Source organism: Lepisosteus oculatus, chromosome 4 (assembly GCF_040954835.1).
Source record: "Lepisosteus oculatus isolate fLepOcu1 chromosome 4, fLepOcu1.hap2, whole genome shotgun sequence".
Classification (NCBI taxonomy): Eukaryota; Metazoa; Chordata; class Actinopteri; order Semionotiformes; family Lepisosteidae; genus Lepisosteus; species Lepisosteus oculatus.
In genome coordinates, this window is record NC_090699.1 from 12,124,871 (window position 1) to 12,267,832 (window position 142,962).

Here is a 142,962-nt window from a genome sequence, read left to right on the forward strand (position 1 = left end):
GTTTTTGGAACATTTCAAAATCCCATGCCCAGAGAACTTCAGATAGAGTTCGCGGAATACTCAGTGGACACCCCAGGTAGGGTAAGGATCAGCATTTCCACACTACTCAGAGAATTTTTATTTTCAGGGATGGAGTTTTAGCCCAAATCAAGTTGAAGAAAAGTGGTTTCGTGAAAATCGCAGAAATTTTTTTTTCAGAAACTCCGGGGTGCCTGGAGGTCGCGGTGCACCACGCGACAGTTGTATTCCAGAACTGAGTCACTCAGATCACACGAATACCCAAGCATGCTTGAATCTCATTCAAATGCAAGTGCTTCTATCTGTTTCCATGATTGTTTCCCACTCATTCCTTTTGGTTTGGGGAACATGTCAAAATCCCATGCCCAGAGAACTTCAGATAGAGTTCGCGGAAATGCTCAGTGGACACCCCAGGTAGGGTAAGGATAAGCATTTCCACACTACTCAGAGAATTTTTATTTTCAGGGATGGATTTTTAGCCCAAATCAAGTTGAAGAAAAGTGGTTTCGTGAAAATCGCAGAAAATTTTTTTTCAGAAACTCCGGGGTGCCTGGAGGTCGCGGTGCACCACGCGACAGTTGTATTCCAAAACTGAGTCACTCAGATCACACGAATACCCAAGCATGCTTGAAACTCATTCGAATGCAAGTGCTTCTATTTGTTTCCATGATTGTTTCCCACTCATTCTTTTTGGTTTGGGGAACATGTCAAAATCCCATGCCCAGAGAACTTCAACTAGAGTTCGCGGAAATGCTCAGTGGACTCCCCAGGTAGGGTAAGGATCAGCATTTCCACATTACTCAGAGAATTTCTATTTTCAGGGATGGATTTTTAGCCCAAATCAAGTTGAAGAAAAGTGGTTTCGTGAAAATCGCAGAAAATTTTTTTTCAGAAACTCCGGGGTGCCTGGAGGTCGCGGTGCACCACGCGACAGTTAAATTCCAAAACTGAGTCACTCAGATCACACGAATACCCAAGCATGCTTGAAACTCATTCAAATGCAAGTGCTTCTATCTGATTCCATGATTGTTTCCCACTCATTCCTTTTGGTTTGGGGAACGTTTCAAAATCCCATGCCCAGAGAACTTCAGATAGAGTTCGCGGAATACTCAGTGGACACCCCAGGTAGGGTAAGGATCAGCATTTCCACACTACTCAGATAATTTTTATTTTCAGGGATGGAGTTTTAGCCCAAATCAAGTTGAAGAAAAGTGGTTTCGTGAAAATCGCAGAAAATTTTTTTTCAGAAACTCCGGGGTGCCTGGAGGTCGCGGTGCACCACGCGACAGTTGTATTCCAAAACTGAGTCACTCAGATCACACGAATACCCAAGCATGCTTGAATCTCATTCAAATGCAAGTGCTTCTATCTGTTTCCTTGATTGTTTCCCACTTATTCCTTTTGGTTTGGGGAACATGTCAAAATCCCATGCCCAGAGAACTTCAGATAGAGTTCGCGGAAATGCTCAGTGGACACCCCAGGTAGGGTAAGGATAAGCATTTCCACACTACTCAGAGAATTTTTATTTTCAGGGATGGATTTTTAGCCCAAATCAAGTTGAAGAAAAGTGGTTTCGTGAAAATCGCAGAAAATTTTTTTTCAGAAACTCCGGGGTGCCTGGAGGTCGCGGTGCACCACGCGACAGTTGTATTCCAAAACTTAGTCACTCAGATCACACGAATACCCAAGCATGCTTGAAACTCATTCAAATGCAAGTGCTTCTATCTGTTTCCATGATTGTTTCCCACTCAATCCTTTTGGTTTGGGGAACATTTCAAAATCCCGTGCCCAGAGAACTTCAGATAGAGTTCGCGGAATACTCAGTGGACACCCCTGGTAGGGTAAGGATCAGCATTTCCACACTACTCAGAGAATTTTTATTTTCAGGGATGGAGTTTTAGCCCAAATCAAGTTGAAGAAAAGTGGTTTCGTGAAAATCGCAGAAATTTTTTTTTCAGAAACTCCGGGGTGCCTGGAGGTCGCGGTGCACCACGCGACAGCTGTATTCCAAAACTGAGTCACTCAGATCACACGAATACCCAAGCATGCTTGAAACTCATTCAAATGCAAGTGCTTCTATCTGTTTCCATGATTGTTTCCCACTCATTCCTTTTGGTTTGGGGAACATTTCAAAATCCCATGCCCAGAGAACTTCAGATTGAGTTCGCGGAATACTCAGTGGAAACCCCAGGTAGGGTAAGGATCAGCATTTCTACACTACTCAGAGGATTTTTATTTTCAGGGATTGAGTTCTAGCCCAAATCATGTTGAAGAAAAGTGGTTTCGTGAAAATCGCAGAAAATATTTTTTCAGAAACTCCGGGGTGCCTGGAGGTCGCGGTGCACAACGTGACAGTTGTATTCCAAAACTGAGTCACTCAGATCACACGTATACCCAAGCATGCTTGAAACTCATTCAAATGCAAGTGCTTCTATCTGTTTACATGATTGTTTCCCACTCATTCCTTTTGGTTTGGGGAATATGTCAAAATCCCTTGCCCAGAGAACTTCAGATAGAGTTCGCGGAAATGCTCAGTGGACACCCCAGGTAGGGTAAGGATCAGCATTTCCACAATACTCAGAGAATTTTTATTTTCAGGGATGGATTTTTAGCCCAAATCAAGTTGAAGAAAAGTGGTTTCGTGAAAATCGCAGAAATTTTTTTTTCAGAAACTCCGGGGTGCCTGGAGGCCGCGATGCACCACGCGACAGTTTTATTCCAAAACTGAGTCACTCAGATCACACGAATACCCAAGCATGCTTGAAACTCATTCAAATGCAAGTGCTTCTATCTGTTTCCTTGATTGTTTCCCACTTATTCCTTTTGGTTTGGGGAACATTTCAAAATCCCATGCCCAGAGAACTTCAGATAGAGTTCGCGGAATACTCAGTGGACACCCCAGGTAGGGTAAGGATCAGCATTTCCACACTACTCAGAGAATTTTTATTTTCAGGGATGGATTTTTAGCCCAAATCAAGTTGAAGAAAAGTGGTTTCGTGAAAATCGCAGAAAATTTTTTTTCAGAAACTCCGGGGTGCCAGGAGGTCGCGGTGCACCACGCGACAGTTGTATTCCAAAACTGAGTCACTCAGATCACACGAATACCCAAGCATGCTTGAAACTCATTCAAATGCAAGAGCTTCTATCTGTTTCCTTGATTGTTTCCCACTTATTCCTTTTGGTTTGGGGAACATGTCAAAATCCCATGCCCAGAGAACTTCAGATAAAGTTCGCGGAAATGCTCAGTGGACACCCCAGGTAGGGTAAGGATCAGCATTTCCACACTACTCAGAGAATTTTTATTTTCAGGGATGGAGTTTTAGCCCAAATCAAGTTGAAGGAAAGTGGTTTTGTGAATATCGCAGAAAATTTTTTTTCAGAAACTCCGGGGTGCCTGGAGGTCGCGGTGCACCACGCGACAGTTGTATTCCAAAACTGAGTCACTCAGATCACACGAATACCCAAGCATGCTTGAAACTCATTCAAATGCAAGTGCTTCTATCTGTTTCCATGATTGTTTCCCACTCATTCCTTTTGGTTTGGGGAACATTTCAAAATCCCATGCCCAGAGAACTTCAGATTGAGTTCGCGGAATACTCAGTGGAAACCCCAGGTAGGGTAAGGATCAGCATTTCTACACTACTCAGAGGATTTTTATTTTCAGGGATTGAGTTTTAGCCCAAATCATGTTGAAGAAAAGTGGTTTCGTGAAAATCGCAGAAAATATTTTTTCAGAAACTCCGGGGTGCCTGGAGGTCGCGGTGCACAACGCGACAGTTGTATTCCAAAACTGAGTCACTCAGATCACACGAATACCCAAGCATGCTTGAAACTCATTCAAATGCAAGTGCTTCTATCTGTTTCCTTGATTGTTTCCCACTTATTCCTTTTGGTTTGGGGAACATTTCAAAATCCCATGCCCAGAGAACTTCAGATAGAGTTCGCGGAATACTCAGTGGACACCCCAGGTAGGGTAAGGATCAGCATTTCCACACTACTCAGAGAATTTTTATTTTCAGGGATGGATTTTTAGCCCAAATCAAGTTGAAGAAAAGTGGTTTCGTGAAAATCGCAGAAAATTTTTTTTCAGAAACTCCGGGGTGCCAGGAGGTCGCGGTGCACCACGCGACAGTTGTATTCCAAAACTGAGTCACTCAGATCACACGAATACCCAAGCATGCTTGAAACTCATTCAAATGCAAGAGCTTCTATCTGTTTCCTTGATTGTTTCCCACTTATTCCTTTTGGTTTGGGGAACATTTCAAAATCCCATGCCCAGAGAACTTCAGATAGAGTTCGCGGAATACTCAGTGGACACCCCAGGTAGGTTAAGGATCAGCATTTCCACACTACTCAGAGAATTTTTATTTTCAGGGATGGATTTTTTGCCCAAATCAAGTTGAAGAAAAGTGGTTTCGTGAAAATCGCAGAAAATTTTTTTTCAGAAACTCCGGGGTGCCTGGAGGTCGCGGTGCACAACACGACAGTTGTATTCCAAAACTGAGTCACTCAGATCACACGAATACCCAAGCATGCTTGAAACTCATTCAAATGCAAGTGCTTCTATCTGTTTCCATGATTGTTTCCCACTCATTCCTTTTGGTTTGGGGAACATTTCAAAATCCCATGCCCAGAGAACTTCAGATTGAGTTCGCGGAATACTCAGTGGAAACCCCAGGTAGGGTAAGGATCAGCATTTCCACACTACTCAGAGAATTTTTATTTTCAGGGATGGAGTTTTAGCCCAAATCATGTTGAAGAAAAGTGGTTTCGTGAAAATCGCAGAAAATTTTTTTTCAGAAACTCCGGGGTGCCTGGAGGTCGCGGTGCACAACGCGACAGTTGTATTCCAAAACTGAGTCACTCAGATCACACGTATACCCAAGCATGCTTGAAACTCATTCAAATGCAAGTGCTTCTATCTGTTTACATGATTGTTTCCCACTCATTCCTTTTGCTTTGGGGAACATGTCAAAATCCCTTGCCCAGAGAACTTCAGATAGAGTTCGCGGAAATGCTCAGTGGACACCCCAGGTAGGGTAAGGATCAGCATTTCCACACTACTCAGAGAATTTTTATTTTCAGGGATGGAGTTTTAGCCCAAATCAAGTTGAAGAAAAGTGGTTTCGTGAAAATCGCAGAAAATTTTTTTTCAGAAACTCCGGGGTGCCTGGAGGTCGCGGTGCACCACGCGACATTTGTATTCCAAAACTGAGTCACTCAGATCACACGAATACCCAAGCATGCTTGAAACTCATTCAAATGCAAGTGCTTCTATCTGTTTCCATGATTGTTTCCCACTCATTCCTTTTGGTTTGGGGAACATGTCAAAATACCATGCCCAGAGAACTTCAGATAGAGTTCGCGGAAATGCTCAGTGGACACCCCAGGTAGGGTAAGGATCAGCATTTCCACACTACTCAGAGAATTTTTATTTTCAGGGATGGATTTTTAGCCCAAATCAAGTTTAAGAAAAGTGGTTTCGTGAAAATCGCAGAAATTTTTCTTTCAGAAACTCCGGGGTGCCTGGAGGTCGCGGTGCACCACGTGACAGTTGTATTCCAAAACTGAGTCACTCAGATCACACGAATACCCAAGCATGCTTGAAACTCATTCAAATGCAAGTGCTTCTATCTGTTTCCTTGATTGTTTCCCACTCATTCCTTTTGGTTTGGGGAACATGTCAAAATCCCTTGCCCAGAGAACTTCAGATAGAGTTCGCAGAAATGCTCAGTGGACACCCCAGGTAGGGTAAGGATCAGCATTTCCACACTACTCAGAGAATTTTTATTTTCAGGGATGGAGTTTTAGCCCAAATCAAGTTGAAGAAAAGTGGTTTCGTGAAAATCGCAGAAAATTTTTTTTCAGAAACTCCGGGGTGCCAGGAGGTCGCGGTGCACCACGCGACAGTTGTATTCCAAAACTGAGTCACTCAGATCACACGAATACCCAACCATGCTTGAAACTCATTCAAATGCAAGTGCTTCTATCTGTTTACATGATTGTTTCCCACTCATTCCTTTTGGTTTGGGGAACATGTCAAAATCCCTTGCCCAGAGAACTTCAGATAGAGTTCGCAGAAATGCTCAGTGGACACCCCAGGTAGGGTAAGGATCAGTATTTCCACACTACTCAGAGAATTTTTATTTTCAGGGATGGAGTTTTAGCCCAAATCAAGTTGAAGAAAAGTGGTTTCGTGAAAATCGCAGAAAACTGTTTTTCAGAAACTCCGGGGTGCCTGGAGGTCGCAGTGCACAACGCAACAGTTGTATTCCAAAACTGAGTCTCTGAGATCACACGAGTACCCACGCATCCTTGAAACTCATTCAAATGCAAGTGCTTCTACCTGTTGTCTTGATTGTTTCCCACTCATTACTTTTGGTTTGGGGAACATGTCAAAATCTCATGCCCAGAGAACTTCAACTTGAGTTCGCGGAAATGCTCAGTGGACACCCCAGGTAGGGTAAGGATCAGCATTTCACACTACTCAGAGAATTTTTATTTTCAAGGATGTATTTTTAGCCCAAATCAAGTTGAAGAAAAGTGGTTTCGTGAAAATCGCAGAAATTTTTTTTTTCAGAAACTCCGGGGTGCCTGGAGGTCGCGGTGCACAACGCGACAGTTGTATTCCAAAACTGAGTCTCTGAGATCACACGAGTACCCAAGCATCCTTGAAACTCATTCAAATGCAAGTGCTTCTACCTGTTGTCTTGATTGTTTCCCACTCATTACTTTTGGTTTGGGGAACATGTCAAAATCCCATGCCCAGAGAACTTCAGATAGAGTGCGCGGAAATGCTCAGTGGACACCCCAGGTATGGTAAGGATCAGCATTTACACACTACTCAGAGAGTTTTTATTTTCAGGGATGGATTTTTAGCCCAAATCAAGTTGAAGGAAAGTGGTTTTGTGAAAATCGCAGAATATTTTTTTTCAGAAACTCCGGGGTGCCTGGAGGTCGCAGTGCACCACGCAACAGTTGTATTCCAGAACTGAGTCGCTCAGATCACACGAGTACCCAAGCATCCTTGAAACTCATTCAAATGCAAGTCCTTCTATCTGTTTCCATGATTGTTTCCCACTTATTCCTTTTGGTTTGGGGAAGATGTCAAAATCTCATGCCCAGAGAACTTTAACTTGAGTTGCTTAAATGCTCAGTGGACACCCCAGGTAGGGTAAGGATCAGCATTTCCACACTACTCAGACAATTTTTATTTTCAGGGATGTATTTTTAGCCCAAATCAAGTTGAAGAAAAGTGGTTTCGTGAAAATCGCAGAAAATATTTTTTCAGAAACTCCGGAGTGCTTGGAGGTCGCGGTGCACCACGCGACGGTTGTATTCCAGAACTGAGTCACTCAGATGACACGAATACACAAGCATGCTTGAAACTCATTCAAATGCAAGTGATTCAATCTGTTGCCTTGATGGTTTCCCACTCATTCATTTTGGTCTGGGGATCATGTCAAAATCCCATGCCCAGAGAACTTCTTCTGGAGTTCGCGGAAATCCTCAGTGGACACCCCAGGTAGGGTAATGATCAGCATTTCCACACTACTCAGAGAATTTTTATTTTCAGGGATGGATTTTTAGCCCAAATCAAGTTGAAGAAAAGTGGTTTCGTGAAAATCGCAGAAAATTTTTTTTCAGAAACTCCGGGGTTTCAGGAGGTCGCGGTGCTCCACGCGACAGTTGTATTCCAGAACTGAGTCACTCAGATCACACGAGTACCTAAGCCTCCTTTAAATTCATTCAAATGCAAGTGCTTCTATCTGTTGTCTTGATTGTTTCCCACTCATTCCTTTTGGTTTGGGGAACATGTCAAAATCCCATGCCCAGAGAACTTCAACTAGAGTTCGCGGAAATGCTCAGTGGACACCCCAGGTAGGGTAAGGATCAGCATTTCCAAACTGCTCAGAGAATTTTTATTTTCAGGGATGGATTTTTAGCCCAAATCAAGTTGAAGAAAAGTGGTTTTGTGAAAATCGCAGAAAATTTTTTTTCAGAAACTCCGGGGTGCCAAGAGGTCGCGGTGCACCACGCGATAGTTGTATTCCAGAACTGAGTCACTCAGATCACACGAATACCCAAGCATGCTTGAAACTCATTCAAATGCAAGTGCTTCAATCTGTTGCCTTGATTGTTTCCCACTCATTCATTTTGGTTTGGGGACCATGTCAAAATCCCATGCCCAGAGAACTTCAACTGGAGTTCGCGGAAATGCTCAGGGGACACCCCAGGTAGGGTAAGGATCAGCATTTCCACAAAACTCAGGGAGTTTTTATTTTGAGGGATGGATTTTTAGCCCAATTCAAGTTGAAGAAAAGTGGTTTCGTGAAAATAGCAGAAATTTTTTTTTCAGAAACTCCGGGGTGCCTGGAGGTCGCGGTGCACCACGCTACAGTTGTATTCCAAAACTGAGTCACTCAGATCACACGAGTACCCAAGTATCCTTGAAACTCATTCAAATGCAAGTGCTTCTATCTGTTTCCATGATTGTATCCCACTCATTCCTTTTGGTCTGGGGACCATGTCAAAATCCCATGCCCAGAGAACTTCAACTAGAGTTCGCGGAAATGCTCAGGGGACACCCCAGGTAGGGTAAGGTTCAGCATTTCCACACTACTTAGATAATTTTTATTTTCAGGGATGGATTTTTAGCCCAATTCAAGTTGAAGAAAAGGGGTTTCGTGAAAATCGCAGAAATTTTTTTTCAGAAACTCCGGGGTGCCTGGAGGTCGCGGTGCACCACGCGACAGTTGTATTCCAAAACGAAGGCACTCAGATCACACGAGTACCCAAGCATCCTTTAAACTCATTCAAATGCAAGTGCTTCTATCTGTTGTCTTGATTGTTTCCACTCATTCCTTTTGGGTTGGGGAACATGTCAAAATCCCATCCCCAGAGAACGTCAACTAGAGTTCGCGGAAATGCTCAGTGGACACCCCAGGTTGGGTAAGGATCAGCATTTCCACACTACTCAGTGAGTTTTTATTTTCAGGGATGGATTTTTAGCCCAAATCAAGTTGAAGAAAAGTGGTTTCGTGAAAATCGCAGAAAATTTTTTTTGTCAGAAACTCCGGGGTGCCTGGAGGTCGCGGTGCACCACGCGACAGTTGTATTCCAAAACTGAGTCACTAAGATCACACGAGTACCCAAGCATCCTTTAAACTCATTCCAATGCAAGTGCTTCTATCTGTTGTCTTGATTGTTTCCCACTCATTCCTTTTGGTTTGGGGAACATGTCAAAATCCCATGCCCAGAGAACTTCAACTGGAGTTCGCGGAAATGCTCAGTGGACACCCCAGGTAGGGTAAGGATCAGCATTTCCACACTACTCAGAGAATTTTTGTTTTCGGGGATGGATTTTTAGCCCAAATCAAGTTGAAGAAAAGGGGTTCCATGAAAATCGCAGAAATTTTTTTTTCAGAAACTCCGGGGTGCCTGGAGGTCGCGGTGCACCACGCGACAGTTGTATTCCAAAACTGAGTCACTCAGATCACACGAATACCCAAGCATGCTTGAAACTCATTCAAATGCAAGTGCTTCTATCTGTTGTCTTGATTTTTTCCCACTCATTCCTTTTGGGTTGGGGATCATGTCAAAATCCCATGCCCAGAGAACTTCAGATAGAGTTCGCGGAAATGCTCAGTGAACAACCCAGGCAGGGTAAGCATCAGCATCTCCACACTACTCAGATAATTTTTATTTTCAGGGATGGATTTTTAGCCCAAATCAAGTTGAAGAAAAGTGGTTTCGTGAAAATCGCAGACATTTTTTTTTTCAGAAACTCCGGGGTGCCTGGAGGTCGCTGTGCATCACGCGACAGTTGTATTCCAGAACTGAGTCACTCAGATCACACGAATACCCAAGCATCTTTGAAACTCATTCAAATGCAAGTGCTTCTATCTGTTGCCTTGATTGTTTCCCACTCATACCTTTTGGTTTGGGGAACATGTCAAAATCAAACGCCCAGAGAACTTCAACTAGATTTCGCGGAAATGCTCAGTGGACACCCCAGGTAGGTTAAGGATCAGTATTTCCACACAACTCAGAGAATTTTTATTTTCAGGGATGGATTTTTAGCCCAAATCAAGTTGAAGAAAAGTGGTTTCGTGAAAATCGCAGAAAATTTTTTTTCAGAAACTCCGGGGTGCCTGGAGGTCGCGGTGCACCACGCGACAGTCTTATTCCAAAACGAAGGCACTCAGATCACACGAGTACCCAAGCATCCTTTAAACTCATTCAAATGCAAGTGCTTCTATCTGTTGTCTTGATTGTTTCCACTCATTCCTTTTGGTTTGGGGAACACGTCAAAATCCCATGCCCAAAGAACTTCAACTAGAGTTCGCGGAAATGCTCAGAGGACACCCCAGGTAGGGAAAGGATGAGCATTTCCACACTACTCAGAGAATTTTTATTTTCAGGGATGGATTTTTAGCCCAAATCAAGTTGAAGAAAAGTGGTTTCGTGAAAATCGCAGAAAATTTTTTTTCAGAAACTCCGGGGTGCCTGGAGGTCACGGTGCACCACGCGACATTTGTATTCCAAAACGAAGTCACTCAGATCACACGAGTACCCAAGCATCCTTTAAACTCATTCAAATGCAAGTGCTTCTATCTGTTGTCTTGATTGTTTCCCACTCATTCCTTTTGGTTTGGGGAAAATGTCAAAATCCCATGCCCAAAGAACTTCAACTAGAGTTCGCGGAAATGCTCAGTGGACACCCCAGGTAGGGTAAGGATCAGCATTTCCACACTACTCAGAGAATTTTTGTTTTCGGGGATGGATTTTTAGCCCAAATCAAGTTGAAGAAAAGTGGTTTCGTGAAAATCGCAGAAATTTTTTTTTCAGAAACTCCGGGGTGCCTGGAGGTCGCTGTGCACCACGCGACAGTTGTATTCCAAAACTGAGTCACTCAGATCACATGAGTACCCAAGTATCCTTGAAACTCATTCAAATGCAAGTGCTTCTATCTGTTGTCTTCATTGTTTCCCACTCATTCCTTTTGGTTTGGGGAACATGTCAAAATCAAACGCCCAGAGAACTTCAACTAGATTTCGCGGAAATGCTCAGTGGACACCCCAGGTAGGTTAAGGATCAGTATTTCCACACAACTCAGAGAATTTATATTTTCAGGGATGGATTTCTAGCCCAAATCAAGTTGAAGAAAAGTGGTTTCGTGAAAATCGCAGAAAATTTTTTTTCAGAAACTCCGGGGTGCCTGGAGGTCGCGGTGCACCACGCGACAGTCTTATTCCAAAACGAAGGCACTCAGATCACACGAGTACCCAAGCATCCTTTAAACTCATTCAAATGCAAGTGCTTCTATCTGTTGTCTTGATTGTTTCCACTCATTCCTTTTGGTTTGGGGAACACGTCAAAATCCCATGCCCAAAGAACTTCAACTAGAGTTCGCGGAAATGCTCAGAGGACACCCCAGGTAGGGAAAGGATGAGCATTTCCACACTACTCAGAGAATTTTTATTTTCAGGGATGGATTTTTAGCCCAAATCAAGTTGAAGAAAAGTGGTTTCGTGAAAATCGCAGAAAATTTTTTTTCAGAAACTCCGGGGTGCCTGGAGGTCACGGTGCACCACGCGACATTTGTATTCGAAAACGAAGTCACTCAGATCACACGAGTACCCAAGCATCCTTTAAACTCATTCAAATGCAAGTGCTTCTATCTGTTGTCTTGATTGTTTCCCACTCATTCCTTTTGGTTTGGGGAAAATGTCAAAATCCCATGCCCAAAGAACTTCAACTAGAGTTCGCGGAAATGCTCAGTGGACACCCCAGGTAGGGTAAGGATCAGCATTTCCACACTACTCAGAGAATTTTTGTTTTCGGGGATGGATTTTTAGCCCAAATCAAGTTGAAGAAACGGGGTTTCATGTAAATCGCAGAAATTTTTTTTTCAGAAACTCCGGGGTGCCTGGAGGTCGCTGTGCACCACGCGACAGTTGTATTCCAAAACTGAGTCACTCAGATCACATGAATACCCAAGTATCCTTGAAACTCATTCAAATGCAAGTGCTTCTATCTGTTGTCTTCATTGTTTCCCACTCATTCCTTTTGGTTTGGGGAACATGTCAAAATCCCATGCCCAGAGAACTTCAACTAGAATTCGCGGAAATGCTCAGTGTACAACCCAGGTAGGGTAAGGATCAGCATTTCCACACAACTCAGAGAATTTTTATTTTAAGGGATGGCTTTTTAGCCCAAATCAAGTTGAAGAAAAGTGGTTTCGTGAAAATCGCAGAAAAATTTTTTGACAGAAACTCCGGGTTGCCTGGAGGTCGCGGTGCACCACGCGACAGTTGTATTCCAAAACTGAGTCACTCATATCACACGAGTACCCAAGCATCCTTGAAACTCATTCAAATGCAAGTGCTTCTATCTGTTTCCATGATTGTTTCCCACTCATTCCTTTTGGGTTGGGGAACATGTCAAAATCCCATCCCCAGAGAACGTCAACTAGAGTTCGCGGAAATGCTCAGTGGACACCCCAGGTTGGGTAAGGATTAGCATTTCCACACTACTCAGTGAGTTTTTATTTTCAGGGATGGATTTTTAGCCCAAATCAAGTTGAAGAAAAGTGGTTTCGTGAAAATCGCAGAAATTTTTTTTTCAGAAACTCCGGGGTGCCTGGAGGTCGCGGTGCACCACGCGACAGTTGTATTCCAAAACTGAGTCACTCAGATCACACGAGTACCCAAGCATCCTTTAAACTCATTCAAATGCAAGTGCTTCTATCTGTTGTCTTGATTGTTTCCCACTCATTCCTTTTGGTTTGGGGAACATGTCAAAATCCCATGCCCAGAGAACTTCAACTGGAGTTCGCGGAAATGCTCAGTGGACACCCCAGGTAGGGTAAGGATCAGCATTTCCACACTACTCAGAGAATTTTTGTTTTCGGGGATGGATTTTTAGCCCAAATCAAGTTGAAGAAAAGGGGTTCCATGAAAATCGCAGAAATTTTTTTTTCAGAAACTCCAGGGTGCCTGGAGGTCGCTGTGCACCACGCGACAGTTGTATTCCAAAACTGAGTCACTCAGATCACATGAGTACCCAAGTATCCTTGAAACTCATTCAAATGCAAGTGCTTCAATCTGTTTCCTTTATTGTTTCCCTTTCATTCATGTTGGTCTGGGGATCATGTCAAAATCCCATGCCCAGAGAACTTCAGATAGAGTTCGCGGAAATGCTCAGTGGACACCCCAGGTAGGATAAGGATCAGCATTTCCACACTACTCAGAGAATTTTTATTTTCAGGGATGGATTTTTAGCCCAAATCAACTTGAAGAAAAGTGGTTTTGTGAAAATCGCAGAAATTTTTTTTCAGAAACTCCGGGGTGCCTGGAGGTCGCGGTGCACCACGCGACAGTTGTATTCCATAACTGAGTCACTCAGATCACACGAATACCTAAGCATGCTTGAAACTCATTCAAATGCAAGTGCTTCTATCTGTTGCCTTGATTGTTTCCCACTCATTCCTTTTGGTTTGGGGAACATGTCAAAATCCCACGCCCAGAGAACTTCAACTAGATTTCGTGGAAATGCCCAGTGGACACCCCAGGTAGGGTAAGGATCAGCATTTCCAAACTACTCAGAGAATTTTTATTTTCAGGGATGGATTCTTAGCCCAAATCAAATTGAAGAAAAGTGGTTTCGTGAAAATCGCAGAAAATTTTTTTTCAGAAACTCCAGGGTGTCTGGAGGTCGCGGTGCACCACGCGACAGTTGTATTCCAAATCTGAGTTACTCAGATCACACGAGTACACAAGCACCTTTGAAACTCATTCAAATGCAAGTGCTTCTATCTGTTGTCTTGATTTTTTCCCACTCATTCCTTTTGGGTTGGGGATCATGTCAAAATCCCATGCCCAGAGAACTTCAGATAGAGTTCGCGGAAATGCTCAGTGAACAACCCAGTCAGGGTAAGGATCAGCATCTCCACACTACTCAGATAATTTTTATTTTCAGGGATGGATTTTTAGCCCAAATCAAGTTGAAGAAATGTGGTTTCGTGAAAATCGCAGACATTTTTTTTTCAGAAACTCCGGGGTGCCTGGAGGTCGCTGTGCATCACGCGACAGTTGTATTCCAGAACTGAGTCACTCAGATCACACGAATACCCAAGCATCTTTGAAACTCATTCAAATGCAAGTGCTTCTATCTGTTGCCTTGATTGTTTCCCACTCATACCTTTTGGTTTGGGGAACATGTCAAAATCAAACGCCCAGAGAACTTCAACTAGATTTCGCGGAAATGCTCAGTGGACACCCCAGGTAGGCTAAGGATCAGTATTTCCACACAACTCAGAGAATTTTTATTTTCAGGGATGGATTTTTAGCCCAAATCAAGTTGAAGAAAAGTGGTTCTATGAAAATCGCAGAAATTTTTTTTTCAGAAACTCCGGGGTGCCAGGAGGTAACGTTGCACCACGCGACAGTTGTATTCCAAATCCGAGTCACTCAGATCACACGAGTACCCAAGCATCCTTGAAACTCATTCAAATGCAAGTGCTTCTGTCTGTTGTCTTCATTGTTTTTCCACTCATTCCTTTTGGTTTGGGGAACATGTCAAAATCCCATGCCCAGAGAACTTCAACTAGAGTTCGCGGAAATGCTCAGTGGACACCCCAGGTAGGGTAAGGATCAGCATTTCCAAACTACTCAGAGAGTTTTTATTTTCAGGGATGGATTTTTAGCCCAATTCAAGTTGAAGGAAAGTGGTTTTGTGAAAATAGCAGAACATTTTATTTCAGAAACTCCGGGGTGCCTGGAGGTCGCGGTGCACCACGCGACAGTTGTATTCCAAAACTGAGTCACTCAGATAACACGAATACCCAAGCATCCATGAAACTCATTCAAATGCAAGTGCTTCTGTCTGTTTCCTTGATTGTTTCCTACTTATTCCTTTTGGTTTGGGGAACATGTCAAAATCAAACGCCCAGAGAACTTCAACTAGATTTCGCGGAAATACTCAGTGGACACCCCAGGTAGGTTAAGGATCAGCATTTCCACACAACTCAGAGAATTTTTATTTTCAGGGATTGATTTTTAGCCCAAATCAAGTTGAAGAAAAGTGGTTTCGTGAAAATCGCAGAAATTTTTTTTTCAGAAACTCCGGGGTGCCTGGAGGTCGCGGTGCACCACGCGACAGTTGTATTCCAAAACGAAGTCACTCAGATCACACGAGTACCCAAGCATCCTTTAAACTCATTCAAATGCAAGTGCTTCTATCTGTTGTTTTGATTGTTTCCCACTCATTCCTTTTGGTTTGGGGAACACGTCAAAATCCCATGCCCAAAGAACTTCAACTAGAGTTCGCGGAAATGCTCAGAGGACACCCCAGGTAGGGAAAGGATGAGCATTTCCACACTACTCAGAGAATTTTTATTTTCAGGGATGGATTTTTAGCCCAAATCAAGTTGAAGAAAAGTGGTTCTATGAAAATCGCAGAAATTTTTTTTTCAGAAACTCCGGGGTGCCAGGAGGTAACGTTGCACCACGCGACAGTTGTATTCCAAATCTGAGTCACTCAGATCACACGAGTACCCAAGCATCCTTGAAACTAATTCAAATGCAAGTGCTTCTATATGTTCTCTTCATTGTTTTTCCACTCATTCCTTTTGGTTTGGGGAACATGTCAAAATCCCATGCCCAGAGAACTTCAACTAGAGTTCGCGGAAATGCTCAGTGGACACCCCAAGTAGGGTAAGGATCAGCATTTCCACACTACTCAGAGAGTTTTTATTTTCAGGGATGGATTTTTAGCCCAATTCAAGTTGAAGGAAAGTGGTTTTGTGAAAATAGCAGAACATTTTATTTCAGAAACTCCGGGGTGCCTGGAGGTCGCGGTGCACCACGCGACAGTTGTATTCCAAAACTGAGTCACTCAGATAACACGAATACCCAAGCATCCATGAAACTCACTCAAATGCAAGTGCTTCTGTCTGTTTCCTTGATTGTTTCCTACTTATTCCTTTTGGTTTGGGGAACATGTCAAAATCCCATGCCCAGAGAACTTCAACTAGAGTTCACGGAAATGCTCAGTGGACAACCAAGGCAGGGTAAGGATCAGCATTTCCACACTACTCAGAGAATTTTTATTTTCAGGGATGGATTTTTAGCCCAAATCAAGTTGAAGAAAAGTGGTTTCGTGAAAATCGCAGACATTTTTTTTTCAGAAACTCCGGGGTGCCTGGAGGTCGCTGTGCATCACGCGACAGTTGTATTCCAGAACTGAGTCACTCAGATCACACGAATACCCAAGCATGCTTGAAACTCATTCAAATGCAAGTGCTTCTATCTGTTGCCTTGATTGTTTCCCACTCATTCCTTTTGGTTTGGGGAACATGTCAAAATCAAACGCCCAGAGAACTTGAACTAGATTTCGCGGAAAGGCTCAGTGGACACCCCAGGTAGGTTAAGGATCAGTATTTCCACACTACTCAGAGAATTTTTATTTTCAGGGATGGATTTTTAGCCCAAATCAAGTTGAAGAAAAGTGGTTTCGTGAAAATCGCAGAAATTTTTTTTTCAGAAACTCCGGGGTGCCTGGAGGTCGCTGTGCACCACGCAACAGTTGTATTCCAAAACTGAGTCTCCTAGATCACACGAGTACCCTAGCATCCTTGAAACTCATTCAAATGCAAGTGCTTCTACCTGTTGTCTTGATTGTTTCCCACTCATTCCTTTTGGTTTGGGGAACACGTCAAAATCCCATGCCCAAAGAACTTCAACTAGAGTTCGCGGAAATGCTCAGAGGACACCCCAGGTAGGGAGAGGATGAGCATTTCCACACTACTCAGAGAATTTTTATTTTCAGGGATGGATTTTTAGCCCAAATCAAGTTGAAGAAAAGTGGTTCTATGAAAATCGCAGAAATTTTTTTTTCAGAAACTCCGGGGTGCCAGGAGGTAACGTTGCACCACGCGACAGTTGTATTCCAAATCTGAGTCACTCAGATCACACGAGTACCCAAGCATCCTTGAAACTTATTCAAATGCAAGTGCTTCTATCTGTTGTCTTCATTGTTTTTCCACTCATTCCTTTTGGTTTGGGGAACATGTCAAAATCCCATGCCCAGAGAACTTCAACTAGAGTTCGCGGAAATGCTCAGTGGACAACCCAGGTAGGGTAAGGATCAGCATTTCCACACTACTCAGAGAATTTTTATTTTCAGGGATGGCTTTTTAGCCCAAATCAAGTTGAAGAAAAGTGGTTTTGTGAAAATCGCAGATAATTTTTTTTCAGAAACTCCGGGGTGCCTGGAGGTCGCTGTGCACCACGCAACAGTTGTATTCCAAAACTGAGTCTCCTAGATCACACGAGTACCCTAGCATCCTTGAAACTCATTCAAATGCAAGTGCTTCTACCTGTTGTCTTGATTGTTTCCCACTCATTACTTTTGGTTTGGGGAACATGTCAAAATCCCATGCCCAGAGAACTTCAGATAGAGTTCGCGGAAATGCTCAGTGGACACCCCAGGTAGGGTAAGGATCAGCATTTCCACACTACTCAGAGAGTTTTTATTTTCAGGGATGGATTTTTAGCCCAATTCAAGTTGAAGGAAAGTGGTTTCGTGAAAATAGCAGAACATTTTATTTCAGAAACTCCGGGGTGCCTGGAGGTCCCGGTGCACCACGCGACAGTTGTATTCCAAAACTGAGTCACTCAGATAACACGAATACCCAAGCATCCATGAAACTCATTCAAATGCAAGTTCTTCTGTCTGTTTCCTTGATTTTTTCCTACTTATTCCTTTTGGTTTGGGGAACATGTCAAAATCCCATGCCCAGAGAACTTCAACTAGAGTTCACGGAAATGCTCAGTGGACAACCAAGGCAGGGTAAGGATCAGCATTTCCACACTACTCAGTGAATTTTTATTTTCAGGGATGGATTTTTAGCCCAAATCAAGTTGAAGAAAAGTGGTTTCTTGAAAATCGCAGAAATTTTTTTTTCAGAAACTCTGGGGTGCCTGGAGGTCGTGGTCCACCACGCCACAGTTGTATTCCAAAACTGAGTCACTCAGATCACACGAATACCCAAGCATGCTTGAAACTCATTCAAATGCAAGTGCTTCTATCTGTTGTCTTGACTGTTTCCCACTCATTCCTTTTGGTTTGGGGAACATGTCAAAATCCCATCCCCAGAGAACTTCAACTAGAGTTCGCGGAAATACTCAGTGGACACACCAGGTAGGGTAAGGATCAGCATTTCCATACGACTCAGAGAATTTTTATTTTCAGGGATGGATATTTAGCCCAAATCAAGATGAAGAAAAGTGGTTTCGTGAAAATCGCTGAATTTTTTTTTTCAGAAACTCCGGGGTGCCAGGAGGTCGCGGTGCACCACGCGATAGTTGTATTCCAAAACTGAGTCACTCAGATCACACGAATATCCAAGCATGTTTGAAACTCATTCAAATGCAAGTGCTTCTATCTGTTTCCTTGATTGTTTCCCACTCATTCATTTTGGTCTGGGGATCATGTCAATATCCCATGCCCAGAGAACTTCAGATAGAGTTCGCGGAAATGCTCAGTGGACAACCAAGGCAGGGTAAGGATCAGCATTTCCACACAACTCAGGGAATTTTTATTTTCAGGGATGGATTTTTAGCCCAAATCAAGTTGAAGAAAAGTGGTTTCGTGAAAATCGCAGATAATTTTTATTCAGAAACTCCGGGGTGCCTGGAGGTCATGGTGCACCACGCGACAGTTGTATTACAAAACTGAGTCACTCAGCTCGCACGAGTACCCAAGCATCCTTGAAACTCGTTCAAATGCAAGTGCTTCTATCTGTTGTCTTGACTGTTTCCCAATTATTCCTCTTGGTTTGGGGAACAAGTCAAAATCCCATGCCCAGAGAACTTCAGATAGAGTTCGCGGAAATGCTCAGTGGACACCCCAGGTAGGGTAAGGATCAGCATTTCCACACTACTCAGAGAGTTTTTATTTTCAGGGATGGATTTTTAGCCCAATTCAAGTTGAAGGAAAGTGGTTTCGTGAAAATCGCTGAAAATTTTTTTTCAGAAACTCCGGGGTGCCTGGAGGTCGCGGTGCACCACGCGACAGTTGTATTCCAAAACTGAGTCACTCAGCTCACACGAGTACCCAGGCATCCTTGAAACTCATTAAAATGCAAGTGCTTCTATCTGTTGTCTTGACTGTTTCCCAATTATTCCTTTTGGTTTGGGGAACATGTCAAAATCCCATGCCCAGAGAACTTCAGATAGAGTTCGCGGAAATGCTCAGTGGACACCCCAAGTAGGGTAAGGATCAGCATTTCCACACTACTCAGAGAGTTTTTATTTTCAGGGATGGATTTTTAGCCCAATTCAAGTTGAAGGAAAGTGGTTTCGTGACAATAGCAGAACATTTTATTTCAGAAACTCCGAGGTGCCTGGAGGTCGCGGTGCAGCACGCGACAGTTGTATTCCAAAACTGAGTCACTCAGATAACACGAATACCCAAGCATCCATGAAACTCATTCAAATGCAAGTGCTTCTGTCTGTTTCCTTGATTGTTTCCTACTTATTCCTTTTGGTTTGGGGAACATGTCAAAATCCCATGCCTAGAGAACTTCAACTAGAGTTCACGGAAATGCTCAGTGGACAACCAAGGCAGGGTAAGGATCAGCATTTCCACACTACTCAGAGAATTTTTATTTTCAGGGATGGATTTTTAGCCCAAATCAAGTTGAAGAAAAGTGGTTTCTTGAAAATCGCAGAAATTTTTTTTTCAGAAACTCTGGGGTGCCTGGAGGTCGTGGTCCACCACGCCACAGTTGTATTCCAAAACTGAGTCACTCAGATCACACGAATACCCAAGCATGCTTGAAACTCATTCAAATGCAAGTGCTTCTATCTCTTGTCTTGATTGTTTCCCACTCATTCCTTTAGATTTGGGGAACATGTCAAAATCCCATGCCCAGAGAACTTCAACTAGAGTTCGCGGAAATGCTCAGTGGACACACCAGGTAGGGTAAGGATCAGCATTTCCACACGACTCAGAGAATTTTTATTTTCAGGGATGGATATTTAGCCCAAATCAAGTTGAAGAAAAGTGGTTTCGTGAAAATCGCTGAATTTTTTTTTTCAGAAACTCCGGGGTGCCAGGAGGTCGCGGTGCACCACGCGACAGTTGTATTCCAAAACTGAGTCACTCAGATCACACGCGTACCCAAGCATCCTTGAAACGTATTCAAATGCAAGTGTTTCTATCTGTTTCCATGATTGTTTCCCACTCATTCCTTTTGGTTTGGGGAACATGTCAAAATCCCATGCCCAGAGAACTTCAGATAGAGTTCGCGGAAATGCTCAGTGGACACCCCAGGTAGGGTAAGGATCAGCATTTCCACACTACTCAGAGAATTTTTATTTTCAGGGATGGATTTTTAGCCCAAATCAAGTTGAAGAAAAGTGGTTTCGTGAAAATCGCAGAAAATTTTTTTTCAGAAACTCCGGGGTGCCTGGAGGTGGCGGTGCACCACGCGACAGATGTATTCCAAAACTGAGTCACTCAGATCACACGAGTACCCAAGCATCCTTGAAACTCATTCAAATGCAAGTGCTTCTATCTGCTTCCATGATTGATCCCCACTCATTCCTTTTGGTTTGGAGAACATGTCAAAATCCCATGCCCAGAGAACTTCAACTAGAGTTCATTGAAATGCTAAGTGGACACCCCAGGTAGGGTAAGGATCAGCATATACACACCACTCAGATAATTATTATTTTCAGAGATGGATTTTTAGCCCAATTCAAGTTGATGAAAAGTGGTTTCGTGAAAATCGCTGAAAATTTTTTTTCAGAAACTCCGGGGTGCCTGGATGTCGCGGTGCACCACGTGACAGTTCAATTCCAAAAGTGAGTCACTCAGATCACACGAATACCCAAGCATGTTTGAAACTCATTCAAATGCAAGTGCTTCTATCCGTTGTCTTAATTGTTTCCCACTCATTCCTTTTGGTTTGGGTAACATGTCAATATCCCATGCCCAGAGAACTTCAACTAGAGTTCATTGAAATGCTCAGTGGACACCCCAGGTAGGGTAAGGATCAGCATTTACACACCACTCAGAAAATTTTTATTTTCAGGGATGGATTTTTAGCCCAATTCAAGTTGAAGAAAAGTGGTTTCGTGAAAATTGCTGAAAATTTTTTTAAGAAACTCCGGGGTGCCTGGATGTCGCGATGCACCACGCGATAGTTGTATTCCAAAACTGAGTCACTCAGATAACACGAATACCCAAGCATCCATGAAACTCATTCAAATGCAAGTGCTTCTATCTGTTTCCTTGATTGTTTCCCACTCATTCATTTTGGTCTGGGGATCATGTCAATATCCCATGCCCAGAGAACTTCAGATAGAGTTCGCGGAAATGCTCAGTGGACACCCCAGGTAGGGTAAGGATCAGCATTTCCACACTTCTCAGAGAATTTTTATTTTCAGGGATGGATTTTTAGCCCAAATCAAGTTGAAGAAAAGTGGTTTCGTGAAAATCGCTGAAAATTTTTTTTCAGAAACTCCGGGGTGCCTGGAGGTCGCGGTGCACCACGCGACAGTTGTATTCCAAAACTGAGTCACTCAGCTCACACGAGTACCCAGGCATCCTTGAAACTCATTAAAATGCAAGTGCTTCTATCTGTTGTCTTGACTGTTTCCCAATTATTCCTTTTGGTTTGGGGAACATGTCAAAATCCCATGCCCAGAGAACTTCAGATAGAGTTCGCGGAAATGCTCAGTGGACACCCCAGGTAGGGTAAGGATCAGCATTTCCACACTACTCAGAGAGTTTTTATTTTCAGGGATGGATTTTTAGCCCAATTCAAGTTGAAGGAAAGTGGTTTCGTGAAAATAGCAGAACATTTTATTTCAGAAACTCCGGGGTGCCTGGAGGTCGCGGTGCACCACGCGACAGTTGTATTCCAAAACTGAGTCACTCAGATCACACGAATACCCAAGCATGCTTGAAACTCATTCAAATGCAAGTGCTTCTATCTGTTGTCTTGATTGTTTCCCACTCATTCCTTTTGGTTTGGGTAACATGTCAAAATCCCATGCCCAGAGAACTTCAACTAGAGTTCACGGAAATGCTCAGGGGACAACCAAGGCAGGGTAAGGATCAGCATTTCCACACTACTCAGAGAATTTTTATTTTCAGGGATGGATTTTTAGCCCAAATCAAGTTGAAGAAAAGTGGTTTCTTGAAAATCGCAGAAATTTTTTTTTCAGAAACTCTGGGGTACCTGGAGGTCGTGGTCCACCACGCCACAGTTGTATTCCAAAACTGAGTCACTCAGATCACACGAATACCCAAGCATGCTTGAAACTCATTCAAATGCAAGTGCTTCTATCTGTTGTCTTGATTGTTTCCCACTCATTCCTTTTGGTTTGGGTAACATGTCAAAATCCCATGCCCAGAGAACTTCAACTAGAGTTCATTGAAATACTCAGTGGACACCCCAGGTTGGGTAAGTATCTGCATTTACACACCACTCAGAGAATTATTATTTTCAGAGATGGATTTTTAGCCCAATTCAAGTTGATGAAAAGTGGTTTCGTGAAAATCGCTGAAAATTTTTTTTCAGAAACTCCGGGGTGCCTGGATGTCGCGGTGCACCACGCGACAGTTGCATTCCAAAACTGAGTCACTCAGATCACACGAATACCCAAGCATATTTGAAATTCATTCAAATGCAAGTGCTTCTATCTGTTGTCTTGATTGTTTCCCACTCATTCCTTTTGGTTTGGGTAACATGTCAAAATCCCATGCCCAGAGAAGTTCAACTAGAGTTCGTTGAAATGCTCAGTGGACACCCCAGGTATGGTAAGGATCAGCATTTACACACCACTCAGATAATTTTAATTTTCAGGGATGGATTTTTGGCCCAATTCAAGTTGAAGAAAAGTGGTTTCGTGAAAATCGCTGAAAATTTTTTTTCAGAAACTCTGGGGTGCCTGGATGTCGCGGTGCACCACGCGACAGTTGTATTCCAAAACTGAGTCACTCAGATCACACGAATATCCAAGCATGTTTGAAACTCATTCAAATGCAAGTGCTTCTATCCGTTGTCTTGATTGTTTCCCACTCATTCCTTTTGGTTTGGGTAACATGTCAAAATCCCATGCCCAGAGAACTTCAACTAGAGTTAGCGGAAATGCTCAGTGGACACCCCAGGTAGGGTAAGGATCAGCATTTACACACCACTCAGATAATTTTTATTTTCAGCGATGGATTTTTAGCCCAATTCAAGTTGAAGAAAAGTGGTTTCGTGAGAATCGCTGAAAATTTTTTTTCAGAAACACCGGGGTGCCTGAAGGTCGCGGTGCACCACGCAACAGTTGTATTCCAAAACTGAGTCACTCAGATCACATGAATACCCAAGCATACTTGAAACCCATTCAAATGCAAGTGCTTCTATCCATTGTTTTGATTGTTTCCCACTCATTCCTTTTGGTTTGGGTAACATGTCAAAATTTCATGGCCAGAGAAGTTCAACTAGAGTTAGCGGAAATGCTCAATGGACACCCCAGGTAGGGTAGGGATCAGCATTTACACACCACTCAGAGAATTTTTATTTTCAGGGATGGATTTTTAGCCCAATTCAAGTTGAAGAAAACTGGTTTTGTGAAAATCGCTGAAAATTTTTTTTCAGAAACTCTGGGGTGCCTGGATGTCGCGGTAAACCACGCGACAGTTGTGTTCCAAAACTGAGTCACTCAGATCACACGAGTACCCAAGCATGCTTGAAACTCATTCAAATGCAAGTGCTTCTATCCGTTGTCTTGATTTTTTCCCACTCATTCCTTTTGGTTTGGGTAACATGTCAAAATCCCATGCCCAGAGAACTTCAACTAGAGTTTGCGGGAATGCTCAGTGGACACCCCAGGTAGGGTAAGGATCAGCATTTGCACACTACTTAGATAATTTTTATTTTCAGGGATGGATTTTTAGCCCATGTTAACTTGAAGAAAAGTTGTTTTGTGATCTTAGCTGAATTTTTTTTTTTCAGAAACTCCGGGGTGCCTGGTTGTCGCGGTGCACAACGCTGCAGTTTTTTTCCAAAACTGACCCCCCCGTGTCAGATGAGCAAAAAAGTCCTGCCCCGTGTGAGGATCAAACTCACAATCTTCTGATTATGTCACTGACGCGCTACCTAATGCACTAAAGAGGCTGGCTGAAAACGAGCCAGGGATTTCAAGCATCTGTTCCCTAATCTAGCAATGCTCCCTGCTGGATATTGAATCCGCCTTTTGATCTCACCAATACTTTTTCTCTTTGTTTCTGTTGCGAGTCCGTCTTTGAGATCCCACCTCACACAAGTCCTTCTTGCTGAAGTGGCCTCCCTGTCTCAGCAGCGAGCCCTCCTTAGCCATCGATACGTCTGCGGCTCGCTTGGCCCTCCGATTCCCGATCTGCGGAGATGAGATTTCACCAGAGAGCGCCGGAGCCGCGCTTCATGCGGAGAGAAGATGAGCAGGAGGCGCGGCTGTTGAACGCTTGACAGTCGCCCAGCGCTCTCTCCGCAAGGCGTGAACGCGGCTACAGGAGGCCTGTCGGCACACAGAGCTCTAAACTCACTCCTGGAGGAGGCAGGAGGACGCTCAACCAGCTGAGCTCACCCTCCGCGCTGCGCCCTCCTCCTCCTTAGCATACTCAGCCCTATACTAAAGAGGAGCACGTGTCCGCTGTGGAGCCAGAGCTCTGTTTCCTGTCAGGAGACGTTTCCGCTGCGCCCTCCTCCTCGGAGTCACCGTGTGCCGCTTCTCCCCCTCTTACCGGCACCGTCACTGCCTGTCGTCTGCAGGGCGGTCCTGTCAAGTGTGAGGACGATGGCGGGACCTTCTCTGCCTGCTGCACGAGTCGAGCTCTTGTGCTCGTCAGTTCAATGCTCTTTACATTAACTCCTACTGCCTGTTGGCGTTTCGTGTTTTGCGCTGCTTTGACTATCGGCGAATCAGGTGACTTCAGACTCTGAAGTTCCTGCTGAAGGAGTGGGGAGCATTGTCTTGAAATGATCGCTGTTCTTTCATGTTGAATCCTGCTTTGACAACATGGGCATGCTGACAGCAGTGAGAGCGACAGTAATAGCTCATTCCTGGACTTCTTTACGAGTGTCTGAGGGGACGAGTTAAAGACCCCTCCCCTTCCGCAAGCTCACTGGTCTAGGGCAGTGGTTCTCAAACATTTTGGACCAAATACCACCCCTGAACAAACCAAAGCATCCAAGTACCACCTACAAGTCATCTTCTCATAGGAACCCCAGAAATTGACCAATATGAGCACGCGTGCGCGCACACACTCACATACATATATAATAAATATTATAATAATAAAAACTTTATTTTATATAGCGCCTTTAAAAGTGGCTTCTCAAAGCAATTTACAGAACAAAAACAGGAACAACAACAATTAAAAATAAACAAATAAATAAAATTGCACCATTTCAGTGAGAGGGTTGAGCCTGTTTAGTTGAGCAAAGCAGATGTGAACTCATTTTTCGAGCCCTGATACAAATCACAACAGAGTCTAACAGATTTTAAATCGTCAGGCATCTTCTTGATGGCAAAGGTCTCGCGGTGGATGTTGCAGTGCATTAATTCATTTCTAGAGCAACCTCTCTAATTCATGTAATTACACCGCTGTGTCGGCTTGTCATTGCTCTAGCACAGTCTGTACAAACTCTGATGCATTTTTTCCAGTCGATGCCATTCTCTTCGATAAATTCATTCAGAAGCTGAAACGTGTTCTCCTGTAGTTCCTTTTGGTAGCGGCTTACAGAACAGAAAGTCCTCATGAGACGTGCCCTCAAACCCGTATCTAACGTTAATGAGCAAATTGGCCAAATCAAAGGCATCTACAGACTTGTCTAATTGCAGTGAAAAGCAGCTGCTCATCTTAACGTGCTTTGTCAGCGTACTTTTGATATCATCCGCCATTTCAATAATTCTCTGAGTGACTGTGTCTTTCAGAGGGGGCAGCAGGTCGAGCTGTTTAGGAGCTTGTTCTCCACACATAATGCATGTCAGCTCTTTTGTCAATGGTAACTAAGGTTTTTCAAAAATAGCTTACCTGCTTTAGCAATCCGCAGGCTTGTGTTTTTCCCTGTTTTGTGGTTCAGGAGTCCTTCTCAGAAGTTAAAAGAAGTGTTTATTTCATGCGCATGGGAGCGAAACACAGAGACGCTCGGTGTATTTTTCTCAAATTAACCTAGAACAGTTCTTTAATATTTTTCTGTTATCTATCACGCTTTCCTGTGCTCACACGATTGCCAGAGTTCATAGCACACATTTCTATGCTTTCCTGTGCTTATAACATTGGCATTGTTCCAAAATCATACACATTCTCCTACCTCCCTATTTGCTGGAGATAAGTTTTTTTAGATACAACTGGTCACTTTCGTTTGTAGCACGCATTCCTATACAATGGTATAGAATCACATTGTAGCTCTGTATCCACTCAGGTATGAGCACGCTCTGTATCGTAGTACGTGGGCTGCGTATTCGACACGTATTAAAATAGAAAATATGAAAACCCATCCCAATTTTTCAGTGCACACAACAAAGATCCAGGGGATATATGGCGTACCAGCTGGCGGCGTACCATAGTTTGAGAACCACTGCTCTAAGCGATCGGCGCGAGTCTCTGGTCTGTCTCCGGTCTCTGTGCGCGAAGAGACCATCTTTTTTTCTATTATTGTAGGAAGACATATCCAGCCCTCCTCGGTAGCACAGCAGAGCGAGTGTCGTGAGGTTATAGCCAGGTCCTGTAGCTGACGGGCTGATTGCTGGTTTACAAGATCCAGTGGTGGAGACACCTTCACCACTCGGAGTTTATCTGCTGCTCTCATGCATCATTATTTTAAAAATGTGCAAGTGGACAACGAGCATCATAGCGAGGGATCCAACCGTGTTTATCGTGGACTAAACATCTCGTATTTGGCGTGGAAGTGAAGAACACGCATGTGCGTGAGTGAACGTCTCATGCCCCATCTGTGAAGAGCCCAAAACAGCATTGATCCCTGCCCTGTGTGAGGATTGAACTCACAACCTTCAGATTATGAGACTGATGTGCTACCTGCTACGCTAACGAGTCAGGATGATGGCTGTTTGCCAGCTCATGTCGAAATGAACATTATATATATCAACATTATTTCCGTGTGACTGTTGTAACTCAGACCATATTCCCCCAAAAGATTAAAACCCAGGGCTGAAGAAAAGGGAAGATCTCATCTTCATAACTCACTGGGCAAGAGACAAGAACACCACGTGAAGTCATATAAAGCGCTTTAAACTGATGACCACAAAACCTTGAAACGTACATCAGGCAAACAACGTTCAGAAATGGAGTAAAAAGCAAGCGGGAGTTATAACTGAGCAGTCTAGTGTGGAACGTGTTGTGGGTGACAGGGGAAAGTCTCTCCCACTTTCATTATTCCACCCCAAGAGTGTCTGTCCTCTCTAGTACATAGAGGCAAAAGCTGAAGGATGCGGGTATCAATCCCGCTACCTCTCGCATTTGCTCTACCATTTGAGCTAATCCCCCTCACTATACTGTAGATCAGCTCCGTCCTGTGCACATTAAATCCCTCACGAGTCTTCGCACACACGTGAAAAACACACTTGAAATCAGGACACTCATGACCTCTCTGGCTCATTGGTCTAGGTTTGCTGTTTGGTTGCGAGAGGTCCCGGCTTCAAATTGTGGACAAGCCCTGTTTTATTCCATGATTACAAGAACATACGTCCAGCTCTCCTCATATTTTCTGCTTTTATGAAACGACTATAGTAGCACAGCAGAGCACGTATCGTGATCACGCCTCGCTCAGTATGAGGTTATAGCGAGGTGTTTTAGCTGGCGGGCTGTCTGCTGGTTTACAAGAACCGGTCGTGAAAAGATCTTCACTCGGACTTTATTCTGCTCTCATGACAGTGGAGGTGACTGTCAGTGCGCTTCACTGCTTTCTGAATCTGGCACACTGATGGAACAGAACTTCTCCATGAAATAAGTCCTGGATTTTCTCCTGTTCCAACAAGTTTCCCGTAACCTATCCTGTGGAAGGGTTTGGTTACAATTCTATGTAGAAAATGTGGCAGTGAGAGGACATCGCATTTTGAGACTTTAATTTGTTCAATGGGCATGTGCTCCTCGTTAGTATAGTGGTGAGTGTCCCTGCCTGTCATGTGTGAGACTGGGGTTTGATTCCCTGATGGGGAGACTGGTAACTTTTTAACTACCTCACTTCAGTTTTAAAAAAATGAATTTATTACTTAGACACGTGTCCAATGACATGACTTCTTTTCTTACGGGTGAGTAATTACAAGAGTATGATCCCCATTCATGGTGAAATGTTCAACATTCGGCAGTCTGTGCAGGAAGGAGCCCCTCTAAAAACACTATTTTGAAACACTACAGGGTTCACATGGGCACCCTCATCTACTGCTTGGCTCAGGTCAGCCCCCCACCATCAAGGACTTGAACCCAAGCCTCCAGCATCACTCAGTAGGGACCTAGCCTGTTGAGCTAAACGGAGTTCTCCCCTCAGCCCAGCGGCAATGGCCCTGCCATTACAGGGAAGGGCAGTGACATCACCACTCTGGTAAACCAGCTCTTACACACTCACTTGTGGCCGTATGCATTACACTCTCCCCGGCTTAACTCGCCATCTTCAGTGAAGGGCTATCCCATCCCACTTCTCACACCAATGTGACGCTCTGGGGTTCACGTGGGCACCCTCGCCTGCTGCCACATCAGGTCAGCCCCCAGCTGTCAGGGACTCAAACCCAGGTCTCTAGTGTCACTCAACAGGGACCCAGCCTGTTGAACTAAAGAGAGATCTCCTCTCAGCCTAGCGGCTGTGGTCCTGCTATTACAGGGTTCGGGCGGTTACGTCACCGCTCTGGTAAGCCGGCTCTTACACAATCACCGGTGGCTATATGCATTACAATTTATAATCACCAGCAGATTCAATAAGAAAACAAAAGGTAGGAAAACTCAGCTGTAGATGTTTTCTTCATGGGGTGTGTCCCTCCCCCGCCCTGAATTAGACGCTGGTCCATCTCAGGTCTGTGGAAAATCTCCACAGTCTGACTTGCTCCTGTACTGTCTCCATTGTGTGGTGGTGTCCAGGGAGATCAGTGAGAATAAGAATTCCAACGTACATGTACATATGGCAATAAAGTTCCCTACTCCTCTAGTCTACTCGTTTCAGATACACAGAGGATAAGAAGTGAGTTTGATATGTCTTCCTATCATCACATAACAAGAATGGACTTGGTCAGGATTTGAACGTAGAACTTCTCACATACTAAGCGAGAATCATACCCCTAGACCAACGAGCCACACAGTGCTCAGATTGTTTTCAATTTTTTTCGAAAGGGGCGATGATTCACTTGTGCCAGGATGTTATTTATTGACTTCAGCTCAGCCTTCAACACGACTGTGCCAGGCAGACAGGTGGTCAAGCTCAGGGGTCTGGGCCTCAGCAACTCCATCTGCAACTGGGTCCTGGACTTCCTGACAGGCAGACCCCAAGTGGTGAGGACTGGAAACAAAACCTCATCCCCTCTGATCCTCAACACAGGGGCCCCCCAGGGCTACTGCCTGAACTCACAGCTGTATTCTCTCTTTACACACGACTGTGTGGCCAGATTTAACAGCAACCGCATCACCAAGTCTGCCGATGACACCACAGTCATCGGTCTTATCAGCAACAGGGATGAAACCGCCTACAGGAGTGAGGTAGCAGAGCTGGTGGAGTGGTGCCACAACAACATCCTCAGACTTAACATCACCAAAACATAAGAGATTATAGTGGACTTCAGGAGGCACAGAGGACGTCACACACCCATCATCATTCACAGGGCTCCAGTCGAAACTGTCAGCACCTTCAGGTTCCTCGGCCTCCAGATCACTGAGAGGCTGAGCTGGCCAGAGAACACTGCTGCCATCCTCACTAAAGCCCACCAGCGCCTTCACTTCCTTAGACAGTTAAGGAAGTGGAGGATGAGCAAGATAACACTCACCAATCTTTACCGTAATCCGATTGAGAGTGTCCTGCCTGGTGGTGTTGCGGTGTGGTATGGTGGAGCCACAGGACAGGACAGAACAGCCATACAGAGGGTTGTGAGGTCTGACCAGAAAATCACTGGGACTGAGCCACCCTCCATTGACCAGATATATCTCAACCGCTGCCACAACTGGGCTCGGGACCAATTCACCCAGGCCACGATCTGTTTTCACCCCTGGGGTCTGGTAGATGGATTTTGAAAAGATTCAAAAACAGTTTCTTCCCCCAAGCAGCCCGCATCTTAAACAGCTCATATTCGCACCTGCACTGTAAGGTACTGCGCTGTCTGCACTGTGTCCTGTCTTGGCTGTATCAAAACGTCTATTGTCTCATTTATTGTCCATGTCTGTTTGTCTTTTGTGCCTATTTTTTTTCTCTACTGTTACTGGCTACAGCTAAACGAGTAAGCTTTCCAATACACTTGTTGTATATGGCAAATAAAAAATCTTGAATCAAAAATTCATAAACGATTTCAGCAGCTTGCTCTTTATTACGTGGCACCCACGTTTTATATTGCTCGCAGTCATGTACAGTATATACATATTCGTATGATGTATACTGTGTATATATATAGTATTTGTATGCATATGTATATGATGTATACTGTGTATATATATATTTTCTCATATACGAGTGTGATTTGGGCTTGAAACATATCATCTGGTAATGTAGCGAACAGCCGGCGATACCGGACAGCCCTTCCCTCCTGTGAGTCCTGTTGAAGCTCTGCTGTGCTGTTCTGTACCCTCACCCGCTGTGTGCTCGGCACTAACAGGATTATGTAATAATGGGTTGAAAGGGACACATTCTGACGTGGGTTTAATTAAGATTGACACCTGTGTGTTAGAAAATAAATAATCTATAAAATACATCGCAGACTTTCTCCTGTTTTAACAGCTTTCCCGTGGAAGGGTTAAGTTAGAGTTCTATAAATTGAAAATGTAGCAGTGAGATGTCACAGCGGTCAACATAACATTTTTATTGAGACAGAAGTCTGTCCTCTTTAGCACATAAAGCGCAGAAGCTGGAGGATGCGGGCATCGATCCCGCTACCTCTCGCATGCGAAGCGAGCGCTCTACCATTTGAGCTAATCCCCCTCGCTGTGCTTGGGGTGAGCTCCGGCCCGTGCACACAAAATTCTTGGGATAAATTTAGGACACGCGCGCTCCTCATTAGTATAGTGGTGAGTATCCCCGCCTGTCACGCGGGAGAGCGGGGTTCGGTAGCATTTTAACTACCTCACTCCAGTTTAAAAAAAACAACGCTTTAACTCCGTTAATTGTTCATTTACGTTGATTCTATGAATTGATTACTTGGCAATGAAATTATTTCTCTTCTTACGGGTGAGTAATTACAGGAGTTTGAGCCCCATTCAGGGAGAAATGTTAAACAATCGGCAATCTGTGCAGGAAGGAGCCCTTCTAAAAAGAGCACCGGGGCACAAGCTTGTCTTTAATCCCACTGACGGTCTTCACTAGAGGCGTGAGTTCAAACCACTCTTCTCACACGCGCTTGTTTCCCCTCGTGTGTGAAAGTGTTTCATGTGTGATTGAAAATGAGACAAACTCCAGTCTCCGGTTAGAGCTGAAACAGCAATCCAGAACATACCGCCTGCTTGAGCCTAGATCAGACTCAAAAATAAAATCGTTTTTTATTTATTATTGGATATTGTTTTTTAAATTAGTCCTCGGATAAACATTTAAACATTCCTTTTTTACTGAAATGGGATTCATAGTGGCAATCTTATTCCCACTGTAAAGGGAAACACTAATGTGATCCAGGGCTCCGCTCTGCCTCAGTCATCACTAGAGGGCGCCCCTGGTGCTTTGGGCTCATTGCAGTTGAGAACAGGTTCAGTACGGAGCAGCTGGCTGAGTTCAGCGGCCGTGTTGGTCATAATTAGTCCGTAGGCGGCGCACTAGTTTAACACGGAGCTGCGTGCTGACCACGGGCTGGACTGCAGTTAGTCCGCTCCTATCAGCTCCTTGCAGCTGACCCGGGGGGAGGAGATATATTACCTGTGAAATTAGGGAAGTTAGCCGTTTGCCTAACTGTTTGTGAACCAGTTAGATCAAGGACAAGCTGGTGCCTCGCAGCTCTCGGATTGGCTGTGTTCATCTCGGTAACGAACCAGGACATTTAAAAAAAAAGATTTGAAAGCCCCACATAACTTAACGGCCAGTTTCCTGTCAGACCTTTTAAACGCTTATCCGAAGAATAAACAATTCCGTTTCTCTTGAACAATTGCCGACAATTAAGAGAAACGCACTTCTTTATGAGTAAGATCTAGACGAGAAGAGGAGACACTTCTTTACACAAAGCATTGTGGGAGTGCAGGAGGGTGAGAGAGCTCTGCTCTGCGGTCTCGTCTTTGTGCTGACGGCAGGAGAGCTGCTGAGATAAGGAGTGTTCCATGAGCTGGGTCTCTGTCACTGAGATGATACAGAGATATCTGGGCTGTGTGGTTTGTCAGTACGCAGGACGAGGAGACGTGTGGAGCGGTAGGCATCCTTCTGCACCTCACGTGAAACCCTGTGTCTTCTAGTTTTGAAGAACACAAAACAGGTCACTAATGAAAGGAAGCCATTCAGCCAGTGTAGCCTGCTTGTTCATGAGCAATTCATTGATCTGAGTGTCTCATCCAGCTGATTCTGCTTGTTCCACCCCACCACCACCCTCTGTGTAAAGAAGAGCCTCTATCCTGACTGGAGAATCTCACCCAGCTTTGTCTTGAGATATGCTAGCGTATCGGCTTCAACAACATGGCTGGGCAGCTTGTTCCACACCCCCACCACCCTTTGTGTAAATAATTGCATCCTGTCCTGATTGGAGGATCTTAACCTGCAGCTTATTTATGTGTCAGTTATTAAGTTTATTCTACATCACTCTGCAAATCACACCTGGCAGCCCTCTGAAGCTCGGATAGTGTGCACAGTACCTGGATGGGAGATTCCTGTGAAAGCTAAGTTTGCTGCTGAAAGAGTTGTTAGTGGGGCCAGTAGGGGGGCGCTCACCCTGTGGTCTGTGTAGGTCCTAATGCCCCAGTACAGTGACGGGGACACTAGACTGTAAACAAGGCGCCGTCCTTCAGATTAGATGTAAAACTGAGGTCCTGACTCTCTATGGTCAGTAAAGACCCCAGAGTGTCTCTCAGAAAGATTAGGGGTGTGACCCCAGTGTCCTGGACAGACTTCCCCTGGTCTTTACCAGTCATGGCCTCCTGATAACCCCCCTCTCTGAACTGGCCTCATCACTCTGCTCTCCTCCCCACTGAGAGCTGGAGTGTGGTGAGAGTACTGGAGCATCATCCAGGTGGGGCTGCACTCTGGTGGTGGAGGGGATCCCCATTACCTGAAAATTGCTTTGAGTGGAGTGTCCAGCAAAGCGCTATAGAAATGTAAGAATTTTATTATCCAGTTGTTTCTTGAATGAGATCATTGAAACAGGGCAGGAGGTGTTTCTTTAAACAAAGGGTGGTGAGGGTGTGGATCAAGCTGTCGAATTTGATACGCTGGCTTCTCTGAAGAAATGTCCTGTTTAAATCCTGGAGTTAATATAGTAGTCGATTCTAAAAGTGCTACTAACAGTTTCACACTGGCCTCCATTGGTCCACCAGATGTGTCGCGATCCGTCCACAGAGCAGCTCAGACAGCTGCAAAAGAGCAATACTGAGTCACAATGAGATTTCGCAGAAGTGTTAACTTGCAATTAGCAGTAAACTCGTAATCTTGATTGACGCAATGATGCAATCACTATCTCCATCAGATGTGATCACCTGCTTGGTCTGATGAACAGCAGAATGATTATCTGATTATCTGAGAGAAGGGCAGTGCAGTATCAGCACACAGCTCTGCTGCAGGCTATGGGTTACAGACAAATCAAGCCCCCACCTCAAATAGTCCAGATCATGGCCGGTCAGTGTGTCTGCAGTAGGGCTGTCCAGTCCTGGTCCTGGAGGGGTCAGTCACTGTGTCTGCAGCAGGGCTGTCCAGTCCTGGTTCTGGAGGGGTCAGTGTGTCTGCAGCAGGGCTGTCCAGTCCTGGTTCTGGAGGGGTCAGTGTATCTACAGCAAGGCTATACAGTCCTGGTCCTGGAGGGGTCAGCCAGTGTGTCTGCAGCAGGGCTGTCCAGCAGTAGTTGTGGAGGGTCAGTCCTCAGTTTCCAGCAGTAGTTGGGGTCAGTCCTCAGTGTCCAGCAGTAGTTGGGGAGGGTCAGTGCTCTGTGTCCAGCAGTAGTTGGGGAGGGTCAGTCCTCCCTGTCCAGCAGTAATTGGGGAGGGTCAGTCCTTTGTGTCCAGCAGTAGTTGGGGTCAGTCCTCAGTGTCCAGCAGTAGTTGAGGAAGGTCAGTCCTCTGTGTCAAGCAGTAGTTGGGGAGGGTCAGTCCTCAGTGTCCAGCAGTAGTTGGGGAGGGTCAGTACTGTGTGTCCAGCAGTAGTTGGGTAAGGTCAGTCCTCTGTGTCCAGCAGTAGTTGTGGAGGGTCAGTCCTCAGTGTCCAGCAGTAGATGGGGAGGGTCAGTCCTCTGTGTCCAGCAGTAGTTGGGTAAGGTCAGTCCTCTGTGTCCAGCAGTATTTGGGGTCAGTCCTCTGTGTCCAGCAGTAGGTGGGGAGGGTCAGTCCTCAGTGTCCAGCAGTAGTTGGGGAGGGTCAGTACTGTGTGTCCAGCAGTAGTTGGGTAGGGTCAGTCCTCAGTGTCCAGCAGTAGTTGAAGAGGGTCAGTACTGTGTGTCCAGCAGTGGTTGAGGAGGGTCAGTACTGTGTGTCCAGCAGTATTTGGGGAGGGTCAGTCCTCAGTGTGCAGCAGTAGTTGGGGAGGGTCAGTCCTCAGTGTGCAGCAGTAGTTGGGGAGGGTCAGTCCTCAGTGTCCAGCAGTATTTGGGGAGGGTCAGTCCTCTGTGTCCAGCAGTAGTTGTGGAGAGTCAGTCCTCAGTGTCCAGCAGTAGTTGAGGAGGGTCAGTACTGTGTGTCCAGCAGTAGTTGTGGAGAGTCAGTCCTTAGTGTCCAGCAGTAGTTGGGGAGGGTCAGTCCTCTGTGTCCAGCAGTAATTGGGGAGGGTCAGTACTGTGTGTCCAGCAGTAGTTGCAGTGAGTGCTCTTTGTCCATTCAGAGAGTTAAAATGTGAAGTGGAACAAAAAAATCCTAAACTTTGTACCAACGGTCCTCAAAACTGCTGCCATTACCCCCGTGCCAAAAAAGCCTGACATGGCTCTCGACAATCTTAACAATTTTCACCCCATCTTCAATTTATCCTTTCTTAAAAAAAATCTAGAATGTGCTGTCATATTTCAGTTGCATAATCACCTCATGACAAACAACCTTTTCCAACCCCTCCAATCTGGCTTCAGTCAACTTCACAGCACAGAAACTGCCCTGGTCAAAGTCACTAACCATTTTCTAATAGCTTCTGATTCTGCTTCTCTTTCTATACTCATCCTTCTTGATCTCAGTGCTGCTTTTCACACTGTTGACCATGACATCTTATTTTCTCATCCTGAGACTGTTTGGAGTTTCTGACACTGCCCTCAAATGGTTCAAATCTTACCTCACTGATCGCTGTCACTTTGTCTCTCTTCATGGGTACAGGTCTGAAACTGGTCTTGTTAAGTCTGGTGTTCCTCAGGGCTCAATACTGGGGCCCATGCTCTTCACCATTTACATGTTACCACTTGGTCAGCTTTGAAGATCACATGGCCTCAGCTTTCATTTTTACACTGATGATACTCAAATATACATCCATACCAAACCTGACACTGATGTGGCTGTCTCTATTCTATCTAACTGCATCTCTGACATAAAAATTTGGATGACTCAAAACTTCCTTCATCTTAACTGTGACAAGACTGAAGTCATGCTTATTGGTACCCCCCATCAACTTCGTAAAGCCAATCCTGTAACCCTGTCTGTGGATGGCACTGTACTTGAACTTCAGTCTAAATTGAAAAACCTTGGGGGGATATTTGAAAAAAACCTGAAAAACCTGGGGGTGACAGGACCTTCTCCTGTTATGCCCCCAAGCTCTGGAACTCTCTCTAAACTCCTTCAAATCAAGACTCCAAACCTTCTTCTTCAGAAAAGCCTTTACTTAACTGGTTCCATTCTTCACCCCTCTGCTCTTCTTAGTACCACCATCCACGGTCTCTTCTGTATATTGTAATTGTGTTTTATCTTCTGCATTCTTTTTATTTATTGTTGTTGTCATCCTGTAAAGCGCTTTGAGAAGCCACCTTTAAAGGTGCTATATAAAATAAAGTTTATTATTATTATTATTATTATTATTATTATTATTATTATTATTATTATTATTATTATTATTATTATAAACTTTCAAAATGACAGAAATCTGCAGCATGTTATATAACTGCATCAGTTTTCAGTGATGTTACTATGAGAAAAGAGAGAAACTGGGGAGCCGCAGGTTGAGGGAACCGGGTGGTTATACCGTGAGAAACTACTGTATAGTGGAACCTTCTGCTGGCAGAGATCTGGCTTGTGTAGGAAGTATCTCTGGGCTCTGTGCTTCCTCTTTTCTGAGAAAGAGGCAGAGGTGTGTCACTGGCTGAGGCTGCTGATGACGACCCTGAACCTTCACTGGCCCCAGCAAACTTCCTTTCACAAGCTCTCACTGTGTAAAACACCTTATCTGAACACAGATCTGAACCATAAGTGCTGGGAGACTGAACAGCTCTGTACTGACCTCCACAGAGGAGTGCTCCATCGCACACTGAGAGAGGCTCCGTACAGACCAGCACCAGCTTCTGGCCTGACCATCCCAGATGATGATGAGAATGATTTTCCTGCCACTTCTGCTTGGGGTCATGACCCTGAAGTCGTTGGAGGGTAAGGAGAAAAGGAGAAATTCGGGAACCATTTAGTGCAGTCACTGACAGTTTTATCCTCTCTCAGTGTTAATGTACTGAAGTGTCCAGTCAGTCAGTGTGTCTGTATGAACCCCTCTCTCTCAGTGCAGTGTTAATGTACTGGAGTGTCCAGTCAGTGTGTCTGTATTAACCCCTCTCTCTCAGTGCAGTGTTAATGTACTGGAGTGTCCAGTCAGTGTGTCTGTATTAACCCCTTTCTCTCAGTGCAGTGTTAATGTACTGGAGTGTTCAGTCAGTCAGTGTGTCTGTATGAACCCCTCTCTCTCAGTGCAGTGTTAATGTACTGGAGTGTTCAGTCAGTCAGTATTCTCTCTCTCTCCAGTGTCCAGCTCTCCTCTGTCCAGGAGCTCTATAGTGGGGGGTGAGGATGCTGGCGATGGACTCTGGCCGTGGCAGGTGTTCCTCCTGGTGAAGAAGACCAATGGGAGCCTCAGCCAATGTGGGGGCTCCCTGATCAGCAAGCACTGGGTTCTGACTGCGGCTCACTGTTTTAAAGGGTGGGTGTGGCGCAACACTGACTGACTGGTCATCTGTATGTCAGTGACACTTTTGCTAGCTCCTGTCTGTCAAGCTATGGTAAATGGGGGTCCTAGTGTATAGCGCCTCCTGGAGGTTGGATAGCTCATTTAAGAATTAAGAAATTTTGATTTACGGTTATGCAAAACATTATCTTGGTGAAAACACTTAGAAAGTGAGACCAAGCTCTTTGCGTTTCATAGCTTATTGACGTGAGTGTCACATTTACTATCTTGAAAGCAGCCAGGACATCAGCTCCATCAACATGGCTGTGGAACTTGTTGTGGAACTTGTTGCACACTCCCACCACCCTCTGTGTAAAGAAGAACCTCCTGTCCTGACTGGAGGGTCTCACCCAGCTGTGTCTGGAGAGAAGCCAGGGTATCGGCTTCAACAACATGGCTGGGCAGCTTGTTCCCCTCACCCACCATCCTCTGTGTAAAGAAGTGCCTCCTTTTCAGCATTAAGGACATAGTGTCTGCCTTGCTGTGGTAAGACTGAGGAATAGCATAATCTGTAGTAACGTCTTCTCCTGGGTTTTTCTCTTAGCTACATAGACATAAAGTCTTCCCATGTGTATCTGGGTGCCTACGAGCTCGATCTGCCCAGCTCACACCAGGTGAACCGCAACATGGCTGATTTGGTCATCCACAGCAAGTACACCATCACAAGAAAGGGCTACGACATCGCCCTGGTGAAGCTGGATCGCCCCGTGCCGCTGTCCCGTTTCATCCAGACTGTCCCTCTGGCCGAGCCCTCGGACCTCTTCACCAGCCGCAGTGACTGCTGGGTCACTGGCTGGGGGCGGGTCCAGCAGAACAGTAAGGAGATCTGACTCTTTTTAGCCTCTGAGAGAGCTGGGCTGCAGGGCAGCACAGTGTAAAGCAGTCCTCTCTGTCTCTACCCAATCACGGTGCGGGGCAGTCTGTCTCTAACCAATCACAGAGCAGTCTGTCTGTCTTTATCCAATCACAGTGCAGGACAGTACAGTCTTTCACCAATCACAGTGCAGTCTGTCTGGAACCAATCACAGAGGGAGGCAGCCTGTCTTTAACTAAGCACAACACCGGGCTGTAGGGCAGCACAGTGCAGATTGAATCACACAATATCACTCAATATCACACTTCAAACACACAATAAAACAATCACACAGTCACACTGAAATCACAATATCACACAATCACATAATCACATTTAAATCACAAATTCATAAAATCAATAGGAGTTATCTTGTTACCCTACAGTCCATTTAGTCTGAGCTTGGTCATATTGAAACCCTACAGTCCCGAGATCACTGGTTCAGTCTGGTCTTGGTCATATTGTAACCCTACACTCCCGAGATCTCAGCTGATCACAGAGATGAGTTTGAATCTCAAAGGGACAGGTAAAGGTCCATTCTATGCTTTGGTTCTGGAGCCTTCTTCAGGTGTCAGGTGTCAGAAAAGCATTTCTTTTCTCTAGCTTTAAGCATGGAATGGACCTTTACTTGTCCCTCTGATGCCTGCGCCTGCTGACGTAGATCCCTACTCAAACGTCTTGAGCTTGAATCGGTCCTGGTTAGGGTCAACTTGCTGCACAGCAGTGTCCCTGTGGCAGGCTTTGCTGTCAGTAATGTTGAAGTTCTTCTGTTGCTACTGAGGGGATCTCAAATGCACAGAACCAGTTGACTCACTGAAACCACTGCTTGACCTCTGCTGCCCTCTGAATTAACCCCACAGCGAGAAGTGAGAGCTGTCTCCTGGAGATCTGAGCAAGAGACGGGTCTCTGGGAACAGAGGTCAGGTCCTACAGTTTCGGTGAACACAGATGCTGAGCAAGTCATATAATTCCTGAACTCTCTCTCTCCTGTCCGCAGGCAAACTTCCCTTCCCTCACACTCTCCAGAGAGTCAAGATTCCCATCCATGACCCGGAGTCCTGCAAGAACGTGTATCCGAACATGAAGACCAGCATGATCTGCTGTGGAGGTCAATACAAGAGCACCTGCAAAGTGAGTGTGGGGCCCTTTGTCGTTTGTTATTTGGTGGACATGCTTGTCTATAATCGTGTGAAGGGTGTAAATGTGGAAGGATGTGAGGCAGTTTGGTAGGAAGCTGATCTGACTCTTCCTTAGAACATTGTCCTCAGTAAGGAAGGTCAGTAAACGGGTATTCATGATCCTGCAGAACACCCTCCCCAGGTTACTGTTCACACAGGTGCCTCTGTAATTGCTAGGGTCAAGTCTTGCCAGGTCTCAGGGAAAGACCCGGCGCTCAGTACCGGGCTGAAGAGTGTGAGCAGGGCCTGCTGCAGCTCCGAGCTTATGAGTCTCACCATCTCCTCGTTGACTCCAACTTGGCCAAAGATCACTCTTGGTCGAAAGGCCTGGAGTTTGTCTAATAGCTCCAGCCTTGAGCTCTCTCTGTCTCTCTGTCTCTCTCTCTCTCCAGGGAGACTCCGGAGGGGCTCTGGTCTGTAAGAAGGGAAACCGCTGGGTCCAGGCTGGGATTGTCAGCTATGGGAAGGGCTGTGAACTGCCCATCCCCCCCAAGATCTTCACCCGGGTCACCAGCTACAGGCCCTGGATCAAGACGCACAGCGGAGTCTCCGTTTCTGAGTGATGTCTGGGGACAGCGCCCCCACCTGGCTCTGAGGCTTCACTGCATCCTGTCCCATCCAGAGAGAGAGATCAACTGAAATCAACACAGGCTTCTCATTCTCCCCAAGCCTGCCTCTGTGCCTCCTTTCTGTGCTTTTTCTCTCTCATTGTGTCTCCTGGTGTGTGTGTTTATTACTGAGGGATTCTCTATCTCCTCTCTCTCACTGTGTCTCCTGTCCTGTTGTGAGTGTTAATTCCTGAGAGATTCTCTGTTATCTTCTCTCTCACTGTGGCTCCTGTCACACTGTGTCTCCTATCCTTTTGCATGTTTATCACTGTGTAACTACAGTATATCTCTTCTCTCTGGTGTGATTTTTAGCTTTGCTCTTCCTGCTGTGAGTTATCAGTTGCACTGTAACTCTGTCAACAGCTCAATAAAACGTCAAGCATTCAAGTTCCTGGTCTGGGGACTGAAGTTATTCAGAGGATAATCAGTGAAGTTCAGAGTGAACCTAGTGAAAGGGGAGAGTGTCTGAGAGTGAAGAGTTGTGTTAGATCTGTCCCATGTGTAAGTGTGACTTCATTTATCAAGCAACAACATGTTATTTCACTTAGATTTAAGTGTTATTATTAAATATTTCTAATAATCTTTGTATGATGTGTCCAGGCAGCACGGGCATCTCTGTAAATGCAGATATATGTTGCTCAGAGACCCCTCTGATAAGGGGATCCATCTAAGTGAAATATAGTATAGATGGGCTCCATTGTGTCTGCAGTCTGTTTCACCCCGGAACAACGGGTCAGAGGACAATGTCTGGCACTCAAAGGAAGACCCATCAATGGGGGACCTGAGGCTGGGTTCCAGAATTATACATGATGACATCCTGACCAATCATCAGCTGTGATGTCTACCCTTAAAATCTAACACCCAGTTCATTTTTCATGGGTCAACTCACTGCCTGCTCTTCTCTCTCTAACTGAAATAGCAATTTAACTTTTCCTTCCAAGTGTCTGTGAGCTTCAACTTTCAGGACTTTAACTTTTCTCCTAGACACCAGGCCAAGAGAATGAGTCAGTAAAAAGCAGAATTCTGCCTGAGAAATGCATTCTGACACAGAAGAAATCTTGCGCTCACAAACCCACAGTTACTTTCACCAGATCAGTGAAAGAAGATAATTGGATTCCTTCTTTTTGTTGAAATCCTGAATACTCGAGCATATTCAGCACTGGGACAAATCAACTTCTCCCACCTGTCTGCCTTGTAGCCGACCCAAGATGACAAGTATGCACAGATAGTTTCTAAGGAGATGTCCCCAGAAACTCTAGGCTTCCTCTCTTCCTCTTTCAGGCAAAACGTCTCTCAGGACCCTATGCAGACGACACAATCGAAGGGAGTGAACACACACGGGGGGAGACGAGGAACTGGGCTGGTAGAGGAACCGGGGTGGGGGCGTGACAAAGGTGCTCTGGGGGGTGTGGTCCAGGCGTACAGTCCCAAAGGGAGTCCAAAGGGAAGTCCAGTGCAGGCGAAGGTCCAGAGCCGGGTGATAAATACAAGATGAACAAAACAAAGTTAAAAACCGGAGTGGGATCCGGCGAAGGGATGGGGGAAAGAAAGGGGGAACGGAACCAGGCGCTCCAGGTCCCGGGTTCGGCTGGTTCAGGACACGTAGGAGGCGAATGCCAACTGAGCAGCCGACGTAGGGAGACTTGGTGATAGGTGAGCCTCCGGGTGCCTGTGTTCCAATGCAGAGCCCGGAACAGAGTGAGCGTCTGGCTTTTAAAGGTGGGCTGGAACAGGGAGCAGGTGCACAAAATCAGTTAAAAAAGTGAACGAGCCGGAGCGCCCTTAAAGGGGAGGGACTACGATTGTGACACCTTGTATTTAATTACTTAATTACTTAATTGTAATTACAATTGTACTGAAGGAGTAGCTGCCAAGTCAGACCGCAGACCAATGAAGCCAAGCTCCTCCTTCTCAGTGGGAAGTTTGAACTCACTGAGGATGACTGGCCAACGGATCTTGGAGTATAAAATTTCTTTATTCACATCATAATTCTCAAGAGATTAACTATTATTCCAAACAAATGTGAGTTCACGATAGTAAATGCATATTTGCATGTATGAGATAATATGGATGTGAGGGAAATATGAAACCTATTTGCTAAACGAGAAAAGGTTTAATGTTGAAAAGTTAAAACTCTGAAATACTAAAATACTCAAAATTTCCAATTGTAAATAATAACCCTCACATCACTACATTGGGAACATTGTGTTGAGCTGTAATCTTGTTTTTATTATAATTTGAATTTACTAAAGAGGGAGGAGAGCAAGTGAAATTTAAAATTTGTTTTTGTTAATTAACAATGTGACTGAATATGTGACAGCATTTTTATCTTAAGACTGCAGGTCAAAACCAAAGCATTCAATTTTGCCTTGTAATCCACACAGTCTCGCACATATAGTACCCCTCAGACACACCGAGACATATACTGCACACTCACAAGACTGTGGAGCTGCTTCTCCTCGAGCAGATTTAGCTAAAGATCTGAGATATCCTGCTGCCTTTGCATCTGTCCCTTAAACACTGGCTGTAAAACACTAGTGCAGCATCATTCCCATAGAGTATTGTGGACAGGTTTAGACATCTCTTTACAGGAAGCTATTTCTGCTCTAGATTCAGTCCTGAGAAGTGCATGTAGATGCATTCTGGAAATAAGGGAGTGCCCTGCACTGACTCGTTGAAGGAATTGAGTCTCTTTAGTCTGAAGGGAGTGTCCTACACTGACAGGCTAGATGAACAGAATCTCTTTAGTCTGGGTGGAGTGTTTTATACTGGCAAGATGAAGAAATGAACATTTTTAGTCTTGAACAGAGAAGACCAAGAGGGGACATGATCCAAGTATTCAAAAGCCTCCAAGACAAAGTCAACCCAGTGGACGTCTTTAAAAGGAACAGTAATCAGAGGACCAGTGGAAACTCCAGGGAAGAGCACCTGAAACAGAAAAGAGGAGACACTTCTTTACACAAAGCATTGTGGGAGTGCAGGAGGGTGAGAGAGCTCTCTGCTCTGCGGTCTCGTCTTTGTGCTGACGGCATGAGAGTTGCTGAGATAAGGAGTGTTCCATGAGCTGGGTCTCTGTCACAGAGATGATACAGAGATATCTGGGCTGTGTGGTTTGTCAGTACGCAGGACGAGGAGACGTGTGGAGTGATAGGCATCCTTCTGCACCTCACGTGAAACCCTGTGTCTTCTAGTTTTGAAGAACACAAAACAGGTCATGCCTTTCACTAATGAAAGGAAGCCATTCGGACAGTGTAGCCTGTTTGTTCATAAGCAATTAATTGATCTGAGTGTCTCTTCCAGCTGATTCTGGAAAGAAGCCATGGTATTGGCTGCTTGTTCCACCCCACCACCACCCTCTGTGTAAAGAAGAGCCTCCTGTCTGGACTGGAAGATCTCACCTAGCTGGGCCTTAAGAGAATCCAGGGTATCAGCTTCAACAACAGGGCTGGGCAGCTTGTTCCACACTCCTACGATTTGTGTAAATCATTGCATCTTGCCCTGATTATAGGATCTCATCCAGCAGCTTATTTATGTGTAAATTATTAGGTTTAAACTATATCACCCTACAACTCACAACTGGCAGGCCTCTGAAGCTCAGCAGGTGTGAGCCTGGTCAGAACCAGGATGGGAGACCCCTGGGAAAGCTAAGGCTGCTGCTGGAAGAGGTGTTAGTGGGACCAGTAGAAAGTGCTCACCCTGCGGTCTGTGTGGGTCCTAATGTTCCAGTATAGTGACTGTGAGAGACCCCAGGAGCTGCTGGGTAGTCGTTTCTCCAGGGGCTACTGGGTAGTTTCACCAGAGGGATCTGAGTAGGTGATTCTTCAGGGGTTGCTGGGTAGTCGTTTCTCCAAGGCCTGCTGGGCTTGGCGTCTCACCAGGGGATGCTGGGTAATCATTTCCTTAGGGGCTGCTGAGTATTACTTTCTCCATGGACTGCTGTGTAGTAATTTGTTTCTTGCAACAAGTATTTATTTTGAGCATATTTTATAGATTGCCTTTCATAGTGCTGTACAGGAAAACAATCAAATGACAGAGAACTTCAACTTTCAACAAATTTTTTAACCTAGAATATCAAAAGAACAAGATATGAAAATATTGACTGGTTACTGTCTCAGTCATGCATCCTGCGTCTGCAGTTCCTCTTCCAGAGCCCAGAACTCTCCGCAAGGTGAAACTGCCCATTCTAACAGAGCAGGAGTGTGAGAAATTCATGCCGATTAAAGACACGATGACCTGCGCTGAAAAAGGGGCTGTGGGAACCTGCCCTGTGAGTCATGGGGAGGCTGAAGGAGAGTAGGACTGTGGGATAGAGGTCTCTATGGCTGTTGGACTGTGGGATAGAGGGCTCTAGGGCTGTTGGACTGGGAAAGAGGGCTTTAGAGCTGTTGGGCTGTGGGATAAAGGGCTCTAGGGCTGTTGGACTGTAGGATAGAGGTCAGTAGAGCTGTTGGATTGTAGGATAGATGTCAGTAGAGCTGTTGGACTGCAGGATAGAGGGCTCTAGAGCTGTTGGAGTGCAGGACAGTGAGCTGTAGAGCTGTAGGTTAGAGGGCTCTAGAGCTGTTGGACTGTGGGACAGAGGGCAATAGAGCTATTGGATTGTAGGTTAGAGGGCTCTCTAACACTCCTGTCCTGTTATGTGTTTATTACTGAGTGACACCTCTCTCTGGTGTTACTTTTAGCATTACTCTACTCTACCTGGTGTTAAAGATCAGTTGAGCTGTAGCTCAGTTAACAGTTAAAAAAAACTGCAAGTATTCAGACTCCATGATCCACTTTTATTGAGTGATCAGGGCATGTCTCTGACTGAGTGACCAGGGCAGGATTCTGACTGAGTGACCAGGGCAGGACTCTGAGTGACCAGACAGGAATCTGACTAAGTGACCAGAGCAGGAATCTGACTGAGTGACCAGGCAGGACTCTGACTGAGTGACCAGGGCAGTATTCTGACTGAGTGACCAGGGCAGAAATCTGACTGAGTGACCAGGGCAGGACTCTGAGTGACCAGACAGGAATCTGACTGAGTGACCAGGCAGGACTCTGACTGAGTGACCAGGGCAGTATTCTGACTGAGTGACCAGGGCAGGGCTCTGACTGAGTGACCAGGGCAGTATTCTGACTGAGTGACCAGGCAGGACTCACATTCACTGACCATAGGAGGAAAAAGACCTTGTTGTATTGAAGACTTTGCTGAATTTGTACTGTGGTTTTCCTCTGCTGTCTCATGTCTGAGGCTACCATAATCAGTAGAACGAGCCCCTCTCGTATCTCGGGCTGATCTCTGAGCTGTGGTCTGCTCTGCCCCTCTGAGAAGAGCGTCTCTTGGTTGCAGGAGGATCAACAGCACAGAGACCAGCCCTGCAGTGTGGCAGTCTAGCTGCTCTGTCTTCTGTCTGCTGTGACACAGGGCGAGCAGCTGCAGCTCAACACGAGTCACCGAGGAGAGGAGTCCTTTGGGAGTTAGCAGCTAATTAATCACTGTGTGCTCTGTGTGAGTGTTAATGTGCATGTGTGATTGTGCTCTGTGTGAGTGTTAATGTGCATGTGTGATTGTGCCCTGTGTGTGTGTTAATGTGCATGTGTGGTTGTGCCCTGTGTGTTAATGTGCATGTGTAATTGTGCTCTGTGTGAGTGTTAATGTGTGTGTGATTGTGCTCTCTGTGTGTTAATGTGCGTGTGTGATTGTGTTTTCTGTGTGTACTAATGTGCATGTGTGATTGTGCTCTGTGTGTTAATGCGCATGTGTGATTGTGCTCTGCGTGTTAATGTGCATATGTAATTGTGCTCTGGTTGTTAATGTGTGTCTGTGTGATTGTGCTCTCTGTGTGTTAATGTGCGTGTGTGATTGTGTTTTCTGTGTGTACTAATGTGCATGTGTGATTGTGCTGTGTGTGTGTTATTGTGCATGTGTGATTGTGCTCTGTGTGTGTTAATTGCATGTGTGATTGTGGATATGTGATTGTGCATGTATGATTGTGCTCTTGGCCTTGGTAGAAGCCTCAAACTCCACTGTTTTTCTTTATTCAGAACCTGGGTGTAGACTCCAGGGGAATTGGGCCTAGCACAGCCTGTCCCAGAGCTCACAATAGCAGCCAAGACCCACTGACAATCCTTCTTACAGACCAGTCAGAGTCTCCCTGCAGAGAGAGAATCTGCCCATACATTACTTCTGCTCCTTGATCACTGTTAACCTGCACTCATGAAGACAGTCACTAACTCAGTTCAGTCTCGGTGAGCCTTCAGGTGCTCCAGGTGTCTTCAGTCAGGAGCACAGACCCAGCAGTCTGATTCACCTGGCAACTGTCTGAGGGAATTAACTAAAAGTGTTTTATTATAAGTTTGTATTATATCTTATTAACTATATATCATTTTACTAAATCCGTCTCAGGATACCTGGTCTCAAAAGATTACATTGCCACATGATGTCTTTACGCACAGCTGACATAGTTCTCAGGGAAATGACCAAGTGACCTCTCCTGGAACAAAGGGTCAATTCAGCAGAAGGGGCTGCTTGTCACGCAAGCCAGCAGTAAAGAATATATATGTAATGGTCAGCTTTTTAGAATGACCACGTATAGCCACAATGCAAGCAGAGAGTCATGTGAGAATGTATCTTGTATTGTTTGTTCCACTATATAATGGAGCACTGTAAACACTGGTTTTTAAGTGTTGTGCCACACGACGCAAGACTTCCATATGCATGAATATGAAGAAAAATGACTTTCAACACACAAACACTCAGCTGATGCCATTGTTTCTGGCACTACATGTCCTTCCCACCCTGCCTGAACTTGGCACACACCATGCTGTGTGCGGAGTGGTGGCTCTGTGGCTCAGGATCTGCGCCTGTGGCTGGGAGGTTGCCAGTTCAAATCTCGCAGCCAGCAGAGGAATCCTACTCCGTTGGGCCCCTGAGCGAGGCCCTGAACCCCAGCTGCTCCAGGGGTGCTGTATAAATGGCTGACCCTGTGCTCTGACCCCCAGCTTCTCTCCCTGTCTGTGTCTCTCATGGAGAGCAGGCTGAGGTCTGTGACAAGATAATTCCTAATGCAAGAAATTGTAAAGGGTTAATAAAGTGATAAAGTTAGTAAAGTGATTATGCTGTTCTGAGATTATAGCCAGCAGCCATATCACCCTGCAACTCACAACTGGCAACCCACTGAAGCTAAGCAGGTGTGAGCCTGGTCAGTACCTGGATGGGAGACCTCCTGGGAAAAACTAAGGTTGCTGCTGGAAGAGGTGTTAGTGGGGCCAGCAGGGGGCGCTCACCCTGCGGTCTGTGTGGGTCCTAATGCCCCAGTATAGTGATGGGGACACTATACTGTAAACAGGTGCCGTCCTTCGGATGAGACGTAAAACCGAGGTCCTGACTCTCTGTGGTCATTAAAAATCCCAGGGCGCTTCTCGAAAAGAGTAGGGGTGTAACCCCGGTGTCCTGGCCAAATTTCCAATTGGCCCTTACCAATCATGGCCTCCTAATAATCCCCCTCTATGAATTGGCTACATCACTCTGCTCTCCTCCCCACTGATAGCTGATGTGTGGTGAGCGTTCTGGCGCACTATGGCTGCCGTCGCATCATCCAGGTGGATGCTACACACTGGTGGTGGTGGAGGGGAGTCCCCATTACCTGTAAAGCGCTTTGAGTGGAGTGTCCAGAAAAGCGCTATATAAGTGTAAGCAATTATTATTATTATTATTATATTAATGCTATCAGAGGTACCTAAACTGACCACTAGAGGGAGTCGGTGTCATTTCCACAAGCTCCAGGCAATTCCTGCTCTGCCTCTGACAGGTGGTGCTGTGAAACCCCCAAGGACAGTCTCTCCACAGAAGACAGAAGGGCAGGGCAGAGAGGGGAGAAACACACTGTGAATTACACCACGAAACAGAGCGCTTGAAAAAACAATCAGCAAGGAAGAATCCGAACAGCAAGGAGAGTCCTTATATTTCTACTAGACCCATCTGAATGAGCCAATATTTCCACTAGACCCATCCTGTGCCTGAGCTGAACTCCAACCCTCCAAGAGACACTACAGCATAGGGACCAGGATCCTACCGTTGTGTTCGTATTTTCACACGTGGAGGTTTTGTGATTATGGTCTGTATCGGGTACTTAACGAGAATGTCTTGTCTAGGGATATTGAAAACATCCGTCGCTTATCGGGGATCATCCTGGTCTAGCTGAGGGGTGCAATGTGGAACTGGGGGTGCACAATGGCTCTCCCAGTGGGTACAATGCCAGCTCTTCACAGGGCCGTAGGGAAAGGGCACAGTCTGGAGGTGCTCGTGTGTCAGTAACCTGCTGGCCTCTGCGGAGGGGGGAAGAAGACAAACGTCCTAGAAAATAGCTGTTGAAACCTGGGGAGAGCAATCCAGCTCAGGAGCCAGGAACCTCAGAGGGAGCAGCAGTGCTAACTTTGAGGTTCACTGTGACCTACCACCATCACCAGATATCCAGACTCAACTCAGCAAAGCTCGCAGGCGTGAGGCCTGATCTCTGTGTCAGAGCTTCATTTACACACACTGCAGCAGGTGTCCCAACTGGGATCCTGATCTCTGTATCTGAACTGGAGGACTGGTTCTCCTGAACTACTGCTGGACACTGAGGACTGACCCTAATTTACTGCTGGACACTGAGGACTGACCCTCCCCAACTACTGCTGGACACAGAGGAATGACCCTCCCCAACTACTGCTGGACACAGAGGACTGACCCTCCCCAACTACTGCTGGACACAGAGGAATGACCCTCCCCAACTACTGCTGGAGACAGTAATCTGACACCCTGCGTCGGACGGATTCGAGTTTGTCTTCCTACTGGTTCTCACTGAACTTTTTGGTCCGAAGAGACCATGACTTTCTGGACAGGAGGCTGGAGCTCAGCAACACCCAGCAGCTCCAATTGATTAGCCACCATAATATTTGTAGTTCCCAGCTAAAGCCTATAAGCCAGAACTACAAATACCAGGAAGCTGTGTGTGGAAACTGAGGGCCAAATGATAGTTTCACGGGGTTGAGTGCTCACGGCTGTTTCCCATTGGCCACCTGGATCTTGTGTATATAAGGGCTCTAGGGCTGCTTCTTTTGGACACTAGCAGCAGAGTGCAAACACTCTCCCACTATGGGGAGTTCTGGGTGTTTTGAGCTTCAGCTATTTCTTTATCATGCTGCTATAAAACGCATTTGCAGTTTTATAGTGTCTTTCAGCCTGAAGGATTCCAGTGCCCCCCAGGAATCCACATCCTCCCACACTGAACACACTGAAGTACAGCCTTATCCAGGCCACACAAATCAGGAGCAGGAGAGAGAAACTGCTGCACCAGGGGGATTAAGTGTGAATTTAAGGGAGGACAGACTGTGCAATTCAGAAGGAGGTTATTCATAACATGGGGGTGCACACCTCTACTCTTACTGACAGTGTCCTGGGGTCTGTACTGACCAGCAGTCAGGACACCCCTACTCTTACTGACAGCATCCAGGGATCTGGACTGACCGGTAGTCAGGACACCCCTACTCTTACTGACAGTGTCCTGGGATCTGTACTGACCAGTCAGGACACCCCTACTCTTACTGACAGTGTCCTGGGATCTGTACTGACCAGTCAGGACACCCCTACTCTTACTGACAGTGTCCTGGGATCTGTACTGACCAGCAGTCAGGACACCCCTACTCTTACTGACAGTGTCCTGGGATCTGTACTGACCAGTCAGGACACCCCTACTCTTACTGACAGTGTCCTGGGATCTGTACTGACCAGTCAGGACACCCCTACTCTTACTGACAGTGTCCAGGGATCTGTACTGACCAGCAGTCAGGACACCCCTACTCTTACTGACAGTGTCCTGGGATCTGTACTGACCAGTCAGGACACCCCTACTCTTACTGACAGTGTCCTGGGATCCTTACTGACCAGCAGTCAGGACACCCCTACTCTTACTGACAGTGTCCTGGGATCTGTACTGACCAGCAGTCAGGACACCCCTACTCTTACTGACAGTGTCCTGGGATCTGTACTGACCAGTCAGGACACCCCTACTCTTACTGACAGTGTCCTGGGATCTGTACTGACCAGCAGTCAGGACACCCCTACTCTTACTGACAGTGTCCTGGGATCTGTACTGACCAGTCAGGACACCCCTACTCTTACTGACAGTGTCCTGGGATCCTTACTGACCAGCAGTCAGGACACCCCTACTCTTACTGACAGTGTCCTGGGATCTGTACTGACCAGCAGTCAGGACACCCCTACTCTTACTGACAGTGTCCTGGGATCTGTACTGACCAGTCAGGACACCCCTACTCTTACTGACAGTGTCCTGGGATCTGTACTGACCAGTCAGGACACCCCTACTCTTACTGACAGTGTCCTGGGATCTGTACTGACCAGCAGTCAGGACACCCCTACTCTTACTGACAGTGTCCTGGGATCTGTACTGACCAGTCAGGACACCCCTACTCTTACTGACAGTGTCCTGGGATCTGTACTGACCAGTCAGGACACCCCTACTCTTACTGACAGTGTCCTGGGATCTGGACTGACCAACAGTCAGGACACCCCTACACTTACTGACAGTGTCCTGGGATCCGGACTGACCGGTAGTCAGGACACCCCTACTCTTACTGACAGTGTCCTGGGATCTGGACTGACCAGCAGTCAGGACACCCCTACTCTTACTGACAGTGTCCTGGGATCTGTACTGACCAGCAGTCAGGACACCCCTACTCTTACTGACAGTGTCCTGGGATCTGGACTGACCAGCAGTCAGGACACCCCTACTCTTACTGACAGTGTCCTGGGATCTGTACTGACCAGCAGTCAGGACACCCCTACTCTTACTGACTGTTATGGTCGTCATCCCTCCTCTAGCGGGCGCTACTACCTTCTCTGGTATTTATTTTAGTTTTATAATCCCCAGCTGTGTCTCTTTTGTGTTATTTAAGCCGTAGTTCTGAGCACTGGAAGACGGACCACCAGGCCATATTCTGAAACTAATGAAATAATCTCGTTTCTGCTCGGGAGGACAGTGCCCTCTGCAGGCTCCTCACTCTACTGCAGTACTGTAATACAACCAACCTAAATTGTTGTATTAATCCAAAATTCTTTATACCTGTGTATCTATGTAAATCTTTTTAGAAACAAATACACCACCATTATTGTGACTAACCATTTTCATTGAAGTGAAACAGTATATCTTAGCAACACCCTTCAATACAAGCGTTTACAAGAGAACATTGAGATGCACCATTTCTGAAATTAGTTATATCTTCACAGCACTGGACAACACATTCCAGAGGGAGATGCATTCACTGCCGTACAGAGTTGAAATTCCAATAAGCTCAGACCCCAGACCAAGAGCTTGAATGTTTGCATTTTATTGAGCTGCCAAAAGAGAGACAATTATATCTGATCTCTCACAGCAAGTAGAGCAAAGCCAAGAGTACAGCCACACCAGAGAGAGAGGAGATCCCAGAATATTCCTCAGTAATAAACACACAAGAGGGAGAGAGGAGGTAACAGTGGGAATAGTACAAAAGGTGGCATTGACCGGTGATTCAATCAAATATCAGATTGAGCTAAGCCTGCAGTTTGCTGCGAGTCAGCCAGGGGCGCTGTCCTCAGCAGGAGCCTCAGATCCCAGTGTGTTGCTTTATCCAGGCCCTGTAGCTGGAGACCTGGGTGAAGACTCCGGGGTATAGCGGGATGGCGCATTGCAGCCCAAAGCTGACGATCCCGGCCTGGAGCCAGGGGCTCCTCTTATTTTTCCGACAGACCAGGGGGCCCCCAGAGTCGCCCTGCAGAGAGAGAGAGAGATCGTGGAGAGTCAAGGGTGAGAGGCTGAGGAGAGCGAGAGAGTGATCGATCTGTCACCTCCTTCATTGCCAAACCCCCGAACCCCAAGAATGAGCTGCACTGTTCTGGGACAATCAGGACAATCCAGGGAAAGACTCATCTACACCCACGCTATCGGGACAATCCAGGATCAGACCCATCTACACCCACACTATCGGGATAATCCAAGAACAGATTAATCTACATCCACACTATCGGGACAATCCAGGAACAGACCCATCTACACCCACAGTATCAGGACAATCAAGGGAAAGACTCATCTACATCCACACTATCGCAACAATCCAGGGACAGACTCATCTACATTCACACTATCGGGACGATCCAGGAACAGACCCATCTACACCCACAATATCAGAACAATCCAGGGAAAGACTCATCTACATCCACACTATCGCAACAATCCAGGGACAGACTCATCTACATCCACACTATCGGGACGATCCAGGAACAGACCCATCTACACCCACAGTATCAGAACAATCCAGGGAAAGACTCATCTACATCCACACTATCGCGACAATCCAGGGACAGACTCATCTACATCCACACTATCGGGACAATCCAGGAACAGACTCATCTACAGTACAGCCTTGCTATCGGGACAATCCAGGGACAGACTCATCTACAGTACACCCACACTATAGGGACAATCCAAGGACAGACTCATCTACAGTACATCCACACTATCGGGACAATCCAGATTGACCCAGGAAAGGTACAGTATATGGGAATCAAGCAAACGCAACTTCGCCTTTCTAGTAAACCTACCTGACAGGTGCCCTTGCCTCCTGCCTCGTACCCGGCACACAGCATCTCTGGCAGGATGACGTAGTGATCCTTTGACATCCTCTGACACTCCAAGTTGTCCATGATAGGGAGCTGGACTTCCTGTAGGGTCCCAGGTTCAGAAAGAGAAACTGGAAGGCAAGGAAGACACTCAGAGACAGAGAGGAGAGTCTGATATCTCAGTCCGCACCTCCACATCTGATCATACGCACTTCAGCACCCTTCCTGACAGAACGCAAGGGGACAATCGTGCCTGAACTACGGTCAGAAAAGTAAACACCCTGGCGCCGAAACCTGGGTGGCACTGAAAGTGTGTGTATGCAATTTTCCCAGTTCCGAAACCAGCAACATCTCCTACCCGAATTTCCGACGTTTCCCCACCCTGTGGCCCAGCAGTCCCACTTGGCAGAGATGTTGTTGGAGGCCTCGGCCAGGGCGACGGGCTTGACGTACTGGTTTAAGGTGGCAGTCGCATTCAGCTCTATCAGGGCGACATCAGACCCTCCTGTAAAATCACTGTAGCTCTCATGCACGATGATCCTCTTCACTGAGTGAGTTTGCTGGTACTCATTAGAATTCGACAGCTGATAGCCTCCCAGCGTGATACTTGTTTCCCACCAGTTCAAGGGGCTGCAAAGTAGGGGACAGCTGTTATAGTGGGAGACCTCTGAGGACAACAGGGTTGCCACTGTAGGAGGTGCCCTTGGACCATTAGGTGGTGCCCTTTCCACCTGACCAGTCTTTCCAAACCATTTCCCCAGTATGGTGATAGAGAAAGCCATGCGGTACACTGGGTGAAATCATAGTTCCAGGTCTTGGCTACTAAGTCATTACAGATCCTGCAGTGTCCTGACTGCCAGTCAGTACAGATCCCAGGACACTGTCAGTAAGAGTAGGGGTGTCCTGACTGGTCAGTACAGATCCCAGGACACTGTCAGTAAGAGTAGGGGTGTCCTGACTGGTCAGTACAGATCCCAGGACACTGTCAGTAAGAGTAGGGGTGTCCTGACTGGTCAGTACAGATCCCAGGACACTGTCAGTAAGAGTAGGGGTGTCCTGACTGGTCAGTCCAGATCCCAGGACACTGTCAGTAAGAGTAGGGGTGTCCTGACTGGTCAGTACAGATCCCAGGACACTGTCAGTAAGAGTAGGGGTGTCCTGACTTGTCAGTCCAGATCACAGGACACTGTCAGTAAGAGTAGGGGTGTCCTGACTGCCGGTCAGTACAGATCACAGGACACTGTCAGTAAGAGTAGGGGTGTCCTGACTGCCGGTCAGTACAGATCACAGGACACTGTCAGTAAGAGTAGGGGTGTCCTGACTGGTCAGTACAGATCCCAGGACACTGTCAGTAAGAGTAGGGGTGTCCTGACTGCCGGTCAGTACAGATCCCAGGACACTGTCAGTAAGAGTAGGGGTGTCCTGACTGCCGGTCAGTACAGATCACAGGACACTGTCAGTAAGAGTAGGGGTGTCCTGACTGGTCAGTACAGATCCCAGGACACTGTCAGTAAGAGTAGGGGTGTCCTGACTGCTGGTCAGTACAGACCCCAGGACACTGTCAGTAAGAGTAGGGGTGTCCTGGCTGCTGGTTAGTATAGATCTCAGGACACTGTCAGTAAGAGTAGGGGTGTCCTGACTGCTGGTCAGTACAGATCCCGGGACAGTGTCAATAAGAGTAGAGATGAAAGGAACTATAAATGCAGGGAACTATGATATCGATGGTACTACAGGACCCTGCAGAAGATCTCAGTTCATTTAGGAGTAGACTGTATCACCAGCTTCTTATCATATATCTGTGCTGATGATACTCAGATATTATGTTCATACTAATTACATTTCAATGAAACACAAAATTTTGGTGTAATATTTGATTGGATTGGCTGTTGTGTCTTAAATGCTAATTACTGTAAAAACATAGTTCTTCCATCTCAGAAATGTCACTAGACTGCCTCCTCGCTGGGGAATTTAAAATCCACATGGAGCAAACTTGAAAATTTGGCAACCGGCATTCTGACCAGGTTACTTGCAAGTGTTCACATCACTCCTCTCTTGGAGCCCTGGCACTGGCTTCCTGTCAAGTTTCAGTTCGACTTCAAAATGCTCATGCTTGGCTATACAGCTCGGCACCTTAAGGCTATAAAGCTCTTCATGGCTTGGCACCTCTCTTGCTGTGATCCAGAGCTCCGGAAATCTATCCCAAAGGACATCAGATCAGAGAGCTGGCTACCCTGAATGCATTACATCGCGGCTCAAAACCTTTCTTTTAAAAAAAGCTGTTATTGAAATGGCGTGCGTGTCTGCTTCATTTTCTAATGATCATGGATTTTCTGATGTATTTCTAACTACTTGTGTTTCTTATGTGTGCTTGTTTTGTTTTGGCAGTAAAGTGCTTTTGAGATGTTACTTTTAAAGGTGCTACGTAATGTAGCATACTAAGGTTTTTTATTATTAGTATTGTAGTGCTTCCAGGTTCACGTGGGTATGCACCCTCACCCCTCCCGCATCAAGTCGACCCCCCACCGCTGGGGGCTCAAACCTGGGCCTCTAATGTCACTGAACAAGGAACCAGCCAGCTGAGCTAAAGGGATTCTTATTATTTTTATTATTAATAACCAGCTGTGTTTGTGTTAATGGAGTTGAACTAAAGCAGTAGATACTTACAAATCCACACAGTGTGCTGCAGTGAGAACCCAGCGATCACTGATCAGGGTGCCATCACAGGAACCTCCCCCTCCACTGAGCATAACCAGCCTGAGATAAACCATCCAGGGCCACTGTCCCTCCTTCGCATCCTGTCCACCCACAATGGAGCTTCTGGACAGAGGAGAGCTGGACACTGGAGAGAGAGAGAGGGGTTAATACAGACACACTGACTGACTGGACACTCCAGTACATTAACACTGCACTGAGAGAGAGGGGTTCATACAGACACACTGACTGGACACTCCAGTACATTAACACTGCACTGAGAGAGAGGGGTTCATACAGACACACTGACTGACTGGACACTCCAGTACATTAACACTGCACTGAGAGAGAGGGGTTCATACAGACACACTGACTGACTGGACACTCCAGTACATTAACACTGCACTGAGAGAGAGGGGTTCATACAGACACACTGACTGACTGGACACTCCAGTACATTAACACTGCACTGAGAGAGAGGGGTTCATACAGACACACTGACTGACTGGACACTCCAGTACATTAACACTGCACTGAGAGAGAGGGGTTCATACAGACACACTGACTGACTGGACACTCCAGTACATTAACACTGCACTGAGAGAGAGGGGTTCATACAGACACACTGACTGACTGGACACTCCAGTACATTAACACTGCACTGAGAGAGAGGGGTTCATACAGACACACTGACTGACTGGACACTCCAGTACAATAACACTGCACTATTTTGACTTGAAACAGTAAGACTAGTAGTAGTAGTAGAGAAGTAGAGGGGTTTACTGCCATATGTACTTGTACATCTTATTCACTCTGATCTCCTGGGACATACACATCACACAGTACAGCAGACGACGCCACACGATATAGACAGTAAGTACATTATGACATAATGAATTAATTTACCAGTACAAGAAATGTGTAGTAGTGAAAGAAAAGACATATGTTAGACCAAGTAAAAAGTGAATAGTGCAGATGTGCATCGGGTCTGGGGTGTATCAGTCAGCTGTGGAGGATTTGTACTGCAGCAAAGTAGAAGCTGTTCTTGAGTCTAGCGTCTGTGCTTTAATAGTGCGATACCACTTGCCAGAGCGCCGGGGGAGAACAGTCTGTGGCCGGGATGGGTGGGATCCTGAGGGATGGACTGAGCTCTATCGTCGCAGCGGATGGTGAGAATCTAACCGATTGATGGCAGAATTCACATTCTATAATATGATCTACAGCCCTGTTTCAGGCGATCGAACCTGCTGTGTCGCTGCTCTGACATGGAGCTCACCAGCGTCCGCTTCGCCGCTCACGCTGGTTTCAGACTGTTTGATGGGGAGAGAAGTCGTGGTCATGAGCTGCAGCCCTTTCCCCCAGGGGGCTCCCGAAGCCGGATAAGAGAAACCTGCTGTCTAGGAGTCTTACTCAGCCTCTTGGCTTTTTCAATTGACCCTTTCATGTGGAAAAGGTATAAATTAGGAAATCAGCTTTAAACCAGCCAGAGCCTGCTGCCTGTGAACATGCGAGGTCATTGCAGGAGAAGTGAGCCAGGAGCTTGGTCACTCCTTACCTTCACACGTGTCCAGGATCAGGATCCAAAACAGCAGCTGCAGGACAAGTGTCTTCATCTCGCCGACTCCTCACTGGACACAGAGGACTGACCTTCCCAAGCTTCTCACTGGACACTAGACTGACACAGAGGACTGACCTTCCCAAGCTTCTCACTTGACACTAGACTGACACAGAGGACTGACCTTCCCAAGCTTCTCACTGGACACTCAACACTGCAGATTGAGCTTTCCTGACTACTGCTGGACCCTGGACACAGGGGACTGACTACTGCTCCCACTCCACTGCAGGAATCTGGAGACCCTGCGCTTTATACAGATCCACCAGCACTGGTAACCACTCCCCCCAGCAGACTGGAATCTTCCCTCTCGCTAAAGAGGCAGAACTGAGAGCTGTATCTCAGCTGGACCCGATTGCATCTGTGCACGGTATCTGGACCCCAGAGGAGATGACAGGGCCCGATCATATCTGCACCCAGAACCCGTGTCGGATGGTATCTGGGCTCGAAACGCTGACAGGGCCGGATGATATCCAGCCCTGAAAAGTGCTGAAGGATGAAGATACAGACCCCTCTGCGATAACACCTCAGTAAGACTCTCCCTTGCCTTGGGATCTGTTTCAGGGCCAGATGGACATAGATCAGGAGTGGACATGGATGTTCAAGACTCCAGGTCAGCGGACAGGTGTCTGCTCTGTGATGCTCTGTGTTGCTCTAAGGCACTGTGGGCCGCTGACTGTGGTCCGACAAGCCACCCTCAGTAAAGGCACAGCGCTCTGACTCTGGGAATCCAGCTCCAGGAGCTGGGTGTTTTCCGCAGGCTGGCAGAGTTTGCCGAATGTAACATGGTGGGTCTTTAGGCCTCCCTTTTCCCTGGTTAGAGGTTCGATATGTTGTGGAGGTAGAGAGCCGGCGTGTGGTCGCTCAGAGCCAAGTTCCGTCACTCATGCAACACAGGTAACGAGGTCTTAGGGAAGAGCTTGTTGCTCACAAGGTAATGCAAGCGTTACGGCTCAAGAGAAAAAAAATAATACAGTTCTCCGTTCTTCTAGAGGAAGAAAAGATTGCACCTTAGCTGAGTAGCCGTTGGCGATAATGCTACAGTGTTACAGCAAGATAAGTGAGAAGCTAGTTATGACACATTGTTTGAAAGAGATCTCGCAGTGGGGATTAAAGATTTCCTGTGTCTATTAGTATGACACCTGTAGGCACAGAGGCACCTCCAAGATGGGAGGAGTGTGAACTGGCAGCAGAGGGGGTGAGAGACACAATCCATCACACACCTTGCTAACCTTGACTCCCTCTGCTTATAGTCGATATTTAAGGTGATTTGTTTGTCCCCAATCAATTTGCTGTTTATTTTGACTAATTTACTCAGCCTATTACTATCAATGGTACTTATCTTACCAACCCAGCAAAGTGAGACAGTATGTTAAACACTTTCAGTGAATACTTTCAGGAGAAAGGCCTTAGGATGGTTCTCTCTACCTTGAACTGGCTTAGTTTCCTTTGAAAAAAGAGTCTCTGTTGTTTTTACAAATGATGTCTCAGAATTTGTCCCAGCTCAGAGTTTTGGCTATGACCAGTCCAAGTACTTGTAATCATTGACAGTTCCTACAGTTTGACCATTAATTACACTAGGTTGGAGGGATGTTGCGTTTTTTTCCTAAAATCCTTGAACAGCTCTGTTGTTTTTAAAACATTTAACTGCACAGAGCACTCATCCCACCGTTTAGTAACCTCATTTACAATCGGTCCATGATGGTTTTCTGTGTCCCTTAACAGGCTGACCAGGGCTGTGTCATAGGCAAGCGTAATGAGATGTCTGTTTGTGTGTTTGCTTTTACAACTGTCAGTGTGCAAAATGGACAGTGAGGGGGACAAAACACAGCCCGGATAACCAGTTCCCCAATTGGACCTGTTGAGTCCTGCTTGATAAAAATTAAGGACCCATCTTATCACGTTACTGTTTAGCCTGAAGTCATCTGAGAGTACCTGTGCAAGCAACCATGGTTGTATCGCATTAAAAGCCGAGGAAAAGTCAACAAATAATGCCACTACAAATGACCTTACTTGATCAGGATACTGGTAGACCAGATTTAACAATGTGTGTCGTCTACACCTTTGCAAAAAAATAGTCAAAAGTGCTCTTTCCCTTGTTCCAAATCACTAAATCGTTCAGACCCGGTGCCGTTTAAATAAATTCTCCCGCGTTTCTGAACGTCATTTCGCAGCCGAAAGCCGGTAATAAGGCGTATTGCTCGTGCCTTGTGCCCTATGAGAGCGCTTTCCCAGCCTTCAGAAACCGAATAAAACCGAGAGAACCAACTCTATAGGAGTTCGTATTGCCCGAGGAGGAGCTGTGACGATACCAGGGGAGTGACGACGGCGCAGGTGGAAGCACGGTTTCTAAACGTGCTTCTAAAGGAAAGGGAAAGACAATACAAGCTGCAACCCGCGGCAGTAGTAGTCGTAAGAGGAAGTGTCTCCTGACAGCAAGTAAACAGTAAACAGAGCTCACGACCGCCAGCAAACACGTGCTCCTCGTTAGTATAGTGGTGAGTATCCCCGCCTGTCACGCGGGAGACCGGGGTTCGATTCCCCGACGGGGAGGTATGTTGTTTTCCTCCCATTCTCAGAGGGAGAAAACTTACATCATTTTCTTTTTACTCTTCCACACGGGCAGCCCGTCACCTAATAAAGGCGTTACCAAAATATGTTTGTCTAGGAACATATTCCGTCGTTGTGTTCTTTTCAGTTGCACTCTTAACAAATCATCAGGAAAAGGAAAGGTACTGTCAGAAGTGGGATTCGAACCCACGCCTCCAGGGGAGACTGCGACCTGAACGCAGCGCCTTAGACCGCTCGGCCATCCTGACGTACAGCGGTACCACATCGGTGATCTGAAGGCACCGCGCTCTTGTTTGGTGCGGGTTTCGTTTGTGGAAGAAGAAAAATGAAGTGTAACATTTTTTTTATTCGTCACGTCAATGAAACAGAAAAAAAGGTGACCACCCCAGATGGGACTTGAACCCACAATCCCTGGCTTAGGAGGGCAGTGCCTTATCCATTAGGCCACTGGGGCTTGGCGAAGGGACTATAGCTCTTTTGTGTTCTGTGCGGGGACTGGAGAGCCGGTACTGTCCCGGGTGTTAAAGACCGCAATCACTGTCAGTTCCACTAGAGGGCAGCAGAGCACAGTTCCTACATTATTCTCCATAAGAGAAGCAAGCCGTATTTGGGGAGAAAGTTAAGGAGTGTGCGATGCATTTTCTGACAGTTGGAAAGACTGCCCCCACACTGTCATTCCCAGCAGCTAAGTTACAGAACAGGGTTTCACTCCTTCTGTGAGCTTCATTCTTTTCAGTGAGCTCATCGCTTGTGGAAATCGCGCCACCTTTCCTCGCTTTTAAATCTTTGAACAGTCCCCTCTCCGCCGGAACGTGTGTGTGAGTCCGACACGGCTCTCGTTTATCAGCTGTACGTAGCATAATACATTTCACCGTGGAAATAAAGATCAAACGGTTTGGGGAAAAGGAAAAAGGGATTTCATGGCCCGTACGGGGATCGAACCCGCGTCCTTGGCGTTATTAGCACCACGTTCTAACCAACTGAGCTAACCAGCCCCTCCAGGACATTAACACTAAACTGAGAGAGACGGGTGCATACAGACACACTGACTGACTGGACACTCCAGTACATTAACACTGCACTGAGAGAGACGGGTTCATACAGACACACTGACTGACTGGACACTCCAGTACATTAACACTGCACTAAGAGAGAGGGGTTCATACAGACACACTGACTGACTGGACACTGCAGTACATTAACACTGCACTGAGAGAGAGGGGTTCATACAGACACACTGACTGACTGGACACTCCAATACATTAACACTGAACTGAGAGAGAGGGGTTCATACAGACACACTGACTGACTGGACACTCCAGTACAATAACACTGCACTGAGAGAGAGGGGTTCATACAGACACACTGACTGACTGGACACTCCAGTACATTAACACTGCACTGAGAGAGAGGGGTTCATGCAGACACACTGACTGACTGGACACTCCAGTACAATAACACTGCGCTGAGAGAGAGGGGTTCATACAGACACACTGACTGACTGGACACTCCAGTACATTAACACTGCACTGAGAGAGAGGGGTTCATACAGACACACTGACTGACTGGACACTCCAGTACAATAACACTGCACTGAGAGAGAGGGGTTCATACAGACACACTGACTGACTGGACACTGCAGTACATTAACACTGCACTGAGAGAGAGGGGTTCATACAGACACACTGACTGACTGGACACTCCAGTACAATAACACTGCACTGAGAGAGAGGGGTTCATACAGACACACTGACTGACTGGACACTCCAGTACAATAACACTGCGCTGAGAGAGAGGGGTTCATACAGACACACTGACTGACTGGACACTCCAGTACATTAACACTGCACTGAGAGAGAGGGGTTCATACAGACACCCTGACTGACTGGACACTCCAGTACATTAACACTGCACTGAGAGAGAGGGGTTCATACAGACACACTGACTGGACACTCCAGTACATTTACACTGCACTGAGAGAGGGGGGTTCATACAGACACACTGACTGACTGGACACTCCTGTACATTAACACCACTATTTTGACTTGAACACGATAAAGAAGATTAGTAGTAGTAGAGTAGTAGAGGAGTTTATTGCCATATGTACTTGTACATCTTATTCACTCTGATCTCCTGGGACATACACATCACACAGTACAGCAGACGACGCCACACGATATAAACAGTAAGTACGTTACGACATAATGAATTAAACTCCCAGAACAAGAAATGTGTAGTAGTGAAAGAAAAGACACATGTTAGACCAAGTAAAAAGTGAATAGTGCAGATGTGCATCGAGTCTGGGGTGTTGCAGTCAGCTGTGGAGGATTTGTACTGCAGCAGAGTAGAAGCTGTTCTTGAGTCTAGCGTCTGTGCTTTAATAGTGCGATACCACTTGCCAGAGCGCCGGGGGAAACAGTCTGTGGCCGGGATGGGTGGGATCCTGAGGGATGGACTGAGCTCTATCGTCGCAGCGGATGGTGAGAATCTAATCGATTGATGGCAGAATTCACATTCTATAATCATTGCCACAGCCCTTTATACCCTTTGTAGTGCACCTTTGTCACGCCTCCACAAGCGTTTCCACACCCCACCCTCATCCCAGTACTCCCAGTGCTTGCTCAAACACGGTCAGGGCGCCTCTCGGTGAGACCAACAGATTTCCAGCTAGGTCCCAGTCGGTCTGATCTACAGCCCTGTTTCAGGCGATCGATCCTGCTGTGTCGCTGCTCTGACATGGAGCTCACCAGCGTCCGCTTCACCACTCACGCTGGTTTCAGACTGTTTGATGGGGAGAGAAGTCGTGGTCATGAGCTGCAGCCCTTTCCCCCAGGGGGCTCCCGAAGCCGGATAAGAGAAACCTGCTGTCTAGGAGTCTTACTCAGCCTCTTGGCTTTTTCAATTGACCCTTTCATGTGGAAAAGGTATAAATTAGGAAATCAGCTTTAAACCAGCCAGAGCCTGCTGCCTGTGAACATGCGAGGTCATTGCAGGAGAAGTGAGCCAGGAGCTTGGTCACTCCTTACCTTCATGTGTGTCCAGGATCAGGATCCAAAACAGCAGCTGCAGGACAGGTGTCTTCATCTCGCCGACTCCTCACTGGACACAGAGGACTGACCTTCCCAAGCTTCTCACTTGACACTAGACTGACACAGAGGACTGACCTTCCCAAGCTTCTCACTGGACACTCAACACTGCAGATTGAGCTTCCCTGACTACTGCTTGACCCTGGACACAGAGAACTGACTACTGCTCCCACTGCACTGCAGGTATCTGGAGACCCTGAGCTTTATACAGATCCACCAGCACTGGTAACCACTCTCCCCAGCAGATTGGAATCTTCCCTCTCGCTAAAGAGGCAGAACTGAGAGCTGTATCTCAGCTGGACCCAATTGCATCTGTGCACGGTATCTGGACCCCAGAGGAGCTGACAGGGCCCGATCATACCTGCACCCAGAACCCATGTCGGATGGTATCTGGGCTCGAAACGCTGACAGGGCCAGATGATATCCAGCCCTGAAAAGTGCTGAAGGATGAAGATACAGACCCCTGTGCGATAACACCTCAGTAAGACTCTCCCTTGCCTTGGGATCTGTTTCAGGGCCAGATGGACATAGATCAGGAGTGGACATGGATGTTCAAGACTCCAGGTCAGCGGACAGGTGTCTGCTCTGTGATGCTCTGTGTTGCTCTAAGGCACTGTGGGCCGCTGACTGTGGACCCGACAAGCCACCCTCAGTAAAGGCACAGCGCTCTGACTCTGGGAATCCAGCTCCGGGAGCTGGGTGTTTTCCGCAGGCTGGCAGAGTTTGCCGAATGTAACATGGTGGGTCTTTAGGCCTGCCTTTTCCCTGGTTAGAGGTTCGATATGTTGTGGAGGTAGAGAGCCGGTGTGTGGTCGCTCAGAGCCAAGTTCCGTCACTCATGCAACACAGGTAACGAGGTCTTAGGGAAGAGCTTGTTGCTCCCAAGGTAATGCAAGCGTTACGGCTCAAGAGAAAAAAAATAATACAGTTTTCCGGGCTTCTAGAGAAAGAAAAGATTGCACCTTAGCTGAGTAGCCGTTGGCGATAGTGCTACAGTGTTACAGCAAGATAAGTGAGAAGCTAGTTATGACACATTGTTTGAAAGAGATCTCGCAGTGGGGATGAAAGATTTCCTGTGTCTATTAGTACGACACCAATAGGCACAGAGGCGTCTCCAAGATGGGAGGAGTGTGAACTGGCAGCAGAGGGAGTGAGAGACACAATCCATCACACACCTTGCTAACCTTGACTCCCTCTGCTTATAGTCGATATTTAAGGTGATTTGTTTGCCCCCAATCAATTTGCTGTTTATTTTGACTAATTTACTCAGCCTATTACTATCAATGGTACTTATCTTACCAACCCAGCAAAGTGAGACAGTATGTTAAACACTTTCAGTAAAAGACTTGGAGAAAGGCCTTAGGATGGTTCTCTCTACCTTGAACTAGCTGAAAAAAAGAGTCTCTGTTGTTTTTATAAATGATGTCTCCGAATTTGTCCCAGCTCAGAGTTTTGGCTATGACCAGTCCAAGTACTTGTAATCATTGACAGTTCCTACAGTTTGACCATTAATTACACTAGGTTGGAGGGATGTTGCGTTTTTTTCCTAAAATCCTTGAACAGCTCTGTTGTTTTTAAAACATTTAACTGCACAGAGCACTCAACCCACCGTTTAGTAACCTCATTTACAATCGGTCCATGATGGTTTTCTGTGTCCCTTAACAGGCTGACCAGGGCTGTGTCATAGGCAAGCGTAATGAGATGTCTGTTTGTGGGTTTGCTTTTACAACTGTCAGTGTGCAAAATGGACAGTGAGGGGGACAAAACACAGCCCGGATAACCAGTTCCCCAATTGGACCTGTTGAGTCCTGCTTGATAAGAATTAAGGACCCATCTTATCACGTTACTGTTTAGCCTGAAGTCGTCTGAGAGTACCTGTGCAAGCAACCATGGTTGTATCGCATTAAAAGCCGAGGAAAAGTCAACAAGTAATGCCACTACAAATGACCTTACTTGATCAGGATACTGGTAGACCAGATTTAACAATGTGTGTCGTCTACACCTTTGCAAAAAAATAGTCAAAAGTGCTCTTTCCCTTGTTCCAAATCACTAAATCGTTCAGACCCGGTGCCGTTTAAATAAAGTCTCCCGCGTTTCTGAACGTCATTTCGCAGCCGAAACCGGTAACAAGGCGTATTGCTTGTGCCTTGTGCCCCATTTAGAGCGCTTTCCCAGCCTTCAGAAACCGAATAAAGTCGAGAGAACCAACTCTATAGGAGTTCGTATTGCCCGAGGAGGAGCTGTGACGATACCAGGGGAGTGACGACGGCGCAGGTGGAAGCACGGTTTCTAAACGTGCTTCTAAAGGAAAGGGAAAGACAATACAAGCCGCAACCCGCGGCAGTAGTAGTCGTAAGAGGAAGTGTCTCCTGACAGCAAGTAAACAGTAAACAGAGCTCACGACCGCCGGCAAACACGTGCTCCTCGTTAGTATAGTGGTGAGTATCCCCGCCTGTCACGCGGGAGACCGGGGTTCAATTCCCCGACGGGGAGGTATGTTGTTTTCCTCCCATTCTCAGAGGGAGAAAACTTACATCATTTTCTTTTTACTTTTCCACACGGGCAGCCCGTCACCTAATAAAGGCGTTTCCAAAATATGTTTGTCTAGGAACATATTCCGTCGTTGTGTTCTTTTCATTTGCACTCTTAACAAATCATCAGGAAAAGAAGAGGTACTGTCAGAAGTGGGATTCGAACCCACGCCTCCAGGGGAGACTGCGACCTGAACGCAGCGCCTTAGACCGCTCGGCCATCCTGACGTACAGCGGTACCACATCGGTGATCTGAAGGCACCGCGCTCTTGTTTGGTGCGGGTTTCGTTTGTGGAAGAAGAAAAATGAAGTGTAACATTTTTTTTATTCGTCACGTCAATGAAACAGAAAACAAAGTGACCACCCCAGATGGGACTTGAACACACAATCCCTGGCTTAGGAGGCCAGTGCCAAATCCAATTAATATTTCTCTTTCAGTCAGGCTGCTCTGCGCGTGTAGTGTAGCTTTTTAGCTGGCAGGGGACCAACCTGTGTCTTAATTCTTCTCATTCGGCTTTCCTCCTTGAAAGACGCACAATTACACGTCGTTATGAAAGGACGACGCGTGAAGAAATCAAAATGACACAGATGTATAAAGTCATAAACTTTCAGTGAGTAATAAAACGTACACCATGGTGAAGTCATTAATTTCAGTTTGTAGTCTGTCTCTGTTGTTTCCGCTCTTGCTGTAGAGCGGACGCAGGCGGGAGCATCTCTCTGAGGACAAGTCCAGTCATCCCGCAAGAGAGAAGACCTGTCAACCAGATGTGCTCTGACATGGCAACAATAGAAGCTCTCTGTGCCAGGAGTGGGATTCGAACCCACGCCTCCAGGGGAGACTGCAACCTGAACGCAGCACCTTAGACTGCTCGGCCACCCTGCCTATTGACTCTTTTTCGTCATCACTGTGTGCCACTTCCTCCCCTCCTACCGGGTACCGTCACTGCCCTCACGAACTCCAATAATCAAAAAATAATTTGTATTTATTACTAATAATTAAGACACATAATTGAAACTATTTCAGACAACATTTTACGTTCAATTTTTCGATTGTTGTTTCAGAAAAAAACTATGAGTATCACACGGTACCACGAACAACACCGCGCCTGTTATCTGGTGAGCTTGCGAGGGTGCCCACTCAGGACTGCGAGCAGTTTCCCACTTCATACCCACACTCCTACAGAAAGCCTCACCGACCCTACGCCACTGTCCCTTTGTTTCCTTGAAAAGACCTCTGTGCTTGAATCCACTGACACAGAAATACACGTCACGGTCTCAAGCCAGAAGGACTTGTGCGAGGTGGGATTTCAAAGACGGACTCGGAGCAGCAACAAAGAGAAAAAGTATTGGTGAGGCACACAGGCAGATCCAAATCCAAGCATATTGTAAAAAAAAATTTGCCACGTACTTTGGTGATTCGTTCATTTGTAGTCTTACGAGACAACCTGAGAAAAGCTCTGTTTCAGGAGTGGGATTCAAACCGATTTGTAACGGACACAGCGTTCTCTCTTGATTATTTCAGGCTTCGGCTTTGATTTTGATAATTTTCAGAAATGCCTGTAAAACCTGTTTCCAGCCGTGGTACCGGTACTGCTCCTTCTCACGCACTAACATCTACGGACTCGGTTATTCCAGTTTTATTTTTGAGATTTTAAAAGAATGCAGCAGGTCATGAACGTTTGACACGCGAAATGCGAGATGTTGTGAAAACATTTCCCACGTTAGTGATTTTTTTCATTTGCAGTCCTACAAGACAGCATGACAAAAGCTCCTTCGCAGGAGTCGGATTCAAGCTCACGCCTCTAGGGGAAACTTTAAGCTGGACACAGCACCTTAGACTGGTTTTTATAAGACATCTGATCGGTGAACTCTAAAAAAATATTTTTTATTTTTTCTGATCTTGCGTGAACTGCAGATTGCTATAGAGGCACGGAACAGCTCTTAAAGGAAAACGGAGGAGTTGTTCACTCATCACAGAGCTCTTAAAACAAGACGCCACAGATGGGACTCGAACCCACAATCCCAGGCTTAGGAGGGCAGTGCCTTATCCATGAGCATGTGAAAAAGACAAAATCCTAATGCAAAAAATTGTATATGGCCAATAAAGAGGCATGTAAGTTTGAAATTCAGAGATACAACATCAAACTCAGTTACTAATATTCATAGACAGTTTGTATCTCTTATACTTTATTGAAAATATTTGGCTACACATAATAAAATATATTAACTACGTCACTACTATAAATGTCAGGCTAGGCTAGTAAACGACAACATTCATCAATAACGTGAGGTTGAGAGTATGATATAAAATACAGTTACGTAACACCATATGATTGAATAATAAAGACACTTTCACTCATAGGCAAAGCTTTCTCAGGCAGGAGCCAAGTCGATGGCAGCAGATTGATATGATTAAAGCTCATTACTAACAATACTTCCTGTTACATGATATTCATAGGGTTAAAGTACAAAAAGCACCATTGAGTTAATGCTGTCAATCTAACATTACAACCATACACAAATGACTGGCAGGGGGTTCAGATTACAAAAACCGAAGACTGAATATACAGAAGGCGAAGACAAGAAGTGGCAGACCTGCTCTTTCACACTGGGCAGCACCTGGAGCGAGTAAGAGCTGGTCCCTGTGTTTCAGGCTGCTGAAGGGGTCACCACTGCAGTTCACAGAAGGGACTCAGAATATCGGCATCGCTCTTCTCCAGGGTGAAGTAAGGAATCACAGGCAACCGCTTGTGTGTGTCTGATATCGTTAGCTCTGCGAGGATTTGAGGGCCGAACTTCCATCTCACAGTGTAGAAAGAAAGTCGGCCTGATTTCTGGTCCAGACGCACTTCTAAGACCTCCTCAGCTGGCCTGTAACTGACCTTCTTCAGGAGCTGAATCCCAGCTGGACTCACACATTTGTACTGTGAGTTTGAGTACCGCAGCCCGTATCCGTTTGTGATGTAGGCGCAGAACACCCCGACCGTCCAGTCACAGTCGTCATGGAGTTTCACCTGCCAGCACAGCATCCCACCGGACCCGGGAAAGAACTTCTCAGCCAGAACCGTGGGGCGGTTGACTGTCTGGGCCCGGTGGATCTTCACGTTAAGGGACGCACTTTTCAAATCGCATGAGATGGTAAATACTCCAGGGGGTATTGTCTGACGCAGGGTTAGCTCAGTAACAAGGTGCTGGGTTGCGGGGGGAGTGAGGGGTGTTGGGGGTGTTGGGGGCGCAGCTGCCACCACTGCCCTGCAGGTAGATTGGGGATCCACCAGAGAAATGAGGGAGCTCTGAAGCTGAGTCCACTGCTCCTGCATGCGGGCGCCCCTCCTGTCCAGCCGCTTCCGCAGACGAGCCCTGTCCATCTGGGGCGGCTGCTCTACAGCGGGACCGAGGTTCAGCCCCTCTGCCTCCTTCAGCGCACGTTCCACAGCGGAGAACCCCCAGGCGAAGAGGAAGGGGTCAGTCTGGGCCAGCGCCTGCTCGACCGAGTGCTGGGCTGTCTGGACCACTTCCTCCTGGTTCGCTAGCGTCTGCAGGTTCTCCTGGACATTATCCTCCATCCTCCGGTGCTCCTCCTCGATGGCGGCCAGCACTTCAACCTTGTACTGCCCCAGAGCTGTGATGGCTGCATCCAGCTGGGTGGTAGCGCTCTCTCTTAGCTGGCGGTTGGCAGCCCTCACGGCCTCCTTGCTCTCCCTCGCCCTCTCCGCCCGCGCCCTGCAGAGTCCTGCCCGGTGGTCAAGGTCAAGGTCACTCCGCCGTACCGAGAGCAGCAGCCCCAGGCGTGTCTGTGCTTCCTGGACGCTCACGACCTCATGGTGGCAGTGTAGGACGCCGGCAGCGCAAGTCTGGCAGACGCAGGCCCTGTCGGTGAGGCAGTAGCTCTGCAAGAGCTGGCCGTGCAGTGGGCACTGCTGGACCACCGGGTGGGCTGCTGTGGGCAGAGACCCATGCAGTTGCTTTAAGCTCAGGGTGCGAGTCTCCTGCGGCTCCCTGGACAGATCCATGTCATTCACTCCGCCTGGCTGCTGTCTTCCTCCTCTCTTCATGCTTCTGCTCTTTCTCCAGTGAAGTGAGGCTGTGTGACTCACGAGGGACTGCAGTCAATATGAACCCAGAGGTACTGCTGATGTCATCCTTAGGAAACCGAAACTTACTGCAAAATCTCAACACTTTCAGTTTCATTTCCTCAGGTGGTAATCACCCAGTGTACCAATAATTATTAATAATAATAGTAATAATAAAGTTTTTACCAAGCACGAGCAAGCTGTATATACTTTAGTAGTAAAGAAAAAGACACAAAGTACATGAAAAGGAAAAAGAACTGTGGCAAGAAGGCCAGTTAGTTTTACTTTACTAGGTGGCCTGTTACAGACTGTTCCCTCCCACAAGCTGTCAGATTACTGAACTTTACTCCTACCACTGGCTCACACTGATGTGTTTTTTTTCTCACAGTGCTTTTCTGTGAGTCTGACTTTTTTGAGTTGTATGTTATTTAACTTGTTGTTTGCTGTTGCTGTTCTGTTTGCGGTTTGGGGAATTCCTTTAATATCTTTGTATGGGAGCACATATGCAAATAAGCCTGTCCTTGCACTTGTGCATATGCACATAAACCGAACTGAACTGAACCAATCACGGACCTGCAGGGCGTGGCGACCCACTCCCCCTTGTGACCTCTTGGCCAATTATCAACCGTATTTTTGCCAGTGAAAGTGCTGCATGTCTCTTCTAACTCGCGTCTCTCCACTGAGCCAGGTTGGTTGACTGACAAACACACCTAATGTCTGCTACTTGGTGGCGTTGCTGAGCCCTGGCTGCCGTGGGCAGCAATGAGCGGAGTCCTCTGTATCTCTTCTAAGCTCAGGGCGCGAGTACTCTGGGACTGAGAGAAGCTCAGAGTCCGAATCCAAAGCACGTGTGGATGTACAGTTCCATGAAAAACTCCCCTTCAGAATTTCTGTTCTTCCCTATTTTTGTCATCGAATGTTGTCCGAGGTTCAACATTAAAATGAGGCTTTACTAAAGCATCCCTTTAGCCTCAGTGTAAGACATTCATCCCAGGTGAGTGAAGCACGTTCAGTGATTTTATTTGATTTATTAACCACATAGAGAATAGCCCCACAGACTGGTAGGTCAAATTCAGATGATGAGACACAACAACTTACTGCAGAATAGTAAGTTGAAATGTTTTTTATCCGTGTCCTGTGTCTGAGCCACTGGGTCAGAACCACCTAACAATGTCACGCTCTAGTCGAACTGGGCAGGCATGAGTTTTGGGGTGGGGCTACACCGTGATTCACATATGCCAGCACACACTGTCATGCACACTTACCTTCATATACTGCACAAACACTGCACAAACACTGCACACACTGGCACTCTCACACTCGTGCTAGTGTGTTCGTCCCGTGTTTGCATGGACTTCATGTGGGTCCCCCCAATTTCCCCCAGCCCAAAGACATACTGGAAGGTTCATTGGTTGCTGAAAAAATTGGCCCTGGTGTGTGTGTTTGTGTGTGTGGGCATGTGTGTGCATTCCAAGTGTGTGCCCTGTGATAGACCACCATCCTGCCCAGGGTGTACCCCACCTTGAGCCCATTGCTTACTGGGACTCAGACAGCAACCAGACAGAAAACGGATGGATGGAGTATTTAAAGAAATGAAGCTTAGTCCTTTTTTTTAATTGAAGAAAGACTTAAAACTATTCTAATGTAATAGCCTTGTTTATCTGTGAAAGACCAAAGAAAATGTCCTGCAAATCTGAGATTGAGCAGGGAAAACAAAAAATATATGAGACTCTGACAGAATCTCGAACACTTCTCTGCTTTCACTACTGCAATGCCAAGAGTGATTCTCATCATAAACTTTCTCCTTCGAATCATCTACCACATAATTACAGGTTATCAAACGTGATAACATTCTATCAAAAAGTCAAGTGTTTGTTGCACAGCGTAAAGTATTTTGATGCCCAGAGAGGTAAAAAATCAAATACAATAAATAATTGTGTAATAAACATTAAATATGACATAATCTTATACACAGATTTTGTATGAGTTTTTCCTAACAAAAACAGCTATTTTGGCACTGTTAATAACAATTCCTTGCATTTATATATATTTTAAAGTACTCTTAAGTGATATTATTAATTAATAGAGGCCACTACAATATTCGGAATGAGGCTTTCCTGGAGCATCCCTTCAGCCACAATGTAAGATGTTCATCCCAGGTGAGTGAAGTACAGATGCAGCCATTCAAAGTGCGCGGTACAGACACGTACTGGAGGTAATTGGCTACAGCCTTGCGCGCGAAATGCAAAATACCGCGGTACGTGATTGGTTGACCGACAGGGGCACTTGTTGGTCGGTCGTAGAAAGATTTAAATGTCTTTACTGTGTCCGTTTTAGTATTGAATATTTATATGGAATTTTACCACTGAAGGGAAATCTTAGTAGCTGAGCAGAAAAAGAATAGGAGCATACTGTAACGCATGTGAAGGCCATAAACGATATTAATTTTGGAACATAAACATACAGTATATGGCTGGTCTCGGTACTTTAAAGAAAAAATACACACCAGTATTCCATTTCTCCCTAAGCATTTTTAACATCGAAGTCTTTAACTAACGTGATACTGGAGTCAACAAGCATACTTTTAGAATTTGATTAAAAGGGAATATAATATGGAATCGTGTATCTAAAGAAATTAATAACGATATAATTATATTCATGTACCGCAACACATGAATATAATTATATCGTTATTAATTTCTTTAGATACGCGATTCCATATTATATTCCCTTTTAATCAAATTCTAAAAGTATGCTTGTTGACTCCGGTATCTCGTTAGTTAAAGACTTTGATGCTTAAAATGTTTAGGGAGAAATGGAATACTGGTGGCCTTCACACGCGTTACAGTATGCTCCTATTCTTTTTCTGCTCAGCAACTAAGATTTCCCTTCAGTGGTAAAATTCCATATAAATATTCAATACTAAAACGGGCACAGTAAAGACGTTTACTGTAAATCTTTCTATGACAGACCAATGGACCACGAGTGCCCCTGTCGGTCAACCAATCACGTACCGCGGTACCGCACGTCATCGTGCGTCACAATGCGCGACGCCGTAGCCAATTACCTCCGGTACGTGTCTGTACCGCGCATTTTGAATGGCTGCATCTGTAGGTTGTATACTTTTGTCCAACTGAGCAATCTTGCTTTCATAAAATATACCAACTTTTTAATGACTGATGATTAACATGCTGTAATACACAGTTTAAATTTAAAAGCTCAAATGCTGTACATGAGAGGTTAAGCTTTATTGCTCCTCCTGGCGGTTTTACAAGGTGATTCCGGATAAATGAAGCGATATACCGCGTGATACTGCGTTTTGATGCAACGCCCACCGGGGTCATTCAATTCATTTTGAATGGCTGGATCTGTACGTTTAGTGATTTTCTTGTTTATTCGATTTATTAACCACATCACACGGAGAGTACCCTCTCAGTCTGTAGGGTCAAGTTCAGATGGATGAGTCGCAGCTGCTGAAATAGTTTTTCTCCATGTCCTGAGTCTTAGCCACTGGGTCAGAACCAACTAGAAAGTGCTTGCTCTAGTCAAACTGGGCAGGCATGAGGTTTGAGGTGGGGCTACACCCTGGATGGATCCATGCACATACACATAAACAAGCACACTTATGCTCATACACAAGCTCACACACTGGTAGACTTATGCTCAAACACAAGCACAGACACCGGCACATTCATATTCAAACACAAGCATAAGCACTGGCATACTCATGTCCATACACATGCACACTGGCACACTTACACTCATACACAAGCACATGCACGCTTACATTTACATTTTTTTTCCTCAGTTAAAGAACAAGCTCAAGATTTGTAAGGCTCGGGGCCCAAACTTATAACAGAGCCCTGAGCAGAGACAGAGCAGCATTTAGTTATCCTGCACCACCTGATGTGGAAAGATGTCAGTTGTCTGCAGGTGATGTAGGTTTCCGGTTGGAACATGCATGTGTTAACGAGCACTGAGTGACAGATGTATGGAGGATGTGTGGCCAGCTACCACAGTAAATGCCAGTTCGCTCCACCACTTTCCAGCTGGGGCAAGCCTGACACTACAGCACACGAAAACCATTTTACACATTCATTTTAACTTGTGGGTGTGATATGCAAGGGGCTGATGGAAACTTGCAGGCACCGCTGACATCAGCCTCAGGAAATGCCCACTTACTGCAACACCTCTATGTTTCCTGTTTGTTTCTCTCAGAAGAAACAGGTTGCCATCTTTGGTTGCCATCTCCTTCTGGCAAGCAAAACTCCAGACAATATTTTAAAAGAGGCTTTACTGAAGCAATCCCTTTAGGCACAGTGTAAGACATTCATCCCAAATGAGTGAAGCTCATTCAGTGATTTTTTTGTTTATTCGATTTATTAAACACATCAGATGGAGAGTAGTCCCACAGGCAGGTGGGTCAAGTTCAGCTAGATGGGACAAAGCATCTGAAATATGAGCCACTGGGTCAGAACCAACCAGAAAGTGCTTGCTCTAGTCGAACTGGGCACTTGGATGGATCTATGCACATAAACAAGCACACTCACGCTCACAGACTGGCAAACTTATGCCAGGCACTTGTATTCGTACAAACACACTGGCACACTCACGCTCATACACAAGCACACACACTGCTGCAATCATGCTCATATACAAGCATATACAAACTCACAATCCCGAATGCCAATCCCCAGGCCACATCGCCTGTGGCCCAACTGTTCAAGTCTTCTGTAATCCACTGAGTGTGCTCACATGCACACACACACTGGCACGCTCACATGCACACCATGCACACACACACTGGCACGCTCACATGCACTCTCTTGCGCACACACACACGGGCACGCTCACATGCACACTCATGCACACACACACGGGCACGCTCACATGCACACTCATGCGCACACACACACTGGCACGCTCACATGCACACTCATGCGCACACACACACTGGCACGCTCACATGCACACTCATGCGCACACACACTGGCACGCTCACACACACACACACACACACACACTGGCATGCTCACATGCACACTCATGCACACACACACTGGCACGCTCACATGCACACTCATCCACACACACACACACACACACTGGCATGCTCACATGCACACTCATGCACACACACACTGACATGCTCACATGCACACTCATGCACACACACACTGACATGCTCACATGCACACTCATGCACACACACACTGGCATGCTCACATGCACACTCATGCACACACACACTAGCACACTCACATGCACACACGTACACAAGCACACACTGGCACACTCATGCCTTTCCTGCGGGGGCAAGGCGACAGTACAGTGCACAGAAATTATTTTACACATTCACTTTAACTCGTTTGTGTGACTCCGCCTCAAGAAACAACTTACTGCAAAACCTCCACAGGTTGACTAGTCTATTACTGTAGATATAGTTTCACTATAAATCACACAATCTTAATTTAGTCTAATCAACTGAAATTCAATTTAAATCACTTTAAGTTGACTAAAACTTTACTTATTTACACTCACATGCACATACATGTGCCCAGGCACAAAAGCACAGGTGCAAGTCTCACTTTCACCTGTTCATGCAGCTGGGTATTTTACGGGGACACTGGGTGAAGTCACTTGCTCAAGGGTGCAGACAGTAGTGTCTCGTCTGCAATTTGAACCCACAGCCTTTCCATTTCCATCGAGTTCTCGGTTAATCTCCACTGGGAGGGGGGGGGGGGGAGGAACAGCGCACACAGAGGAAGCAACATGCACACTCCACACAGACAGCACCCCAGGTCCAGGGCTGAACGCAGGGCCACAGTGCTGCAAGACAGCAATGCTGTCCACTGTATAACTCAAACGCCTCTAACGAAGACAAAAGAACCTAGGAAAGTTCTCTCTTATTTTAAATCCTGAAAGCAGACGCTGCCGGTTCACAGTGCGCAGCACGCTCCTGGCTCTTTAAGGCCACTTCTGCTTCACGGGGCTCTGGGACGGAAGGAGGAGCTCTGGGTGTGCTGCCAGGAAGTGCAGCAGTCCTCCTGCGCAGCTGAACGATTTACAGCCTCGGGCTGATAAGCTGTCTATGAAAGGCAAACAAGATCTGTCTGAAGTCTGAAGTGAAGCCTGATCGTTTCTTTGAAGGCAGATTTGCTGGGCGTCGGAAGAGCTGTTCCTGCTGCTGCTTGACGATCTGAACCTGCTTGTTGGTTCTCTGGCAGCAGATCCCGAGAAGAACGGGCTGGAGCCCGAAAGAGAGACGCAGCAAGGGACACAGAGGGAACTGGGAAAAGAGAGTCTGGAACGGAGTGTGATTAAAACTGCCGAGCGGATGGCTCTTTCCCAGCCAGAAGAGTTTTTCCAGGAGGAGCTGACCTGCCCGGTGTGTCTGCAGACCCTCGTTGACCCTGCCTCCCTGCCCTGCGGGCACAGCTTCTGCTTCACCTGTATCCAGGCGGTGGTGGAGAGCAAGAAGGTAGGGGGAGCGGGAGCAGCTGGGGAGGATGGGAAGGCGCACAGCTGCCCGGAGTGCCGGAGCAAGCACTCGGGTTTGGGAGCCCTACAGAGGAATGTCAAGCTGTGCAACATTGTCGACCGGTTCCGCGCCGCCGACCGCAGGCCGGGCTCCACGGCGGTGCTCTGCGACATGTGCCTGGACGGCCCCACCTCGGCCCTGAAGACTTGCCTGAAGTGTGAGATTTCCATGTGCGCCGCCCATCTGCAGCCACACCTGAGCACGCCAGCCCTCATCCGGACCCACCCCCTGGCGGAGCCCACTGCGGCCCGGGACCTGGCCAGTCGCAAGTGTCCTGAGCACGGCAAACTCCTAGAGTACTACTGCTACGCGGACCGGGCCTGCGCCTGCGTCTCCTGCGCCATCGAGGGCCCGCACCGCCAGCACAACATGAGGAGCTTCCCCACGGCGCGCAAGGAGCTGGTCAAGGGCCTAGAAGGGGACCTGCAGGAGGTCGGCGCCAAACTGCAGCGAAGCAAGGAGCTGCTGGCCGCCGAGACCACGAGGCAGGAGGCGGCGAGGGCCGCCGGCGCCGAACTGCAGCAGAAGGCCGAGGCCCAGCTGGAAGAGGCCATGCAGGCGGCGGCGCGCTACAAAGCCCAGGTGCTGGGCATCCTTGTGGGGGAGCAGCAGCGCCAAGACGCGGCGTTCCAGGACGAGCTACGAGCGCTGACGGCGCGGGCCGAGGAGCTCAGGGGGGCCCAGAGCGCGGGGCAGGAGGCCCTGGCCGAGGAGGAGCCCTTCCTCTTCATCCAGAAGTTCCTGGCTGCGGAGCGAGCAGTGGCGGCGGCGAAAGTGATGCGCCTGTGCCAACCAGCGGCACACAGGCTTGACACAGCGAAGCTGGTGAAAGAGCTGGAGGGCGGCTGCACCCAGGCGCAGGGGGAGCTGACGCGGGGGCTGAGGGCCTTGCTAACGCTGGTGAACCCCGCGTCTCCGGGTGGCGGCGTGCCGGCCCAGCTCACCTTCGACAAGCAAACGCTGGGTCCTGACATGAGACTTTCACCCAACCTGAAAACTCTGTACCACACTTCTCTGAACCGAAAGAAGGCACTCAAGATCCGACGCCACCCTGTCCTGTGCACCCAGAGTTTTTCCACCGGCATGCACCACTGGCAGGTGGAGGTTCCCACTGCATGTGGCTGGACCGTTGGGGTGACCTCCAAGCAGCAAACAGACTTTACAACAAACAGCAGGATGGAACTGGGGCTGCAGTGTATTGGCAGTCAGCTGTATTCTGTCCGCCCAGAGTGCATGACCCCAATACTGGGAAGAGCTTCCCCATCGAAACTGGGGGTGTGCCTGGACACCAGCAGGGCGGCACTCTCCTTCTACGATGAAACCAACAGCCAGAGCAAGAGGGAGCTGTGCACACTGCAGGTGGGCCTGTCTGGTCCCCTGTTTCCCTTCGTCACCCCGCAGCCTGATTCACAGAATTGCTATGATTCGGGAAATCCGTATTGTGCGTCAACAGTTGAAACTGTATTGTTTACGTTAACATCATAGCTGAGGCGGCACCTCCCATAGTGCACCGCTCGTACCTGCGACCCGAGGGCATGGCTCACACTCACATGAGTGAATACCATAACGTGCGAAATGAATAGCCGGGCTGCTTGTTCCAGGCTTTTACAACACTTTGTGTAAAGTAGTGCTTCCTGTCCTGATGGGTTATCAGCTCCAACAACACAGCAGGGAAGCTTGTTCCACACCCCCACCACCCTCTGTGTAAAGTTGGTCAGGCTGTGGTCCAGTTTATTACACACTGCTTTTCCTGCCTTTAGCTACTTACCTGGGTTTTCTACTCTGAACTGGAAGTCTCTTCCATCTCAGACTCCCATCGTTTTTCTGGCTTATTGATTCTTGCTGAAGTGCATCATCAGATAAAAAGTGCTATTGTGATCGATTGATCAGAAAATGATTTTATGAAGCTCCAGTTGTCTATTTTCGATTAAAAAAAAAAGTTTTTTTGGAAAGGTTTCTTGGTTTTGTTGGTGAAACCCAATGAAATGAGACGTGTGTCTTAAGCAAATATTGACTTAGACCCATCTGTTGCGCACTACAGGTACTTGCAGTCTTAGATTCTTAATGCGGAAAAGACAGGTTGATGAGCAATACATTATCAGTCTCTGATGACATGCCAAGTTTTTCTGCAATGTTTATTCTATCCATTATCAATGACATTATCTGATGACTGATCAATTATCCAAACTGACTATGCAAACTAGCTCTGGTCACAATGAGTTTAGATAATCGAACATCTACCGTCTTGAAAAAAAATAGAAGTCTGCCTCTATATCAGATGTCTATAAAGTCACGTGTTCAGTACAAGAACTTGTTACATTTTTTCAACGCTGTCAGTAATCTGGCTCCGTCATACCTCTCTGTACTCCTCCATGTTAGCACTCCCTCCCCTACACTCCATTCAGCTGAGGCTGCTCCTCCGCTTGCTGTACCCAGGACTAACTCTCAGGTTTCTGAGAGACGTATTCTCTGATTCATCTTCAAATCCAAAATCGAAACTCACCTTTTCACTCGGTGGGATTGCTCTACACGCTATCGTTTATGTTCCTGTTTTTTTTTTACTTTTAATTGTACTTTTTTTTGTCTTTTTCTTTATCATCCTTGGGATTGGAAAGGTGCCTTATAAATCAGTTACATCGTTATGACACAATGATCATTTAAGTACGTGAACAATCTGTTGTATCGTGCAGGGAAGCACCTGGAAGGTGCAGAGAGCTCAGCTGGAGCTGTGGGTGTAGTGTCGGGGACAGTGTCCAGTACCCAGCAGGATGTGTCCGGACTGACTTTCCCCTGGGGTTCATTCAGAATGAAATGTTATAACACAATTATAACCAGGGGGACGCTCACAGGTGTCCTTAAAACAGACCGGGCTGTACTGCTTCAAAATGAAAGTCAGCTAATGATGATGGACGTGCTGTATGACAGCTGGGCTATCGCCTCATGATCGCATGAAGTACGCGACAATGTACTATCTCATAATAACGACGTCAGTTTCCTCATAATTACAAAATAACTCAGGACTTTTCCCATAATGGCGGCAATGATTCCTACTAAATAATTTATCATTTGGAACTGATTTCAGGTGTGTTAAGAAAGCTCAAGAGCCTAAACCTGGTGCATTTTTTTTTCTCTCCGCTTGACAAGGCGGAAGAAAACTCTGCTTACCGGTATCGAAATGGCTCACAGAGATTAAACCGTTACAGAGCACCAAGCAGACCAGAGGCTGGAGAGACCCGTGGACAGCAACTTCCGACATTAACTTGGAAGCGCCGTAAATGTAAACTCTCCATGAAAGGAGATATTTTAGTCAAAACGGCCTGTGCGACGTAGAAATCGCACTTCTCTTGACAGTTTTAAGAAATAAAGGCATTTATACGCCACTGGAAGTCTGTGCTTATCGCTATCCGTAATACGGTTTCTAATATTAACTCCACACATTCTGTACACGAGCTGCTCAAGTTCAACGAAGTCCAAAGAAACACGTATTGTATTTGCGGGGTTTTTTTTTCCCACTCAGAAGAGTGCAGTGCACAGGCCCGCCGGACAAACCCGCTCTTACCTCACCCGCCCGTGATTTCGGCGAGTTTCTGCGGTATGTAGACGGGCAGCCCCGGCCCTGTCACACAGACACAGCCCGGGGGAGAGTCCCAGGAACCAGACGGGCCCACCGGCTTTCCTCTTGTTTGAGTCGTCAGTGGGTTTTTCTTTTAAATTGTCTGTCGGGAGACGGCGCGACCCTCCTCCAGTCTGACGGCGCTTTACCTGGCGCGAGCTCGGGGGAAGAGGCTCCAGGTACGCGCGCGCGCACGGCTGCCGTGACAGTTTCCCGCCGAAACCTTACAGCTTTTATTTCGGTTATGTCCTGTTGTAAAAACATTTTGGACTGATTTGCAAAGTCATATGAAGAAAGAGGCCAACTCGGGCTAGATTACTTTGAAAGAAATGGACGTTGTGTTATTTTTTAATCCCATTGAAAATAATATGTACATTTATTTTGTAATTGACTTATTCTTGCGCCTTATTATACACATAAAGTGAAACGGTCTGGAAAGAGCTGGGACTGATCTGTATTTACCTTGTTTAACCCCTGATGGTGTTAATGATATGGTATGTGTACTGTCGTTTGTATCGCATTCGTTTTTGTTATTAAAATAAAAAAAGTTTTAAAAAGTTTCAGTTTCCTGCCGAAACTCTGAAACTCTTCCGTTTCAGCGGAGTGACGTCAGCAGCGCCTGGGGGTTTCTGTCGGCCGTGGTCCAGAGCGAGTCACGCAACGGCGCTGCCCGCAGAAAGAGCAGAAGCAGGAAGAGACGAGCGAACAGGCACCTCATCCAGGGATGAGAGCAGCCAGGCGGAGTCAAGGGCATGGATCTGTCCAGGGAGTTGCTGCAGACTCCCGCCCTGACCTCAGGGGAGCAGCAGAGGACTCTGCCCCCTGTTGGCAGGGACCAGCAGCGCCACCTGGTGGCTGCCAGCAGAGTGCCCACTGCAGAACCAGAGCTACTGCCTCACCAACAGGGTGTGTGTCTGTCAGACCTGCAACGCTAGTGGCAGTCCTTGGTGTCATCGCCAGCCAGTCAGGTTGGCTCAGTGAAGAGAAGAGAGTAGGAAGAGATGTGCATCACTTTAACGCATCCATGATGGAGAGCACCGTCCTAAGAGATGCTCCTCATCAAAAAACCTAATTTTCGCAGCCTTCCAGCTTGCAAGTACCAACGAGCATTGTTGGGGGTTAGACCACAGAGAGTGGCCTCTGTGAAAATCCACAGCAACAGTTATTTCTATGGTTTATTTATAAGCATTGCTGCTATACGTTGCTTACTCTTTGCCTTAGGATGATAACTAAGCAGTAATTTATCACAGTTCCAAAGGTTTATCTCTGTAATCACCGAAATTCAGTGTGCAAAGTTTGTGATGGTTCATGCCCTGGTCTCTCTGCAAATATTGTGTTCTCTTGGTGATTGTTTGTGACACAGGCCACACTGTGTCGTTTCCACCAGAGGAAACGAAACAGAAGACGTTGAGGTTGTGCAGTAAGTTGCCGTTTCCTGAGGCTGACGTCAGCAGTCTATATATAAGCAGTTTATATATCGTCTGCGCCCCATTGCGAATCACACAGTCTCTCTTCTTTGGCAAAAAACAGAAGCAGGACGAGAAGAGCAAACAGGCACCTAATCCAGGAAGAGAGGAGCAAACCTGATTAAGACAGCAGCCAGGCGGAGTGAATGACATGGATCTGTCCAGGGAGCCGCAGGAGACTCGCGCCCTGAGCTTAATGCAACTTTACAGGTCTCTGCCCACAGCAGCCCACATCAGCCAGCGCTCAGCAGCGCCACCCGGTGGAGTCCAGCTGTGCCCACTGCACGGCCAGCTCCTGCAGAGCTACTGCCTTACCGACAGGGCCTGCGTCTGCCAGACCTCGGTCTCGCTGTAGAGCAGCCGCCCCAGATGGACAGGGCTCGTCTGCGGAAGGTGCTGGACAGGAGGGGCGCCCACATGCAGGAGCAGTGGACTCAGCTTCAGAGCTCCCTCATTTCTCTGGTGGATCCCCAATCTACCTGCAGGGTAGTGGTGGCCATCACTCCGCCAACACCCCCAACTACCCCCGCGCCCCAGAACCTCCTTACTGAGTTAACCCTTAAAATTCAGACATTGCCCCCTGGTTCATTAATCATCTCCAGTGACCTCAAAAGAGCGTCCTACCAGGCCCGGACCAACCTGTCCCAGACAGTCTACCGCCCCATGGTCCTGGCCCGTCAGAGCTTCATCATCGGGTCCGGTGGCATACAATGCTGGCAGGTGAAACTCCACAAACAAAGGTTTTTCACAAGGGAGGCTCCTAGCTAGAGCAGCTCTTCTCAGTGTAGTCTTTTTGTTTAAAAATACAGGAAATGTCAGCGAAGACATCTGCAGTTCTTCACCATGTGCACTTAAGGTCTCCTACTTATTCTGCAGCCCAGTGCTAGCTCAGTCAGTCCTACAGTTTAACACCAGGGAGGAGGGTGGGATAAACCAGGTTCCGCCGGGCTCATCTGGACTGCTGGAGGAGGAGTGATGTTACGAGATGCAGGCCATTCCGCTTCCTTTTACCCATCAGCACTTGCGTGCGTGGTGTGCTAGTCGTACACAGTAAGGTCTGGAATTAACCGTGTCACCTCTTCATGATATGGCAGCGATTCGACTGGATCTGGATCTTAATTAGAAGCTTAAGCACACATGCACGTCACACATGTCTTAGCTGCATTGCACTGTCTGCCCGTGGATCTTGGAATAAGATTCAAAACACTGCAGATCACCTTGATGGACTCTGATGGGCTGGCTGCTGACTTCATCAGGAAACTGTTAACCTCGTACATCCACACTCCCTTTGGGCTCAGTGACCTTCTCTCAGTTCCCCATCAGGAGGTGCTGGTGACTGGGAGACCCTGGGAGTGCATGCTTTCCATTCTCTTTGTCCAAGACTGTGAAATGATCTCCCAGCATGCAGCAGAACTAGTCAGGCATTACTTACAAACCCTCTCTTAAAACTCCTTTAATACTCTTAAACTTAGAGTTCTGTCTGATTTAGTATTTTTGCTGTGTGCTCACCTGTCTCTTTGGTTTGCGTCAGTGTGCAGCACCTTGACATGATGTAGCATGAAAGTCGCTTACATAGAATAAACTTTGAAAATACTAATCATGACACACGCCACATCAAAAAAAGAGCAGAGCGTTGACCTTCGGCAAGCACTTGAAAGAAGAAAAAATAAATCTACTAAACCACAATGATATAATGATCCGAAAAACTTTGCAATCTCTAAGACAGGGTGACAAGCAATACAATCGTGGCCTCCTAATAATCCCCCTCTGAACTGGCTTCATCACTCTGTTCTCCTCTCCACTGAGAGCTGGTGTGTGATGAGAGTACTGGAGCATCATCCAGGTGGGATTGCACACTGGTGGTAGTAGTGGGATTCCCCATTACTTGTAAAGAGCTTTGAGTGGAGTGTCCAGAAAAGCGCTGTATAAGTGTAAGGAATTATTATTAATATGTTATCTGTCCCTCATGACTTACCAAGCCTTTCTGTAATGATGAGTTTATTCTCAATGACATTATCTCATGCTTTGTCGATTATTCATACGAACTGACTATGGAAACTATCTCTGGTCACAATGAGTTTAGATAATGGACCATCCAAACCAGAAAATGAATGGATGCACATCCCCAAAAAAACGACTCAAGATTATTTTGATCACCCATCCACACGTGGGAATCGATACACCCCATAAAAACGCACCCATCCCAGGGGCTAGGAAACGAGGAGCCCCAGGCCACCTAGGACCTTAATCCAGCCCGGCAGACTCAGCCTGGAATCGAACCCGGGGCCCGGGTGCTGGGACGCAGCAGGGCTACGCCTACGTTTGCTTTTTTGATTTTAATAACAAAAACAAATACAATACAAACGACAGTACACATACCATATCACTAACAGCGTCAGGGGTTAAACAAGGTAAATAAAGATCAGTTCCCGCCCAGCTTTCATGTTCTTGCATTTCGATATAGTCTGTAAATACAGACTTCACGTCTATTTCTATTTTGAACTGTTCAAGCATCTGTACTCTATGAGTACAGATACACTCACTCACACAGTTACACACTCACACTCATACAGAGACACACTCTCACTCACACTCATACAGACACAATTACTCGCACTCGTGCAGGCAGACTCAATCACACACTGGTTTTTGTCTTATTTTATTTTAAAAAAGTTACAAAAACGCCAGGGACAAATTTCCTTTGGTTTCTCAGAGAAAAAGAAATATATATATATAAACTGCATATCATTACCACTGAGCAGCGGTACCTTTCAAACTGCTGTTGTAAAAAAAGCCTTTATTACTGTATCAAAAACATAAATGTGTAAAATAATAATAATAATTTAAATGTCTGGGGTTACGACAGGTACAACACAGAGGGTCTGCAGTACCGCCTCAGGGCGATGTATGACATAATTCTGACTGCAGCTAATATTCAACGACTGAGAGAAGGGGATTGGGGTTCCTGGGATACACCCCCATTAAATTCTGCACCCCAATACCCCTGATGCATCTTCCTTGGGCTCTTTGCAATTTCTTAGTGCATTAAGTGAATAAAGGTGGAGAGATTTCTGCCCACCCCTGACCTCTGACCTTTGACCCCCCCCCATGAGACAATCTTTCCACTGTTGGCAGTACAAGAGGAGCCCCCCATAGACTTCCTGTTATCTGGGGTACAACAAAAAAGGCCCCTCTAATCAACCCTTCCATTCTCTGGGGTACGAGAGGAGCCCCTCTCTCAGCCTCTCCGCTCTCTGGGGTACGAGAGGAGCCCCTCTCTAGGCTTCTCCGCTCTCTGGGGTACGAGAGGAGCCCCTCTCTAGGCTTCTCCGCTCTCTGGGGTACGAGAGGAGCCCCTCTCTAGGCTTCTCCGCTCTCTGGGGTACGAGAGGAGCCCCTCTCTCAGCCTCTCCGCTCTCTGGGGTACGAGAGGAACCCCTCTCGGCCTCTCCGCTCTCTGGGGTACGAGAGGAGCCCCCCTCTCGGCCTCTCCGCTCTCTGGGGTACGAGAGGAGCCCCTCTCTCGGCCTCTCCGCTCTCTGGGGTACGAGAGGAGCCCCTCTCGGCCTCTCCGCTCTCTGGGGTACGAGAGGAGCCCCTCTCTAGGTTTCTCCGCTCTCTGGGGTACGAGAGGAGCCCCTCTCTAGGTTTCTCCGCTCTCTGGGGTACGAGAGGAGCCCCTCTCAGCCTCTCCGCTCTCTGGGGTACGAGAGGAGCCCCTCTCTCGGCCTCTCCGCTCTCTGGGGTACGAGAGGAGCCCCTCTCTAGGCTTCTCCGCTCTCTGGGGTACGAGAGGAGCCCCTCTCTAGGCTTCTCCGCTCTCAGGGGTACGAGAGGAGCCCCTCTCTAGGCTTCTCCACTCTCTGGGGTACGAGAGGAGCCCCTCTCTCGGCCTCTCCGCTCTCTGGGGTACGAGAGGAGCCCCTCTCTCGGCCTCTCCGCTCTCTGGGGTACGAGAGGAGCCCCTCTCGGCCTCTCCGCTCTCTGGGGTACGAGAGGAGCCCCTCTCGGCCTCTCCGCTCTCTGGGGTACGAGAGGAGCCCCTCTCTAGGCTTCTCCGCTCTCTGGGGTACGAGAGGAGCCCCTCTCAGCCTCTCCGCTCTCTGGGGTACGAGAGGAGCCCCTCTCTAGGCTTCTCCGCTCTCTGGGGTACGAGAGGAGCCCCTCTCAGCCTCTCCGCTCTCTGGGGTACGAGAGGAGCCCCTCTCTCGGCTTCTCCGCTCTCTGGGGTACGAGAGGAGCCCCTCTCTCGGCCTCTCCGCTCTCTGGGGTACGAGAGGAGCCCCTCTCAGCCTCTCCGCTCTCTGGGGTACGAGAGGAGCCCCTCTCTCGGCCTCTCCGCTCTCTGGGGTACAAGGGGAGCCACTCAGACTTTCTGCAGTGGGATGTGATATAAGGGTCTTAATTAAAAGCCTTCTGAAGTGCTTCCAGGAGCCCCTGTCTCTGCAGAGAGTGGTTAGGTGTTGCCTGTGAGAACTGGGCGGCCCTTCCACTCTCTGGGGGGGCGGAGAGGGGCCCTGTTCCCAGCTGCTCTGCTCTGGGTACGAGGTGAGTGACCTCCAGGCTCAGGGCGCGAGAGGGCCGCAGCAGCAACGGTGCTCTAGGCTGGTCTCCCTTCCAGACCCGCGTGAGGGAACTCAGTCAAGTTGTCTCCTATGAATTCATTCACTGCGAGGAGAGAGAGAGACAGGGAGCAGTGAGTGACACAGATGAACTGCATGTAGATCAGTGATACTACTGTGTGCACCGCACTGTTACTACAGAGTCTCCTGCAGTGCTTCAGTCACTAATCTACAAGTATCTTATATACTATACTCCTATATTATATATACTAGTGAATTAATTCACTGCGGGGAGAGAGACAAGGAGCAGTGAGTGACACAGATTAACAGTGTGATGATCAGTAACAATACTGTGTGCACTGCACAGTTACTCCAGAATCTCCTGCAGAGCTCCAGTCACTACTATACAAGTATCATATATACTATACTCCTATATTATATATACACTAGTGAATTCATTCACTGCCGGGAGAGAGACAGGGAGCAGTGGGAGTGAACAACATGTAGATCAGTTATACTACTGTGTGCACTGCACTGTTACTCCAGAGTCCCTAGCAGAGCTTCCATTCAACAACACACCTCTTTCTACTACAATACTCCTATGTTATACTGGAACAATACATACTGTATATTTGTACTATACACTACTATAATGTATTTGTATAATATATACTATACATACCTTTGTACACTCCAATACTCATGCACAACACTAGTACAATATCATTAAAATATACACAGTATGAAGTACTATGTGTAGTATATGACATATACTAGAAACTGTAGTGTGCAGATACGTCTATAAATACAGCACAAGCCACAGCCTTTTCAGTCCCCTTCCGGTGAACCCAATCACCACTAGCACTGTGCATGCCCTTTTTATAGCAAACACACACCTAACTAACCCCATGTGAAAATGTGGACTCCCGCCTTTCACCAGTAATCTCATGATCCATTCATTATCAGCCCATGAGCCTATTTACAGTTCTTAGAGGTCCCTTGGGGGCCTCAAGTGGCGGCTAGCTGCTACTGCAGTGCATTCACGGGCTGGTCCATCACAGTGTCTCTTGCAAGGGTGGGGCTGATCACCAGTGGGCGGGACGTAATTGCCAGCAACGTCATTTGACGGGTCCCACCTCAGTAACGTGGGGTGAACGCAGTTGTAAAACTAGCGGCTGTTCCAAACCCACCTTCCTCCAGCGTGATGGGCGGCGGCGCCCCAAAATCCAAGGGCATCTCCTCTGGCTTCACCCCGCTTGGAGGAGCCCCGGATCCCGGCTGGGGCGGGTGGCTCGGGGGTTCCCCACACTGGAACCCCCTCTGCTGCAGGTCCCAGTCACAGCTGCCCCCGCCGAACCGCCCGGGGTACGAAGGGGGGGGAGGCGCGGGGAGGGGCGTGGGGGCGTCGGCGTGGAAGTAATGCTGGGAGACGGAGAGAGGAAGGGGGTACAGGGAGGGCGAGGGGGAGGGGGGGCAGGACTCCGGGGCGAACGGGCAGGGGAGGGGCTCGAAGGGGGGCGCGGGACAGCCGGGCGACAGCTGGGCGAAGGCCGCGGGGGCGCAGGGGGAGCTGGAGACGGGGCTGTCGGCGGGGTACGGGCTGAGGGAGGAGGCCTGGGACGGCGAGGGGGAGGACGACAGGTAGGGGGAGTCCAGCCAGGGAGAGGGGGAAGGGGAGAGGGCAGAGGGGTGTGGCCTCTGCAACTGGGGGAGCATCAGCTCGTTCAGGCCCAGCTCCAGGCACTCGAAGCTGGGGTGCCTCTCCAGGAACGCACCCCTCGGGCGTCCTGGGGCTCCGTCCCCACCGTGGGGGCAGTAGCTGTGGCTCTCCGGCCTCTCGTCTTGATACCCCATGGTGCTGAGGTAACTGGGGTGGTACTCGCCGGGGTAAGGAGGAAGGGTGACCCCTGTCTGATGCCCACCACTCTCCACTCCCTCTCCTCCATCGCCTCCCCCATGGTCCCCTCGCGGTCTGGGGGTACCCCCTCCTTCACCAGGACCCAAGGGGTGTAGTGTCACTCCCCCCAACCCCCCCATGACCATTGCAGAAGGGCAAGGAAGAGGCTCCTCCTCTTTGAACATCACTGAGAGAGACAGAGAGAGAGGGGTTCATACAGACACACTGACTGACTGGACACTCCAGTACATTAACACTGCACTGAGAGAGAGGGGTTCATACAGACACACTGACTGACTGGACACTCCAGTACATTAACACTGCACTGAGAGAGAGGGGTTCATACAGACACACTGACTGACTGGACACTCCAGTACATTAACACTGCACTGAGAGAGAGGGGTTCATACAGACACACTGACTGACTGGACACTCCAGTACATTAACACTGCACTGAGAGAGAGGGGTTCATACAGACACACTGACTGGACACTCCAGTACATTAACACTGCACTGAGAGAGAGGGGTTCATACAGACACACTGACTGACTGGACACTCCAGTACATTAACACTGCACTGAGAGAGAGGGGTTCATACAGACACACTGACTGACTGGACACTCCAGTACATTAACACTGCACTGAGAGAGAGGGGTTCATACAGACACACTGACTGACTGGACACTCCAGTACATTAACACTGCACTGAGAGAGAGGGGTTCATACAGACACACTGACTGACTGGACACTCCAGTACATTAACACTGCACTGAGAGAGAGGGGTTCATACAGACACACTGACTGGACACTCCAGTCCATTAACACTGCACTGAGAGAGAGGGGTTCATACAGACACACTGACTGACTGGACACTCCAGTACATGAACACTGCACTGAGAGAGAGGGGTTCATACAGACACACTGACTGACTGGACACTCCAGTACATGAACACTGCACTGAGAGAGAGGGGTTCATACAGACACACTGACTGACTGGACACTCCAGTACATGAACACTGCACTGAGAGAGAGGGGTTCATACAGACACACTGTTTGACTGGACACTCCAGTACATTAACACTGCACTGAGAGAGAGGGGTTCATACAGACACACTGACTGACTGGACACTCCAGTACATTAACACTGCACTGAGAGAGAGGGGTTCATACAGACACACTGACTGGACACTCCAGTACATTAACACTGCACTGAGAGAGAGGGGTTCATACAGACACACTGACTGACTGGACACTCCAGTACATTAACACTGCACTGAGAGAGAGGGGTTCATACAGACACACTGACTGACTGGACACTCCAGTACATTAACACTGCACTGAGAGAGAGGGGTTCATACAGACACACTGACTGACTGGACACTCCAGTACATTAACACTGCACTGAGAGAGAGGGGTTCATACAGACACACTGACTGACTGGACACTCCAGTACATTAACACTGCACTGAGAGAGAGGGGTTCATACAGACACACTGACTGACTGGACACTCCAGTACATTAACACTGCACTGAGAGAGAGGGGTTCATACAGACACACTGACTGGACACTCCAGTCCATTAACACTGCACTGAGAGAGAGGGGTTCATACAGACACACTGACTGACTGGACACTCCAGTACATGAACACTGCACTGAGAGAGAGGGGTTCATACAGACACACTGACTGACTGGACACTCCAGTACATGAACACTGCACTGAGAGAGAGGGGTTCATACAGACACACTGACTGACTGGACACTCCAGTACATGAACACTGCACTGAGAGAGAGGGGTTCATACAGACACACTGTTTGACTGGACACTCCAGTACATTAACACTGCACTGAGAGAGAGGGGTTCATACAGACACACTGACTGACTGGACACTCCAGTACATTAACACTGCACTGAGAGAGAGGGGTTCATACAGACACACTGACTGGACACTCCAGTCCATTAACACTGCACTGAGAGAGAGGGGTTCATACAGACACACTGACTGACTGGACACTCCAGTACATTAACACCGCACTGAGAGAGAGGGGTTCATACAGACACACTGACTGACTGGACACTCCAGTACATGAACACTGCACTGAGAGAGAGGGGTTCATACAGACACACTGACTGACTGGACACTCCAGTACATTAACACTGCACTGAGAGAGAGGGGTTCATACAGACACACTGACTGACTGGACACTCCAGTACATTAACAATGCACTGAGAGAGAGGGGTTCATACAGACACACTGACTGACTGGACACTCCAGTACATTAACAATGCACTGAGAGAGAGGGGTTCATACAGACACACTGACTGGACACTCCAGTACATTAACACTGCACTGAGAGAGAGGGGTTCATACAGACACACTGACTGACTGGACACTCCAGTACATTAACACTGCACTGAGAGAGAGGGGTTCATACAGACACACTGACTGACTGGACACTCCAGTACATTAACACTGCACTGAGAGAGAGGGGTTCATACAGACACACTGACTGACTGGACACTCCAGTACATTAACACTGCACTGAGAGAGAGGGGTTCATACAGACACACTGACTGACTGGACACTCCAGTACATTAACACTGCACTGAGAGAGAGGGGTTCATACAGACACACTGACTGGACACTCCAGTACATTAACACTGCACTGAGAGAGAGGGGTTCATACAGACACACTGACTGACTGGACACTCCAGTACATTAACACCGCACTGAGAGAGAGGGGTTCATACAGACACACTGACTGACTGGACACTCCAGTACATGAACACTGCACTGAGAGAGAGGGGTTCATACAGACACACTGACTGACTGGACACTCCAGTACATTAACACTGCACTGAGAGAGAGGGGTTCATACAGACACACTGACTGACTGGACACTCCAGTACATGAACACTGCACTGAGAGAGAGGGGTTCATACAGACACACTGACTGGACACTCCAGTCCATTAACACTGCACTGAGAGAGAGGGGTTCATACAGACACACTGACTGACTGGACACTCCAGTACATTAACACTGCACTGAGAGAGAGGGGTTCATACAGACACACTGACTGACTGGACACTCCAGTACATGAACACTGCCCTGAGAGACAGACGGTGGCCCTGGCCGTGCTGACAGCTGAGGTACCTGGCAGGTACTTGAAGCTCTGTGTGCCACTGCGCTTCCTCTTGCCGTTGGAGACGTAGAAGCAGACGGGGATGGGCCGGCTCACGGTGACGTCGCTGTAGGCTGGGACCTGGACGAACAGGGCGCACTGCGCACACACACACAGAGTCATCACCTGGCAACAGGCTCTTCGGTCACGGAGACGCAACGACACACTAACTGCGCACTGCCTGCCTGACACACTAAGAGCCTGAACTTTTAACAACTAAGTAACAAGACTGACACCCTGGCTCCTCTCAAATCGCAGCAGGATGAGATCCTCCAGGAGAGGAGACTCCTTACACAGAGGGTGGTGGGGGTGGGGAACAAGCTGCCCAGCCCTGTTGTTGGAGCCGATACCCTGGCTTCTCTCCAGACACAGCTGGGTGAGCTTCTGGAATCAATTAACCACTGACTATCAAATGGGCTCAACTGGCTGATGGGTCTGCTCTTGTTTTTAACGGACAAGTGAAGGTTCATTCCCGGCTGAAAAGAGAAGAAAAGAAACACAACGTTTCGGCTGTGGAGTCCTCGACACCCGAAGAGGGCTCCACAGCCGAAACGTTGTGTTTCTTTTCTTCTCTTTCCAGCCGGGAATGAACCTCCACTTGTTCCTTCTGCAGCCTGCGCCCGCGGACGCAGCTCCCTGCGAGAACCACTCTTGTTTCTAGTCTTTCCGTAGTGTCCTGCAGAGTGGGAGGGCGGCAGGTAGGTGCTGGAAGCTGCAACGCCCTTCGTCAACACTAGATGGAGCCGCCGCGCTGTCACACCACTCCAGCCCGGCGTCATACCTCATGGCTTTTGTCCCGGTCGACGAGGGCCTCCTCTTCCCACTGGAGCTTGCCATCTGTCAATCAAACCCAATAAAAACCCTCAGTTCTGGTCCTGGGATGGGGACGGTGGTCTGCATGCCTCTCCTCGTAAGGGACTTTATGATTGTACACACCAGCGCCGTGAGACACCACATGGGCTGAACAAGCACCCGCAACTCATTTATATCTTTTTGCTTTCTTTGATAAAAAAGGCGATATTTAGTTTGTGGCAAAGGTCATTTCCACTGTAGGATTTCTCCACATCGTCTGTTCATTTGGCACTGCTGTCTTTTGGGGACAATCTCTCAAAAGCTGTCTCCCCCTTTAACTGTGAAATATTCCTACATCGACGCACACAGCTACTCCCCACACAGTCTCAATGTTTCCTGACTCGCGTTCTTTGATCTTTATGTTTTACCTGTCTTACCTCTACAGTCTCACTGTCTCCTGTCTCTCTCTACAATCTCAGAGTTACCTGTCTCTCTCTACAGTCTCACTGTCACCTGTCTCTCTCTACAATCTCAGAGTTACTGTACCTGTCTCTCTCTACAGTCTCACTGTCACCTGTCTCTCTCTACAATCTCAGAGTTACCTGTCTCTCTCTACAGTCTCACTGTCACCTGTCTCTCTCTACAATCTCAGAGTTACCTGTCTCTCTCTACAGTCTCACTGTCACCTGTCTCTCTCTACAATCTCAGAGTTACCTGTCTCTCTCTACAGTCTCACTGTCACCTGTCTCTCTCTACAATCTCAGAGTTACCTGTCTCTCTCTACAGTCTCACTGTCACCTGTCTCTCTCTACAATCTCAGAGTTACCTGTCTCTCTCTACAGTCTCACTGTCACCTGTCTCTCTCTACAGTTTCAGAGTTACCTGTCTCACTCTCTCTACAGTCTCACTGTCACCTGTGTCTCGCTCTACAGTCTCACTGTCACCTGTCTCTCTCTACAATCTCAGAGTTACTGTACCTGTCTCTCTCTACAGTCTCACTGTCACCTGTCTCTCTCTACAATCTCAGAGTTACCTGTCTCTCTCTGCAGTCTCACTGTCACCTGTCTCTCTCTACAGTTTCAGTTACCCGTCTCGCTCTCTCTACAGTCTCACTGTCACCTGTGTCTCGCTCTACAGTCTCATTGTCACCTGTCTCTCTCTACAATCTCAGAGTTACCTGTCTCTCTCTACAGTCTCACTGTCACCTGTCTCTCTCTACAGTTTCAGAGTTACCTGTCTCTCTCTACAGTCTCACTGTCACCTGTCTCTCTCTACAATCTCAGAGTTACCTGTCTCTCTCTACAGTCTCACTGTCACCTGTCTCTCTACAGTTTCAGAGTTACCCTTCTCGCTCTCTCTACAGTCTCACTGTCACCTGTGTCTCGCTCTAGTCTCATTGTCACCTGTCTCTGTCTAATATATCAGAGTTACCTGTCTCTCTCTACAATCTCAGAGTTACCTGTCTCTCTCTACAGTCTCACTGTCACCTGTCTCTCTCTACAGTCTCACTGTCACCTGTCTCGCTCTCTCTACAGTCTCACTGTCACCTGTCTCTCTCTACAGTTTCAGAGTTACCCGTCTCGCTCTCTCTACAGTCTCACTGTCACCTGTCTCTCTCTACAATCTCAGAGTTACCTGTCTCTCTCTACAGTCTCACTGTCACCTGTCTCTCTCTACAATCTCAGAGTTACCTGTCTCTCTCTACAGTCTCACTGTCACCTGTCTCTCTCTACAGTTTCAGAGTTACCCGTCTCGCTCTCTCTACAGTCTCACTGTCACCTGTCTCTCTCTACAGTTTCAGAGTTACCCGTCTCGCTCTCTCTACAGTCTCACTGTCACCTGTCTCTCTCTACAGTTTCAGAGTTACCCGTCTCGCTCTCTCTACAGTCTCACTGCGACCTGTCTCTCCCTCTGCAGTCTCACTGTTACCTGCCTCCCTCCCCCTCCTCCCTCTCAGTCGGCGACCTCGGTGTTACCTGGTCCTTTCTCGATGAAAACGACCTTTGACTCCGGCAGGAAGTTGGCTCCGCTCAGCACAAGCTCCTCCCCTCCCTCCACGGAACAGGAAGTGAGGCTGGCGGCCTCGACCACGGGCAGCTCCTGCGCGGAGCGCTGGGCTGAGAGGGACACACCAGCACCCATCAATACCCCGATGCGGCGCGCTGCTGCCCATCCACGGCGATCTCTATTGATCCACAACCCGCCCAGCACCGGCCGCCACGGCCAGATACCCGAACAGAACGATCAACAGCCCACGCAGTACACCGACTCAGAGACTGGTCATCCGGCTAAGGCAACGGGCGGCTCCCACAGGGCTCGTGACTGCTCGCCACCAGAGGGCGCCATGGAGAAGGGATGAAATGCAGACCGTGGGGTGGGAACCAGCAGCTCCATTGCACTGGGTCTCACAGCGAGCTCACCGACATCGTCCCCAGGGAAGCTGACGGACACGCTCGACGTGCTGTTCTGAGCAGCCAGGGGATTATTCCGAGGCAAGGGCGCCACGCCGGACACGTGAGCCTCCGGTGCTGGTCATCAATGCTACGCAGGTGTCAGTACGGGCAGAGATAGGCCTCTTCCCAAATCAGCCCCGGCAGCTGCTCACAGATGGGAGGCGCGTCAGGCCAAGCCAGCAGCTGGGCCACCCTGTACCTCACTGGAGCTCAGCAGGCGTGAGCCTGGCCAGTCCCTGGATGGGAGAGTCCTGGGAAAGCTAAGGCTGCTGCTGGGAGAGGTGTTAGTGGCGCCAGCAGGGGGCGCTCACCCTGTGGTCTGTGTGGGTCCTAATGCCCCAGTATAGTGACGGGGACACTAGACTGTAAACAAGGCACCGTCCTTCAGATGAGACATTAAACTGAGGTCCTGCCTCTCTGTGGTCAGTCAAGACCCCAAGGTGTCTCTCAGAAAGAGTAGGGGTGTGACCCCAGTGTCCTGGACAGACTCCCCCTGGTCTTTACCAGTCATGGCCTCCTGATCACCCCCCTCTCTGAACTGGCCTCATCACTCTGCTCTCCTCCCCACTGAGAGCTGGAGTGTGTGAGCGGACTGGAGCATCATCACACTGGGGGGGTGGAGGGGATCCCCAGTACTGGATGGCGCTGGGAGGGGAGTGTCATGGAAAGGCGCTATAGATGTGTAGGGATTGTACTATTATTTTACTATTACTCACAGCACTCTATGGGCAGGGAGGCGGTCTGCAGAGACAGCACCCTCCCGGGAGACAGCGGCACATGAGTCCGGAAAACCAGCCGCACTCTCGTGTTCTTCCGGCCAACATCAGTCTCCCCCTTGCGAAGCTCGATGTCCGAATTCCGCAGCTTTAAAATCCCAGCACAGTCCACCCTGAGAGAGAGGGGTTCATACAGACACACTGACTGACTGGACACTCCAGTACATTAACACTGCACTGAGAGAGAGGGGTTCATACAGACACACTGACTGACTGGACACTCCAGTACATTAACACTGCACTGAGAGAGAGGGGTTCATACAGACACACTGACTGACTGGACACTCCAGTACATTAACACTGTACTGAGAGAGAGGGGTTCATACAGACACACTGACTGGACACTCCAGTACATTAACACTGCACTGAGAGAGAGGGAAAAAGAGAATACACACTCACAATGCACTCATCCCATTCTCTGGAGTCAGTGGGATGTCCAGGATCTTAGTGCCAGCCTGCACACTCTCCTGGCTGGCTGTACCCACCATCTTCCCCGTGATCCTGTGGATCTGGTAGAAGGGGTGTGGCCTTAGAGTCCGCTCATCAGCAGTCCCCACAAACATCTGGAGAGAGAGGGGCTGATCGCTGTACCCCAACAGCTGGAACACAGAGGAGGAGCATGGACAGATAAGAACACATTTGTATCTTTATGATCTGGTGTTTTAGTGAAATATCTTCACAACAATGAATATAGTTCTCAAACACTAAATCAATACTAAAACATATGGGAGAGGGGGGTTAATACAGACACACTGGCTGGACACTCCAGTACATGAACACTGCACTGAGAGAGAGGGGTTCATACAGACACCCTGACTGACTGGACACTCCAGTACATTAACACTGCACTGAGAGAGAGGGGTTCATACAGACACACTGACTGACTGGACACTCCAGTACATTAACACTGCACTGAGAGAGAGGGGTTCATACAGACACACTGACTGACTGGACACTCCAGTACATTAACACTGCACTGAGAGAGAGGGGTTCATACAGACACACTGACTGACTGGACACTCCAGTACATTAACACTGCACTGAGAGAGAGGGGTTCATACAGACACACTGACTGACTGGACACTCCAGTACATTAACACTGCACTGAGAGAGAGGGGTTCATACAGACACACTGACTGACTGGACACTCCAGTTCATTAACACTGCACTGAGAGAGAGGGGTTCATACAGACACACTGACTGACTGGACACTCCAGTACATTAACACTGCACTGAGAGAGAGGAAGAAGGAGGGGTAAATACATTAACTTTTCCCACGCTTGTCATTTAATAAGTCAGGATCGTCTCAAACCTTCCCTCCCTCTCTCTGACTCTCCCTCAGAGGTCAGAGGTCAGGGCAGGCTCTGTGGACATGAAGTATTCAGTTCCGTTCAGTACGGGTGTGTGCTGTATGCCTCTCTCTCTCTCTGTGCTGGTGAGTCGATTCTGTCTGAGCCCGGGCCTTTAATGAGTAACCTGCAGAGATCACTGCTGCGAGCCTGGTGAAAGTGTGACGAGGACAGCCGGGTGGTTATCGCAGGCTCTCCCTGCCTGTGGTTAGAGAGGTAGGCCCCTCCCCTGATCTCAGCACTGAGAGGAGAGCGTGACAGGAGCTCCACACTGAGCACAGAGGGATTCCTCCCTGCAGACTGCCACAGCTCTCTCCCTGTCTGTCTGTTAGAGCTCCTCTCTCTTCTCCACCCCCCCTGTCTCTCCTCTCTCTATGTCTCTACTCTCTCCTGTCTCTCCCCTCCCCCTGTCTCTCCTCTCCCCCTATTTCTATGTCTCTACTCTCTCCTGTCTCTCCTCTCCCGCTAGCTCTCCTCTCTCCTCTCTCTCTCTCCCACTGTCTCTCCTCTCTCCTCTCCCCTTCCCCTCTCTCTCCCCTACCTCTCTCTCTCCTCTCCCCCTGTCTCTCCTCTCTCTCTCCCCCCGTCTCTCCACTCTCTCCTTTCTCCCGTCTCTCCTCTCTCCTGTCCCCCATCTCTCCTCTCCCCCTGTCTCTCCTCTCTCTCTCCTGTCTCTCCTCTCCTCTCCCCATCTCTCCTCTCTCTCCACTCTCTTCTCCCATCCTCTTCTTCTGCTCTCTTCTCTCCTCTTAACCTCTGTCTCTCTTCTCTCTCCTCTCACTGTCTCTCCTCCCTGTCTCTCCTCTGTCCTGTCTCTTACTGTAAGAGCAGTGGGCACGGTGCCAGTTGTGAGGGGGAGACCCACACAAACACACACAGACACAGAGCACAGCTCCGCTCAGCCCTTCCCAGAGTTCCCCCCACTGATGTCCCTGTGTGCCACGCCTATCCCTGCTTTCACCACGGTCTCATGGGCTTTACTGTACTAGACTGCACTCTTACTACAGTCTCACTGGGCTTTACTGCACTGGACTGCACTCTTACTACAGTCTCACTGGGCTTTACTGTACTAGACTGCAGTCTTACCACAGTCTCACTGAGCTTTACTGCACTGGACTGCACCCTTACCACAGTCTCACTGGGCTTTACTGTACTAGACTGCACTCTTACCACAGTCTCACTGGGCTTTACTGTACTAGACTGCACCCTTACCACAGTCTCACTGGGCTTTACTGCACTGGACTGCACTCTTACCACAGTCTCACTGGGCTTTACTGTACTAGACTGCACTGTTACCACACTCTCACTGGGCTTTACTACACTGGACTGCAATCTTACCACAGTCTCACTGGGCTTTACTGTACTAGATTGCACTCTTACCACAATCTCACTGGGCTTTACTGTACTAGACTGCACTCTTACCACAGTCTCACTGGGCTTTACTGCACTAGACTGCACTCTTACCACAGTCTCACTGGGCTTTACTGTACTAGACTGCACTCTTACCACAGTCTCACTGGGCTTTACTGTACTAGACTGCACTGTTACTACAGTCTCACTGGGCTTTACTGTACTAGACTGCACTCTTACCACAGTCTCACTGGGCTTTACTGTACTAGACTGCACTGTTACTACAGTCTCACTGGGCTTTACTGTACTAGACTGCACTCTTACCACAGTCTCACTGGGCTTTACTGTACTAGACTGCACCCTTACCACAGTCTCACTGGGCTTTACTGTACTAGACTGCACTGTTACTACAGTCTCACTGGGCTTTACTGCACTGGACTGCACTCTTACCACAGTCTCACTGGGCTTTACTGTACTAGACTGCACTCTTACCACAGTCTCACTGGGCTTTACTGTACTAGACTGCACTGTTACTACAGTCTCACTGGGCTTTACTGCACTGGACTGCACTCTTACCACAGTCTCACTGGGCTTTACTGTACTAGACTGCACTCTTACCACAGTCTCACTGGGCTTTACTGTACTAGACTGCACTCTTACCACAGTCTCACTGGGCTTTACTGTACTAGACTGCACCCTTACCACAGTCTCACTGGGCTTTACTGCACTGAACTGCACTCTTACCACAGTCTCACTGGGCTTTACTGCACTGGACTGCACTCTTACCACAGTCTCACTGGGCTTTACTGTACTAGACTGCACTGTTACCACACTCTCACTGGGCTTTACTGTACTAGACTGCACCCTTACCACAGTCTCACTGGGCTTTACTGCACTGAACTGCACTCTTACCACAGTCTCACTGGGCTTTACTACACTGGACTGCACTCTTACCACAGTCTCACTGGGCTTTACTGTACTAGACTGCACTCTTACCACAGTCTCACTGGGCTTTACTGTACTAGACTGCACTCTTACCACAGTCTCACTGGGCTTTACTGTACTAGACTGCACTGTTACTACAGTCTCACTGGGCTTTACTGTACTAGACTGCACTCTTACCACAGTCTCACTGGGCTTTACTGCACTGGACTGCACTCTTACCACAGTCTCACTGGGCTTTACTGCACTGGACTGCACTCTTACTGCAGTCTCACTGGGCTTTACTGCACTGGACTGCACTCTTACCACAGTCTCACTGGGCTTTACTGTACTAGACTGCACTGTTACCACACTCTCACTGGGCTTTACTACACTGGACTGCACTCTTACCACAGTCTCACTGGGCTTTACTGTACTAGACTGCACTCTTACCACAATCTCACTGGGCTTTACTGTACTAGACTGCACTCTTACCACAGTCTCACTGGGCTTTACTGCACTAGACTGCACCCTTACTGCAGTCTCACTGGGCTTTACTGCACTGGACTGCACTCTTACCACAGTCTCTCTGGGCTTTACTGTACTAGACTGCACTCTTACCACAGTCTCACTGGGCTTTACTGTACTAGACTGCACTCTTACCACAATCTCACTGGGCTTTACTGTACTAGACTGCACTGTTACTACAGTCTCACTGGGCTTTACTGTACTAGACTGCACTCTTACCACAGTCTCACTGGGCTTTACTGCACTAGACTGCACTCTTACCACAGTCTCACTGGGCTTTACTGTACTAGACTGCACTCTTACCACAATCTCACTGGGCTTTACTGTACTAGACTGCACTCTTACCACAGTCTCACTGGGCTTTACTGTACTAGACTGCACTCTTACCACAATCTCACTGGGCTTTACTGTACTAGACGGCACTCTTACCACAGTCTCACTGGGCTTTACTGTACTAGACTGCACTCTTACCACAGTCTCACTGGGCTTTACTGTACTAGACTGCACCCTTACCACAGTCTCACTGGGCTTTACTGCACTGAACTGCACTCTTACCACAGTCTCACTGGGCTTTACTGCACTGGACTGCACTCTTACCACAGTCTCACTGGGCTTTACTGTACTAGACTGCACTGTTACCACACTCTCACTGGGCTTTACTGTACTAGACTGCACCCTTACCACAGTCTCACTGGGCTTTACTGCACTGAACTGCACTCTTACCACAGTCTCACTGGGCTTTACTACACTGGACTGCACTCTTACCACAGTCTCACTGGGCTTTACTGTACTAGACTGCACTCTTACCACAGTCTCACTGGGCTTTACTGTACTAGACTGCACTCTTACCACAGTCTCACTGGGCTTTACTGCACTGGACTGCACTCTTACCACAGTCTCACTGGGCTTTACTGTACTAGACTGCACTCTTACTACAGTCTCACTGGGCTTTACTGTACTAGACTGCACTCTTACCACAGTCTCACTGGGCTTTACTGTACTAGACAGCACTCTTACCACAGTCTCACTGGGCTTTACTGTACTAGACTGCACTCTTACCACAGTCTCACTGGGCTTTACTGCACTAGACTGCACCCTTACTGGAGTCTCACTGGGCTTTACTGTACTAGACTGCACTCTTACCACAGTCTCACTGGGCTTTACTGCACTAGACTGCACCCTTACTGGAGTCTCACTGGGCTTTACTGTACTAGACTGCACTCTTACCACAGTCTCACTGGGCTTTACTGCACTAGACTGCACCCTTACCACAGTCTCACTGGGCTTTACTGTACTAGACTGCACTCTTACCACAGTCTCACTGGGCTTTACTGCACTAGACTGCACTCTTACCACAGTCTCACTGGGCTTTACTGCACTAGACTGCACCCTTACTGGAGTCTCACTGGGCTTTACTGTACTAGACTGCACTCTTACCACAGTCTCACTGGGCTTTACTGTACTAGACTGCACTCTTACCACAGTCTCACTGGGCTTTACTGTACTAGACTGCACTCTTACCACAGTCTCACTGGGCTTTACTGCACTAGACTGCACTCTTACCACAGTCTCACTGGGCTTTACTGTACTAGACTGCACTCTTACCACAGTCTCACTGGGCTTTACTGTACTAGACTGCACTCTTACCACAGTCTCACTGGGCTTTACTGTACTAGACTGCACTCTTACTACAGTCTCACTGGGCTTTACTGCACTAGACTGCACTCTTACCACAGTCTCACTGGGCTTTACTGTACTAGACTGCACTCTTACCACAGTCTCACTGGGCTTTACTGTACTAGACTGCACTCTTACTACAGTCTCACTGGGCTTTACTGCACTAGACTGCACTCTTACCACAGTCTCACTGGGCTTTACTGTACTAGACTGCACTCTTACCACAGTCTCACTGGGCTTTACTGCACTAGACTGCAGCCTTACTGGAGTCTCACTGGGCTTTACTGTACTAGACTGCACTCTTACCACAGTCTCACTGGGCTTTACTGCACTAGACTGCACCCTTACTGGAGTCTCACTGGGCTTTACTGTACTAGACTGCACTCTTACCACAGTCTCACTGGGCTTTACTGCACTAGACTGCACCCTTACCACTGTCTCACTGGGCTTTACTGTACTAGACTGCACTCTTACCACAGTCTCACTGGGCTTTACTGCACTAGACTGCACTCTTACCACAGTCTCACTGGGCTTTACTGCACTAGACTGCACCCTTACTGGAGTCTCACTGGGCTTTACTGTACTAGACTGCACTCTTACCACAGTCTCACTGGGCTTTACTGCACTAGACTGCACTCTTACCACAGTCTCACTGGGCTTTACTGCACTGGACTGCACTCTTACCACAGTCTCACTGGGCTTTACTGTACTAGACTGCACTGTTACTACAGTCTCACTGGGCTTTACTGCACTGGACTGCACTCTTACCACAGTCTCACTGGGCTTTACTGTACTAGACTGCACTCTTACTACAGTATCACTGGGCTTTACTGTACTAGACTGCACTCTTACCACAGTCTCACTGGGCTTTACTGTACTAGACTGCACCCTTACCACAGTCTCACTGGGCTTTACTGTATTAGACTGCACTCTTACCACAGTCTCACTGGGCTTTACTGCACTAGACTGCACTCTTACCACAGTCTCACTGGGCTTTACTGTACTAGACTGCACTCTTACTACAGTCTCACTGGGCTTTACTGTACTAGACTGCACTCTTACCACAGTCTCACTGGGCTTTACTGCACTAGACTGCACCCTTACTGGAGTCTCACTGGGCTTTACTGTACTAGACTGCACTCTTACCACAGTCTCACTGGGCTTTACTGCACTGGACTGCACTCTTACCACAGTCTCACTGGGCTTTACTGTACTAGACTGCACTCTTACCACAGTCTCACTGGGCTTTACTGTACTAGACTGTACTCTTACCACAGTCTCACTGGGCTTTACTGCACTAGACTGCACCCTTACTGGAGTCTCACTGGGCTTTACTGTACTAGACTGCACTCTTACCACAGTCTCACTGGGCTTTACTGCACTAGACTGCACTCTTACCACAGTCTCACTGGGCTTTACTGCACTAGACTGCACTCTTACCACAGTCTCACTGGGCTTTACTGTACTAGACTGCACTCTTACCACAGTCTCACTGGGCTTTACTGTACTAGACTGCACTCTTACTACAGTCTCACTGGGCTTTACTGCACTAGACTGCACTCTTACCACAGTCTCACTGGGCTTTACTGTACTAGACTGCACTCTTACCACAGTCTCACTGGGCTTTACTGTACTAGACTGCACTCTTACCACAGTCTCACTGGGCTTTACTGCACTAGACTGCAGCCTTACTGGAGTCTCACTGGGCTTTACTGTACTAGACTGCACTCTTACCACAGTCTCACTGGGCTTTACTGCACTAGACTGCACCCTTACTGGAGTCTCACTGGGCTTTACTGTACTAGACTGCACTCTTACCACAGTCTCACTGGGCTTTACTGCACTAGACTGCACCCTTACCACTGTCTCACTGGGCTTTACTGTACTAGACTGCACTCTTACCACAGTCTCACTGGGCTTTACTGCACTAGACTGCACTCTTACCACAGTCTCACTGGGCTTTACTGCACTAGACTGCACCCTTACTGGAGTCTCACTGGGCTTTACTGTACTAGACTGCACTCTTACCACAGTCTCACTGGGCTTTACTGCACTAGACTGCACTCTTACCACAGTCTCACTGGGCTTTACTGCACTGGACTGCACTCTTACCACAGTCTCACTGGGCTTTACTGTACTAGACTGCACTGTTACTACAGTCTCACTGGGCTTTACTGCACTGGACTGCACTCTTACCACAGTCTCACTGGGCTTTACTGTACTAGACTGCACTCTTACTACAGTATCACTGGGCTTTACTGTACTAGACTGCACTCTTACCACAGTCTCACTGGGCTTTACTGTACTAGACTGCACCCTTACCACAGTCTCACTGGGCTTTACTGTATTAGACTGCACTCTTACCACAGTCTCACTGGGCTTTACTGCACTAGACTGCACTCTTACCACAGTCTCACTGGGCTTTACTGTACTAGACTGCACTCTTACTACAGTCTCACTGGGCTTTACTGTACTAGACTGCACTCTTACCACAGTCTCACTGGGCTTTACTGCACTAGACTGCACCCTTACTGGAGTCTCACTGGGCTTTACTGTACTAGACTGCACTCTTACCACAGTCTCACTGGGCTTTACTGCACTGGACTGCACTCTTACCACAGTCTCACTGGGCTTTACTGTACTAGACTGCACTCTTACCACAGTCTCACTGGGCTTTACTGTACTAGACTGTACTCTTACCACAGTCTCACTGGGCTTTACTGCACTAGACTGCACCCTTACTGGAGTCTCACTGGGCTTTACTGTACTAGACTGCACTCTTACCACAGTCTCACTGGGCTTTACTGCACTAGACTGCACTCTTACCACAGTCTCACTGGGCTTTACTGCACTGGACTGCACTCTTACCACAGTCTCACTGGGCTTTACTGTACTAGACTGCACTGTTACTACAGTCTCACTGGGCTTTACTGCACTGGACTGCACTCTTACCACAGTCTCACTGGGCTTTACTGTACTAGACTGCACTCTTACTACAGTATCACTGGGCTTTACTGTACTAGACTGCACTCTTACCACAGTCTCACTGGGCTTTACTGCACTGGACTGCACTCTTACCACAGTCTCACTGGGCTTTACTGTACTAGACTGCACTCTTACCACAGTCTCACTGGGCTTTACTGTACTAGACTGTACTCTTACCACAGTCTCACTGGGCTTTACTGCACTAGACTGCACCCTTACTGGAGTCTCACTGGGCTTTACTGTACTAGACTGCACTCTTACCACAGTCTCACTGGGCTTTACTGCACTAGACTGCACTCTTACCACAGTCTCACTGGGCTTTACTGCACTAGACTGCACTCTTACCACAGTCTCACTGGGCTTTACTGTACTAGACTGCACTCTTACCACAGTCTCACTGGGCTTTACTGTACTAGACTGCACTCTTACTACAGTCTCACTGGGCTTTACTGCACTAGACTGCACTCTTACCACAGTCTCACTGGGCTTTACTGTACTAGACTGCACTCTTACCACAGTCTCACTGGGCTTTACTGTACTAGACTGCACTCTTACCACAGTCTCACTGGGCTTTACTGCACTAGACTGCAGCCTTACTGGAGTCTCACTGGGCTTTACTGTACTAGACTGCACTCTTACCACAGTCTCACTGGGCTTTACTGCACTAGACTGCACCCTTACTGGAGTCTCACTGGGCTTTACTGTACTAGACTGCACTCTTACCACAGTCTCACTGGGCTTTACTGCACTAGACTGCACCCTTACCACTGTCTCACTGGGCTTTACTGTACTAGACTGCACTCTTACCACAGTCTCACTGGGCTTTACTGCACTAGACTGCACTCTTACCACAGTCTCACTGGGCTTTACTGCACTAGACTGCACCCTTACTGGAGTCTCACTGGGCTTTACTGTACTAGACTGCACTCTTACCACAGTCTCACTGGGCTTTACTGCACTAGACTGCACTCTTACCACAGTCTCACTGGGCTTTACTGCACTGGACTGCACTCTTACCACAGTCTCACTGGGCTTTACTGTACTAGACTGCACTGTTACTACAGTCTCACTGGGCTTTACTGCACTGGACTGCACTCTTACCACAGTCTCACTGGGCTTTACTGTACTAGACTGCACTCTTACTACAGTATCACTGGGCTTTACTGTACTAGACTGCACTCTTACCACAGTCTCACTGGGCTTTACTGTACTAGACTGCACCCTTACCACAGTCTCACTGGGCTTTACTGTATTAGACTGCACTCTTACCACAGTCTCACTGGGCTTTACTGCACTGGACTGCACCCTTACTGGAGTCTCACTGGGCTTTACTGTACTAGACTGCACTCTTACCACAGTCTCACTGGGCTTTACTGCACTGGACTGCACTCTTACCACAGTCTCACTGGGCTTTACTGTACTAGACTGCACTCTTACCACAGTCTCACTGGGCTTTACTGTACTAGACTGTACTCTTACCACAGTCTCACAGGGCTTTACTGTACTGGACTGCACTGTTACTACAGTCTCACTGGGCTTTACTGCACTGGACTGCACTCTTACCACAATCACACGGGACATTACTGTGCTTTGGGCTTTACTGTCTGTTTTGACTGTGGTACAAACGAAGGGACAGTATGTGTTAATATCTAACATGACGGATTCCCTCCACTGAAACTCGAACAATCATAGGGAGTCTATAAACAGGTTTCTGTGTGTAGGAACAGTGAGTGTGTATACTGTGTAGTGTAAAAAGTGCAAGTGTGTGTGTCCTGTGTAAAAAGTGTGTGTGTGTCCTGCTTAGTGTAAACAGTGCGAGTGTGTGTCCTGTGATTATACACTATGTGTGTAGTGTGAGTGTACATTTGCAGTATCTTTGTATGTAGTGTGTTAGTATGTGCGCAGTGTGTGAGTATGTTTGCAGTATGCAAGTATGTGTAGTGTTAACTGTTGAGTATGTGTGTAATATATAAGTATGTGTGTAGTGTGTATGTATTTACTGTATGAGTATGTGTGTAGTGTTTACTGTGTGAGTGTGTGTGCAGTGTGTGAGTATGTGTATAGTGTGAGAGTACTGTATCTGTGTAGTGTTTACTGTGTGAGTGTGAGTGCGTTTGTAGTGTGTTAGTATGTGTGTAGTGTGAGAGTGTGTGTGTAGTGTTTACTGTGCAAGTATGTGTTTACTGTGTGAGTAAGTGTGTAGTGAGAGTGCATGTGTAGTTTTTACTGTCGAGTATGTGTGTCTGCTTGTCTGCAGAGTGACTCAACATGTTCAGTGTGCTCAGAGAGAGTGTGTGTTTCAGTCTCTCTTTACAGTCCAGTTCACATGTGGAATCTCGTTCATTTCCTGTCCTAATGAGCCCCTCTGCTCACACGCACTCACTGCCTTACACTGACGCACGCAGACGCACAGGGCCCTGCACAATCACTGATAACACACACGGATAACACCAACACACACCCATGACACTCACTGACAACACACACCTTTGACACACATCGCTGACACACACAAAGATAACATACCCTGACACACATACATACACTGATAAGACATACAGCAATGCCACACACACACCGATGGCACACACGCACATAATGATGACATAACTGACGACACACAAGAGTACACCGATAATACAACACTGGCAGAGAGGCACACACTGATTATGCACACACACCAATGACACACACGTACACAATGATAACAAACACACCAATGACACACATGCACACACAGATAACATACACCGATGACAAACACGAACACACAGATAACACATTAAAATAACACAAACAGATGATACACATCAACAAAACACACTCACGCACACTGATGAAAAATGCGCACAGTGATAGCACTCACACCAATGACACACATTCATAATCAATGAATGACACACAGGCACACACTGATAACACACACCAATGACACACACATTGATGATACACACATTCATAACACATCAGCAACACACACTCTGATGACACTCATGCACACACTGATACACACTGATTACACACACATCAATAACACACACACTGATGACACTCATAAACACACGGATACACACTGATTACACAGGCACACACTGATAAAACACACACTAATGACACACACACATTGATGATACACGCATTGAGTACACATCCATGACACACACAGTGATGACACACGCGTACACACTGATACACACTGATGACACGCACACACACTGACGACACACACGTGCACACTTATACAAACCGACGAGAAAGACACATGCACATACTGTTACACACCAACAACACACACAAGCACACTGATACACACCGACGACACACGCACACACTGATTCAAACTGATGACACACGCGCACATTGTTACACACATACGACACACACACGCACACTGTTACACACCGACGACACACAGGGGCACACTGATACAGACTGATGACACAGACATGCACACTGATATACACTGACGACACACATGTGCACACTGAAGAGTAGTAAAAGGTCCAAAATGGAACTCTAACTGGGACGTTTAACCTGGTCAGGACTATGCCCCACCAGGTGGGGAAGTTACCTTGACAACAGGGTGCCCTCCTGGTGTTGCCTTGACGGCCCCCCGGCTGCCCTCTGTCTCATAGTGCGCCCGGTGATGGGGGCGTGGCTGGATATCGATACGCAGCTCGTATTGGTCATACTGGGATGGCAGTGGCCAATCAAGAGGTGGCAGAGCAGTGGACCTGCAAGTAATAACCAAGGTCATTAAAAGAACAGGTTAATACAGACACACTGACTGACTGGACACTCCAGTCCATTAACACTGCACTGAGAGAGAGGGGTTCATACAGACACACTGACTGACTGGACACTCCAGTACATTAACACTGCACTGAGAGAGAGGGGTTCATACAGACACACTGACTGACTGGACACTCCAGTACATTAACACTGCACTGAGAGAGAGGGGTTCATACAGACACACTGACTGACTGGACACTCCAGTACATTAACACTGCACTGAGAGAGAGGGGTTCATACAGACACACTGACTGACTGGACACTCCAGTACATCAACACTGCACTGAGAGAGAGGGGTTCATACAGACACACTGACTGACTGGACACTCCAGTACATTAACACTGCACTGAGAGAGAGGGGTTCATACAGACACACTGACTGACTGGACACTCCAGTACATTAACACTGCACTGAGAGAGAGGGGTTCATACAGACACACTGACTGACTGGACACTCCAGTACATTAACACTGCACTGAGAGAGAGGGGTTCATACAGACACACTGACTGGACACTCCAGTACATTAACACTGCACTGAGAGAGAGGGGTTCATACAGACACACTGACTGACTGGACACTCCAGTACATTAACACTGCACTGAGAGAGAGGGGTTCATACAGACACACTGACTGGACACTCCAGTAGATTAACACTGCACTGAGAGAGAGGGGTTCATACAGACACACTGACTGGACACTCCAATAGATCAACACAGCACAATGTGTACGTGTGTCATTAGTGTGTGTGTTTTATCAGTGTGTGCCTGTGTGTGTCATCAGAGTGTGTGTTGCTGATGTGTTATGAATGTGCAGTGCATTCAAGCATTAAAGGCAGAAAAAAGTGGGAGGAGAGTAGTCTGAATTGGGTTCCGGGACGGTGTCCCAGCTCACACATCGCACTCATCAGCCAGCCGCGAGCGTTTCCAAGCCCGGCGAGGCCGCATCCACCGGCGGGGAGCTGCGTCACTGCTACCCGCGGCTTCTCCTGCGCCTGCGCCTCGCTCAGGGCCCCGTCCCTGTGCACTCGCTCACCCGCGTCAGGTGATGCCCTGCTAGGGCAGCGATTGGCTCCTGTCTCAGACCTTCCCCGAGGTGATTGGTGGAGTGACTAGGCACTCAGCATGTGACCTCTACAGTGAGCTTCCTCCCACTCGTTCGGAAGGGAGCAACCATCCCGTTATATATCACCGAGAGCGGCAATGACTTTCAGGTTATGGTTTCTATGTTAACTGTAACTGAAACCATAATGCTTTTTTGTAGTATTTTCTTCATGTCACGTGTGTTTTCTAGCCTCGAAAGTATCTTTAACACTGCGGTTCTGCAGATTACAAGGCTACAACACAAGGAAAATCCAGCGTGAAAAAAAAAGAAGTTAACTTTATGCTAATCAGCCGGCGCTGATTGGTCGGAGTTGCTCTACCGTCTTTCAGGTACCAGTTACTTTAGGAAGAATATTCACAAGTGTTATTATCTCGGCAGTACGAGACAAGCTCTACTTTCATTTTTTTGTAATTGCAGATTAGGCTATCTTTTGTAAATCTAGAAAGATTTACAGCCGAGGTCGAGAGTTAAAAACTGAATATAAAATCCAAAATTGTTCACACGCGACAAAAAGCGGTGCGCTAGTCTTTCATCTTTCCGTTCAAGTAATTCTTCGACGCATTTTTCCTCCTGTTCCGCCACTATTTCGGGTGCAAACCTTCACGTGAGCACGAAATGTGAAGTTTCTTGACCGCCGCGATTGACTGGTTCCACCATTTCCTCGTGATCACTAATACAGGACATGTAAAATATATATAATAATAATTGCTTACGCTTATATAGCGCTTTTCTGGAAACTCCACTCAACACCGTCACTGTCCTGGGGCAGGATCCCCTACACCACCACCAGTGTCCATTCCCACCTGGATGATGCGACGGCAGCCATAGTGCGCCAGAGCGCTCCCCACACAGCAGCTCTCAGTGGGGAGGAGAGCAGAGTGATGAGGCCAGTTCAGAGAGGGGGGTGATCAGGAGGCCATGACTGGTAAAGACCAGGGGGAGTCTGTCCAGGACACTGGGGTCACACCCCTACTCTTTCTGAGAGACACCCTGGGGTCTTGACTGACCACAGAGAGGCAGGACCTCCGTTTCACGTCTCATCTGAAGGACGGCGCCTTGTTTACAGTCTAGTGTCCCCGTCACTGTACTGGGGCATTAGGACCCACACAGCCTGCAGGGTGAGCGCCCCCTACTGGTCCACTAACACCTCTTCCAGCAGCAGCCTCAGCTTTCCCAGGAGTCTCCCATCCAGGTACTGGCTCACACCTGCTGAGCTCCAGTGGGGCAGCCAGCTGGGAGCTGCAGGGTGATATGGCTGTTGGCCATGCTGTATACAGTATCTATACAGTATTGGAAACTGTCATGGAAAAAAAATGGATAAAGCAATGTCAATTCTGCATCATTAATGACGAGCTTTCGGGCACGGACGAATGATGAATGAAGTGGAGTATTGTACTGCCTCCCTCTCAAGCCAGCGCAGATTTCTACAGAGGTTTTCCTCAGGGCGGGCGGAGGAGGGCGGAGGAGGGGATCGGGTTCGAATGACCCGTAGGAAGAGAAGAGAGCACCAGCTCACCCACTCTCCGAGATCCCTCGAGCGATGACCTCTGCTACACCCCCAGCCGGCCATGACAGGAGGTCTCCCAGCCCCCCTCCGTCTCTCCTGCTGCCAGCCGCCTCACCCACCGGACCGCGCGGGGAGGCCATCAATCAATCAATTAATTAAGCCTGCAATCAATCAATCAATCAAGCCTGCCATCGAGGCTTGCCTGTTGTTCCTCACCACATCATCGGCACCACCATCATCATCAATGAGCTCCTCCCTAATGGCGTTCAGGAGGAAGGTCAGATCAGTGTGGGGTAATCAGTCAAGCCCGCAGCAAGAACTGGCTTGCCTGTCGTTCCTCACCACACCACACCATCATCATCATCATCACTATCATAAACAATGAGCTCTGTCTTAATGGCGTTCAGGAGGAAGGTCAGATCAGCGTGGGGTAATCAGTCAAGCCCGCAGCAAGAACTGGCTTGCCTGTCGTTCCTCACCACACCACACCATGATCATCATCATCACTATCATAAACAACGGCGTTCAGGAAGAAGGTCAGATCCTAATCTCACCCACTTCCGCTCACCGACTTGTAGATGTCTCGCACCCGGGACTCCCCATCGTGCACCTCTCTCTTGTGATCAGCCTCAGACAGGCTGCCTCTTCCTTAGCGAAGCGAGTCGCGCCAGATACCTTAAACATATTTGTCTCTCTCCTGCGTTCATTGATATCTCACCAAACTGTCGAAGGTCATTTTACCCTTCAATCATCTGGACCAGTTTAGCTCTCTCTCCTCTCCCCTGCTCTCTTCCTGAGCTAAAGCCGACAAAGGTGGAGTATTGGGATCCCAGAGAAACAGGTCATGAGCTCCAATAGGAACAATTTATGGCTTTATTCCGTGCTGAAAAGAGAAGAAAGGAAACAAAACATTCCTTTCTTCTCTTTTCAGCAGGAATAAACCTGTTACTTGTTCCTTTGCAGCCTACGCATGCTGACGCAGCTACCCACCTGAGCTCCAATAGCCTGAGCAGCCAAATACACCCTGCACTGCCCTGAGCCACCTGAAGATGGGGCTGTGTCTGACCCCCCAAATAAACCCTGCACTGCCCTGACCCACCTGAAGATGGGGCTGTGTCTGACCCCCCAAATACACCCTGCACTGCCCTGACCCACCTGAAGATGGGGCTGTGTCTGACCACCCAAATACACCCTGCACTGCCCTGACCCACCTGAAGATGGGGCTATGTCTGACCCCCCCAAATACACCCTGCAGTGCCTTGACCCTCCTGAAGATGGGGCTGTGTGGCCAATCAAATACACCCTGCACTGCCCTGACCCACCTGAAGATGGGGCTGTGTCTGACCCCCCCAAATACACCCTGCACTGCCTTGACCCTCCTGAAGATGGGGCTGTGTCTGACCCCCCCAAATACACCCTGCACTACCCCGACCCACCTGAAGATGGGGCTGTGTCTGACCCCCCAAATACACCCAGCACTGCCCTGACCCACCTGAAGATGGGGCTGTGTCTGACCCACTAGATACACCCTGCACTACCCCGACCCTCCTGAAGATGGGGCTGTGTCTGACCCCCCAGATACACCTTGCACTGCCCTGACCCACCTGAAGATGGGGCTGTGTCTGACCCCCTAAATACACCCTGCACTACCCCGACCCACCTGAAGATGGGGCTGTGTCTTACCCCCCAAATACACCCTGCACTGCCCTGACCCACCTGAAGATGGGGCTGTGTCTGACCCCCCAGATACACCCAGCACTGCCCTGACCCACCTGAAGATGGGGCTGTGAGCGCTCAGCCTGGCCCGGCCCCAGCACACAGCTGACGGGACGCACAGGTAGTCCATGCTCAATGCCGCAGCCTCCTTCCTGGGCTGGGGCTGCTCCGAGTGTGAGGCCAGGGTGGGAGGAGGGGCAGGGGGCGCGGCGTGCTCCTGCTCCGTCTCTCCCTCCGCCCCGCCTCCCCGCGAGGCCGTCTGGTCCAGGGAGGTTTTCCGGGCCTTCTGGGGGATGCGCTCCAGGCTGGGAGCCAGCGAGAGGGCGGGCGATCCCGTGGCGGCGAGGGCAGCGGGGTGCATGCTGGGAAAGCGGGGCGGCTCCTCGCCGCGCTCGAGGGAGGCCAGCCCGTCGTCGGAGCAGCTGCCCCTCCGGGAGGCGGCGGGGGAGGGCGCGGGGGAGCAGGAGGGGCCGTCCGGGCAGCCCGGCCGCCGGCGCTTGCCCCCCGGGGAGGTGGGGCGGGAGCCGGGCGAGAGCGGGGAGGCGGGGCGCAGGGGCGACAGGCAGAAGCGGGGCGCGGCGTCGCTCAGCTCGTCCTCGTCGCCCGCCAGCGACTCGCAGCTGGACGCCTCCTCGGACAGCCAGCTCCTGGAGGACAGGCTGCTGGCCGGGCTGGGGCTCAGCGACCCCCCGCCCCCGTCCCGGTAGGAGGAGAAGGGGTCCAGGGGCAGGTAGAGGCGCTCCCTGCCCCAGCCCCCCCACTCCGGGTAGAAGCCCCCGCCCCCCCCGGGGACCCCGCTGTCGTCCTGCGGGGAGATGGTGGTGATCTGAATGCTGGGGCACTCCAGGACCCGGGACCCCGAGACCTGAGAGAGACAGAGAGAGAGGAGGGGGGGACTTCCAGGCTTATGTGCATCATCATCATCATCATCATCATCATAATCATAATAATAATAATGTGTCCTGTGAGGGGCTGGTGTCCTGTCCAGGGTGTGTGTGTGTGTGTGTCCTGTGAGGGGCTGGTGCCCTGTCCAGGGTGTGTGTGTCCAGTGATGGGCTGGTGTCCTGTCCAGGGTGTGTGTGTGTGTGTGTGTGAGTGTGTGTGTGTGTGTGTGTGTGTGTCCTGTGATGGGCTGGTGTCCTGTCCAGGGTGTGTGTGTGTGTGTGTGTGTGTGTGTGTGTGAGTGTGTGTGTGTGTGTCCTGTGATGGGCCGGTGTCCTGTCCAGGGTGTGTGTGTGTGTGTGTGTGTGAGTGTGTGTGTGTGTGTCCTGTGATGGGCTGGTGTCCTGTCCAGGGTGTGTGTGTGTGTGTGTGTGTGTCCTGTGAGGGGCTGGTGTCCTGTCCAGTGTGTGTGTGTGTCCTGTGAGGGGCTGGTGTCCTGTCCAGTGTGTGTGTGTGTCCTGTGAGGGGCTGGTGTCCTGTCCAGGGTGTGTGTGTGTCCTGTGAGGGGCTAGTGTCCTGTCCAGGGTGTGTGTGTGTGTCCTGTGAGGGGCTGGTGTCCTGTCCAGGGTGTGTGTGTGTGTCCTGTGAGGGGCTGGTGTCCTGTCCAGGGTGTGTGTGTGTGTCCTGTGAGGGGCTGGTGTCCTGTCCAGGGTGTGTGTGTGTGTCCTGTGATGGGTGGATGAGTGGATGAGTGCATGTGTTAAGAGGTGAAGGGGTGAATGGGACGGGTCGGGACGATAGATCTCCTCTCGTTTGTAACCTTTCTTATAATCTGAATCAAGAGATTACTAAAGGGCACCGCCTGCACTTCTGACAGATTAGAAGCCGGGACAGAGAGAAGATGTGTGTCTTGTTACAGAAAGGAAGAAGAGCTGTTGAATGAACTGACTGATTGATTCATTGCTAAGTGCTGAACGGCTGTGGCAGCGGACGCTTACCTGTACTGAGCGAGCAGGAAGACTCTCGTAGGTGCCGCTGCAGTCCTTACCCAGGGCCCGCCGGGGGGGAGGGGAATGCATCCCAGCCCGGTGATTGGACGGCTGCTGGATTAGGGGGATGCCGATTGGCTGGATGGCTTGGGAGGCCGGGCGAATGTTGTGAGAGATGTCAAAACTGGCATCTGATTGACAGAAACAGAAAGAAAAGTGTAAAATTAACAGCTGAGCGAGGTAGACCTAGGCTGTACTATACTGCACTGACTTTACTGCGAGCTCAATCACGTATTCACTGAGATTATAATCAGACCACTGACACTGACAGAGAAGTCTGAGACTCTCCAGGCTGGACTGGACTGACTGGACTGTGATCTTGATTAGTTATTAACTGAGATTATAATCGGACTCCACTGACACTGACAGAGCAGTGTGAGACACTCCAGGGTGGACTGGACTGACTGGACTGTGATCGTGATTAGTTATTACCTGAGATTATAATCAGACTCCACTCACACTGACAGAGCAGTGTGAGACTCTCCAGGCTGGACTGACTGGACTGTGATCTTGATTAGTGATTCACTGAGATTATAATCAGACTCCACTGACACTGACAGAGCAGTCTGAGACTCTCCAGGCTGGACTGGACTGTATTGTGATCTTGATTAGTGATTCACTGAGATTATAATCAGACTCCACTGACACTGACAGAGCAGTGTGACACTCTCCAGGCTGGACTGGACTGACTGGACTGTGATCTTGATTAGTTATTAACTGAGATTATAATCGGACTCCACTGACACTGACAGAGCAGTGTGAGACACTCCAGGGTGGACTGGACTGACTTTACTGTGATCTTGATTAGTTATTACCTGAGATTATAATCAGACCACTGACACTGACAGAGAAGTCTGAGACTCTCCAGGCTGGACTGGACTGACTGGACTGTGATCTGGATTAGAGATTATAATCAGACTCCACTGACAGAGCAGTCTGAGACTCTCCAGGCTGGACTGACTATATTGTGATCTTGATTAGTGATTAACTGAGATTATAATCAGACTCCACTGACACTGACAGAGCAGTGTGAGACTCTCCAGGCTGGACTGGACTGACTGGACTGTGATCTTGATTAGTGATTAACTGAGATAATAATCAGACTCCACTGACACTGACAGAGCAGTGTGAGACTCTCCAGGCTGGACTGGACTGACTGGACTGTGATCTTGATGAGTTATTACCTGAGATTATAATCAGACTCCACTGATGTGCAGTAATACTTTAATACACATAACATCTACTATTCATCAGCAGAAGCACGTGAAATGCATCACACTGTCATATAAAAGAGAATATACAAGACCTACTCAATGGAAGTACAGAGATGTAAGAGGAATGTCTGCAAGAGGAAAGCTCCAGAAAGACGGAAGGGAGGGATACGAGCTGAGAGGGAGCAGGACGGCCCCAGCAGACAGGAGGGAGCTGTGTTGTGCACAGTAAACACAGTCCAGATGGCAGCTGTTAACTCTGCTCACACGCACTGCTGATCAAAACCACATTGAGGCCTGAGCACACACTCTGCACATGACTGTGAGATGGTACTGTACCGCACTGAACACACACTGTACACTGGACACACACTAGACACTGCACACTGCACTGGACACACACTGGACACACACTGCACACTGCACTGGATACACACTGTAAAATTCAATGGACACACATTGGACACTGAACTGGACACACACTGTACAATTTAATAGACACAAATTGGACACTGTACACTCCACTGGACACACACCGTACAATTCACTGGACACACATTGGACACTGAACTGGACACATGTTGGACACTGTACACTCCACTGGACACACACTGTACAATTCACTGGACACACACTGGGCACTGCACTGGACACACACTGGGCACTGCACAAATAGCATACTGTACAGTTATGTGCACTAAACACACACTGTACGCTGCACCGAACACACATTGTAAACTGCACTGATCACAGATTGAACACAAACTATATGGTCGGCACACTGACCAATGCACTCACCGATGCATTCACTGAACACTCACTGTTCTCCACCACGTGCATTACAGCCCACACTGACCTCCTAGAACACACACTCCAGTTATTACCCACAGCTGACACTGTACAGATTTACACTGCAGACACCAAAGCCACGACAGGCACTGCTCACCACGGACACACACCGTACCAGCTGGACTGGACAGCCCCAGTGAGGCTGATCTCACCAGCTGGACTGGACAGCCCCAGGGAGGCTGATCTCACCAGCTGGACTGGACAGCCCCAGGGAGGCTGATCTCACCCGCTGGACTGGACAGCCCCAGGGAGGCTGATCTCACCCGCTGGACTGGACAGCCCCAGTGAGGCTGATCTCACCAGCTGGACTGGACAGCCCCAGTGAGGCTGATCTCACCAGCACGACTGGACAGCCCCAGTGAGGCTGATCTCACCAGCTGGACTGGACAGCCCCAGTGAGGCTGATCTCACCCGCTGGACTGGACAGCCCCAGTGAGGCTGATCTCACCAGCTGGACTGGACAGCCCCAGTGAGGCTGATCTCACCCGCTGGACTGGACAGCCCCAGTGAGGCTGATCTCACAGGTCCCCCTGACATCAGCTGTCTGGAAGGACCAGGAAGAGGGGCGAGTTTGGGTCAAAGCAGAAGGTTATTTGGTTCGGATCGACCACGACCGGACAGCTTTTGTCCTTGAGAGCAGCAGGCTGTTGGGGTTTCAGTTTCACATGTTCACACGCTCTGGGGCCCTGGGGTCAGTTCCTGGAGTGCTGTCTGTGTGGAGTTTGCATGTTTCCCTCACTGGGGTTTCCTCCAGGTGCTCCAGTTTCCTGCCACAGTCCAGACGTGTGGTGGTAGGTTCATTGGTTTCTGAGAAACTTGGCCCTGGTGTGTGTGTCTTCTGATGGTCCGGTGTCCGGTCCGGAGTGTGTGTGTGTGTCTTCTGATGGTCTGGTGTCCGGTCCAGAGTGTATGTGTGTGTCCTTTGATGGGCTGGTGTCCTGTACAGGGTGTGTGTGTGCGTGTCCTGTGATGGGCTGGTGTCCTGTCCAGGGTGTGTGTGTGTGTGTCCTGTGATGGGCTGGTGTCCTGTACAGGGTGTGTGTGTGTCCTGTGTAGCAGACTCAGTCAAAATACAGACCAATAAATGTGCCTTGTAGCAATTTACACTACAGACACAGCACAGTAAATGCTCACTGTACACAACAGACACAGCACAATACAAGCACATTGCACATTACACACACAGCACAATCAATACACACTGTATACTACACGAAAGGCGCAGTCAATACACACTGACACCACACACACAGCGCAGTCAATACACACCACACACTACACACACAGCACAGTCAATACACACTTTACACTACATACTCAGCAAAGTCAATACACTGTATACTGCACACACAGCACAGTCAATACACACTGTATACCACACGAAAGGCGCAGTCAATACACACTTTACACTACACACACAGCACAGTCAATACACACCGCACACTACACACACAGCACAGTCACTGCACATCCACACATAGTAAACTGCTCTGCACATACAGGCGCAATCAGTGCTCACTGCACATACAGACGCAGAAAATTGCTCTGCACATACACGTGCGATCAGAGCTCGCTGCACATACAGGCGCAGTCAGAGCTCGCTGCACATACAGGCGCAGTCAGAGCTCGCTGCACATACAGGCGCAGTCAGAGCTCGCTGCACATACAGGCGCAGTCAGAGCTCGCTGCACATACAGGCGCAGTCAGTGCTCGCTGCACATACAGGCGCAGAAAATTGCTCTGCACATACAGACACAATCAGTGCTCACTGCACATACAGACGCAATCAGTGCTCACTGCACATACAGACGCAATCTGTGCTCGCTGCACACACACGCGCAATCAGTGCTCGCTGCACATACAGGCGCAGTCAGAGCTCACTGCACATACAGACGCAATCTGTGCTCGCTGCACATACAGACACAATCAGTGCTCACTGCACATACAGACACAATCAGAGCTCACTGCACATACAGACACAATCAGAGCTCGCTGCACATACAGGCGCAGTCAGTGCTCGCTGCACATACAGGCGCAGAAAATTGCTCTGCACATACAGACACAATCAGTGCTCACTGCACATACAGACGCAATCAGTGCTCACTGCACATACAGACACAATCAGTGCTCACTGCACATACAGACACAATCAGAGCTCACTGCACATACAGACACAATCAGAGCTCACTGCACATACAGACACAATCAGAGCTCGCTGCACATACAGGCGCAGTCAGTGCTCGCTGCACATACAGGCGCAGAAAATTGCTCTGCACATACAGACGCAATCAGTGCTCACTGCACATACAGACACAATCAGTGCTCACTGCACATACAGACACAATCAGTGCTCACTGCACATACAGACGCAATCTGTGCTCGCTGCACATACAGACACAATCTGTGCTCGCTGCACATACAGACACAATCTGTGCTTGCTGCACATACAGACACAATCAGTGCTCACTGCACATACAGACGCAATCTGTGCTCGCTGCACATACAGACGCAATCAGTGCTCACTGCACATACAGACGCAATCAGTGCTCGCTGCACACACACGCGCAATCAGAGCTCGCTGCACACACACGCGCAGAAAGGCGCACGGTTCTCCTCAGCAGCCGCACGTACCGCTGCCCTCCGCGGCGCTCCGCGCTCGCTCTCCCGGGCTGGCCGGCGGGCTGGCGGCCCGGGGCGGCGGCGTGTCCTCCTCGAACACCAGCTTGAACTCCAGCTCCCCCTCTTCCCAGCCCGGAGCGGCGCCCATCGCGGAGCGAGCGGGACAGTCCGCCTCTGCTCTCTCTCTCTCTCTCTCGGCTCCCGTCCCGCGGCTCCTTCCTCACCCTGCGCCCGCAGACGCTCTTTTCTCTCTCGTTTCTCGTCAGTTTCCGCGATGCATAGCCAGTGCGAGCGCACTTAGCGCGACTGCAGCCGCTGCGCTTCGGACACAACTGCTCGGCTCGGCGCGGCTCTGGGGCACAGATCGCTTTATTTCCTCTTCTTCCTCTTCTTCCTCTTCTTCTTTTCCGCTCTCCCAGCTCCCACTCAGCCCCGCAGCCCCGACTGTGTCCGCCCGCAGACCGGCGGTGACCGCAGCCGTGTCCCTCTCGACCCCGCTGTCCAGGGAGCCGTCATCTGCTGGTCGCACCTTTCGCCGCCACCAACCCTGTCCCTGCCCTTCCTCTCTTTTTACTGTTCCCTCTTCCTCCCTCTTTCTCTCTCTCTCTCTCTCACTCCCTCTCTTTCTCAATTTCCAAACTTTTCCGAACTTTTCTTTTCTCCCTCCCCCGCTGCCCCGTGGAATAAAGTCCTGACTGGAGGGCGCAGACATTCCCGTTACGTGGTTGTGATTGGTCGAGCGCGGTCCCCGGCGCTGCCAATCAGGGGAGGGCACGATCAGGCTCCGCATCCGATTGGCCGAGCCGAGCGGCGAACCCGGCCGTGATTGGCTCTTGCTTCCGCTTTGTCCGGGACGAGGCTACGAAGCTTTCTCTTACTGTGACAGTTGTGGTACAGTAGAACAGTCCTGTTACAGTAGGGGCAGTTCTCCTGTACTGGACTGTAACTCCGAGTGTAACAGGGCTGTTCTACTGTACTGGACTGTAGCTCCGAGTGTAACAGGACTGTTCTCCTGTACTGGACTGTAGCTCCTATTGTAACAGGACTGTTCTCCTGTACTGGACTGCAGCTCCTATTGTAACAGGACTGTTCTACTGTACTGGACTGTAGCCCCTATTGTAACAGCACTGTTCTCCTGTACTGGACTGTAGCTCCTATTGTAACAGACTGTTCTCCTGTACTGGACTGTAGCTCCTATTGTAACAGACTGTTCTACTGTACTGGACTGTAGCTCCTATTGTAACAGACTGTTCTCCTGTACTGGACTGTAGCTCCTATTGTAACAGACTGTTCTCCTGTACTGGACTGTAGCTCCTATTGTAACAGGACTGTTCTCCTGTACTGGGACTGTAGCTCCTATTGTAACAGGACTGTTCTCCTGTACTGGACTGTAGCTCCTATTGTAACAGACTGTTCTCCTGTACTGGACTGTAGCTCCTATTGTAACAGACTGTTCTCCTGTACTGGACTGTAGCTCCTATTGTAACAGGACTGTTCTCCTGTACTGGACTGTAGCTCCTATTGTAACAGGACTGGTCTACTGTACTGGACTGTAGCTCCTATTGTAACAGGACTGGTCTACTGTACTGGACTGTAGCTCCTATTGTAACAGGACTGTTCTCCTGTACTGGACTGTAGCTCCTATTGTAACAGACTGTTCTCCTGTACTGGGACTGTAGCTCCTATTGTAACAGGACTGTTCTCCTGTACTGGGACTGTAGCTCCTATTGTAACAGACTGTTCTCCTGTACTGGGACTGTAGCTCCTATTGTAACAGACTGTTCTCCTGTACTGGACTGTAGCTCCTATTGTAACAGACTGTTCTCCTGTACTGGACTGTAGCTCCTATTGTAACAGGACTGTTCTCCTGTACTGGACTGTAGCTCCTATTGTAACAGGACTGGTCTACTGTACTGGACTGTAGCTCCTATTGTAACAGGACTGGTCTACTGTACTGGACTGTAGCCCCTATTACAACAAGACTGTTCTACTGTATTGGACTGTAGCTCCTATTGTAACAGGACTGGTCTACTGTACTGGACTGTAGCTCCTATTGAAACAGGACTGTTTTCCTCTACTGGGACTGTAGCTCCTATTGTAATGGGAATTTTCTGCTGTACTGGGACTGTAGCCCCTATTGTAACAGGACTGTTCTACTGTACTGGACTGTAGCTCCTATTGTAACAGACTGTTCTCCTGTACTGGACTGTAGCCCCTATTGTAACAGACTGGTCTACTGTACTGGACTGTAGCTCCTATTGTAACAGGACTGTTCTCCTGTACTGGACTGTAGCTCCTATTGTAGCAGACTGTTCTACTGTACTGGGACTGTAGCTCCTATTGTAACAGACTGTTCTCCTGTACTGGACTGTAGCTCCTATTGTAACAGACTGGTCTACTGTACTGGACTGTAGCTCCTATTGTAACAGGGCTGTTCTCCTGTACTGGGACTGTATTAACAGGACTGTTCTACTGTATGTTTGTTATCAACACCTACTGTAATATGACGTCTGTTCTGTGCGTCTTTCAGACCCCCCTCCTCTTTTCCCCTCCCTCTCTCCTCCCCTCCTCCTCTCCTCTCCTTTGTTCTTCCTAGTGTCTGTTTCTCATTAGGCTCCCGCAGTCTTAACTGTGTCTGTGACTGGAAAAATCCAAAGTACAAACACAGGCCCCCTCCCCCACTCCTCTCCTCTCTCCTCTCTCCCTCTGCTCGTGACGGTCGGAATTTTCTCCTCTGTTCAATCTGTCACACAGGGGGCGATAGTGAGCATTGATACTGTCACCATTCATTCTAATAATAATAATAATCATAATAATCATACGGTCTCTGAGTGTGAAGCTGCACACAAACGCTGCAGGAGGCGAGCTGTGCCCACGGTGACGCCTGTGCTCGGTGCTGCCCCTTGCAGTCGGGTTTGTTTTCATTTTTTTTTTGTGATTGTGGCGCCACCTCGTGGTCATGTTCCGCTATTTCACTATGAAATGGGACACACGGTATATACATTAAAATAATAATAGACACGGGGGGGGGGGTGCTGCATGGTCTCTCTCCCTGCCCATGAGCACCTCCTACAGACGGCCCTGGGCAACACCTCTGTGCTGAGTGCTGAGTGCTGAGTGCACACACGCGCACACACACACACACACACACGGACGGACAGACAGGACAAGACACCAGCCGAACAAACTCACACCAGTTCTAATTTTTGCTAAGCCAAGTTACCCGAAGGTCTTTGGACTGTGGCAGGAAACTGGAGCACCTGGAGGAAACCCCTGTGAGGGGAACATGCAAACTCCACACAGACAGCACTCCAGGAACTGACCCCTGGGCCCCAGGGCTGGGAGGCAGGGTGGGCTTTAGTGTTTCTTATGTGTCCAGTACAGTGTGTATCCATTGTGAACAGGGAGTGTTCAGTGAATGCACTTGACAGTTTGCAGACCATATAGTCTACCACAGCTTGAGGTGTGTGTTAAGTGCACAGAGCTGTATGGTGTGCTGTTAGTGCAGTGTTCAGTGTGTGTCCAGTGTAGTTTAGAATGTATGTTCAGTGCACTGAGGTGCGCTGTGCGTGTTCAGCACAGTGCACAGTGTGTGTTCAGTGAGGTGAAGTTGACAGCTGTGTTCAGTCCAGTGTAGTGTATAATGTGCCTCCATCGTTTGTGCGGCACTCAGTGTGTGTTACTGCATCAGCCTGCTCGTGAATTCGGGACCACAGCGGGCGCGACGTGTTCAACTCCAACTCCTAGACACGCCGGCACGGCCGTCCTGTCTGCTGGAGTCGCGCAAGCAGCGGGCTGTAGAGGAACAAGTACGCGTTTCTTCCCTGCTGGAGACAGAAGGAAAGAAACACAACCTCAGCACCCACACCTGAAGGAGGCGCCACAGCCGAAACGTTGCTTTACGTTTACTTCACTTGTTTACGTTTCCGCGGGTCCTGTACTGTGTGCTGCCTCCCGGGGAGTCCTGTCGTGTGAGGGCGGGAGAGGGGCGGGCTGTGAGGGGGTTTAAGATGCTGAGCGAGGCCTGCTGGAGACTCTCCCGGGGATGGGGGGGTCTGCAGCCTGCTGCCCGACACGCACTTGGTAATCGCGCAATCATTCAATCGTTTATCTAAACAGGCGTCGCCAGCCGGCTTCTTCTGGGCTCGGGGACCCTGGGCGTCTCCGTCCGCTGTCGCCCGGGCCCGCCGAGGCGGGGCCTGTCCTGACCGCGACGACACTCCGAGGGGGGGGAGGAGGAAGAGGAGGAAGAGGGGGGCGATGATATGTACGTGAAGACCCACGCGAGCCGCCGGACGTGACAGGCGGACGGGCAGAGGGGTAAGTCTCGCGCCTGTCCTGGAAGGTGCGCTCGCGCGGGAGTTTCTCACGGTAAAAAAAAAAAAACAACAACAGAAGATTAAGAAAAACCTCTCGCTTCCAGCTTTACCGGTCTTTCCTGTCGGTAGGGTTTGACAATTCTGTGGTGTTTTTGTTTATTATTGTAATTGGCGTTGCTTTTTTGTTTTCTGGATTTTGTCTTCTTTTTCTTGGCAAAAACAAAAAACACAAAACACTTTTGAGCTCCTTCATCAGATCTGTGACGGGGTGACAGTCCTGAAAGTGTTGTAACTGCACGGCTCTCGCACTGGAATCAGACTGAAAGATAGCGCCTGTCAGCCCGAATACCAGACTATCTGCCTGTCTGTCTAACTGACGTGAGTTTCTGCCTGTCTGAGATCTGTCTGCCTGTCTGTCTGACTGAGATCTGCCTGTCTATCTGACTGAGAGTCTGCATGTCTATATGGCTGAGATTCTGCCTGTCTGTCTATCTGACTAAGTTTCTATCTGACTGAGATTCTGTCTGTCTGTCTGACTGAGATCTGTCTGCCTGTCTATTTGATTGAGATCTGCCTGTCTGTCTGACTGAGATTCTGTATGTCTATATGGCTGAGATTCTGCCTGTCTGTCTATCTATCTGACTAAGTGCCTGTCTGACTGACTGTGTCTGTCTGTCTCAATGTCTGTCTGACTGACTTTCTGACTGAGTGTCTGGGTGAGATTCTGTCTGTCTGAGATTCTGAGTGTCTGATTGAGTTTCTGTCAGTCTGAGTATCTCTGTGACTGAGTGTCTTTCTGAGATTCTGTCTGTCTGTCTGAATGTCTGAGTGTCTGTCTCAATGTCTGTCTGACTGATTGATTTTCTGTCTGGTCTGACTGTCTGAGTGTCTGACTGTGTATCTGTCTTTCTCAGTGTCTGTTTGATCGAGGATGCCTGTGTGTGTGTGAATTTATGCTTGTGTGTTTGTATGTGATTGTGTATGAGTTTGTGCTTGTGTGTGTGCATGTGTTTGTGTGTGAGTTTGTGCCTGTGTCTGTGTCCATGTGTGTGAGTTTGTGCATGCAATTATGTGTGTGTGAGAATTTGTGCCTGTGTGTGTCACGTCGGGGGGTCACGTCAGCCTTAGCGAGAGAGTCGGGGGGGGGGGGTGGTCACGCCAGCCTTTGAAGACTTTCTACATTTCTAAAGCTCGTCTCTCCTGAAGGAGGAGACTCTTGGCTCCAGCAGGCTGACAGCGGAAGGAGTTGAATCCATTCTCTCTCCAGTTCCAGCCCCTCTCCTGCGCAGGCCGCACTGGCGCAGTATTCATTGGCACGCTGGAGTTTATCCAACAGCGCTGCATCGATGGGCTTCTGAGGAATCAACAGGAACAGGAATCAGAGAACCAGGGGATGAAAACTGGAGGCAAAGGGTGGTGGGAGTGTGGAACAAGTACTTTACACAAAGGGTGGTGAGAGTGTGGAACAAGTACTTTACACAGAGAGTGGTGGGGTGGGGAACAAGCTGCCCGGCCATGTTGTTGAAGCCGATACCCTGGCTTCTCTCCAGACACAGCTGGGTGAGACCCACCCAGTCAGGACAGGAGGCTCTTCTTTACACAGAGGGTGGTGGGAGTGTGGAAGCTACCCAACCTGTTCCTGAAATCAGCACTTTCTCTAAAGTGAAGGAGAATGTGGTAAATCCTGTTTTACTCCTTATACATGACTGACAGCTCTTATATCCTTTTAAATATTACCTCTGGGTTAAAAATAGCAATGTAGGCCTGGAAATGGTTGACTTAATAAAAGATGAAGACACTGATGTGCTGATTACCTAATGGATAGAACATCTGAAGTAACCGGTATCACTGCTGTCCCTCTCCTCTCACACTCACCCTGAACTCACCAGCACACACACACTGTCACACCTGACTGTACTGTAGACACTACTAGTGTCACTGCTGTCCCTCTCCTCTCACACTCACCCTGAACTCACCAGCACACACACTGTCACACCTGACTGTACTGTAGACACTACTAGTGTCACTGCTGTCCCTTTCCTCTCACACTCACCCTGAACTCACCAGTACACACACACTGTCACACCTGAGTGTACTGTAGACACCACCAGTGTCACTGCTGTCCCTCTCCTCTCACACTCACCCTGAACTCCCCAACACACACACACTGTCACACACTGTCACACCTGACTGTACTGTAGACACTACTAGTGTCACTGCTGTCCCTCTCCTCTCACACTCACCCTGAACTCACCAGCACACACACTGTCACACCTGACTGTACTGTAGACACTACTAGTGTCACTGCTGTCCCTCTCCTCTCACACTCACCCTGAACTCACCAACACACACACACTGTCACACCTGACTGTACTGGAGACACTACTAGTGTCACCCCTAGAGACAAACACAGTTTACATCATGCTTGCAGACTGGTGAGGTCAGAGTGTCTCGCCTTTCACAATCGGCTCTTTTACTCACACCTGGCCACGGCATTTCGACACGGAGGACAGGGGCAAGCGCTGAGCTGTTCTCTTCCCGCTCGGCGGTGCTCGGGGTTGTGTGAGCTGTCAGGGCTGTGCCAGATTGGAGCTGAGTCTGAACACCTCAGCAGGAAGCGGCCGCCTGCCTTCCCCGGACCCCCAGAACCGCATCTTTCCCGTCTCTCCGCAGCCTGTGAGGTCCTGTGCCTTGCTGTCCGTCAGTTCATTTCCTCCACCTCTCTGTGAGCAATGCAGGGGATTGGTTTCCTGGATCCTCTCACGCCCCAGTCTCTCTCTCTCTCCCTTCTCAGAAATAAGTGAAATTCCTGAGCTGCGCGTGCGTGCACATGTCTGAGCTGCCTCTCTACCTGGAATTGTGTGTGTGTGTCTGAGCTGCCTCTCTACCTGGAATTGTGTGTGTGTGTGTCTGAGCTGCCTTTCTACCTGGAATTGTGTGTGTGTGTGTGTGTGTGTGTGTGTCTGAGCTGCCTCTCTACCTGGAATTGTGTGTGTGTGTGTCTGAGCTGCCTCTCTACCTGGGATTGTGTGTGTGTGTCTGAGCTGCCTCTCTACCTGGAATTGTGTGTGTGTGTGTGTGTGTGTCTGAGCTGCCTCTCTACCTGGGATTGTGTGTGTGTGTCTGAGCTGCCTCTCTACCTGGGATTGTGTGTGTGTGTCTGAGCTGCCTCTCTACCTGGGATTGTGTGTGTGTGTGTGTGTCTGAGCTGCCTCTCTACCTGGGATTGTGTGTGTGTGTCTGAGCTGCCTCTCTACCTGGGATTGTGTGTGTGTGTGTCTGAGCTGCCTCTCTACCTGGGATTGTGTGTGTGTGTCTGAGCTGCCTCTCTACCTGGAATTGTGTGTGTGTGTGTGTGTGTGTCTGAGCTGCCTCTCTACCTGGGATTGTGTGTGTGTGTGTGTGTGTGTCTGAGCTGCCTCTCTACCTGGGATTGTGTGTGTGTGTGTGTCTGAGCTGCCTCTCTACCTGGGATTGTGTGTGTGTGTCTGAGCTGCCTCTCTACCTGGGATTGTGTGTGTGTGTGTCTGTCTGAGCTGCCTCTCTACCTGGGATTGTGTGTGTGTCTGAGCTGCCTCTCTACCTGGGATTGTGTGTGTGTGTGTCTGAGCTGCCTCTCTACCTGGGATTGTGTGTGTGTGTGTGTGTGTTCTGTCTCTGTACCTGGGTTTGTGTCAGTGTATGTGTGTATTCTGTCTCTGTGCCTGGGCTTGTGTCAGTGTGTGTGTGTTCTGTCTCTGTACCTGGGCTTGTGCTCTCTTGTGCATGTGCGCGTGTGTGCGTGGGCGTGTGCGGACGGGTGTGGTGTCAGGGAGTCAGACGTGCTGCGACTCGGCCTGAGCAGATCGCTGTGAGCCCAGAGAGGGGAGAGAGGAGCACACTTCCCCCTCCAGACTGTGTGCTGTGGCTTGCATGCTGCAGTCCTCCCTCCTGCTCCTGATCGCCCCGCGCCGGGGCAGGGTGCGGCTCTGCACAGCGTCTGGCCCCGCCGGGGCTGCAGGCCGGGGAGACCCCCTCCGCTGTCCGCGAGCGTCCGCACGGACCGACGGAGCGCCAGGCAGGCAGCCTCTACCGCCTCAGGTGAGGCCGCTGGTCGGGTGCGAGAGTTGGGGAGAAGGGGGGCGCCCCCGTACCGGAGCCAGCTCTTGGAGGGGCTTTGCTGAGCTGCAGGATGAGGTTTGGGGTTTAAAGAAGGTCGTTTGAATATCAGGTCGTGAGTAAATGTTCTCCTGTTACCTCCTCCGTGTCACTGTGTCTCCTGTCCTGTGGTGTGTGTTTGTTACTGAGGGCTTCTCTTTCAGCTCTTCTTTCTCACTGTGTCTCCTGTCCTGTGGTTTGTGTATTACTGAGGGATTCTCTGTGATCTCCTGTCTCTCACTGTGTCTCCTGTCCTGTGGTGTGTGTTTTACTGAGGGCTTCTCTGTGATCTCCTTTCTCTCTCTCTCACTGTGTCTCCTGTCCTGTGGTGTGTGTTTGTTACTGAGGGATTCTCTGTGATTTCCTTTCTCTCTCTCACTGTGTCTCCTGTCCTATTTTGTGTGTTTATTACTGAGGGTTTCTCTGTGATTTCCTCTCTCACACTGTGTCTCCTGTCCTGTTGTGTGTGTGTGTATTACTGAGGGCTTCTCTGTGATCTCCTGTCTCTCACTGTGTCTCCTCTCCTGTTGTGTGTTTATTACTGAGGGATATTCTGTGATCTTCTCTCTCTCTCTCACTGTGTCTCCTGTCCTGTGATGTGTTTATTCCTGAGAGATGTTGTGATCTCCTCTCTCTCACTGTGTCTCCTGTGCCTCTGCAGGGTCATAGACACGTGTGTTGAGCTGACAGCTCTGATCGGTGATTGATGGTCAGTGATTAGTGATTAGTGATCGGTGATCAGTGATCAGACAGAAGCCTGCTGTGTGCGTAGGTCTTTCCGGCAGGGAGGGCGGGGTGGGGCATCATGGGCTATCTGATGTAATGCTGTTTCTCTGCAGTCCTGGTGTTGGTTACATCATTAATTCCCTTGATGCCCTGAATGCCGCAGAGCAAATGAGTCCTTTTCCTGGGCTCTGCCTGCGCAGGGGGGCATCGGCTGTGGTGCGTAGAGAGGCCGCCGCAGACTGCCGCCGGCTCAGGAGGCCTCCTGGCCTGTCCTGGGGGTCCTGAGGGGTTGTTGTTGGTATTGGACAGGACTGTGGTCCTCTCTCGCTCATCTCTGACCAGCAGGCCAGCCGGCGCAATGAACTGAGTGAGGAATCTTGATCAGGATCCTTCCCGATCCTCTGCTGTGCGCCGGGAGGATGAGGATGAGGGTGCGAGCCCAGCCCTGTGAGCGCAGCTATGGACTCGGGGACTTGCTGCTTGGCAGCTTTCAGGCTTCCTGTCCATGCTTTTTATTGTCCCAGTTTATGGAAGGGTGCCTGTCTGTTCCTCCCCCCCAGTGCTGATCTAGTGGTCTGTTCCTCCCCCCCAGCGCTGATCTAGTGGTCTGTTCCTCCCCCAGTGCTGATCTAGTGGTCTGTTCCTCCCCCAGTGCTGATCTAGTGGTCTGTTCCTCCCCCAGCGCTGATCTAGTGGTCTGTTCCTCCCCCCCAGCGCTGATCTAGTGGTCTGTTCCCCCCCCAGTGCTGATCTAGTGGTCTGTTCCTCCCCCAGCGCTGATCTAGTGGTCTGTTCCTCCCCCAGCACTGATCTAGTGGTCTGTTCCTCCCCCCCAGCGCTGATCTAGTGGTCTGTTCCTCCCCCAGCGCTGATCTAGTGGTCTGTTCCTCCCCCAGCGCTGATCTAGTGGTCTGTTCCTCCCCCCCAGCGCTGATCTAGTGGTCTGTTCCTCCCCCCCAGCGCTGATCTAGTGGTCTGTTTCCAGTCTCACTGCTTGATCTCCTTGGGTCTGTAAATCTGCTTCTCTCTCTCTCCGGAAGCACAGCGGGTTGCGAAATGCAGCAGGAAGGGCACACGGAGGGAGTCCGTTTGATGGGAGACGTGGGATAGCTGCTGAGTGCGCCCGCCTCGAGGCGCGTCCCAGCATGCACCACTGCACCCCACGGCTCAGGATCTGTGGAGTTCTGCTCACAGGCCGGATGTGTGCGGGAGGCAGGATGGGAGGAGGGGAGCGGTCGTTCTTGGGTGTTGGTTTATCTGTGGCTGGATTTACTGGGACGCTGGCGTCTCTATACATGTGCACGCACACGCGTGTGCAGGTGGTCCCTGTTATCAGTCACCCCACTATAGGCGACTTTCTGGCCTTGAACCCCAGCGTATCTCGGGGGCCCCCCTGTAACACTCTTACATCTGCTTTGGAATGCGCATTCAGTACAGCGGTTCAAGTACATCACCTGTGTTCGCTTTTCCAGGCTCAAGTCCGTCCCCACCACCCTGTCAAGCTCTGCCTAATCCCGCCAAGTTTCGCTGAGCTCCGCTGAGCCCTGCCGGATCCCACTGAGACCAGCCGAGTCCCAGTGAGGCCTGCTGAGCCGGCTGAGACCTGCTGACACCTGCTGAGCCCCTCGGAGCCCAGCCAAGAGCCAGTGAGCCCTTCTCAGCCCAACTAAACCCAACCAAGCCCAACCGAGCCCAACTGAGCCACTCGGAGCCCAGCCAAGAGCCAGTGAGCCCTTCTCAGCCCAACTAAACCCAACCGAGCCCAACCGAGCCCAACTGAGCCACTCGGAGCCCAGCCAAGAGCCAGTGAGCCCTTCTCAGCCCAACTAAACCCAACCGAGCCCAACCGAGCCCAACTGAGCCACTCGGAGCCCAGCCAAGTGCCACTGAGCCCTGCTCAGCCCTGCTCAGCCCTGCTCAGCCCTGCTCAGCCCAACCGAGCCCAACCGAGCCCAACCGAGACCCGCTGAGCCCCTTGGAGCCCCTGCTGAGTGCCACCAAGCCCCACCGGGCCCCTCCAAAGATGGCCACCAACGAGACCCTCGTGCCTAGCCCCACGCCCGAACCCGAGACCATCGTGAGCAACGACGTGTCGACGGCGGTGGGCACCCTCATCCTCACCCTGGTCTTCCTGGTGGGCGTGCCCGGCAACCTCTTCGTCATCTGGAGCATCCTGGTGCGGGCCCGCAAGCGCTCCGTCACCTGCCTGCTCATCCTGCACCTGGCCCTGGCGGACGGCGGCCTGATGCTGCTCACGCTCTTCTTCGTGGTCTACCTGGCCAAGCGCAGCTGGGTCTTCGGCACCGCCATGTGCAAGGGCCTCTTCTACCTGTGCTGCACCAACATGTACGCCAGCATCTTCCTCATCACCGTGATGAGCCTGCACCGCCTGGTGGCCGTGGTGCGGCCCCACCGCCTGCACCTCATCAACCGCAAGGCGGTGGTGGCGCCCGTGGTGGCCGCCCTCTGGGTCCTGACGCTCGCCATGGCCGTCCCGGCCCTGGTCTTCCGCCAGGACACCGTGAACAGGGAGGCGGGGCGCGGCAACGCCACGTGGGTGTGCGTGCCCGTCCACCCGCGCGAGTGGCAGGTGGTCTTCCAGTACACCTTCGAGACGGTGGTGGGCTTCGTGCTGCCCTACGCGGTCATCGTGGCCAGCTACGTCCGCATCCTGCGCCGCATCCGCCGCACGCGCTTCCGCCGGCGCGTCCGCAGCGAGAAGCTCATCCTGGCCATCGTCATCACCTTCGGGCTCTTCTGGCTGCCCTACCACGTGGTCAACATCATCCAGGTGCGGCCCGCCGCTATCGGACCCCCCCGCCGGCCCTCGAGACCGTCTGCCTGTCGATCGCAGGGATCGGTCGTGCCGGAGACTGTCCGGTCATCAATACAGAGCAGAATTAGTATCGTCTGCTTATTGATCGCCCATCAGGGATAAATAGGACCCAAGACTGTCCAGTCATCAATACAGAGCAGAATTAGTATCGTGTGCTTATTGATCACCCATCAGGGATCAATAGGGCCTGAGACTGTCCGGTCATCAATACAGAGCAGAATTAGTATCGTCTGCCTATTGATCACCCATCAGGGATCAGTCGTACCTGAGACTGTCCGGTCATCAATACAGAGCAGAATTAGTATCGTGTGCCTATTGATCACCCATCAGGGATCAATAGGGCCTGAGACTGTCCGGTCATCAATACAGAGCAGAATTAGTATCGTCTGCCTAGTGATCACCCATCAGGGATCAGTCGTACCGGAGACTGTCCGGTCATCAATACAGAGCAGAATTAGTATCGTCTGCCTATTGATCACACATCAGGGATCAATAGGGCCTGAGACTGTCCGGTCATCAATACAGAGCAGAATTAGTATCGTCTGCCTATTGATCACCCATCAGGGATCAGTCGTACCGGAGACTGTCCGGTCATCAATACAGAGCAGAATTAGTATCGTCTGCCTAGTGATCACCCATCAGGGATCAATAGGGCCTGAGACTGTCCGGTCATCAATACAGAGCAGAATTAGTATCGTGTGCCTATTGATCACCCATCAGGGATCAATAGGGCCTGAGACTGTCCGGTCATCAATACAGAGCAGAATTAGTATCGTGTGCCTATTGATCACCCATCAGGGATCGGTCGTGCCGGAGACTGTCCGGTCATCAATACAGAGCAGAATTAGTATCGTGTGCCTATTGATCACCCATCAGGGATCAATAGGGCCTGAGACTGTCCGGTCATCAATACAGAGCAGAATTAGTATCGTGTGCCTATTGATCACCCATCAGGGATCAGTCGTACCTGAGACAGTCCAGTCATCAATACAGAGCAGAATTAGTATCGTCTGCCTATTGATCACCCATCAGATCAATAGGGCCTGAGACTGTCCAGTCATCAATACAGAGCAGAATTAGTATTGTCGCCTATTGATCACCCATCTGGGATCAGTCGTACCTGAGAATGTCCAATCATCCGAGTGTACTTAATATTGTCTCCCTATTGATTACCTCTCAGTGATCAATTTGTGCGCCAGGAATGGCCAATCAGCAATATCAGTAGCATGGTGGTTCGGTTTGCTGCCTCTCCGCTCTGGGGCCCTGGGTTCAGGTCCTGGGGTGCTGTCTGTGTGGAATTTGCGTGTTCTCCTTGTGTTTGTGTTTCCTCTCACAGTGCAAAGACATGCTGGTGGGTTAATTGGCTTCTGGAGAAATTGGTGTGAGTGAGTGAGTGTGTGTGTGTGTCTGGTGTGAGTGTGTGTGTCTGTGCTGCAATAGCCTGGCATTCGGTCCAGGGTACCCCCACCTTGTGCCCCTTGCTTGCCGGGATAGACTCCATCTCCCCCTCGACCCTGAATTGGAAGATGAGGTTAGAAATTGGATGGATGTTAATCACCTATTTGTGATCAACAGGGCCAGAGAGTGCCCACTCATTAATGATCAATACCGAGTGTGTGAAGTCTGGAAGTAATTAAGGTCGTCTTCCTATTAACCATTTCGCAGTGATCTATAGTGTCTGGGATTGCAGTCAATGAATATTAGTGTGCTATGCCCATAGGAACAATAAGTACATTCATAAATGAATTTGTAAAGACTTTTAGTTCTAGCCATATCTATGTATTAGTAGTAATATTAGCACAGATCTTGTATTCACTACGTGTGTGTGGTGGCAGAGTGCCTCTGGGCTGCAGTGACAGTAGTGTCGCCACTAGAGGCCGCCAGTGCTGCAGTGGAAATGCCTTGGTGTACAAGTAACCTGTTGTACATCCATCCTTTTTTTTGGACAGCCTATCCTTTCTATACATTCATCCATCTTTTTTATCCAGTTCAGGGGGGATGAGCCGGAGGCTCTCACAAGAAACAAAGGGCACAAGGATGGTCCGTCACAGGGCAGAGATACACACACACTCACTCCCACCAGAAACACAGACACAGACACACACACTCACTCCCACCAGAAACACAGACACAGAGACACACACACACTCCCACCTGAAACACAGACACTCACACTCACTCCCACCAGAAACACAGACACACACACACACACTCACCCCCACCTGAAACACAAACACACGGACACAGACACAGACACACACTCACACACCAGACACACAGACACGTACATACGCTCACTCACACCAGACACGCAGACATACACATGCTCACTCACACCAGACACACGGACAAAGACACACACTCACACCACACAGACACAAACACACACTCACGCACATACTCACACCAAGGCCAGTTTTCCAGAAGCCAGTTAACCTACCACAACACACCAGTTCCACTTTGGACTGTGGGAGTAAACCGTGCACCCGGAGGAAACCCACACCAACATTGGGAGACCATGCAAACTCCACACAGACAGCACCCCAGGTCCAGAACTGAACCCAGGGCCCCAGCGCTGTGGGACAGTGATGCTGATGGCTGTACCACTGAGCCTCCCTCACGCGGGGCCTTTGTTACAGTATCTAACAAACTTCCGTAGCACAGCGTCTCAGGCGCACGCTACTGCCCTCTGGTGGCACCAGCGGTAAACACACCCTCTGCTCCCCTGCAGGTGGCGGCGGTGCTGTCCAAGGAGCCGGCGAGGACGCGACTGGACCACGTGTGGAAAACGAGCCGGGCCGTGACCTCCTCGCTGGCGTTCATCAGCTCCTGCGCCAACCCCGTGCTCTACTCGGTGGCAGCCCGCGGCTACATCCACCAGGCGGGGCTCGGCTTCATGGCGCGGCTCTTCGAGGGCACCGCGCCGGACTCCGGCACCTACCGGGGGCGCACCGACAACGGGCTGAGCCGCCAGGCCAGCCGGGAGAAGGTGGGGCTGGACTCGCTGAAGGACAGGGAGGCGGACTCGTCCACCAGCACCTCGCAGGGGAAGTAGGGCCGAGTTGGGCCAGACCGGACCGGGCCAGCATCGGACTGTTAATTTCACCGGAGATTCGTGAGGTCTCCGCAAGCACAGTGCACTGGAAAATCAGAATACTGTGTGCAGCTTCAGTCACCATGATATTAAAAATGAGGACAGCACCCAGATGCATTCTGGGATTAAAGGGACACTGACAGGCTGGAGGAACTGAGTCTCTTCAGTCTGAAGGGAGTGTCCCACACTGACAGGCTGGATAAACTGAGTCTCTTTAGTCTGAAGGGAGTGTCCCACACTGACAAGCTGCAGGAGTCTCTTTATTAACCCCTCTCTCTCAGTGCAGTGTTAATGTACTGGAGTGTCCAGTCAGTCAGTGTGTCTGTATGAACCCCTCTCTCTCAGTGCAGTGTTAATGTACTGGAGTGTCCAGTCAGTCAGTGTGTCTGTATGAACCCCTCTCTCTCAGTGCAGTGTTAATGTACTGGAGTGTCCAGTCAGTCAGTGTGTCTGTATGAACCCCTCTCTCTCAGTGCAGTGTTAATGTACTGGAGTGTCCAGTCAGTGTGTCTGTATGAACCCCTCTCTCTCAGTGCAGTGTTAATGTACTGGAGTGTCCAATCAGTCAGTGTGTCTGTATGAACCCCTCTCTCTCAGTGCAGTGTTAATGTACTGGAGTGTCCAGTCAGTGTGTCTGTATGAACCCCTCTCTCTCAGTGCAGTGTTAATGTACTGGAGTGTCCAATCAGTCAGTGTGTCTGTATGAACCCCTCTCTCTCAGTGCAGTGTTAATGTACTGGAGTGTCCAGTCAGTCAGTGTGTCTGTATGAACCCCTCTCTCTCAGTGCAGTGTTAATGTACTGGAGTGTCCAGTCAGTCAGTGTGTCTGTATGAACCCCTCTCTCTCAGTGCAGTGTTAATGTACTGGAGTGTCCAGTCAGTCAGTGTGTCTGTATGAACCCCTCTCTCTCAGTGCAGTGTTAATGTACTGGAGTGTCCAATCAGTCAGTGTGTCTGTATGAACCCCTCTCTCTCAGTGCAGTGTTAATGTACTGGAGTGTCCAATCAGTCAGTGTGTCTGTATGAACCCCTCTCTCTCAGTGCAGTGTTAATGTACTGGAGTGTCCAGTCAGTGTGTCTGTATGAACCCCTCTCTCTCAGTGCAGTGTTAATGTACTGGAGTGTCCAATCAGTCAGTGTGTCTGTATGAACCCCTCTCTCTCAGTGCAGTGTTAATGTACTGGAGTGTCCAGTCAGTGTGTCTGTATGAACCCCTCTCTCTCAGTGCAGTGTTAATGTACTGGAGTGTCCAGTCAGTCAGTGTGTCTGTATGAACCCCTCTCTCTCAGTGCAGTGTTAATGTACTGGAGTGTCCAGTCTGTCAGTGTGTCTGTAGGAACCCATCTCTCTCAGTGCAGTGTTCATGTACTGGAGTGTCCAGTCAGTCAGTGTGTCTGTATGAACCCCTCTCTCTCAGTGCAGTGTTAATGTACTGGAGTGTCCAGTCAGTGTGTCTGTATTAACCCCTCTCTCTCAGTGCAGTGTTAATGTACTGGACTGTCCAGTCAGTCAGTGTGTTAATATAATAGTATCACAAAAGTATAATAGTATCAAAAAAGTGACACCATTAAGGATGATACATCATTTCCTCCACTAGGAGACAGTATGCCCAAATTCATGCAGAGCTCTCTCCTGTCTCCCTCCTCTTCGGGGGGCTGCTCTCCATGTCCAGAGAGACAGACGCTTCCCTCAGCCCCTCGGCCCCCTCAGCCGGCACTGCTGCTGGTCAGGAAGCCTGCAGCGACTGTGAGAGCAGAGAATGTGGAGCCCCCTTAGTGACAGGAAAGATAGACGATCTCCCCGCGGCGGCGGCAGCCCTCGGCAGCACAGGGTGGAGCAGCGATTGTGCAAATCGCACTTCCTCTGGGTGACCTTTGCTGAAAGTGCAGCGAACCGCAGGAGGTCCTGTTTGGGCCCTGGCCGATGGCCGCACCGCCTCGCAGGAGTGACTGCAGGGTGTGAACTAGGGCGCTGAGCATGCGCGTGGGTTGATGTTTTTGTTTCTTTTCTTTTTTGCTCTTTTTGCTGATATGCCATCTTTCAGATTTCCTGTCATCCTGTTATCACCCTCGCCCAGTCCCCTTGATAAGGTGCATCTTCCCCCGTGTGCGGCACAGGGGTCCCTTTCTGGATTTCTAAAGAAAACAGACCGATCCGTTTCCCCTGAGGGAGGCCCTGGTCTCCTTGTGTGCACCTCAACCTGGTCAGCAGAACCACAAGGCCCTTTTGTCACAGGAGAGTGCACACGTAAGAGCTCAAGAGCACAAGACCAGTGACCAAAGAACAGGAGATAAGTAAGCCAACAGCATAAGAGAAGTGACTAAAGAGCACAAGAATAGTGACCACAGAGCACAAGAATAGTGACCAAAGAGCACAGGAATAGTGTCTAAAAAGTACAACAGTGACCAAAGAGCGCAAAAAAGTGACAGTAGCACATAATAAAAGTGACTTAAGAGCATAAGAACAGTGACTAAATAATATAATATAAGAACACAAGTACAGACACTTAAGAAGATAAGAATGTCCACACCAAACGTACAAGAACCGAAGACATGATGTCATGATGTCATGACGACCCTAAGGAAGGCCATAAAGAACACGAGTGGTGCTGCAAAGAACATAAGAATAGTTAATAATAATAATTCCTGAATAATTAATAGTGATGATAAAACAGTTATAATGAAGAGAAGAACACTTGCAAACAAAAACAGACCACTTCCCAAAGATTGTAAGGACATTTACAAAAGTACATAAAACAAGTTGCACCGAACATCATAGCACTGATACAGGACAGTCGCAGAATGTGCTTCTACTCTGTGGTCGGGTGGTTTGTCCCAGCCTCCCTCAACTCTTTGTGAGAAGACCAGTTTCCTGGTTCCACAAGTTTCCACTTGTGTTCTGGGTCCTTTTGAACTGTGATCCTGGAGCAGTCCTCCTCTGGGATGGATCTGTCGGTGAACCCTCAGAACAGTTGTCCTGTTTCTAACACGTCCACCCTCCCCTCCTCCACAACAATCACAGCAGGCACCCACAGCCTGATTCTGCTCAGCGGGGCCCCCTGCTGGCCAGAGAGAGAGAGATCCACAGCCAGCAGCACACGAGCACCAACACTCCCACTGACAGGAGGAAATCGGTGATGAATTTCTCAAAAACCCAGCTGCTAAAAAGCATCTGTCCGAAAGAGAAACACGTGTTTGTCAATCATTCCGTTGTCCCAACAGGATTTACCCAAGGCTGCACACTGTGACTGTACATAGTATAATCAAATGTTATGTGTATATATGCAATGCATATGTGTGGCACGTTCTGTGGGCTTGATTATATGTTCCACTGTGGCAATGAAGCAATTCGAAGCTCTGAATGTTGAATTTCCCTTTTATTTTTAAATAAAAGCACATACATGAATTCTCCGACAGCTTCTTTTCCTTTGTGACGTAAAACAGCTGCTGGTTGCTATTACTAGATTAGTGGGCTCACACGTGTATCCAAAGCAGCTTCCAGTTGCACTCATTAATACCACTGTGTATTTCACTGGAACAGCACATGACGTACCCCGACCTTGATCAAGAGTAGAACTACAGGGTCTGAGCCAGGATTGGAACTTACAGCCCCGCGTGCGTGCGTGCGTGCGTGCGTGCGTGCGTGTGTGTGCTCAGCACAGAGGTGTTGCCCAGGGCCGTCTGTAGGAGGCGCTCATGGGCAGGGAGAGAGACTGTGCAGCACCCAGCCTCGGGGGGGGGGCAGCAGAGAGCAGGGAACAGGAGGGGGTATCTGCACCAGGGGGAAGAGTAGTTGACCACCGTTGACAGCAGGGGCAGAAGGAGTGGACAGAGATGAGGGTGGTGGGGCAGTTGTGGATGGGGCAGTACAGGCCATACTACAACACGCCTCTGTGGCTATAAGTAGATGTCGGGTGAACACCTCTTACTCTGCGGATCGCCTGTCCTGTTTACCATGTGAGTTCACGTCCTGAGCACAGACGATCACATGGGGGACGGGTACAGCTGTTCCAAATCTGTCAGAGGGCAAACACTGCAACACCAGCGGAAACTGAAGGGGAATGGCAATTAAAACTGAGAACAGGAGGCTCTTCTGTACACAGAGGGTGGTGGGGGTGGGGAACAAGCTGCCCAGCCCTGTTGTTGAAGCCGATACCCTGGCTTCTCTCCAGACACAGCTGGGTGAGCTCCTCCAGTCAGGACAGGAGGCTCTTCTTTACACAGAGGGTGGTGGGGGTGGGGAACAAGCCACCCAGCCCTGTTGTTGAAGCCGATACCCTGGCTTCTCTCCAGACACAGCTGGGTGAGCTCCTCCAGTCAGGACAGGAGGCTCTTCTTTACACAGAGGGTGGTGGGGGTGGGGAACACGCCGCCCAGCCATGTTGTTGAAGCCGATACCCTGGCTTCTCTCCAGACACAGCTGGGTGAGATCCTCCAGTCAGGACAGGAGGCTCTTCTTTACACAGAGGGTGGTGGGGGTGGGGAACACGCTGCCCAGCCATGTTGTTGAAGCCGATACCCTGGCTTCTCTCCAGACACAGCTGGGTGAGCTCCTCCAGTCAGGACAGGAGGCTCTTCTTTACACAGAGGGTGGTGGGGGTGGGGAACAAGCCACCCAGCCCTGTTGTTGAAGCCGATACCCTGGCTTCTCTCCAGACACAGCTGGGTGAGATCCTCCAGTCAGGACAGGAGGCTCTTCTTTACACAGAGGGTGGTGGGGGTGGGGAACAAGCTGCCCAGCCCTGTTGTTGAAGCCGATACCCTGGCTTCTCTCCAGACACAGCTGGGTGAGCTCCTCCAGTCAGGACAAAAGGCTCTTCTTTACACAGAGGGTGGTGGGGGTGGGGAACAAGCTGCCCAGCCCTGTTGTTGAAGCCGATACCCTGGCTCCTCTCCAGACACAGCTGGGTGAGCTCCTCCAGTCAGGACAGGAGGCCCTTCTTTACACAGAGGGTGGTGGGGGTGGGGAACAAGCTGCCCAGCCCTGTTGTTGAACCCGATACCCTGGCTTCTCTCCAGACACAGCTGGGTGAGCTCCTCCAGTCAGGACAGGAGGCCCTTCTTTACACAGAGGGTGGTGGGGGTGGGGAACAAGCTGCCCAGCCCTGTTGTTGAAGCCGATACCCTGGCTTCTCTCAAGACACAGCGGGATGGAAAACTCTCGTTTGTGAAAGTTCTTATGTTTGGGCACAGAAGGGCTAAAGTCCATGACCGGATCCCCTGACTGTCTCTGTCACATCTCTCGCGTGCACACGTTTTGCAAGCGCATCAACAACCTCAGTTACTGCAGTTTCTCTAAACCTCTTAGACGATGAGTCGCAAAACAGGAAATGAAGCATGAAGGTCATGTCAAGCACATTTTCTGCTGATTTATACATGACCCATGCTTTCACACCTCCCCCGAAAACTGAGATACTATCTCGACCTCCTGGAAAGGTGCTGCATCCTGTTTTGAAAGAAAATGCTAAATCATCTGATCAGAGCCCCAAGAGTCATTTTTCCTCCTGCGGACTGTAAGTGGGACAAGACAGACAAACACTGAGGGAAATACCAGAGGAAGCCATTGCAGTTCCTGATTCTATCTGTAGGTGTCCCGATCTCACATTGCTAAGCCACAACATTCCTGATTTGAGAGGATAGGGACAGTGTGTGTGCTGGTGAGTTCAGGGCGAGTGTGAGAGGAGAGGGACAGTAGTGACACTAGTAGTGTCTACAGTACAGTCAGGTGTGACAGTGTGTGTGCTGGTGAGTTCAGGGCGAGTGTGAGAGGAGAGGGACAGCAGTGACACTAATAGTGTCTACAGTACAGTCAGGTGTGACAGTGTGTGTGCTGGTGAGTTCAGGGTGAGTGTGAGAGGAGAGGGACAGCAGAGACACTAGTAGTTTTTACAGTACAGTCAGGTGTGAGTGTGTGTGTGAGTTCAGGGTCAGTGTGAGAGGAGAGGGACAGCTGTGACACTTGTAGTGTCTACAGTACAGTCAGGTGTGACAGTGTGTGTGTGCTGGTGAGTTCAGGGTGAGTGTGAGAGGAGAGGGACAGCAGTGACACTAGTAGTGTCTACAGTACAGTCAGGTGTGACAGTGTGTGTGTGTGCTGGTGAGCTCAGGGTGAGTGTGAGAGGAGAGGGACAGCAGTGACACTAGTAGTGTCTACAGTACAGTCAGGTGTGACAGTGGGTGTGTTTGCTGGTGAGTTCAGGGTGAGTGTGAGAGGAGAGGGACAGCAGTGACACTAGTAGTGTCTACAGTACACTCAGGTGTGACAGTGTGTGTGTGTACTGGTGAGTTCAGGGTGAGTGTGAGAGGAGAGGGACAGCAGTGACACTAGCAGTGTCTACAGTACAGTCAGGTGTGACAGTGTGTGTGTGCTGGTGAGTCCAGGGTGAGTGTGAGAGGAGAGGGACAGCAGTGACACTAGTAGTGTCTACAGTACAGTCAGGTGTGACAGTGTGTGTGCTGGTGAGTTCAGGGTGAGTGTGAGAGAGGGACAGCAGTGACACTAGTAGTGTCTACAGTACAGTCAGGTGTGACAGTGTGTGTGCTGGTGAGTTCAGGGCTGATAAGGTTTGCTGATAAACACATGGTCTCAACATTGTGTAGCAGAGCTAGTTCGGACACGGTGACGTCATCGCCCTCCCTGCGTGTAGCAGGGACCTCAGCCGCCTAGACTGGGGGAGGTCTACTTTAGCTCATTTGGCTGGTTCCCTGTTGCGTTACGCCGGAGACCTGGGTTTGTGCCCCAGCTGTTGCGGGACGAACCGGCGAGGTGGACTGGCGAGGGCACGAGCCCGCGCGGAACCGTGACAGTCACAATTGCCCTACAAGCACGTCTAGGATTGGGCTGCATTCCTGCTCCTGTTCTCCCTGGGGTTTGGGGGCGACTGACAGTCCGTCACACCCCATCCTGTTCACATCCTGTACGGAGGATCAGAGGGGTCAAACGAGGAAACAGGGAAACACCTGCTTTCCTTACCACACTCAGATACTCACACTCTCAACCACACACACACATTAAAAAGCAGACACACTCACAGAGATAAGTTGGGGTTAAGGGCCTTGCTCAGGGGCCCAATGGAGTAGGATTCCTCTGCCAGCTGTGGGATTTGAACCAGCATCCTTCCAGCCACAGGTGCAGATCCTGAGCCACAGAGCCACCACTCCGCAGTGATAGAAACTCATAGGCAGACACACACTCACAGACAGACACACAAACAGTCACAGAACAACACACAGGCAGACACACTCACTGACACACACTCACTCCCAAACACATGCACAGACACACACTCACACCGGCAGATACACACTCACAGGCACACACAGGCAGTTACACACTCACTGACACATGCACACACAAACACACACACAGGCAGATACACACTCACAGCCACGCAGATACACACTGACACGGACACAGACACACACACAGGCTGATACATACTCACAGCCATGCAGATACACACTGACACACACACACGGACACACATACAGCCAGATAGACACTCACTGACACAAGCACGCACAGAGACACACACAGGCAGATACACACTCACAGACAGACACACTCTTGAGAGGGTGTTCCCAGCACCACTGCTGTGTCTCTGAGCGCCAGGTGTGTCACATGATCCTGCCCTTCGAGTCGACCAGATGACCAAGGGTCTGCTCTTGTTGGTCACCTTTCTCAAGTTCTCGGATTTCAAAGCCTCTACTCTTGTTCCACACTGGCACTATGAAAGACATGCCTGTACCATGATGTAAATCACTTACCGCACACACGGGAATGATTTCCTGGCCAATATCTACTTGAAAATGTACAGAATTAAAAGAATACATTCTGTCATAAATAGATCTCTGACTGCTTGGCTGAACGGCTGTCAGCCTTTCCAGTTTCCTCCCACAGGCCCAAGACATGCTGGTGGGTTTAAATGGCTTCTGGGAAAACAAGCACTAGTGTGAGTGTGTGTCTGGGTGTCTGGGTCTATCTGGTGTGTCTCCTCTGATGGGCTGGTGGCCTGTCCAGGGTGTGTGTGTGCGTGTGTCCTGTGACGGACTGGTGTCCTGTCCTGTCCTGTCGTGTGTGTGTGTGTGTGTGTGTGTGTGTGTGTCCTGTGATGGACTGGTGTCCTGTCCCGGGTGTATCCCGCCTTGCACCTGTTGGTCGCTGGGATGGACTCCAGCTCCCCGTGACCCTGATCTGGGTGACGTGGTTAGAGAATGGACAGGAAGGACAGCAGCTGCAGGAGGTGTTCGTTTTCTGACAGCTTGCTGTTCCTTCTTCTGGCCCCAAACTCGCCAGATGTGAGACATGGTGTTCAGGTCCCCCGGCTGGAACACAAAAGCCTACTCAACACCCAGTCCAGCTGGAAGCCGGATCGGCGTGTTCTCCGGGCGCGCCGTTTCCATCTGGGGTCACTGCGCGCCCCGTGGCTCCTCCTCGATGAGGGTGCGTCACGAGCGCCGCCGCGGCGATCACGGTCCGAGATTGGGGTCGTGTCTTGGGAAGGAGCTCCTGCTTTTCCCTCTGAAAGCAACGATCCTGTAGCTCCGCGCTTTCCGCTAAGCATTTCCGGAGAGCGTCCTCACATGCTGATTAGCGTTCCCATGCCCGGATGATTAAAATGATATCTTACGGAGCGTTGCTGGAATGTAGGTGCGTCTGGAACTCAGGCCATGTCTGTACGTGCAGGAGTACGCACAGCGCCTGTGTGAGGAGACAGTAATTCATACAGCACGCGGGCACAGGGGCAGTCGGGACCGTCCAGTCCTGGTCTGTGGCTGTGCATTTTCAAGCATTTCAAGCACTGAAAACACTTTTAAGGCCAGCAGCCATATCACCCTGCAGCTCCCAGCTGGCTGCCCCACTGGAGCTCAGCAGGAGTGAGCCAGTACCTGGATGGGAGACTCCTGGGAAAGCTGAGGCTGCTGCTGGAAGAGGTGTTAGTGGACCAGCAGGGGGCGCTCACCCTGCAGTCTGTGTGGGTCCGGACAGTAGGGCTAGCAGCTCCTTTCTCCTTTTCCCTGTAGCACTCAGACAGACATCTTTTTGTAAAAAAGCCGTCGATATTTTATTCTGTGACATTATGAAGAAAACAGCGCACACTTTCCTGGGAAGGCCTGCTTCAGCTGCGCATCCTCATGAAGATCCAACATACAACTTGTATTTGTATTTACAACAGGACGACAGACACTGGTCAATAAATACAAAGTTCACAACCGTTCACAAACATCAGTGCAATAGTGTTACTGTGATCGAACAGTCCGAACAGACTTCACCAGGCTGCCCTTTCGGTCATGCCATCACAAGAGGGCTTAACAGACAGACTTCCTCTGGAAGATAGAGGCCAACCCCCATGAAAGATGTTGCTTTGTTTACCACAGAGCACACCCCTGATCTCTTCTCCGCCCTCAGTGATACACCGAGTCGTACCTTGACTCTTTCACACAGGGACATACTGATGAACACAGGAACTGATACACAGAGTGACACACTGACACTCGGACTCCTTAACTGACCTTTAAACTGACACTCTGGCTCCTTAACTGAATCTTAAACTGACTCTCTGACTCCTTAACTGACCCTTAAACTGACTCTCTGACTCCTTTACTGACCCTCTGACTCCTTAACTGACCCTTAAACTGACACTCTGACTCCTTAACTGACCCTTAAACTGACACTTTGACTCCTTAACTG

At 49.0% G+C, this 142,962-nt stretch overlaps 7 protein-coding genes and 4 non-coding genes across 16 annotated transcripts in view; 5 read left to right on the forward strand and 6 right to left on the reverse strand.

Moving 5' to 3' along the window:
• Positions 1-31,125: 31,125 nt before the first annotated feature.
• Positions 31,126-31,198, reverse strand: trnaa-cgc (transfer RNA alanine (anticodon CGC)). Its single transcript has one exon. It is a non-coding gene; the product is annotated as a tRNA-Ala (tRNA).
• A 5,522-nt stretch (positions 31,199-36,720) lies between these two features.
• On the forward strand, positions 36,721-40,524 carry LOC138238339 (serine protease 27-like). Its single transcript, XM_069188646.1, has 5 exons — positions 36,721-36,936; positions 37,300-37,474; positions 38,043-38,314; positions 39,349-39,482; positions 39,922-40,524. Exons 1-5 carry the CDS (start codon positions 36,873-36,875, stop codon positions 40,090-40,092), a joined length of 816 nt encoding a protein of 271 aa, XP_069044747.1. The 5' UTR covers positions 36,721-36,872; the 3' UTR covers positions 40,093-40,524.
• A 10,970-nt stretch (positions 40,525-51,494) lies between these two features.
• On the reverse strand, positions 51,495-62,943 carry LOC138238340 (prostasin-like). Of its 3 annotated transcripts, none has more exons than XM_069188648.1 (5): positions 62,678-62,943; positions 55,442-55,616; positions 53,136-53,407; positions 52,760-52,908; positions 51,495-51,930 (listed from the first exon to the last, which is right to left on the reverse strand). In XM_069188648.1, the coding sequence occupies exons 1-5, from the start codon at positions 62,733-62,735 to the stop codon at positions 51,766-51,768; spliced, it is 819 nt and encodes a 272-aa protein (XP_069044749.1). In that variant the 5' UTR covers positions 62,736-62,943; the 3' UTR covers positions 51,495-51,765. The 3 variants fall into 3 exon arrangements, with proteins under 3 accessions (XP_069044749.1, XP_069044750.1, XP_069044748.1); XM_069188649.1 differs by lacking the exon at positions 62,678-62,943 and adding an exon at positions 57,024-57,291 and having other exon boundaries at positions 52,791-52,908; XM_069188647.1 differs by lacking the exon at positions 62,678-62,943 and adding an exon at positions 57,024-57,291.
• On the forward strand, positions 59,562-59,633 carry trnad-guc (transfer RNA aspartic acid (anticodon GUC)). Its single transcript has one exon. It is a non-coding gene; the product is annotated as a tRNA-Asp (tRNA).
• Positions 60,033-60,105, reverse strand: trnar-ccu (transfer RNA arginine (anticodon CCU)). Its single transcript has one exon. It is a non-coding gene; the product is annotated as a tRNA-Arg (tRNA).
• A 2,215-nt stretch (positions 62,944-65,158) lies between the features above and the next one.
• Positions 65,159-65,230, forward strand: trnad-guc (transfer RNA aspartic acid (anticodon GUC)). The gene has a single exon. It is a non-coding gene; the product is annotated as a tRNA-Asp (tRNA).
• Positions 65,231-67,438: 2,208 nt separating this feature from the next.
• On the reverse strand, positions 67,439-79,643 carry LOC107076153 (uncharacterized). Its single transcript, XM_015339621.2, has 2 exons — positions 79,442-79,643; positions 67,439-69,371 (listed from the first exon to the last, which is right to left on the reverse strand). The coding sequence occupies exon 2, from the start codon at positions 69,321-69,323 to the stop codon at positions 67,935-67,937; it is 1,389 nt and encodes a 462-aa protein (XP_015195107.2). The 5' UTR covers positions 69,324-69,371; positions 79,442-79,643; the 3' UTR covers positions 67,439-67,934.
• Positions 75,248-80,055, forward strand: LOC102694718 (E3 ubiquitin/ISG15 ligase TRIM25-like). The gene has a single exon (XM_015339619.2). It carries the CDS (start codon positions 75,679-75,681, stop codon positions 77,365-77,367), a length of 1,689 nt encoding a protein of 562 aa, XP_015195105.2. The 5' UTR covers positions 75,248-75,678; the 3' UTR covers positions 77,368-80,055.
• Positions 80,056-83,367: 3,312 nt separating this feature from the next.
• On the reverse strand, positions 83,368-118,371 carry nfatc4 (nuclear factor of activated T cells 4). The gene is made up of 11 exons (XM_069188650.1): positions 118,173-118,371; positions 113,431-113,612; positions 111,607-112,415; positions 107,005-107,167; positions 95,023-95,222; positions 94,564-94,736; positions 93,371-93,511; positions 91,384-91,439; positions 90,575-90,701; positions 86,714-87,607; positions 83,368-85,629 (listed from the first exon to the last, which is right to left on the reverse strand). The coding sequence occupies exons 1-11, from the start codon at positions 118,306-118,308 to the stop codon at positions 85,562-85,564; spliced, it is 2,949 nt and encodes a 982-aa protein (XP_069044751.1). The 5' UTR covers positions 118,309-118,371; the 3' UTR covers positions 83,368-85,561.
• Positions 118,372-122,183: 3,812 nt separating this feature from the next.
• Positions 122,184-133,630, forward strand: ltb4r2b (leukotriene B4 receptor 2b). Of its 3 annotated transcripts, none has more exons than XM_069188652.1 (3): positions 122,184-122,480; positions 128,815-130,133; positions 132,910-133,630. In XM_069188652.1, exons 2-3 carry the CDS (start codon positions 129,366-129,368, stop codon positions 133,231-133,233), a joined length of 1,092 nt encoding a protein of 363 aa, XP_069044753.1. In that variant the 5' UTR covers positions 122,184-122,480; positions 128,815-129,365; the 3' UTR covers positions 133,234-133,630. The 3 variants fall into 3 exon arrangements, with proteins under 3 accessions (XP_069044753.1, XP_069044752.1, XP_069044754.1); XM_069188651.1 differs by lacking the exon at positions 122,184-122,480 and adding an exon at positions 123,646-126,559; XM_069188653.1 differs by lacking the exon at positions 122,184-122,480 and adding an exon at positions 126,575-126,692.
• Positions 133,631-142,311: 8,681 nt separating this feature from the next.
• Positions 142,312-142,962, reverse strand: part of LOC107076151 (leukotriene B4 receptor 1-like) — a 4,797-nt gene continuing 4,146 nt past the window's right edge. For both annotated transcript variants that reach the window (XM_069188654.1, XM_069188655.1), the window contains exon 3: positions 142,312-142,962. This exon is cut by the window's right edge and continues 1,783 nt beyond it. The gene's annotated coding sequence lies outside the window, so the exon portion shown is untranslated.

Bases quoted from the DNA above. Each gene is read 5' to 3' on its own strand.
- nfatc4 (XM_069188650.1), bottom strand. From the start codon at position 118,308: ATGGGCGCCGCTCCGGGCTGGGAAGAGGGGGAGCTGGAGTTCAAGCTG. The intron at 112,416-113,430 runs GTAAGCGTCCGC...TGTCTCTCTCAG, and splicing joins TTCCTGCTCGCTCAGTACAG to GTCTCGGGGTCCCGGGTCCT. The intron at 95,223-107,004 runs GTAACTTCCCCA...TCTGTGTTCCAG, and splicing joins GAGGGCACCCTGTTGTCAAG to CTGTTGGGGTACAGCGATCA.
- ltb4r2b (XM_069188652.1), top strand. From the start codon at position 129,366: ATGGCCACCAACGAGACCCTCGTGCCTAGCCCCACGCCCGAACCCGAG. The intron at 130,134-132,909 runs GTGCGGCCCGCC...GCTCCCCTGCAG, and splicing joins ACGTGGTCAACATCATCCAG to GTGGCGGCGGTGCTGTCCAA.
- LOC138238340 (XM_069188648.1), bottom strand. From the start codon at position 62,735: ATGAAGACACCTGTCCTGCAGCTGCTGTTTTGGATCCTGATCCTGGAC. The intron at 55,617-62,677 runs GTAAGGAGTGAC...CTCTCTCTCCAG, and splicing joins GATCCTGGACACACATGAAG to TGTCCAGCTCTCCTCTGTCC. The intron at 52,909-53,135 runs GTAGGAGATGTT...CTTGCCTTCCAG, and splicing joins GGGAAACGTCGGAAATTCGG to TTTCTCTTTCTGAACCTGGG.
- LOC107076153 (XM_015339621.2), bottom strand. From the start codon at position 69,323: ATGAAGAGAGGAGGAAGACAGCAGCCAGGCGGAGTGAATGACATGGAT.
- LOC138238339 (XM_069188646.1), top strand. From the start codon at position 36,873: ATGATGATGAGAATGATTTTCCTGCCACTTCTGCTTGGGGTCATGACC. The intron at 36,937-37,299 runs GTAAGGAGAAAA...CTCTCTCTCCAG, and splicing joins GACCCTGAAGTCGTTGGAGG to TGTCCAGCTCTCCTCTGTCC. The intron at 39,483-39,921 runs GTGAGTGTGGGG...CTCTCTCTCCAG, and splicing joins AATACAAGAGCACCTGCAAA to GGAGACTCCGGAGGGGCTCT.
- LOC102694718 (XM_015339619.2), top strand. From the start codon at position 75,679: ATGGCTCTTTCCCAGCCAGAAGAGTTTTTCCAGGAGGAGCTGACCTGC.